A 144,179-nucleotide genomic window follows, 5' to 3' on the forward strand; every position below is an offset into this window, starting at 1 on the left:
GTATAATCTTCTGTTGTGCATGCAGTTTAAGATGTAAGCACTTTTTATTTATGTATCTCTTTTCTGTCATCTCCTTTTTATCTCATTGTCTTTGTCTGCTCTCAACTTTGACAACTCATTCCACTGCTGCACTCATCTTAAATCATTTGTTCTTGTTAAGTTAAATGGCTGAAATGTAGAACACAAACATCGAGGAAGCAGACGGTCTTACTCTTCCTCTCTCACCATCACTGTTGGTGGTCAGCGGACGTCACAGACGGTGAGTTACACTGACCTCTTGAGGAAGAAGTGGGGAATAATCTGACGTTGAATCAAGGACCACAGCAACAAGAGCTGTGTAGGTATCATACTATATCATAATACCACCTGTCCAACTCTATCTATCTATCTATCTATCTATCTATCTATCTATCTATCTATCTATCTATCTATCTATCTATCTATCTATCTATCTATCTATCTATCTATCTATCTATCTATCTATCTATCTATCTATCTATCTATCTATCTATCTATCTATCTATCTATCTATCTATCTATCTATCTATCTATCTATCTATCTATCTATCTATCTATCTATCTATCTATCTATCTATCTATCTATCTATCTATCTATCTATCTATCTATCTATCTATCTATCTATCTATCTATCTATCTATCTATCTATCTATCTATCTATCTATTCACTTGGTAACCATTTCTTAATTGAGACACTAGGAAGGCTGAGAGAGAGACAGAACAGGGGAGACACATGAGAGAATGTTCTCTATTGAGACAGTAGGAAGGCTGAGAGAGAGACAGAGTAGGAGAGACACAGAAGAGAAGGTTCTCTATTGAGACAGTAGGAAGGCTGAGAGAGAGACAGAGTAGGAGAGACACAGAAGAGAAGGTTCTCTATTGAGACAGTAGGAAGGCTGAGAGAGCGACAGAGCAGAGGAGACACAGGAGAGAAGGTTCTTTATTGAGACAGTAGGAAGGCTGAGAGAGAGACAGAGCAGAGGAGACACAGGAGAGAAGGTTCTTTATTGAGACAGTAGGAAGGCTGATTGATTGAAAACTGTATTACTGTAACAGATTGCAGAATGGGTACAATACAGTACGGCTCATTACAAAAAACTGCTAAGAGGATACAGAGCAGAAAAAGACCTTTGTCTTGTTGACATCAGGGTCCTCCATTTTCAAGGGAGACTGAGAGGGAGACAGAGCAGAGGAGACACAGGAGAGAAGCTTCTTTATTGAGACAGTAGGAAGGCTGAGAGGAAGACAGAGTAGCTGAGACACAGGAGAGAAGACTCCAGCAGTGGGACCTGATCCCAGGCCAGCAGGGGCAGCATGTGGTCTTATCACGACACCATCTCTGGGCACCAACTCACACTGGATGTTGAGTCAACAGAGAGACCTCTGACAACACCTTTATTTTATTACAGTAACATAATTGCATTTCATTTCATTTTATTCCAAAGACACATTGTCTCCACAGAAATATTATGTAAAATAAATAGACATTGGTTTCTATCCAGACTTTCTTTATAAGATATTGATTTGCACACTGGGTTTGAAATGGGGAAATAATTATTTCCTTTATCTGTGTAACTGAGGGGTACAATTCCCTGACTGTATTGAGAGTATGGTATCATTAAACCACTACTTAGTTATGTACTTTAATTACTGGCCATACAGTACACGGTATATCTGGTGAACACCCACACAAGAATACGGCTTAACAAAGAAAGTTATATTTAGAAGTATTTATTATTAGAGCAGCAACAATAGGTTACAATATTGAGAATTATGAATTGCGCTTATATGGCGAAGAACACTTAAGTAGGTCAAGAGCGTAAGTCCATGAGCATATTAAGATGGGTATAACTGACACCACCTGTAGCATAAGAATTACATAAGGCACACTCGTAGTCAGCTGGAGATACTAAGGGGGTTCCCTCCGGTTGTAAGCCAGCAGGGGAGAGGAATGGTCGGGAGCAAAGTCTGGATCAACGAGGAATAAAGAGACTCCAGATACAGGAGACAGTGCAATAATCCTTTGGTCCGTAGACAAAGCAACAGCTATACTCCGGTATGCAAGACAGCATGGATGAAAGCTAGCCAGCCTCTGTGGGTCCTAGAGGCGGGCTCGACGGTGCTCCTCACAGGGTAGATCCCACACAGCAGTGGGGTAGACGGTTCTCTGCTCCAGCAGCCACAGTACCAAAGCAATATAATCCAGCCGGAAAAGGCTCTGCATTCGCCGGTGTAGGTTCTCCGGTGTACATATCCAACGGTTCTCGTCTAGGACTCCTCGGATGGCGGCACGAGTTTAGGCCGCCTAGCCTGGATAAGTGCACTAGCTCGGTACGACGAACCGGTGGTAATGCTGGTCACTGTAGAACGGTAGCCGCACGATACACTATAAATAATAGACTATTACTTTACAATAGAATAAGTCGAACTCGACGATACAGCGTTAAACTCTGACACTTTAGCTATCTATTCGCACGCGGTTCTCAAGGCTCTATTTAGGGGCAAAAGGGGGCCCACTTCACGGCACGTTGTATCGTGGTGAAGCCTTCAACGTTTTGGGTCAACTCACTTTTAGGCTAAGTTACTAAGTGCTGCTGTATCCACCTGCGCCGTATTTATACGTAAGGTGAATAATCTAGTGCCAACCTCAGTTCTGTCTCGTATTACTGCGCAAACCTGGACATGTTGAGACATGTCTTAGCGGTAGCTTTGAACTTGCCATTGGGGGTATGGCCGTTGGCGCCTAGGGGTCGCTGTCCAATAGGAGAACGAATATTATGGTCTGGCCTGTACCTAGGTAAAGGGATATTCCGTGTATATGTACAAAGAATATACAAGGGCTATCAGACGATATACAAATATTATACAATATATCTCAAGCAATAAATATATATATTCGGTTTAATCTGACCCTTTGTAACAATCTGTATTCACATTGTTTGGGCTTTAAGAAAAAAAAATAGCTTTCAAGTTATACCAACATATGCTCAATCAGAAGCCACATTATTCATTGAACCACACTTTGAAAAACGATTTGGTCCCATCTGGGTTTCATCCCCCAGTGCTCTGCAGCAGCTTTCTATTTTTTCCCCTCTTCTTCTATACCCAAGGGTAGGGGGTGGGGGTAGGGGGTATGAAATAGAAAACCCACGGATTTATGGGACATTTTACTATGGCTGGAACGCTAATATGTTACATACTCACACATAATATATTTTTTTATTACTTCTGTCATATGAAAAAATATTGACGCCAGATGAATTACGCCTTGGAGAAGACGATGAGTTTACTTTTTGTTTCTCTCTCTCTCTCTCTCTCTCTCTCTCTCTCTCTCTCTCTCTCTCTCTCTCTCTCTCTCTCTCTCTCTCTCTCTCTCTCTCTCTCTCTCTCTCTCTCTCTCTCTCTCTCTCTCTCTCTCTCTCACATCCTGCATTTGTTTTTCCCTTCATGGTTAAAGGGTACGTTCAGAATTTCGGACCCCTAAGCCCTATTTCCTATACTTGATGTCGTCGATCGTCGTGGAGTCTTTTCTCAGCAAAACCAGGCTGTTCTTTCACGCATCTCTCTGGGTAGTTGGCCCACAAGTCCAATGCAAGGTCAATGTGGCCACGCTCCAGTCTGTGGAAGCCCTGAAATAAGCGCTGAAACCTACTCCACAGTGCATCCAAAGTAGGTTTCAGCATTTCTTTCAGGGTTTGTACAGGCTGGAGCGTGGCCCCATTGACAGATCAACAACATGGTGGAAATAGGGCTAGGGGTTAGGCATTCTGAACTCAACCTTTAATTGTTTTCCAGTGACCGAACTGTAGGAGTCGCTGTTTACAACGACCCGGACCCACCCGCCAGCTTTTCCCACCCTCTAATACTGCCAATTGTATTAGTGTGAACGGCCAGCCAAGCTGGTGACAACGCCGGAGCTGTGAGCTGGATTCGAACAGGCGAATCCAGCGTCTCCGACGTTTGGTGACGAACACAATCTCCGCTACGCCACCTGACCGCCTTTTTTTTATCTGTTTTCTAATGCTATACTGCTCATCTTTAGTGGTATTTGGAAGGATCTTTATGACACTCAAAAACACGTGTCTTTATATTGCTTCCTCAGAGACAAATATTGGATTTGTAATATCTTCCTTCTAGCATTTTATCCAAGTAACATGGAAGTTACCTCCATGCAAAACGTTTTCATGTTGTTGAAGTTTTTGGGTCATAGAGTTAGGGTTTTCTCAGATTTCTATTGTATATAAAAAAATCTATTTTTTTTTAAAAGTTTTCAATGACCAGTAGCTATTGTTACAGCATCGCTAGAATGATCTCAGTTGAGATCATGCAGCTGAAAAGAGACCCACAAAGGGAGCCACCCTGCACAGTACCACTTCTCACTCATCCTAACTTGTTGCAGGGACATCATGTAGGTTTTCAGACATATTTAGGTAGATAGTCAGTAGCTTCATGTGTTGATTTCTTCAGAATAATCTGGGGACCCAACCCGTCTTTGTTGTGCATATTGTATGCATGCTTTTTTACCCATTTTATGTATGCATATTTACATATTGTATGCATGTCTTAAGGCAGTGCTTCTCAAACTTTTTCTGTCAGGCCCCCCTTTGGCGGACCAAAATATTTTGGCCCCCCCCCCCCTCCCCTCGCCCCAACAAAATAGTCATGAAATGGGCCATGTTTAAATTTATTGAAATAACACCAATATCGTGACCTTTCAAATTGGCCCTATATTTTGTTTTCAGAGCTGTCATGGATGAAAAGCCAGCTTCACACAGATACTGTATGTGGTGCTGAATGGTATCAACACCTTAACTGCTGCATCATGAGATACTTGGTGGGCCATGAGATGAGATACTTGGTGCTCAGCACCACACTCTGAAACTAGCTCTCTAGGTGGTATCAGATGAGATTTCAAAGAGTTCTTCCAAGAGTTTGGATGGAGATGTGTCAGGAAGCTTTGTCTCAATGTTGTCTGTAAAGTTTTTTTTTATCCAGAGTAACTTGGTGATCCTTTTCTGTGTTTTATTAAATAATGATTTTCAGATTTTGAGAAATGGTATTTTCATGGAGAACAGTGCAGCTGCAACAGATAGCAATTTACTGATAATTTTCTGTAATAATAATAATAAAAAAAAAAGATTTTTTTTCTTTTTTTATTATAAATCTCAAGCCCCCCCTGTCATGCCTCTGCGCCCCCCACTTTGAGAAACACTGTCTTAAGGCATGCTTGAGGAAGACCGGTAAGGTCGAAACGTTGCATCTACTGCCTGTTTTGTTTATTAAAATCACCCTGGAACTACAAGTGAGTTGCGAGCCCCGCTTTGTTCTTATGTATTACTGTTTTTACAGTTTGGCTCAGCACCAACAAACGGAGGATGTGCGTTATAGATTTTTCTGAATGCATGTCTTAAGGCCCCATAAACATCTTGATCAGTGTACGCCAGCTACAATTTCAAGTCTAGTCAAGTCAACTGTCAAGTGTTCATTTATTAATCCCCTTGGGGAACTTAGGCAGGCAGGAAAAAGATAATAATAATAATAATAATAATAATAATAATAATAATAATAATAATAATAATAATAATAATAATAATAATAATAATAATAATAATAATAATAATAATAATAATAATAATAATAATAATAATAATAATAATAATAATAATAATAATAATAATAATAGAATAGAAAATATAAAAATAGTAATGGAATGGCAATACACTGTAGATAATGTATCAATAATAGTATACATGGTATACAATAGTAGTAGCACACTGCCCCAATGTTTAGTAGTTAAGAGTCATACAGTTCTAACAGTTCTCAAGTTCTCCAGCCGTTAGTTCTCCATTCGTTTCATTTCATGAAATCCCAGTGGAGTATTTGACTCCATTATGAGTACATTGAACTCTGTGTGTATTCGGATCAACAGTTTCAAATGGTCCCTTAAAGAGTAAAATATACACGGCTTACTTTTGTAGAAAAAAAAAGTTGCAAGATATTATTATTCATCCCCCTGATACTGTATCTTTTCCTTGTGACCACACGGATGGAAACGGGTTTTGCTGATGTGATCATGAAAGCTGTCAGACGGCGATTTACTTGTCAAACCAAAGCAAAATATTACCCAGTGATATGAGATCCTTCTGCCTCTGCGTTGGGGCGGTCGGGCTGGATATCTGAGGAGAGGACTGGGAGGGGGGGCGCTTGTAATCTTTTCACTGCAACTTGTCTCTTCTGTGTGACACCAGAAAAGGCGGGGTTAATTACATTAATCCAAAACAAATAAACGTCTGGCAACCCTTGAAAGACTGCGGAAGATGGTTGGAGATTGAACCGACTTTGGAGTCAAAACCTCAGGCTTTGATGGTTCGACTCGGAGACCGAGAACACAGATTGGACGTTCCAACTGGAGCTTGAACTGCTCTCTCTCTCTCTCTCTCTCTCTCTCTCTCTCTCTCTCTCTCTCTCTCTCTCTCTCTCTCTCTCTCTCTCTCTCTCTCTCTCTCTCTATTCCCTCTCTCTTCTCCCTCTCTCTGTCCCGCTCTCTTGCAGAATGCATACTATTTTTCCCTTTTCAAGTCATCTGGAACAGGATTCGGTCTCTATTCTATTTCAGTAACCTTTGAAAAAAATAAGCTCTGTTTGCTGGTAGCTATTCAACCAAAAAAAGAGAATAGATTTTTAATGCAGCCTCTAATTTGAGATTGAAACAATCCACAATGGATCAGACGCCGATCTCAACATTGTGGGAATCTTTCTTTTGTTCCACCAAGGAAAATAATTCATCTGCATCAGTGGTTTTCAAACAACATCTTTTTTTCTCTCTATTAACCAAATACAGACTTTGCAGATGCTGTAGGGGGTGACAGGCTGTCTTATTGGTAGAGAGAGACTGACCAGTAACTGAAAGGTGTTTGGCTCGATTCCCTGGCACCGACCAGAGGCTGTATTCCAAGAAGACTTATGACCACTATCTCTGCCAAGTTGCTCTTGAGCAAGGCACTGAACCTCTAAACTGATCTAGGGGGCTCTGCACTGGGGGCTACACTGCTTTGACCTTTCTGATATGATGCACATGTAGGGAGACTGTGTATTTTTACAAGGGTCGTCCATTGGCATCTGTTTCTGTATAAGGCCATTATTGGAGCTCTCCCACCCTACATCACCTCATTGCTGGGTTGGAGCTCTGGACTTTATCATACTCGCTCTGGTGATTGGTTAGAGTGACCTAGAGTTTGCACTGAATTAGGAAAATCTGCTTTTAGCTTCTGTGCACAGGGAATGCACTTTAAAACTAAATGTATTAGTATCTATTGGTCAGTCAGTTTAAATATTGAATAGCAAACCACTTCACCACAGTTTGCAGTTGTTTTTAATCATTTTAAATGTTTAATTGATTTACTTTCTGTTTCCATATTTTTCGTATTCTTTATGTTGTATTTCTGGACGTCATTGTAAATGAGAGCTTGCTCTCAAGGATCTTTCGAGATTGAATAAATATTTAATTTCAATTGCTTGGGTAAATTGACAATAAAGTAATCCCTATGTCTTCAGAGTAGCCTCCTACCTACCAACATTCAGTGTTTGATTCAGCTTACCTTACATTCCAGAAACGTTGGAATACCATGCCATCACAGCAGCATAACCAGAACCTTTAGATTATTGTGTTTTTACGCCCTTTACACTGACCAGAACCCTGTATTGGGTTTAAGTTAAGTCAAGTTGTACCTTTATTCTGCCTTTGCATTTGACCCATCCTAACTATTTAGGAGCAGTGGGCAGGGGGAGGACATGCAAACCAGAGCCATATAATAAGAGTTGCGACACTCTGTGATCTCGCCGCCACGCGATCACGTGGTTCATGTAGCTCGCTTAGTTCCAAAACAAATCTGCACTCAGCGCTGTCGACCTGATTTTAGCGAGACAGAGCAGCAGCGACTACTACTGTTACAGCAATTTTCGGTAAATATGAACACATAATGTGCATTGATCACTGTTGTGTTCTATCATTTATAGGTCTGCTACTTTACATTTATTTATATTATATTACTTTATATCACTAGGCGATGGCGGCAATATCGAACGTATGCTAGCTGACTTTGTTTACTATATTGACAACACTTTATATTCAATATATATAATAGCATTTCTTGGGGGTGGCAGAGACAGCATTAATCAGTTTTTCTGTTGTCTGTTCCCATAACCTAGGATAAGTTACGAAAAATATGAATGCATAGTGTTATGGTTTGTCACCAACCCCAACAGCACGGCACAGACAGGTAGTTCAGAGTTAGCCAAAAACCAGGGCGTATTTATTTCCAACAACAGGGAATAGCAAAAACAACAGAAAGTACAAGTGGGGAATGTTCTTGGCAGAGTTGTCTGCGGCTCTGCAGCTTGTCTCAGAACAGAGACGGCACTGTGGCGTTGCGCCTCTGACTCTGCGGCTCTGCAGCTACTTGAGGATCCGCTCGGGGAGGAACAGAGAGAGAGAGAGTTGTCAACAAACAAGCGAACGGAATACAAGGCAGTCCAGTCCTCCTTAGCTGAGTCCAGTATAAACACAAGTGACAATCTTCAGTGTCTACCAACACACAAGTTTAGCTGAGTCCAGTACAAACAAAAACGGCACATCTTCAGTGTTACCCAAACACACAAAAAACGGAAAGGTCCCGAGTCAGGAAGATGCGAGGAAAACAGAGTATCCAAAAAATACGTTCCAAAACTCACCAAGGCGTAATTGCGCAAAGCGGGCAACGAGGCACAGATCCAACGGATGGCAGAGCAAAGCAACAACGGCGACTTCCATAGATGTCCTGGAGAGAAACAGACGAGGAACAACACGGGAGGGAACAAGCAGCAGCCAGTGGTAATCCAAAACGACCGACCCAGAACGTTAGGAACACCAGAGTATATAAGGGCTCCACCGAGCTGATTAGAACTCACTTCAGGTGCGCGAAGGTAATTGGTACCTTGAAGCGTGCGGAATCGGACCAATCCTCACAGTACCCCCCCCTCCACGGGAGCCACCCGGCGACCTGCCCGGCCTTGGCTTCCCCGGATGGGACCGATGGAAGTCGGCGATCAGGGCGGGGTCCATGATGAGCTGGCGGGAGACCCAGCTCCGTTCCTCCGGACCGTATCCCTCCCAGTCCACCAGGTACTGGAACCCCCGTCCCCGCCGTCGGACGTCCATGAGCTGACGGACCTTCCACTGGGGGTGTCCGTCCACCATCCCGGGAGGAGGCGGATCTGGAGCAGGAGGCATCAGGGGACTGAGAGAGACAGGTTTAACCCGGGACAGAGAGTCGGCCTTCTCAGGGACGGTCAGACTGGACGCCGCCTGAAGACACTGGGCACGACAGGAGGAGCTCCACCCCCTGATGGTGCCGGAGGACCAGGCGATGTGGGGCTCATGCAGCGCGAGCCAGGGCCGACCCAGGACTACTGGGACAAGAGGGGATCTGGTAATAAAGAACTGGAGTCTCTCAATGTGGTTACCAGCAATGGTGAGGAGGACAGGACAGGTGCGTTGAGTGATGTCAGCCAGGCGGTGATGATCCAGCGCGAAAACCTCCAAGGGCCTCTCGAGGTCCTCAAGTGGAATGTTGGCCTGGGTGGCAAACTCAACGTCCAGGAAACTCTCATCAGCACCCGAGTCAATGAGTGCACCCACCGTCGCCCGCTGGTCCACCCAGGCTAGGGTGACGCTCGTCAGACGGTTAGGTGGTGCACGGGTGTGGGAACAGGAAAAACGGCTCACCAGGATCTCCCGGGGCCCCGGCGAGCCTGGTCCTTCTGGCCGGGTAGGGCAATTGGAGATACGGTGTCCATCCCGGCCGCAGTAGAGACAAAGGCCGGACCTGAGCCTGGACTCCCGTTCGGCCGGGCTAAGGCGGGTGCGTCCCAGCTGCATGGGTTCCTCCTTGGTCACAGCTCGGGAGGGAAAAAAACCACCAGTCGTGGAGGGGGCAGGACGGTCAGCAGAACAGTCACGAGTACGGGGGGTCTGGGGAACGTCTGGGGGTCCCAGTCGTGCTCTCTCACGCCTTCTCTCCCGGAGGCGGCCGTCGATGCAAATGGCGAGGCTGATTAGGCCCTCGAGAGAATCTGGCTCCTCTCGGGTCGCGAGCTGGTCCCTTACAGCGTCGTTGAGCCCCTTCAGGAAGGTGAGATGAAGCGCCCGATGATTCCAACCGCTCTCGGTTTCGGCCAGTCTGAACTCCAGTGCGTAGTCGATGCCGCTGCCACTGCCCTGCCGGAAGGTGCCCAACCGAGCTCCCGGGTCCTGGCCACGAGCTGGGTGGTGGAAAACCCTTCGGAGCTCTGCCACGAAGTCTGGGTAGGAGAAACTAAAATCGGCCCTCATAGACCAGGAAGCAGTAACCCACTGTGCTGCTCGGCCTGTGAGCAGGTTAGTCATGTAAGCGAATCGGGCTCCCTCTGACGTAAATCGGCTGGGTTGATGAATGAAAACCAACTCACATTGCATGATGAATGTGGCACAATCCTCGAAGTTACCGTCGAACAAACGTGGTTCGGAGAGACGGGGCTCCTGAGGTGCGAGGTCGGGAGGTGCGGGGTCTGTCGCGGCGGCGGGTGGTGATCTGGCTGGGACTCCTGGCACAGGTGGCGTTAAAAGCAGGGTGTTAAATGCTGCACTGAGAGCCTGTAGCTGGTGCAGAATATCAGCCTGCTGATTACCCTGGGTAGTCTGCTGGGTGGCCAGAGTGTCAAGGGAATCCAGAATAAGCTGGACCTGGGCCCGGAGGTCCTGCACAGCAGCCGCAGCCGCACCTAACTGTTGGGTGTGGTCGTTGGTCAACTGGATCTGGACCGCCAACGCTGCCCTAACTCTGTCTGTGTCGGCTGGGGTCGATCTGGTCGGGTCGTAATGTTATGGTTTGTCACCAACCCCAACAGCACGGCACAGACAGGTAGTTCAGAGTTAGCCAAAAACCAGGCGTATTTATTTCCAACAACAGGGAATAGCAAAAACAACAGAAAGTACAAGTGGGGAATGTTCTTGGCAGAGTTGTCTGCGGCTCTGCAGCTCGTCTCAGAACAGAGACGGCACTGTGGCGTTGCGCCTCTGACTCTGCGGCTCTGCAGCTACTTGAGGATCCGCTCGGGGAGGAACAGAGAGAGAGAGAGTTGTCAACAAACAAGCGAACGGAATACAAGGCAGTCCAGTCCTCCTTAGCTGAGTCCAGTATAAACACAAGTGACAATCTTCAGTGTCTACCAACACACAAGTTTAGCTGAGTCCAGTACAAACAAAAGCGGCACATCTTCAGTGTTACCCAAACACACAAAAAACGGAAAGGTCCCGAGTCAGGAAGATGCGAGGAAAACAGAGTATCCAAAAAATACGTTCCAAAACTCACCAAGGCGCAATTGCGCAAAGCGGGCAACGAGGCACAGATCCAACGGATGGCAGAGCAAAGCAACAGCGGCGACTTCCATAGACGTCCTGGAGAGAAACAGACGAGGAACAACACGGGAGGGAACAAGCAGCAGCCAGTGGTAATCCAAAACGACCCGACCCAGAACGTTAGGAACACCAGAGTATATAAGGGCTCCACCGAGCTGATTAGAACTCACTTCAGGTGCGCGAAGGTAATTGGTACCTTGAAGCATGCGGAATCGGACCAATCCTCACACATAGGCTAACGTTACATACTGTAACATTCACGGTATGTATGTATTAATATTTTTCTTGTGCTTCTATGGTCATAAATACACATCCTAATGTTATCTTATGTTAAGACATTCACACATGCACAAAGTGAATATGGAAATGCAGTGAATATCATACCTCAAGCTGTTATTACTTTGCATTTATTAGCATTTACATTTCATACTGTAACCATCGATGTATTATAAGAGCTCTAATACATCCATGACTAACTTAAACGCTACATTTCATACTGTTACTAGTGTTCACACTGTATATATCTTAGCATATTCATACCACTCTTTTCATACTGTTCATTCTGTCAATGTTCATACTGTATATATCTTAGCACATTCATACCTACCTTTACTGTTTATTGTATTTATATATTATACATAATATGTAAGTTAAATTACACTGCACTTTACTGCTTCTTTTGCACTCTGATTTGATGCTAAACTGCATTTGGTTGTCTCAGTACTTGTAGTCTGTGCAAATGACAATAAAATTGAATCTAATCTAAATCTATATATCAATCATGCCAGAAACTACTCAATTAAGCCAAGAAAGAAGTTTGGCCAACAGTACAAAATATACAAGGCAACCAATTGCATTCCACACTTTTTTTATTATTATTATAGGCCAAATATTATTATATAATATGTCCAGGTAGAGGGTCCAGTCTTCCACTCCTGTTGTTGATAGTGCTATATTCGGGCCTTGCTGTCACGACTGCTGCTCACAAACCTCAGACTGGATGCACGCATGTCATTATAGTGGTAGTTTATCCTAGAAAACAAAACAGGGAGATAGAGAGTTATGGAGTTGCGCATGCACTCTACAACAACACACATCTTGTATCTCTTATCCATCTCTAACATTTCCATTCCACAGCATGCAAGCATCCTGCTTCAAGAGGTGTATGATTGTGTATGCGACAATAAAACTTGATTTGAACAGTGGCGGACTCAGGCTGTTTGAAGGGCAGGGGCGAAAAGAAAAAAAGGGCACCTGCACAACATGGGACCCCATCAGTGAGAAAAAAGATATGATGTGTCATGTATGGTGAGATAGTCTTCATCCTTGATTAAGATTAACATTAGAATAACATAGACAATCCAGATTAATAGTATAACGCACCTCTATGATAAAAACACACAGGAAACAATTACCATGTCATCATTTCAGATATTGAGGGACAAATTAAGTTCCATAAATGGTAAGTCGATATATAACATATTTAATATGAATTAAATTATTTGTGAAAATAATTTCAGACAATAACGTTCCACCTTATTTAATACTACAGGCTCTCCATCAAAAAACATAAACATAACGGCAGCATAAATGAGAATGTTGTCTCCCAAATAACTGTTAAAGGGGAACTATCTTATAAATGGCCTTTTTCAGTGTTTAGCATTGTTTCCTAGCTATGTGGACTTATATTAATATGATCTATGTCTCTAATTCTCATATTGGCGCATTCTTCCAATTCTCCTCTCACAATATTCACCCTCACTGAACTGAGTCATCTGAAAATGTGCTGATTTGTGATGTCAGAGAGACTCAGCTGCATGTTGAGACTCACACACTCAGCACAGTTACCATTGTGGTTGGAGCCCAGGCTCAAAACGGCTTAAGATCTTGAGGTAGAAAAATGCTGTTTTTGAGTACTTGATTAGAAATACAAAACAATGAATTAAAAAAAATAAAAAGAATTACAGAGGTGTTCCATAAACTCACAGGAATTGTGTAAAGGTGCCCAAATAGTGAAAGAAATAGTAAAATAGTTCCCCTTTAAGCGAAAACAAATAAATAAATACCCCGGGGGACACTCCTCTTCTGCAGCTGGGGAGAGAGCCGCCATGCGGGGGTACGGGAGGAGGCTTTGTTTTTCGGCCTGCTGTCGGTCTTCCCTGGCCAGAGCTCCTACCTCAGGACGAGCACAGGGCTGGGTGGGGGGCTAGGGCACAGGGCTGGGTGGGGGGCTAGGGTCTGCCCTGGCCAGAGCTCCTGCCTCAGGATGAGCACAGGGCTGGGTGGGGGGCTAGGGCACAGGGCTGGGTGGGGGGCTAGGGTCTGCCCTGGCCAGAGCTCCAGCCTCAGGATGAGCACAGGGCTGGGTGGGGGGCTAGGGCACATGTCCCAGTCCTGGTCTCAGAATGGAGGAGCTGATGGAGCGCAGCCCTGCACCTGACCCCACAAAAACCGAGACCTGTGCTCTCTACCATCTTACGGGCTACATTGTGAATAAAGTAATGAGATATTCCAACATTTGTGATGATGCCAAAATGCAACCCTTTAATCGCCGTTGACGCTGGAACACGTCATTCCCCGCCATGCTCATTCTGCCGTTGACGCTGGACAGCGTCTTTGATATCAATATTTCAAAAATCTGTGATCGAAATCATATTTCTCCCCCGGAGACATGAGATGTACTGGTGAGCCCCTATCAACTCTCTAACGGTTCAAGAGCGCCATCTGGTGGCCAATCGGCCTGATCGCCCAGGGAAGAAACAGGAAGTGGAAGCTGGTGCTCATTTCAATTTGGTCCGATCACTCGCTATAGGTCCCGGGACTCGATCTCGACACAATGGATAGCGATCCGTTGCCAATAACTCGATAAACAACATGATTTGGACGTATATACTATTATACAACCTGGAAATGGATCGGGTATTTCTACATCCCATAATAGAAAAAATTCTGTTCCACGCTCATCTCCCAACGGCGAGAGGAAGCTACGGTGAGTTTCAGCATTATTTTTTATTGTCTTCTATACTAACTGCTCTAATGATCATATCACCCACACTAGATGAATGATATAACGTTGCCCACGGAATTATAAACGACCTCCCGCCCATCCGGTCAACATCAGATCATACGTAGTAACTTCTAGAAGTACGTCCATTTGAATTTTTTTATCTCGCGCCGATTGCTATCAAACTGTATACAATCATCAATATAATGCATTTAGGGCTATAAATCACGTTCTGGAGAAAGCTGCAGAAAACGATAAAAACATACTTATACTTTAGACCGTATTTTACTATGAATATGTGAATGAAAAAGTATAACGTTGCTACACCCTGAACAATAGATATAGGACTTTGAATGGGCCATGGTAATGTCAATTTAGCAATACAATTTAAAAAGTTATAGCCCTGCAAAGAAGGGGAACTTCTCCATGTTAAATAGGGCTGGCGAGGGATGGTAAATTATGAATTTAACCCCGGTGATCAAGAGCACAGTATTTTACTGAAGCTGAAAGAATTCAAGCCAGGTGCACTTTGTCGGCCGTCACAAGAGGCCTTTGTTCTAGTCCGACAAATCGAGGAGCTGTTCTGAACCAAGACCAGTGGTCTCCCTCATGGAGCTCCCAAATGCCATGGATTTGCTGGAGAGAGAGGCTAGGCTGTTAGACAGCTTGCTTCCCTAATGCCATGATGTAAAGAATTTTTTGAAAAAAAAATGAAATATAATAATTCATATTCTCCTTTGGTTCATTACAATTTACTCAATATAGTAACAGACGCAATATTTCTGACACAGGGAATACATTCCCTGAGGTCCATAGATGTCCCTAGATACCAAGAACATGCAAATGGACCTTGCAGAAGTGGAGCAATCTTCCATTTACTTGGGTATGTACTTTTAGGCACATTTTCTGAAAATGTGGCTAGGGCTTAAGAGGTTAAGGGGAAGTTGAAATATTAAAGGTGATTTGTAAGGTGTTTCTGCTTTCTTAGACAGTAGAGAACGACAGGAAAGATGGGACAGACGGAGGGATGATCTGCTACAAAAGACTTTCGACTTTGCAGAACACGGTAAACGCCTTAAACCCACCGAACCGCTAACACGCCCCCCCCCATTACTATAATCCTGGGAACTCCGACTTGATTCCCTTTGTTAGTTGACATGCATTCTCACAGAGCATAAACAATCACAACGACTTGTTGAGGGGTGGTTCACAGCCAACAGAACAAACCCTGTAATGAACAAGGACACGCGGGCCAAACCCAAAACCTAACGCTGTACCCTGTGATTGGGGAAGAATTTCTCTCTACTCTACCGCGGGGTCCATGAGAACGGAGTATGATCTTCACACGGTATATCATCTTGTACTTGCAGAACAATGTTTATCTATAAATAACGGGAGAGTAACGCACACCGAGGGTTGTAGTGAGGTGCCGATCACCGGAAGACGTAGATTCAAATTCAAATGTATTGTCATTATACAGCACAAGTACAGTACAAAGAAAAGAAGTTTGGCATCCAACCAGAGTGCAAATGTAACAGAAAGGGGGGGAAAGCTATATATACAGGTGATTAAACTGGGTATTAAATACATATATGTATAAATATATTAGTACTACTGAGAGTACAGAGTTGTACTACCAATATGTACAGTGATACAGGTATAAAGACAGTATGGTAGTAGTCATACTGGCCAGCAGCGTAACTAGTAAGAGTAGGTAAGGGATATGTACAGATATAGTATCTACAGATATGTAAAAGAATTATGTGCAGCTATGTACAGACAGATGTGGATATATATACGGTAAGAATAAATATATATTATATATTTCACGTCTACTTTCAAGTAAAGTAAACTTTTGAAAGTAAGAAAAGAGTGTCACACACTTCTAACTCCGTTTGCATTTCTCTTTTATTTAGATGACGTGTCGGCCATCAGGCCTTCTTTAAGATCAACAATAATAGTAGGACACATGCACATAACTGGTAGGTTATGTAGGCCACACCCTAGTAGCACATCCGATGGTGATTAGACAATCATGTTCCACCATTAGGGTGAGAAAGAAACAATCAAGAGGCCTTCAGCGAATCAAAACGCTTAACAAACACAGTGACATGAACCACAGCCAATCAAATCACTTCAAACAAAGGGGCAAGAATCATTATGTCTCATATATGACGTTACAATAAAAAAAAAAATTGGTTATAGTGTATTAAAATTTAGGAATACATTACAATACAATACAATTTTAATAAAAATAGAAAAAAGAAAAAAAGATCTACAGAGAAAGTGAAACCTCAGCTGTAGATGAACATCATAAACAATTGTATCTAAATATCCAATGAATAGAGGTAAATAAAACAGAAAAGTTTTCCTGGAAAGTAAAACATCCAAGTGACCTCCTCTTGGGGGGAGTGATACCGTCTCAATACAAATATATCTAGGATATTAGAACAAAATGCACGTCTACTGGATAATTCATGTTTTTGCATCTAACAGTGCTCCTATGTTCAGCAATATGAGTGTTCAGTGCTCTACTTGCCCTTCCAACATGTTACTTACTTGAAAAGATAAATGACCGAATTAGTGTGACAAGAAATAACCCCTTTTATAGGGATCTCTTGAGGATGTTTAAAACTGTTACAACTGCAAGTATAATTATACTGACTACCACAGCGGTTGCCCCCAGGGATAGGTGCTAAAGTGCTTGGGCTGGTGCTGATTGAGAAGGTATATATGAGTACCAGCTGATCTCCCGGGACCTCTTTTATAGACCACGAGAGGTCGTTCTTTGAACACGCCACTGAGTTGACAATCAGATTCAAGTGCAGTATATGCCAATGTCTTGTTATCATTCTCTTTATCTGTTCCGAACCCTTGGTATACTCTGTTGTAAACATCATACAGTCGTTTGCATCATATAGGTTTATCTTTTTAAGAGATCAGACCTAGATCTGTCCTTTATTTGAGCAGCAGCCTAATTTAGGACAGATTCTTTTGTATCCTCTTTGTTGAAGGTTGTTTTTCATTTCACTCATATTCCTGTCAAAATCAGCATTCTGGCAAATTCGTTTTAATCTGCAAAACTGACTAAAAGGGAGATGATAACCGTAAGGGATGATCATGAGTCTGCCCATAGTAAAATATTTCTAGCAGTAGGTTTTCTGAACAGATCTGTATGTGTAAGTAATTATTCTCTCTAACGATCGTTAATCCAGAAAACAGACGTGTTTTGGTCATAGTAAATTACAGACATTCTGATCACAAGTTGAGATATGTAAAACATTACTCTGAGTCTTTAAACAAACAAAACACATCATCCAACTACCCCTTCCATAAGAATATTCTCCTTGAAGCCACGATTAAAGTAAATAAACCTATCTTAAAACAAGCCCATATACAGTACAAGTTAGAAAATGAGGGTGACAAGGAGCTACCCATAGGTGCATGTCTCTGACAAGGAGCTACCCATAGGTGCACGTCTCTGAATATAAAGGTATCTTGGAACATCCAGTCGTTTTAGCCTTTAACTCCAAGAGACAGTTCTTTGAGGGACTTCCGATATTCCAGGGTCTCAATACCTCCATCGTGTGGTATGGAATTCACATCAAAGGACACTAAATTACGTTCCTCCTCATGTAAGCGCAGGTAGATGGATTATATAATGTACACTACATGTCATGTGTCCTTTGTAAAGGAAGGAAGGTTCTCAGCTAATGATCTGATAAAGTAATCTACAAAGGTAGACAAACTAGAGGTCATTCGGACAACGATGGGCCTGGAGGATGTTCAAAACCTTTATGTATTTTTGGTGGATGACAGGGTGTTCAACTTTTCGAAAAGTCATATTATTTTCGAACGTTTTCACCATTCGTTCATAGATGATGTGCTTTACCTGAAATGGAAAAAAATCGAACCCTAACTAACCTTACCGTCATGCACTCCTAATATACAAACCTACACTGTAGCACTCAACACTGAACATTGTTACTCAGCTGATAGAGTTGTGCCCGTCAGCGAAATGACTAAATGTAAATGTAAATGTCAAGGGCTTCATGAACAATATTCTCGGGGTCCTCTAGAAGTTCATAATAATAAATAAAAGAAATCTCATCAGAAAGTTGTCTCAGACTTTCATTAACAATCACAGTAGCAGCACCGCCTTTGTCTGCGCGTTTAACAACAACACAGCTCCATCCGGCTCCAAGTCCCTCTAAGGGCAGCTGTCTCTTCTCCGGTCAGATATGTAAGATTTGTAAGATATATGATTCTGTTTATTTGTTAATGTTTTAAACAGACGTTATTCTCCCAGGCCTTGTTGTAGTGTGAACTGTACATGTTTATGTCAGTGATTTATAGTGATAGCACCACGGAGGCGCTACACAATCGAGCCCTGGTTTCCCCGCCGAGGAAGATTACAGGCCTGCCATTGTGATGGCGGCGGAAGCGCCACCACATAAATTTCAAGTTTTGTTTCTCAATTTTCATAAGCGCAAAAAAACTAAAAAACTAGAAAATAAAAAAACAATCCCAAACATTTTCTTATATAGTACTAATTTCAATGCCGTGGTGATGTATCACTTTGGTGTTTTTCGAATTTGTTTTCTTTAAACTGTAATTTGGGTTTTCTATGTGTGACTGACTCACTTTGCGATTGACAAGATGTATTTGTTTGGTGGTAAAACAGTTAGGGTTTGAGGTCTCGTAATCAGAAATAATGCAAGTGCTGGGAAAAGCACTATTACTCTCACACTGAAGGTAGAATCTGTAATGTCATCCAACAGCGACCTCTAGACAAAAGAGCCCTGCTTGGTATTGCACTTTGTAAACAATTTTTGTTTTGGTCTGATGTTTGGGTTGGAGCTTAGTAACTTATATTATACTGTGACTTTCTCTAGACCTCTCTCTCCAGAGCCTGCCGTGTGGCCAGCAGTAGCAACCCCTCCCCTGTATCCACTCAACACGTCAGACCAAAACAAAATATGTAAACAAAGTGCAATACCAAGCGGGGCTCTAGAGGTCACTGTTAAATTTTTTTTGATCCACTTTTTCCCCTTATTTTTTTTATTTTTCTCCCATCCCAATTTCGTATAGCCAATTCTCCCCTTCAATTCTCCCCTCCCCTGTCTTGAACGTTGCTAGACTATGCCTTCCACTGGTCGGCTGTAGTGAGGATAGAAGCCTTGCATCACGTGTCCCCTCCGGTACACGAGGAGGCAGCCTGTCGCATCTTTTCACCAGACAGCGTGGACTCTCAGTGGCGAGGAGTAACACCGGTTCCTGACAGGCAGCGAGCGAGCGAACTGGAGACGAAATCGCGCGCGACACTGTCCTGATATGATGCGGCGCTTGTCCGAGTGTGTCTGTGTGTATTTACCTGGAAGCACAGGGGCAAAGCAGCCTGCGATTCTCGACCAATAAAAAGTGTTTAGGGGCGGGACTCGGCCGCGTAATCGCTCAACTAGAGACACAGCAAGCAAATATTTGAGGGGGGAGCGACATCGCCACTCAGTTCGCTGTCGCTCGCGGTAGGTCAGGATAGTCTGATTGAAACGAATACATTTTAATCATTTTCGCAATCACGCTCGCTCGCGTCGCTCCCTGTCAGGAACCAGTGTAATGCGTGGGAGGCTCACGCTGCCCCCGATGCTTCCTGTCTCTGCTGTACAGGCGTCACCCAACCGACCCGTAGGAGTCGCTGTCCACAACATCCCCACCCATCGACTTTCCACCCGCTACCTCTGCCAATTGAGATAGTATGACGACTGGCCCAAGCCGCAGGCAACGCTGACTCGGGGAGTCGAGACCGGAGTCTCTTGCATTGGTGACGAGCGCAATCTCCGCTACGCCACCCAGCCGCCCTCTAGAGGTCACTGTTTGATGGCATTACAGAGTCGAACTTTAACCGTTTCACTACCACACTACATACCGTTAACCCTTTCACTACCACACTACAGACCGTTAACCATTTCACTACCACACTACAGAAGGTTAACCCTTTCACTACCACACTACAGAAGGTTAACTGTCTGTAGTGTGTTAGTGAAAGGTTAACCTTCTGTAGTGTGGTAGTGAAATGGTTAAAGGGGATATATTATGTATCTGTTCTGCAATTTTTAAACGACTTCCTTGAATCTGTGGAACAGAATCTGTGGAACATGTTTTTATAAAATTATTTTGGACAGAAACTAGTCTAAATCTAATTAAAACTTCCCAGTGCATCTTTCTTCCTCTGTGTTGAACATGCTGTTTTTGGTTGGCTTTAGCAACACATCACATTTTAATTTAAATGATTTAAATCATTAAATTTAAATCATTTAAATGAATGATTCCCTTCCCTGCCTGGCTGGCTACCCCACTCCCAAATGTAAAAGAAAAAACTTTACAAACTGGGCAGTTCATTAGGTAGGCAGTGTTCCTGGCTCCACACACAGCTAATGAAATCTAATTGATTGCTTGTGTCCTTGGTATGACATCACAAAGGGAAATCATTCCGAACTGCTTTTGTTCGAGGCTTCAAACCCGGGCCAAAGAGCACAGACCAAAACCCATTTTCCACAATATGTCCCCCGTAAGCGAGGGGAGATGACAACAATGAAAAGACTTAGAGGGATAGTTTGAATTCTTTGACATTGAAATACGTGCCAGTTGTGCAATTGATGCGAAAGCATTAGCTTGGTCTTGTGGTGGGAGTTCTGGCCGAAAGAAACCCAGGAAGCTTCAGGCAGGCAGTGCACAGGGTCTTGAAACAAAAGAGTTTTAATCCACACCACCGCATGCAGACAAATGTTTTAACCACAACCGAAAACAGCGGTCCTCGCACATTTCCTATGCTTGACTCTTCTCCGAGACCGATTGTCTTGGAACAAGCCGCTGTGCGTACGCCGTTACCATTTCCTCAGTAGGACATATAAAGACACATCTGATTATACTGTGAGCTTCCTATTTAGGAAAAGTTATAATGTTTTTTTTTGCCCCATTGGATTGTATTGGAGCCTGGTGAGAGTTTCTCAATACTAAAGTGATCAGTGAAATGATTGCCTCTACTAATCAACATCATGCCAGACAGATTAAATAGGGTCTGGATTTAAAGAAAATGTGAACCGGTCCTTTCAGTCATTCGCTGGATCAATTCCATTTCAATTCATCACTCAGCAGGTGGATCAAAATAGAAGAGATTCCTCCACATTGCTCTAGAAACATGTCGGTCCTCACCTCATGTCATCATACTGTATATTTATGTGATAGAGGTGTGTCTGTTTGTGTGCATATGGGTGTGTATGTATACATGTATATGTGTCTAGCTAACTGTACATTCGTCAGAGACGCAGACCTGGCATTTAGAACTTCCTGTTAGTAATGTCACCTCAAACAAACAACTGCTGTTGCTCAGAGGGGAGGAGGGTTTTACTGTTGTCTGATGTCTTCATATTTCTTCATCTTTTCCACTGAGGGTTTATTTTTTTTCTCTCTGATCTACACGATTTCCGAATAAAGAGAGGTCTTTCTTAAAACGGTTAGGGACAGATTACACAACAGATGCACATATCAGACAGCCCTGACGGAAAAATAACTTTAACCACACGGTAATAATCACAAACTGTGACTGCCTCTTGGTAGTCATGTGCTGTGATTGAAGCCCTCTGGAAATCTGGTTCTAAAGAGATGCAACTTTAACACATGAAGAAGATCAACGTTAAAGGATAACTCCACTTTTTTTAAAAATTAGCTTATTTAACATCTTCCCTGGAGTTAGACAAGAAGATGCATACCTTTTTTGTCTCTGTGCGTGCATTTTAGCTTTGGGAATAGACGCTCCGTTAGCATAGCTTAGCTTCATCACTGGAAGTGGGGGAGGACAGTAGCCTTACAGTGCCTTACAGTGTATTGCAAGGTCTGACATTGACCAAACTTGATATGCATGACCTTGGTGGGCTCTAGGTCAACTCCTGAAAAGGGGGTCAATGTCAGACTTTGCAATCAAAAGTTAGGGGGCTAATAACCCTTGCCATAATTTCAGTGCGCCCCTAACTTTTGATTGCAAGGTCTGACATTGACCCCCTTTTCAGGAGTTGACCTAGAGCCCACCAAGGTCATGCATATCAAGTTTGGTCAATGTCAGACCTTGCAATACACTGTAAGGCACTGTAAGGCTACTGTCCTCCCCCACTTCCAGTGATGAAGCTAAGCTATGCTAACGGAGCGTCTATTCCCAAAGCTAAAATGCACGCACAGATACAAAAAAGGTATGCATCTTCTTGTCTAACTCCAGGGAAGATGTTAAATAAGCTAATTTAAAAAAAAAGTGGAGTTATCCTTTAAAGCTGCAGTAATTATTTTCTGACTGCATTTTTCACATCATGTCAAAACTTCCTATGATCACCTGCCATCAGAAGGTCTCATTGAGTCCCAGTGTCCTACTCAAACAGCCCCGTCTGTTCCATCTATTATCTATTCCATCATTTATTTTCTTCTGTTGACAAAACCCGGACCGCGCTTTAGCTCTGCCTAACGAAAACTCTGTTTTCAAACGTTCTATGAACGCATCCCTGCAGTTGATAAACATGTAGAGAAGCGTTTCCCGGCCACATCAGACTCAGAAAAGGACCGTAATCCTGGTCAGAACGATGGGACAGACTTAAATATTTGCATTTGTTAGCCATGCTAGCGATTTAAGCGATAATCAGTCTATACCCAAGCTAGATATGTAAGAGTCACACTGTGACTCACAGCCATGCTCCAGCCATTTTAGTTTGAAACGACTTTTAATCAGGGGAGTGCCGTGGTTTTTCCATGGGATGAAACAAATGCTATTTAAAAACTCTTATGATTCAAGGTGGTGAGGTGGGCCTTGTATCAATAGCTATGTCAACCAACTGAATGAAAACATGTCTCCATTCCTGTTTTTCTTTTTCTTAAATCTTTTGTGGTGTACCCATTTGTCTGGATCACTGATTGGGCCTTTAAATATAATTTCAATGAAATAAGTTAAATCTAATACTTTTGTTTTACATAGATCTCCAAGACTTTCAAGCAGAAAACACTGACAACACATGAGAGTGCCTCGCCACGGTGCTTGAAAACCACTCATCAAACAGATCAAATACAAATCACATTAAAATATGGACAAAATTGGGACAAATCTCCTTTTGAATAAACTTTTTTAAGATATTCCTTTATTGATCCCCTTGGGGAGATTTGGGCGCCATAGCAGCACGGGGAGGGGGGAAGGGAGGCACAGGTATGGGGGCATGGTAATAGTAGAAGACATAAATATAGGTAATACAATTATAGTAAAGATAAAAATTGTAAACAATTTAACTCTGAATATAACAATATGAGAAAAGTAAACAGTGTAATCAAAGGTGCAGATGAGGGTCTGTATGCCCTATGAGTTATATTATACGTTACAATAAATATGGGCAATAAAGAATTAGAATCTGAATATATACTATGAGAAGAGTAAAAGTAAACAGTATACACAGGTGCAGTATACACAAGGTACCCACACTGGCATGATATACATCATATGTTGTAGTACATGCCAGTTTGGTGGAAGAGTCAGACACACTTAGTGGTCAAACATTCCTAGTAGTTCTACCGCCTTAACCCTTTGCACCTTAGCTGAACACCACCACCACATGTCGTCAGCTTGTGACTTCACTGCAACTTGTTCCTGTTCGCGGACGACTCAGCCCTGCTGGTCTCTGACAAGAACAAGTTACAGGTTGAAAAAACCCTCAGCTCGGAACTAGGCAGAATCTGCATATGGCTCGCTGATAACAAACTATCATTACACCTGGGCAAAACAGAGTCCATTCTCTTCGGTTCAAATAACAAACTCAGCAAGACCGACGGCTTCTCAGTTACAGTGGGTGACAATATTGTCACAAGGAAAGATAAAATTACATACCTATAGGTTCCATCCTAGAGGCTAATCTTTCCTGTGACAAAATGGCATCCAATGTAATAAAAAAAAGTCAACCAACGAACTCGATTCTTGTACCGGATCTCCTCTCTGGTAAACAAGAATACCTTGAAGACTCTAACAGGAGCACTCATTCAAGGGTACTACGACTATGCTTGCACCTCATGGTACCAAAGCACCTCAAAGGCGCTAAAAACAAAATTACAAACATCTCAAAACAAACTGGTCAGACTACTGCTTGACCTTACTCCTAGAACCCACCTCACCCATGCCCACTTTGACAACCTAGGATGGCTTAGAGTAGACGACAGAGTACAGCAACTTGCAATGGGCCTGGTCTACAAGATACACTACACGACCAAGGTACCCATGTACATGTCAAAATACTTCCCAAAGGTCAGTGAATACCACGATCACAACACCAGAGGGAGCTCCACAAATCATGTTAAACCCAGATTCGGCTCAAACAAGGGACTAAACACGTTTCGCAATTATGCCACATCAATGTGGAACGCCCTACCCAAAGCTGTAAAGGAATGTGAATCACTACCCACTTTCAAAACCACTCTCAAAGAACACCTACGGGAGACTGCAATTCGAAACTGGCCCCTGTAAATGTCCTAACCCAACCCCCTCCAATGTACAGTAGATTACCTAGTATGGTTTTGTCAATATTCCAATGCACAGTTTTGCTTGTACAGTTGTACAGTGTCCCCCCCCCCCCCCCCCCCCCCCCCAACCTCCTCCAATGTACAGTTTTTACGTCAAATGTATATACTCTCTTTTCTGGACTCTTTTTGTACCACAAACAGTACTGTATTTGCAAATCTGGTATGTCATAAATGTATAGATGTAGCAGTACTGACTATCTGTATGTCATGTATGTCATATATGTCCTGATGAATTGAAAATGGGGGACCCTGATGTAAACAAGACGAAAGTCTTTCTCTGGTCTGCATCCCCTTAACAATTGTGTGTATTGAGCTGTACTGGATTGTACCCATTCTGCAATATGTTAATAAAGTTTTCAATCAATCAATCCAAGTCATTGCCGAGCCGCAAAACAGTGTGGAATACATATTTCCAGTACCCAGCGCTGAATCAATAAACGTGATCGATATTTGGAATGACGATTAGGAATTGGAATAATCTTTGTGGAGAACATCTGATCTGAGGTAAGGAATCTATTTTACCAGTCTTAGGATAATCAGAGCTGTTTTCACAGAGATATCAGCGTGTGCCATATGTGTGTGTGTGTGTGTGTGTGTGTGTGTGTGTGTGTGTGTGTGTGTGTGTGTGTGTGTGTGTGCGCAGTGCGCTGATCAGGAAATGAGAGAATCGATTTTTCAGCTCGCTTCTCTAGCGTGCATAAGTACACATATACTATCGATAATCTAGCGTTTATTTGAAAACGATTCATAAATAGGCAGAATTTTTTTTTGTGTATTCCAGAATATTCCAGTAAAGGGCGTTTATCACAGAATCTTTATATTTTCCTGAAACTTTCAAGAAAACGAGGGTTTTTCAAAATGGTATAAAACGGAAATGAACCGATTAAAAAACAATCCGTTTCGACAATGTTGACTGCAAACAAGTCATTGATAAACGACGGCCAGATTAGACACATAGCCATAATTTAAGACATAGTTTATGCGTTCACAACGCTATCATTGAAGTGGGTGGTGGCATTCAACGGGGGTAAGGCACACCGCATGGCTGGTAATCAAAGTGTTAACAATTGTATGTATTGAGCTGTACTGTACTGTACCCATTCTGCAATCTGTTAATAAAGTTTTCAATCAATCAATCAATCAACCAGAAGGGTACATAGACGTTAGCTACTCCACAGAATCACAAAAAACAAGGATCTAAACAACGATCTCGTCTCCATGACAACAAGAAGTTGGCGGTTGTTTTTTTGTGAGCACGTCTCACCAGGTGCAAATCCCACGGAATGCATCAACCGCAGTGCATACTTGCCAGGTAGCAACGTAGCAAGTCGCTAAATTAGATTTTTTTTTGCCTGCTCCCTGCTTGTGTCTTGGGGGCTGAAAGCCAGGCTATTTTATACAGTAACAGACGCTCAGGCACACAGAGATACCATTCCACCCTTTTACCTTTGATGTTTGGGAGACACCTGAGGGGGGGAGAATATGGAGAATTTGTTGATTACTGGATCACATATTCAGTACGCATGTTGATGTTGGGTGCAGCGAGGTATATCGCAGGCCTGCCCTGGTTGGATGCTTCACATGGCTCCATGCAGCGAGGTATATCGCAGGCCTGCCCTCGTTGGATGCTCCGCATGGCTCCATGCAGCGAGGTATATCGCAGGCCTGCCCTGGTTGGATGCTCCGCATGGCTCCATGCAGGGGGGTATATCGCAGGCCTGCCCTGGTTGGATGCTCCGCATGGCTCCATGCAGCGAGGTATATCGCAGGCCTGCCCTGGTTGGATGCTCCGCATGGCTCCATGCAGGGTCTCAGGTAATCCTTGTGTGGTGTTTGCGTTTTTATTACTCACCCAATGTTCGTGGGTCTGGGTCTTTTAATGTAAAAACACTTAACAGATGTTTATTACATTTATTTTATTACATTACATTTATTACAATAATACAGACAGCATATATGGTTAATATTTTCCATTTACCTCTGCTAGATCATGTTTATGTGTTATTTGTTTTTGTGATAATAATGATGTCTGTAAATAAATAAAAAGATAAAAAAAAGAATCCATAATCAAGACATGAATGGAATAAATCATGTTTATAATTTTTACCATATTTACTTGTTTTCACCTACAATTTCCACACAACACCACATTATGTTATTATAAAATAAATGTGTATGTGGGGGGGGGGGGGGGGGGGGGGGGGGGTAGAAAGTGTGCACTGTTCTTCACAGAAAATTAGCCAAGGTCAATGAGTTAAAATATTCATTGTATCATTTCTCTTTTAGTAAACATTGAAAACGGGTCCCACAGACCCGAGCACCACACAAGGGTGACTCAGCACAAAATATGACTCAGCATGGATAATGGATCATTATTGACAACAAATCACATTAGAAAATATGAAATCAAGTTTTATCTTGATAGATGAGTGGCTTGAACCCAAATAAATACTCACAAATACAGATAGGCAAGACTGTGAAACTTGGAAAAGACTGTGAAACTAGCTAACGTGACTAATATTAAAACTGTAGCCTAAATAAGATTAAAGAACAGTAAATGGCTTGTTGATTTCTCCACACCACGTTTAATTTTACAATTGATTATGTTAGTGAGCTCTAGTATTCCAGTCCATTATACAAACAAGTAGAATATCAAGTATGGTAATCAGTACTAGTGTAATGGATTACATTGTAAAAGTAACTTTCCTAATCCTGCTTCCCTGGAGCTGTGGCTGTGTTCTCTGAGCCAAAACTGTGGTTTCTCACAGCCATTATCAATGGCAGATGCAAATCAGAATGTAAGTATTTTCTGATCAAGTTCAGTAAAGATGGTGGTTATATTTGGTTATATTTGGCACGCATTGAATTTAAGTTAGTCCAAACCATATAGACGCAAGCCAGTTGTATTATTATCATGATTCATCAAATGGTAAATGGCTGCTTTTTTATATAGCACTTTTATCGAAAGCGCTTTACAATTTGTTACTCACATTTTTACCCATTCACCCACACATTCACACACCGACGGCGGAGGCAACCATGCAAGGTGCCAACCTGCTCATCGGGAGCAATTAGGGGTTAAGTGTCTTGCTCAAGGACACATCGACACCCTGCCCGGGAGGAGCGGGAATCGAACCGGGAACCTCCGGATTGCCAGACGACTGCTCTACCTCCTGAGCCACTGTCGCCCCCATCATCACTGGTGATAGATATGGTGATATACATGTATTACTGGTGATAGGTACTCCTGATAAAGTGGGTTGGTCTTCTCTGGCAGAGAGGCAAAATAAACATTGGTATCTGTTTACCTTTAACTCATTGACTGCCACGCTGTTTTTCCATCGTTACTCCCTGGCGCTGCGATCATTGCAAAAGCATGTTTTATGATGGGGCTTCGATAAAATAGACGTTACCTTTGTCAGAAGGTACTCCACTCTTGCTCCAAGTGTCTTGAATCAGAACAGGATCAATACATATAATGTTCGGTGGCCCTCATCCGTTGTCTTCTTCGTCTATGAGGTTTCCTCATCGGCCGGTTTGACTATAGTATTTTTATGATTTACCAGAAGTGCTGAGTCCAACATGCACCTTATCGTCCATAATCATCATCCATATAATCCGTTTTGGCTTCTTCATAATATCCAATAGTTCGCTCTACGCGATCGCCATTGTCGAACGTTAGATTGCTGTAGTTTGCTCAGTGCTGCCATGCCACGGCTGCCACTGCTGGGAGTGCCCTAGCCCCTTACGTGACTGCGGTTTGCAAGCCTGGGGCTTTTGTGACCGCAGTCACTTGCTGGTGGGACGCGACCAGTTTAAAAAATAACAACCAAGCGTAATCGCGAGGCTGGGGGTGTGTCAAAAATATATCAGATATGAATTTCAAAGATACCCAGCGTACAATATGGGTTTAACACAGCTTTACAGTGGGGTCTGGAAGCTCGGAGTTGCTAATAAACAGTTGAAATCATTGTTACTCCACGAGTGGTACTCACAGAGCGAGCCGTGTATTTCCGCCATTGGTGTCACTGCGCATGCGCACCAGGCATTTGGCTGCCTGGTCCAGGCATTAAAGGCGGAAATACACGGCTCTCTCTGTGAGTACCACTCATGGAGTAACAATGATTTAAACTGTTTATTAGCAACTCCGAGCTTCCAGACCCCACTGTAAAGCTGTGTTAAATCCATATTGTACGCTGGGTATCTTTGAAATTCATATCTGATATATTTTGGACACACCCCCAGCCCCGCGATCACGCTTGGTTGTTATTTTTTAAACTGGTCGCGTCCCACCAGCAAGTGACTGCGGTCACAAAAGCCCCAGGCTTGCAAACCGCAGTCACGTAAGGGGCTAGGAGTGCCCTAGTGATCCCTAGTGATTTGGTTACTCTCAGCCCATGAAGTTCATAAGGTAGGCGATACTGCCACATGTCGGGATTCAATCGTCATTGCAGGTTCCAGCCACTCTCACAGCGGCCCGTGTGAGTGTTTAGAATAAGAAAATATGGGGAAAAAGGAAAAGGGAACTAAAAACGAGATATCTTGTTTTTGGCGCTCAACGCTAGGATTTCATGGCAGCACGTAACCATGGTAACCACTCCCCAGACATTCCACGCAAGGCAAAGATACACAGCACACTCAAACCTACAACAAATTGACTGGATCTGCTTTTAATTTTCAAAGGTAATACATCTGACCTGTCTTGCGTTGCTGGTAGGGTTAGCTCGCCTAGTGCAGCTTTCAATACACAGTAGCAGGAGTTGGTTGGGCTTGATGTGCCGAGACAGCTTGTACACAACTCTCAGCCTGTCTGGCCTCACGTGGTATGAGGCTGCAATCCATCACCTGGAAGACAATAGGCGTGGCAAGAGGACTAACAAGCAAACTCCAAAACCCTCCCCCAGAGATGGGGGTTGGGCGTGGGGCCAACAACCCCATCTCGTAGAAAAACAAACCATTACAAAAATGCCGACAACAGAACAGACCTCAGCCCTGGAAGAAGAAGGATCCTCAATGAGAGGAAATATGAGGCTGTGTGATGAAAGCTGTCAAGTCACAGAAGTCACAGAGTCGAAACCCCTTCTGTCAACCAGAGACATACGAATTGGAACATGGAACGTCAGGACCTTGTATGAGACTGGAAAAACCATACAAGTAGCAGCAGAAATGAAGAGATACAAACTAGACCTTTTAGGAATTAGTGAGTCATGATGGACGCAATCTGGACAACAAAGACTGCAGACAGGAGAGCTGCTACTCTACTCTGGGCACGAAGAAGACAAAGCCCCTCACACCGAGGGGGTTGGCCTTTTGCTATCAACAACAGCAAAGAAAGCACTGATTGGATGGGAGGCACATGGATCAAGAATTATAACAGCCACCTTCAGAACCAAGAAGAGGAAACTCAAGTTGAACATGATACAATGCTATGCACCAACCAATGACAGCGATGATGGAAAAAAGGATGATTTCTACAACAGACTACAGAGCATCCTGGAACAACAAAAAGGAAAAGACATCAGCATTCTCATGGGAGACTTCAATGCAAAGATTGGCGGAGACAACACAGGCTTCGAAAAAGTGATGGGAAAGCATGGCCTAGGAGAAATGAATGAGAATGGAGAGAGATTCGTGGACACCTGTGCCCTGAACAACCTGGTTGTCGGAGGAAGCGTCTTCCCACATAAGAGGATCCACAAGGCAACCTGGGTATCACTGGGTGGAGTGACCGAGAACCAGATAGACCACTTCTGCATAACCAGAAAGTTCAGGAGATCACTACAGGACCTACGAGTAAGGCGAGGAGCAGACATAGCATCAGACCACCACCTACTAAGCGCTACGCTCAAGTTGAAACTGAAGAAACACTGGATGGAAACAACATCAAAGAAACAGATATTCAATGTCCACCTCTTAAAAGACACACAGATAAGAGAAGTGTTCACACTGAAGCTGAAGAATAGATATCAAGCCTTGCTAGATCTAAGCAGTGATGAAGGAGACCAGCAAGACCAATGGGAAAGGATAAGGGAAACTCTCACAACAACATGTAAGGAAGTGATAGGAATAAAGAAGAGACACCATAAACAGTGGATATCAGCAGAAACACTACGCAACATAGAAGAAAGGAGACAGAAAAAGGCAGAAGTTAACAACAGCAGAACAAGGGCAACCAAGGCAAAAGCCCAAAGAGAGTACACTCAGGCAAACAGAAAGGTCAAAATAAATGCCAAGAAGGACAAGCGAAACTACATCGACAACCTGGCTAAAGAAGCAGAAGAGGCAGCAGCAAAAGGAAACATGAAGGAACTGTATGACACCACCAAGAAACTGTCCGAAAAGTTCAGCAGGCCAGAACGACCAATCAAAAACAAGGAAGGAAAGACCATCACAAGACTGGACCAACAGCAAGAGGGATGGGCAGAGTATTTTGAAGAACTCCTGAATAGACCGACACCACCTAACCCCCCGGACATTCAACCTGCGGAGACTGACATAGTCATCAACTGTGGAAAGCCCAGCAAGCAGGAAATCCAACAGGCCATTGCACAACTAAAGAATAGTAAGGCAGCAGGACCAGACAACATCCCTGCGGAGGCACTGAAGGCAGACATAGACACCTCGGTACAGATGCTACACCCTCTGTTTGAGAAGATCTGGGAGAAAGAGGAAGGGCCAACAGATTGGAAAGAAGGCTACTTGGTCAAAATACCTAAGAAAGGAGACCTCAGCCAATGCCACAATTACAGAGGAATCATGCTTTTATCAGTGCCAGAAAAAAATCTTCAACAGAATCCTCCTCGAACGAATAAAGAAAGCGGTGGATCCGCAGCTAAGAGACCAGCAGGCAGGCTTCTGGCCCAATAGATCATGTGTGGACCAGATTGCAACCCTCCGAATCATAGTCGAGCAATCATTGGAATGGAACTCTCCACTCAACTTCGTAGACTATGAGAAGGCATTTGACAGCCTCCACAGAAACACCCTCTGGAAACTGCTTCGACACTACGGCATACCAGAAAAGCTTGTCAACATCATGAGGAACTGGGGCGGCTAGGTGGTGCAGTGGGCAAGGCGCTCACCACCAATGCAGGAGACGCTGGGTTCGAGCCCAGCTCTCCGCATTGCTATCAGCTTGGCTGGTCATTCATACTAATACAATTGGCAGTATTAGGGGGTGGGAAGCTGATGGGTGGGGATCGGACGGTGTGGACAGCGACTCCTACAGGTCGGTTGGTGCGCCTGCGCAGCAGAATCAGGAAGCAACGGGGGCGGCGTGCCTCCAAACGCAGACCCCCGACGCTGATAGATCGCGCTGTGCAGGTGAAAAGATGCGACGGCTGCTTCCTCGAGTGACCGGAGGGGACACGTGATGTAAGGCTTCGTCCACATTGCAGCCGGCTTCGAGACAGGGGAGGGTAGAATTGGACGATACGAAATTGGGATGGGAGAAAAATAGAAAAATGGGAGAAAAAGTAGAAAAAAAAAACATCATGAGGAACTCCTATGAAGGAATTACCTGCAGAGTCATACACAGCGGACAGCTCACACGAAGCTTCCTAGTGAAGACCGGAGCAGTCCCTGCGCCATGGGCGGGCATTAGGGGGCCGGGCCCGCCCACTGAGTCAGCTGTGCCCACCCTGGTAATTTAGCTTTTTTTTTTTTTTTTCAATCAAAGTCAACTATCCAAATCCTTAGTCGGGGACAGCCCTAGTGGGCACTGATGTCAACAACAACACTACTGAAGCTAGCACGGCACTCTGTGATAATTCATTTTCTACCCTCAAGAACGTCTTTACAGAACATCGCCTTAGTATGCTTCATCGACGCAAGGCCAATTTAATTCAGTTGGCATTTGAGAAGGACTTAACAAAAAAGTTCAGGAATGAGTGGAGGGGCAGTGTTTTAAGAAGATTTCACTCTGTCCCCAAACGCTGCTTGCCTCTCTACTTATGATGGTGAGTAAGCCTGTGGAGGAATTTTGTTTGCTTTTTTATGCACCTTATTTTTGTCAGTTCAGTTCAGTTTGTCAGTGAATTCAGAAGTGTTGAATAAATGGAGACTTTTCAAATATATAGAATAGAATAGAAATGTATTATCCTGAGGGAAATTTGACACTGCAAATCACTCAACATTAAACATTTAGACAGAACAAGTCACAAATAAGAATAACAAAACAAATGGTCTAAGAATAGAATAAAATGAAATAGAATAAAAGATACAGTAAATAAATACAGTAAAAATATACTGAAGTCTACAGTAGGTGTAATAATGCACAGTGCTGTTTAAAAAGTAAGAGTCCAGGAAGATGGTAATTGTCACTCTGTGCTCAGTGATGCAGTGAGGCACAGTGATGCATTGTATAGTCTGATGGCTGTTGGAATGAAGGACTTCCTGTGCCATTCAGTGCTGCATTTAGGTAGTGTGAGCCTATAACATGCTCTTCCTGTCAGCCAAGTCTGTGTATAGTGGGTGGGAGGGGTTTTCCCTGATGGCCTGGAGCTGCCATGACCTCTCCGCCACCCTCGCTAGAGTCCAGCTCCACCCCAACCACGCTACTGGCCTTCTTGACCATATTATCCAGCCTGTTTGTGTCCCCTGCTCTCAGTCCGCTGCCCCAGCAGGTCTGTTATATATATCCGTTCAGTCTGTTTTTGTATAAGTGAAAGTTCTTAAGATAGAGAGAAATTAGATTTTTCAATTGCCTCTCTGCTGTTTAGTTCAGCACCGTGGGCAGCGCCAAGCAAGCCACAGCGCCGTTGTCCCAGCTGAAACGTATAAAAGGGAACCTGTGTTGAAAAACCATTGTGCCCCCCAGAGAACATTTTATGCCCCCCCACTAATTTGTTTCTGCAGCCTGGTCTGGACCGGAGTAAGGCAAGGCAGTATCCTGTCCCCTTTCCTCTTCCTCCTGGCCATCGACTGGATATTGATATTGAGCAGAGTAGTAGCACATACACAAGGCAGGCTCTAGACCGAGTAGAAATCCAGTAATGGTAGAAAGAGTCACACAGTTCTACCAACATCTTGCCATTGCCACTGACCTGTGTGGATATTGTTGTTGTGTTCACCTTATGTCCACTGTTGTGTGGGACTGTGTTCGGTTGGGGACACTTTGGTAACCTTGTCGTATCTTGCTAACCCTGGACTAAATTAACAAAAAGAGCCTAAACATGGTGGCTTGCTCGTAAACATTCTCCTTTTCCACTTAACACTTTCCGTGCCAGCCATGCGGTGCCTAGGAACCCTGTTGCGTGCCACCGCTCTATTCAATGACAGAGCTCTCATATTTGCGAACGCATAAACTATATCTTAAATTATGTGTCTAATATGGCCGTCGCTTATCAATGACTTGTTTGCAGTCAACATTGTCGAAACTGATTGTTTTTTTAATCGGTTCATTTCCATTTGATACCATTTTGAAAAATGCTAGTTTTTTGAAAGTTTCATTCAATCCAATCCAATGGGGTGCAGTACCATCCGGAGAGACGATAGGGGCGGTATTTTCCCTCTTCGAGCTCAGACAGATCCCCACTGGTAACATGAGGCTAGATTGATGAAAAATGAATGGAAATCGCTAATAAAAAAATAACGATTAAATAACAAGATTTCTCGTCGTTGGCACTCAACGCATGGTATGAAATAACGAGATTTCTCGTGGCTGGCACTCAATGTGTTAAAGTAAACCCACAAATCGGAAGCTGCGAATCAGAACACCAACTTCAGCCTCGTCTTTACTGGCCGACACTCTGTCACCTTCAACACACCGCCATCTTTTATCTCTGTTCATTCACAAAGTCAAACAGTGGCTCAGTGGCTCAGGAGCTTAGGAGGTAGAGTGACCGTCTGGCAATCAGAAGGTTCCTGGTTCGATTCTGGCTCCTCCCGGCAGCTCTTCCAAGTGTCTTTGAGCAAAACACTGAACCCCCTAACTGCTCCCGATGAGCAGGTTAGCACCTTGCAGGGTCACCTCCACCATGAATGTGTGGCATAAGTTGTAAAGCGCTTTGGATAAAAGCACTACAGTATAAAAATGCAGTCCATTTACCAAACCGACACGTGACTTTATAATTCTAATACTAACCAATTAAACCAAACCAATGAAACCAATAGAAACTGACAATAATTTTTCGTATGATCTTGTAGCAGAATATAGTTATGGGGGGGGGGGGGTAAAATATATAGTATTGTGAGTAGGTCTCCTTAGAGCTGTTGGGCAGCACAGCTGTTGCAGCAATACCTCTGTTTCCACAGAACAACCTATATGTTCTGAACTGAAAGCAGGTGGCTGTACTAGCGACTGCGAGCGACATGGGGGGGGCGGGGGGGATTATCAGATCATCTCTCCATGCAGATACTGAGAACATGACTGTTGCCACTGGATGCCACTGTGTGTGTGAGATAAAGATCTATGCCTCTACTACTACAGCACACTAAAACATATACACACTGTCTCTCTTTGTCTCTCTGACACGTACACACATGAACATGACATGCACGTGCACACACACACTGTACACATGCACGCACACAAACACACACATTGGCAGGCACAGTGAGAGTGAGTCACTCGTACCTACGTAGTGAGTAGAGTACATGCGAGAGCAGCCCTGACCACAACTAAACCTTGACATTTACTCATACCTCTCTCTGTCTACCAAAGCTCAGACAGGAAGTAACCAACACTCGGTTCTCCACTGCCGTGTCGACAGCTTATCACTGCTCTTGCCCTCGTATCTCCAAACGATGAAGACATTTACAAAATAGAATTGCCTGATTTCCCTCGTTGGCGGCCATGCATTTCTGAAATCACACCATGTGGTTTTTTTTAATGGCTTCCATGGGAGGGTGCATAATAATTTTCTCAACACTTTTGTTGTTTTCGATTAAAAAACAATCAACAAATAACCAATAAGTAGATGAATAGATAAATAGATTCAAAATAAACAAATAGGTAGATAAATAGATATTATTATCATTATTATAATTTATTATAATTTTTTGAAATATGAGTCATGAGGTTTTAACTTTACAAGCATAATACTGTGACAATGAAAATACTCTGGTCTTTTCACTGCCTACTATATGTTTATAAAGTGTAGTATCTAGATCCCATAATTTTTTTATTCTATTTATTTTTGGGCTTTTTCTGTATTTTTTCACCCATCCCAATTTAGTCGTTATGCCAATTCCCTTCCTGGTTGGCCTGGGGAAGGTGTAGAACTACCACATGCCTCCTCCGATACAAGCGGGCCGCTTCTTTTCACCTGACAGCGAGGAGTTTCACTGGGGGAACGTAACGCGTGTGGAGGTTCACGTTATTTCCCCCAGATCCCCTCCCTGCTGAACAGGCGCCCCGACTGACCAGTAGAAGTCGCAGTTTACAATGACCAGGACGCGTGGATATTTTAGGCAACCAACTTGTGTTTAGCGTTTCTCTGATTGGCCAATACGCCCATGTGACCACGGCAGCGCGAGAGAGCTGCAGCGCGGAAATAGGCTGTCTATTGCCATTCTCTAAGACAAACTCTAACCTTAACCAGCTCCTTAACAGCGCCTAAACTTAACCCTTCTAACCTTAAGCAACTCCGAAAAAATGCCTAACCTTAACCAACTCCGAAACAATGCCTAAACTTAACCGGCAAAAGAATGCATGTTAAAAAATATTGCCATTCTCTAAGACAAACTCTAACCTTAACCAGCTCCTTAACAGCGCCTAAACTTAACCCTTCTAACCTTAAGCAACTCCGAAACAATGCCTAACCTTAACCAACTCCGAAACAATGCTTAAAGTTATGCCTAAACTTAACGGCGAAAGAATGTAAATGCACGTTAAAAAAAATAAAATAAAAAAAATTGAAGGGAATCGAACTTGCCAGCAACGGGCCGTAGGATCCACAGCAATGCAGAGCTGCCAATTGAGCTAGTTCTGGATAGTAAAAAAGGGGGGATTACTGCTACATAATGCTGCCGCGACGGAGCCGGGGGCGTGGCTAGATGCAAGTTGGGCGTGGTTAGACACAAGTTGGTTGCCTTTAATATTTAGGCGACCAGGACACATACCCCACCGGCTTCCCACCCGCTAACATTGCCAATTGTGTTAGTAGGGACGACTGACCAAGCCGGAGGTACCGCTGACAGCTGGATTAGATCCCAGAGTCTCTGCGGTGGTAGGCGAGCGCTTAGTCCACTGCGCTACCCAGCCGCACCCAGGAAGGACGTTTTGATTCTTGTACCGGATCTCCTCCTACCGGATCTCCTCTGCTAAACAAGAATACCCTGAAGACTCATGGTACCAAAGCACCTCAAAGGCGCTATAAACAAAATTACAAACATCTCAAAACAAACTGGTCAGACTACTGCTTGACCTTACTCCTAGAACCCACCTCACCCCTGCCCACTTTGACAACCTTGCCTTGGTACACCATGCCAATGTTAATGCTTTATTTATCTAAAACGAGCCGATTTAGAAATGGTCAATGGGGAAATACATTGCATTCCACAGAGGGTGGAACAGGAAAAAACTAAAATGACGTAACCACTACACCTCCCTATACCGGTATAATAATAGGTTCATCCAGACCTCTCTCCTGCACTGGCACAGTGCTCACATAGTGTGGACTCGAGAGAGGTATGAGTAGGCGAGACTAGGTTCATAAACAACTTTAGATAAAAATTATGATGAGTTGTAGCTAGGTTAAAAAGTGATGATTCCCATGAAAGTCCTTCTGGGCTATGGGATCAGACACCACCTTCATAAAGAGGCATTATTTAATATATAATCTTAATGCTTTTGTTTTAATTTAATTAGAAAATTAAGAATATTTGAAGTCTCAAGCCCTCTTCCAATCATGAATCAGATTAAATAGCCTGAAAAGGGGGAAATCCGTCTATGCATGACTATAGCGGCATCACAAACATGCATGATGCATCCCTCTGTTTTTAGGAGTCAAACATTCATCCCTCTGTTTTTAGGAGTCAAACATGCACCCCTCTGTTTTTAGGAGTCAAACATGCACCCCTCTGTTTTTAGGAGTCAAACATGCACCCCTCTGTTTTTAGGAGTCAAACATGCATCCCTCTGTTTTTAGGAGTCACAAACATGCTGTTACGGTCGAACCAAGTGTGGCAGTACCCTGGAACCAGTGGAGGTTATTGCATGACAACTAGTGAGGCACTACTTCACTAGTATTTTACATATATATATATATATTATTATTAATATACATATACATATATATATATTTTTTGCAGAGGAAGGTATAGATTAGATATTCCAATGTACAGTTTTGCTTGTACAGTTGTACAAGCATGTACCATTGACTCAGAATGGTCTGTTTTATTGAAATCGTCACAGCAGTATAGTTTGTTTATACTTCAGAAGTGGAAGCGAATGAGGAGCCTGACACCTGGGAGGAATGGGGGTGTTGCAGCCTTGGGGATGTTTTAAAAATATAATTTAATATATAATATAATATAATAATTTGTGCTTCACCAAGAAATTTGGTCAGCAGCCGCCACTGCCTGGAACAGACAGACACAGGAAACAGATGATAAATAAACCAGATTTAATAGATACTAAATACAACAGGGAAAACAAGGGAATAAACGATGCTATCCTAACAGGGCCTAAGTGGGGGGAGTGTATGGATGCCAGCGGAGGAAATGTTAATGAGATGTGTCGAATAACCTATGTGTGTGGATGCATGTGTCTAACGTGTAAAGCTAATGTGGTGTTAAATGTAAATGTGACGGGCTGTTGTTCGTTTGCGTGTACTAACCAGTCCAGTAACTGAGGGTGGGGGAATATCCAAGTACAATGTCCATCCGTGCGTCCCGAGACGCCAGTGGAAGAGCGAGTGCGCGCAGGGAGCAAAATGGTGTTAACTGAGCGTGGGGGGTATCCTTGAAGGAGAGGAGAAGACAACGCCGGTTAGCAAAAGAAACAGGATTAAACAAAACACTGGGAAAACAAAGTAACAAAACCGGGTTAGAATATGACACAAGGGAAAGTAAAGCTATGACTTGCAAAATAGATATCTCGGAAAACTAACCACAAGTGATCAGTACGAACAAGCACTGAACGACGGGCTGTCGGGCTCTTTATGGAGCAGGTGCTTCTCCCTCAGCGTGCGTCCATGTGTGCGCCCAGCTGCTCCCAATCGCACCTGATTAAGCTCGACGAGTTGGGACGAGGTGGGAGCAGTGTTGCGTTCGTCATATCAACTCTGGTTGCACGCACGCTAATGATGCCACGTGCACGCGCAAAAATGTTCCCTCGCTTAAGCACAGACTAAAGACGATGCCTAATTGCCTCTACGAATGGAATGTAACACATTTCATTCACAAGTTCTGTGTGAATGTATCTGAGAACGTATTTAACACACCTGACGACCGGCGCTATTGATATGCAAAGTAGCCCAGGTGGGTACTTATAGCGAGTTGGCGAGTGCAGCGCATTCCTGTGTGCACGCGCGTGCCGTGCACATCCGTGCGTGTGCGCGCACGCGCTTCTGCTCACAAAACTTTGGCTGCACTGCGTGCAACCCCGTCCCATGAAGAACGCATCACTGGGTGGGAGTCACAAACATGCATCCTTCTGTATTTAGGAGTCACAAACAGGCATCCTTCTGTTTTGACAACCACTGATCTATAGGGTCAGGGTGTATGGTGCTGAGGGGAAATCTCTATATATGTCAATGGTAATTAGGCTATAAAATAGTCTATGCTCAGAGAAGAAGCATGGGTACTTATATACACTTGGGGACAATACTGATTCCTGCTGATTATTTTGTCAAATGTTCTATTCCTAACCTGCATACATATTTCATACGGCTCCACTGAGAATTAGTTCAGTGGGCTAAACCGTACATGAACACACTGCATTTTGGAACAGTGATTGACAGATCCGTCGTTGCCCCTCATCCGTAACATTTGACCACAGAAGTCCTGAGTTGAAACTTCTGACCGTTGCATGCTTTTGAAAGCCCTTCCAGTTGTACAGAGTGCCTTATAGCTGCTCTCCGACTCCGAGCAGAAGGCACAGCATAAAAATACCTCTGGTCTCGGGCTGTTTGAATAAGGGAACGTTAGCAATATGATTTATACCCCCATATTAAACAGTTCCTGGGTTACCAACTTCCAGCCCGGCCTGGAAAAAGCGGCAGCATGCAGTGAAGTCATTGACTCATAAGAAGGGTTTAGGATGGATGGATGGATGGATGGATGGATGGATGGATGGATGGGTGGATGGATGGATGGATGGATGGATGGATGGATGGATGGATGGATGGATGGATGGATGGATGGATGGATGGATGGATGGATGGATGGATGGATGGATGGAGAGAGAGAGGAGCGAAGATTTTGGACCCCATTTGAACCACAGAATAAAAAAATAAAAAAAGGAAAGAGAAAAGAAAGATGACATAGTGTTTTATTTATCCATATGTTGTAAATCATGGCATCTGTTTACAATTTATTTTATTTACTTTGTAGATGCCGGGCCTGACTTGATTAACATTTTCTGTTGTGTTTGTCGTCTTTGGGAGGGGGGGGGGGGCAGTGTGATTGGCATTTGGTGACGGCAGTTTGATGTGAGCGTATAGGGTTGGCTTTGAAGATGAGGGATGAAAGGGAAGGAATCCAGATATTACTTGTTGGATAATCTAAAAGAAAAAAGATGAATTTGGTGGCTGCGTCTGAGGGGCGACCGGCAGGCGACAAAGAAGTTACTAGTTGTTGAAATGTTATTCAAGATGATACAAGAATATGAAAAAGATGATATAATAATAAAATAAATGGGAGCTTCCAAGGAATTAAATGTAATACGTTTTAATAACAACAAGCTGTGAATATTTGGTGAGAGAGTAGAGAATGGTGTATCTGTTCCGCTCAGCCCTTTGACAGCCTTTTATGAGTGTACATTTATGAATTATGATGTTTACAATATTGTAACTTTGATTCATGTTATTATTTACAGTTTCCCATGTCATGGGTGTTTTCGATTTATCTTCAAAACTGGTCACATTCATCAAAACATTTATTTTTTCTTGCTAATAGCCGCACATGAAAATCTGCCAATAATTACAGCGTAAAGATTATATGGGCAAAGGAATTCTATGGGGAAAATGAGCTATACTGTATAAGTACGACAGAATACACATTATTATGTCTTTAAGCATTATAAATATATGGATAATTCCACCAACTGTTATAGAATATCACAGTTAGTTAGTTCTTTAAGGTAATTTTCCACCAAGAATAAAATCACAAGTGAAAATACACATTTAATATAATGCTGTCATATTTAAGCCTGCCCTATACTCAAATATGTTGTATTTAAATTATTGTTCTATAGCTAGAGAGGGTTGATGGTCATGTTATGGCTGATTATTTCCCGTTAAGTTTACTGCTTCATATTCATCTTTTTAAAATATATATTTCTTCTTCTAGTTAAATGTTTTATTTTAAGTCATGTGTGACTTCTGGTTCTTTTGCGAGGAAGCAGAATGTCTTTGTGGTTGAGTCGTGTAGTGGAGGAGGAAATATAAAAACTAAAAAGTAAATACTCAAATAAAAGTACAAATACCTCAGTACAGCACAGTTCAGAATAAAATAGAAAGGCTTCATTCAAAATGTTTTATCTACCATTTGAAAGATTTACACATACTCTTTCAAAAGGATTGCATGAAAGTAAAACTCACTGTTGAAATTTATTAACTTATTTATTTATATTTATATATTTGTTTTCAATTTTGTTTAAATAATCTGTATTTAAACAAGATATTGAGTGATGAATTCGCAGTTACTTATTCTTTTTTTATATTAATACTGGTATATGTAGCATTTTAGAATGAAACTCTAGAACTGTTGTAATTTAAGGAGAGAGAGGGTTCTAGGATCTAAGGACAGTTCACATACAGTATACAGTAATTCACATATTATGTAAATACAACTTTCAAAGTTCAAGTTGATGCATATCCTGTGGCACATGTTTATAAATAGATAGTTAGATAAATATTTAAACATAGTATATATACTGTGACTGTTTTATGGCATACATAGTACAAATATAAAGTGAAAATAGATAATTATACCAAAATATATAAGAATTTATCAAGCCAACGTATGTTTTATTTTAAATGATTCTGAATACTTTTTTTGTTCTGTATTTTTGGTATTTGGTGCATGAAGGGATCTCACTGAATGAATTAATTGTTTGGTTCAAACAAATCCTAACTGCATAAAAAAAACAATTACTGAAGTATACAATTCATCACAAGACAAATGAAATTAACAAAGCTAAAATGTTCCATAGATGAAGATTAAGGTAGACATTATACAGACAAAAAAAAGCTCAATTAAGGTAATTAAAACAAACAGACCTAAATGTTTACGATGCCCTCTAATAAAATGATATGAAGACATACAGTAACTCACTGGACTTTCTGAGAAGCTCACATGGGTTTACAGATCACTGCCAACACTGCCATCTAGTGGCTAATACGGATCAAAGCTACCTCCATACTCTACACTAGCAGAGTCTACACTACTACGTTCAAGTTCCTTCACACTCGTGTTTTATTATTGTTTCAATGACCAGTCGCCACGTAACATCTTCCTTAGAATGTTCATTCCTCAAAGGTCTAATCACACCAGTGCAATTGTACACCTCAAAGGGTTTAAAGTACAGCGCGTGAGACATAATAAACACAACATGATAAACATATTCATAATGTGTCATTTTATGTTAATCTCATGGGGGGGGGGGGGGGGGATAACAAAATGGACTTGTGTGTCCCAGTGGGCTTTCACAAATCTCCTGCTCTCCCCAAAAGACATTAAAGGTATTTCGGAACACAGTATTGCGGGTTATAGTATACACTTCTTGACACTTCTTCTTGAGTGAAAAAAAAGTGCCTAGTTTTAGAGCTAGTCTGCTGTTAGCTGCACTCTAGTAACCATAGCAAAGGAAGCTTCAGGGGTTTGGTAGAGTTCCCTCAGTTCAACCACATCCCTGTGTTTCTGTGAAAACCTGCACAGTCAGGTACCCATAAACAGAACATTTTACACACGCCCGCTCGCTGTCTGCATTCCCAACCATATACACTCATCTACAGTGCAGACACATGGAGGAAGCCAGCGATTCAAACCCCTTACCTACTGTAAGTAAGAGTAGAAATATAATTTAAAGCAGCAACCTGAATGTTATTTATTTTCTCTGTTCCTTGCATCACTTCACATTGATGAAGGTCTCCTGCAACTTGAAACAGCCAGTTGAAACATGCATTTTTTTTTAACATGTTGGACGAGAGATAGTGATTGTCAAATGAGCCATAGTATTGTCTCCATAACTATAATATAGAATATAGATATAGCTCTGCCAGCATCGTGACGCAACGTGAAAATGCCTATCTTTTAAAGCGTGGCCCATTGACCACAGGGATGGGGATACACGCACTGAATGAGTTAAAGGTGAACTTCACCAAAAAACAATGCCAATTTAATTTGCACATAGCCTCACACATATCCCAAGGCTCTAGACTGTTTTGCACACATTAATTTATTTTGACAGTTATTGAGCGTAAATTTGTTGTTTTTAGGAGTGATGTCATTGGGGATATTGAATCCTTGTGTTGTTTTAAATACAGCCCCATGAAATTATGTAGATGAAAAAATAGAGATAATTAAGGATTGCAATTGGGATTGTTACTTGAAAAAAATTTACTTGAAACTTGATTATTATCATTTTCATCTACATCATTTAATTGAGCTGTAATTAACACAACACAAGGATTATTATTATTATTATTATTATTATTATTATTATTATTATTATTATTATTATTATTATTATTATTATTATTATTATTATTATTATTATTATTATTATTATTATTATTATTATTATTAATGAAATTCTTTATTTGGAATTACCCCTTGAGATGAACCATCTCGTTTTCAAGGGGGTCCTCAAATTCAGTGTCCCCTGATGAGATCACAGGAGGAGATATTCAAACTCATTAACTCTCAATACCTATCAAACTAAATTAATGTGTACAAAACAGTTTAGAGCCTTGGGATATATATATGACGTTTTGTGCACAATAAATCAGCATTGTTTTTTGGTGAGGTGTCCCTTTAAAGGAAAACTCCAACATTTTGGGAAATTAGCTTATTTAACATCTTCCCTGGAGTTAGACAAGAAGATACATACCTTTTTTGTCTCTGTGCGTGCATTTAGCAACAGGAACAATTTTAGGAATTTTTTTTTGCCTAAGCACTCGTCTCTGCGCGCAGTCAGTGATTTCTACGTGAAGCCGTGTTTGTGGACATTCTCATTAATTCAAAGGATCCGAACCGATTGAACGTTTATTTTGTACATTATCTAACGTTAACACGAACCTAAACTAACTTTAGGTTAGTTGTAACGTTAGTTTAGGTTCGTGTTAACGTTAGATAATGTACAAAATAAACGTTTTCCGCTGCTATAAACGTTGCACTTTTATTTTGAAAACCCCAGAAAGGAAGTCATTATATTTGCTTTAGTGACCATCCGGTTCTGTGTTAGCTCCGGTTAGCTACGTGCAGTAGTTAGTATTATATTATCAATACCAGCCATTGGATTACTGTTTTCTAAATTGGGGAGGCTTTTAATCGTCAAGGTAAGAGGATTTTAAGTCATGGTATCCATAAACTTCAATCGGTTCGGATCCTTTGAATTAAGAGAATGTCCACAAACACGGCTTCACGTAGAAATCACTGACTGCGCGCAGAGACAAGTGCTTAGGCAAAAAATTGTTCCGAGTATATTTGCTTAGAAAACGTAATTGTCTAATTCAATTATTTTTTATTTCTCCACGTGGTAAATACACAGGTCACAACATGTTTACATGAACGTTTTGGAGTTGTATTTGGAGTGTATTTGGTGACTGTATACACTGTAAGGGAACGTCAGGCTATTGTCCTCCCCCACTTCCAGTGATGAAGCTAAGCTACGCTAACGGAGCGACTCACTGTTCCCAAAGTTAAATGCACGCACAGAGACAAAAAAGGTATGTATCTTCTTGTCTAACTCCAGGGAAGATGTTAAATAAGCTAATAATAATAATTACTTAGATTCATATAGCGCCTTTCAGGAAACCCAAGGTAAATGTTTTTATTTCTAAGAAAATGTATTGCTTACAGCTGATGTAAAAGTACATTTGACATGCAGTATAGTCTTCACAGTTCAAAGCTAGTACAGTATGTGTCCCACATCCAATGCATTAACCACTTTTGGTTAAATTGACGGAGCCAGTGGGTTTGGTTATGCTTGCTTTGATTGCTCCTTTTGAAGCTGAAAAGTAGATTTTTGGTTGATTAGGCCACATGATTTGTACATCCATATAACTGCAGGATTCTTCTGTGATGAATACAATGTGATAAAACAACAACAACAACAACTATGATGATAAAAAAGGATATTTCATATAAATACAGTGGTATAAAGTACAAGTTTCCCCAGATACTCAGAACGTACTTGTACCGCTGTACCAAAATACTTAAAAATGCATAATCACTCTCCATCCCTAGAAACAGAACAGAAAACAAACAGAACCAGTGTATATACAGTCTATGTGTGTATGCCTAGTGTACTTCAGATTCAGATTGTAAAAAAAGAAAAAAAAAAAAAAAGAAAGAAAATAAATAAATACAGTATGAGTATTAGACAGTAGCCGCATCTAACAATCTGATTTATAAAACAAGAACTTTAATTTAATTAATGGTGGTAAATTATATTAATATAATTTATCATACATATATAACAGTTTTTCATTGATGATTGTGATCAGTAGAGGATTTTCTTTTAATTCCCCCCCCTGCTCTACCCCGGCATATAGGATATCAACATACTAGGGCTATATATAGGAAGAGTGGTAGCCTAATGTCTACAGGAAATGTTGGCCTAGCTTAAATGGTTGGTTCATTCAGGATAGTGTTACAAGGCAAACAGCCAGAGGGACAAATTGAGAGGGGGGGGGGGCAATGGGATGACATGCCCTCTTATGAGTACCCATCCCTAAAAGAGGGGTTAATGTAGGCCTATAGTAAGAATGAAATAGGCAAACAATTCTGCCTACCCTCTTTTGAACAAATCCCTGGATATAGTGTGGACGTGTATGCTTTCATTTGAGTAAAGCAGCAGCATCGTCACGACTCGAGGGATTTGTGTGCGAGTCACAGCTTATCAAAAAACCGCCAGAGGTGAGTGTTCCAATGTCACCACTCATCCTCTCCTCTCTCTCCTCCCCTCATTGAGACGACGGGAGACGCGGCCCGGGGTCGGTTTGACTAGGTCGCGGTGAGGCGCAGAGCGCAGAGAGCTGATCCGCGGTCAGCCGTTAACTCCGGGGGGGGTTTATTAGCGACGCTGCTGCGGAGGTGAGCGTGACACTGCACTGCGCCTGCGTGACGGAGATAACACGAGGGGCGTGGCCATAGCGGGCCATCTATGGGCGTGGCTCGCTGCTGCTTTACGTGACTTCTAGCGTGGTGTGACGTCACGCCGCGGAACCTCCTCTTTCACCCCTCCCTTTGTCCAGTTGACAGGATCCTTTTCGGGCAGGACTGGAAACCACTGACAGAGGTATGTAGAAATATCATTCTGTTCTTACTAAGTGCGCCGGGGCTCTCATGCAGACGGACTCTGACCTCCAGAGCCGTGGGTTGGGTTGGCAGCAGCTGATCCAGGTGCTGCCTGGTGGTGGTCGATGATGTGCGGGGGATCAAATAGAGTCAGTGAAGAGATGCTTCAAGGCCGCTTAGCTAACGTTAGCTCAGGGTAGCTTGGTAAGCTAACGTTAATGCCTTTGCCCCTGTGTGTGTATGTATGTGTGTGTGTGTGTGCGCAGTCATTAAGTGCAGTGTGTGATCAGCAATTATGCGGGTAGCTTGAAATAAAGAAGCTTAGTAGGCTGGCGTCCCACCTTCCTCTCTTGGGCATCAAATGACCTGGCTTCTGTTGCAAAGACACCTGCTGCTTGCTGCTGCCCGGGCTGCCCCCCACCCACCACCTTGCTAGCCGACACAATGAATGTTAATCTGCTAGCAGCAGCAGCAGGCTAGAGGCTAACGGTACTAGTTGCTGCTGCAGTGGGGGATGCTCCAAGCTGCCTCCTCTTTGCTCCACATCCTCTCTGGGTCGCAGCAGGCAGGCCAGGTAGGTTGCAGTACAGACGGTCACCTTAGAGAGATGACCCCACCAGCTATAGGCCTATACAGTGACAGTGTGTAGCTAAGGTTATTCAGTACAGGTGCTGCAAAGTCAGACCAAGAGACTTTTCATTCATGTTTTTTCTCTTGCTATCCTCCCTCTCTCTCTGAAAAAAACCTACAAGATACATTTTTAATTTGCCCAATAAAGTTTAATCTACAATGACTTGTGTAAAATGCTTTTTGGATTGTGAATAGACATAAACCTACATTCTTCCAGGTCCTAGTGACATTCCTATGACTGAAGCCACTCCTTCCTAGCCAGGCTTTAGCTGGTCCTTCCTGAATGTGTCTGTGTGTGTGTGTGTGTGTGTACGGTAGGTATGTATGTGTTTCCTATGTGTGATTGCGTAAGGCTGACAGGATGGACCATAGGGTGAATGGCTTAGTGTGTGTGTGTGTGTGTGTGTGTGTGTGTGTGTGTATGTGTGTACATTACCAATGGCTGATGTAACAGTGCTTCCTGTCCCAGTAGTTCGTAATGGCCACATGGCATGCTGCTGGTCCCAGGACGAGGAGCCTCTGAGCTCATTCATCATGTTCAGTGTGAGGGAAGCATGTACAACAATTCCTGTGGGGGAACAATGCATTCTTTAACTTGGCTCAATTTAACTCTGGCCTCATATACACTGTGCGTTAATGGGCTAGGTTTGCTGTGTTGTATGTGTTTTAGGTTTAGAGTAAGAAGGTGGAGTTGTTTAACCCTCTGAGGCCCACATAGACCTATTTTAGAAGATCCATTTGAGATGCAGCTCTTGGCACTAGTTTTCTAGTCATAAGTCTGTAATAAACATATTTTGGTTAGGCTTAGTTATGTCTCATGAGTCGTTGCAGCAATTCTTGGCTTGACACCATTTGTTACACCATTTGTTGCAAAACCATTAAAGATTTTTGACCACTCGAGAATTGCTCGACACGGTCAAAGATCCCTCCAAAATACCACATTAAGACACTTAAGATCTGTGGTCCAAGATGCTTAAAAGACAGCGATTGTGTCCCAGAGGCATGTTTGTCCAAGGAGGTGTTTGGAGGGAAGCGTAAAGACAGTTGGTAGACGAGGGATTTGTGGACTCAGCTTCTACAGCCATGCTGGCACACTCCCAGCACTTACACTCCTACGCAGAGAGTTGGATGATGTTCCACTTGCATTACACTGTCCAAACATCTCTCTAACCAGTGCTACATTTACTTGTATTCCCTTAACATATTGAATAATATTTACATGATATATTTTTATAAATAAATACCAAAAATGTATTGAAAAAAGTTATAATAATTGTAATTTCCCAGCGTCAATGCAGCCTTGTTTATTCACTGTGCCCATGGAAACTACAATGAACGCAGCCATAAAGGTGTGGTTTCCTTACACAGAAAAGATAGTCTCTTTACTTTTCTGATAACGACAGCACTGCAACTCATAAATGTTCAGACAAGCTTAATCTTTGGTTATTTGTGATACTCTGTATACACCTAATTCAAGGTTATTGCCACATTTTCTTTCAAAACAAATTTGGTTGTGGATGTCCGGATTTAGTAAGAATTGAGTCTCTCTTGGACAGAGGTGTTTAGCAGGCTGTGATGTACAGGCGGCTCTGCTTAGGATTGTGCTCAGTACTACAACTGGACCGATCTCTTTTTTTGCCGCAGTTCAGAATTCTGGTCCACTATTCTGAACTAACCCTTTTTAACAAATCTACCTTCCCATTAACTTAAAACCAAAATTTGGACATACAACAGTATTATCCAGTCCTAAATGACATCTCCAAGGACTCCCCAAGGACCCAGGCGGGGCCCGATTATCCAGAAGGTGGCTCTATACAGTGAAAGATCAAATGTCATAGCCTAGCCATAACTCTCACGTTGTCATCGTGTTTTATTTTCTTCTTCAGATAACCAGAGTGCAGGGACCTGTCCTTGGCCTTGCATTTGAGAAACGCTTGGATATGTCCATCTACAGAGGTTACTCACCTACAGAGGAGGTTAGGTGTAGTTTAATGTAGCCCAATTTGAGAGGTCTCTCGGGCCTGATTCCCTTTTGAGAAATCCTTATCGGTAGGCAGTAGGCAGTAGGCAGTAAGTACATTTGTAGTGCCCCTTGACTAGTATGAAAGTAAGTGTACTGTATGTGTGTAGTACATTGCAGATGTTACTGCACTTCCTCTCCTGTGTGCTGTGTGCTGCGTAACAACAGATAATTCATACTTTCTCCACCCTTCCCATCCATCAATGACCTCCAGGTTGACCTCCAGGTCTTCCCGCCTCCTTCCTCCACCAGTGCCCGTCTCCCCTCTATCTCATTCCACTAGAGACCTGTCAGTCTGTTTCTCTCTGTCTGCCAGTCTCTGTCTCCGTTGCCTTGCTGTGTCATCATGAGGCCTAGCTATGCTGAGAAACTCACACCGTGTCCCTTCCTTCCTCTTATCTCGTCTGTTTGCAGAAAATGGCTGTACCCCCTACCTACGTTGACCTTGGAAAGCCTGCCAAGGACGTCTTCACCAAGGGATATGGTGAGCTCTCTCTCTCTCTCTCTCTCTCTCTCTCTCTCTCTCTCGTTCTTCCTCTCTTTGGGTTGGTCTAGGTTAGGGATGGGCATTTCAACCAAAAATATCATTCGATATTGACTTGAAACTATTTGACTGTTCTTTTGAACATTGCAAATTCTTGCAGCCAGCCGTATTCTTTAGACATGAATGAACCCATCCCTGGGTGCTTGGCTTTTTGTAGCTGAGAGTGTATAGAGGGAATACATTCTTAACACACCTTTTGATGGAGCTATTTTTGGCTATCTTTATGGAATGACCTTCACCCATCCATTTGTGCTCAACGGTTATCATAATTTTGGAGATGCATTTAAGTTGCAGAATTCATAGCCTAATTGTTGCACCTACTGCTCGGTTATGGGTTGTGTTCCTTTGTGCAGTTTCCGCATCCCCAGTTTAATTAAACTGAAAGCTTTGTGAGATCGACACAAAATGGCTGCAACGGGGCGCTCTGTCATTGGATCAAAGCCAGGGATTCAAGTCAGTGTTTATTTGTGGATGTTTCATCACAAATAGGTTTCCCGTTCTAGTACTGATACAGTAACGCATATCGACATGTGCGTGTCCTCTACTGCAGCATATCAACAATGCTTTTTTGTGATGACACAGTATGCACTCTGCTACTAAGGAATATTACTACCAACTATGCTAATATGTCTATAGTATATATACTACTATGCACTCAAGACTGTAGCACTCAACAATGTTACTTACCCTTAGCTGCCAGAGTTGTACCCCTCCTTCCTGCTGACTTGTTTGTACAGAACCTGTAAGTGGCTTTGGATAAAAGCGTCTGCTAAATGAATGACTAAATGTGGATTCAAACCTGGAGTCTCCCACATGGGGAGCCCAACGTCTATCAGCGGGGGGGGGGGGGGCTCTTCTTGGCCAGGGCATGATATTGGGCTTACTAGGTTTCAGGTGGGGCTTCCCCACTACAATCACATCCCACTGCAGGGGAAACACGGCTCTCCTGTGACGCGCCTGAGGCCAAAACATTCACCGGTCAGCCAAGAATCCCCCCCCACTCCCCCTCAAGACTGGGCTACTCTGCCACACGTGTGCACAATCAAATCATATACTTTGCCAGCACTGAGCCTACTGCCACCACCACAAAGAACTTGTGAAAATCAATAATAATAATACCCCCCCCCCTTTTTTTTTCTACCGCAGCTTATTCACTGATATATGTTTAGGCCCAGTAACGATCCTCAGTTTGAGTGTGTCCGTGTCCGCAGGGTTGTTCTGTTCTACACAGCTGTACTCTGGGCCTAACACGTCCCTGTGGAACACCAGGTCATGAGACTTGGCTGAGGCCGTGGCTTCCGGCAGCCTGTTTGTTTAGGCCTTAGGGCAACATAATGTACACCACCACGGCTGATTCTGAAATTAGTTACTATGTTCAAACTATATAGTTTTTGCCACTGATCGTGGCTACAAAAACACAGAGACTGTGTTTTCCACCTAGGACCCAGAGGTATTGGTCTGGCGCCAGACCCAAGCTACAAGAAACGGCTCTCTGGTCACGAGGAAACACGACTGTTATGATTGGAGGATCAAGTAAAAAACGAGGGTGGAGTTTGAGGTCGGTCAGTTGACACAAAAGCTGAGTCATCCTGGTGGAAGCTGTTACTGTTATTGAGTGTTAGTCATCCCTGCAGGCCTCGAGGTCAAAGAGGAGCTGTTCCTTTGCCTGTGGCAATCAAACGGCTCCACCCTAAGGGCGGCTGGATGGATGGATGGGTGGGTGGTTCTATGTATGAGTCAAGGACAAAATAATCTGACGAGGACACAGTGTTTCCAATGCAGCAGCAGCAGCAGCAGTAGTAGTAGTCGTAGTGGTTGCTTTATTGATCACACAACAGGATATTATATCACTGACCACAGTATAGCACCACAAGTAAGACAATCGGTGTTTCCCACTTATTTGTGGCGGCCCACCGAGTGCACCACGATATCAAACGGGCCCGCCACAAATACCTCTCCCAAACATCCTTTTGATAATGATTTTATGATAATGATGACCTTACAGATTGTACACATTCCTTTCCACTGCTGGTCTGTGCATATTGTCTGTCCCAGTTTGCCACTGCGGCAAGCGGCTGGTGGTTGTTGAGCGGGTGGGGGGGGGTGGTTGGGGGGGGGTTGTGTCGGCGCATCCCGCTAATGTATACGGTAGGGGAACAACTCTGTAGGAACTGTGACTGCATCCTGAGTGGGCTGAATCGATGAAGTGTGAATGGATGGATGAATCAATGGAGAAGTAGGACGTGGCGTGGTGGGCTTGAGGCTGGAAGGGTGTGACGAGCTGCTGAGCTATGAGCTTTTTGACGAGGCTAATGCGCTTCACACAATCCATGGCGAATCGATGCATATCGTCAGTTTGGACGGAGTATAAATGGTCGCGTTGGAATGGAAGGGAAATGATTTGAATGTTCATGTAGAGGTTGAGTAGGTCTCTAATAGAGTCTTTCAAATGCACATTGATAAACTTTAGTGCTGATATATTATTAAAGGGTTATTTCGATTGTTTTTGCCCGGCATCCTGTAGTGGTGTTGGGGAGGAATGCTGTTCTGTGTCTCGAGAGCTCAGAAGAGCAGACCTCGGAACTGCAGATATTATTTCCTCGATTTCTCCTTGTGGAAAATAGCAGAGGAAACGACATCTGCGGCCTGCTCTCTGCCGGGTGACGTCATCTGACGATGTGGCCGATCTCTCGAGACACGGAACAAGTTGGTACGATGTACAGTATGCCCTGATTATCACAGGTTCTCCTCGGAACACTGGTTCAGGTTAAAAATCAGCAAATCGCCGCTATTTAAGGTCATATCTCTGCATAGGTCTGGCCAACGGAAAGCCACCCGCCAACTGTTTTCAGTTTTCAACATTATCGCCCCTAAGGCAGATGAATACAGAAATCGAGACTCTGGGAAACATGAAATATCCGCACACAGTGTTGTCATTTCCAATCGGTAGTCATATGTGCATCTGAGAGCCTACCGAATTAGATGTGTGCTGTTTTGTTTTGTTGCCCTTTCTTGGTGTTCGTACTGTAAAACATAAATTAAAGGCAGAGTCCCATATAGATGCCTGTCTCTTTTACTGGCTGGATGCGGCTACACATTTTTAAGATGAGATAAGATATTTCTTTATTGATCCCCTTGACAAATAAAGGCTGGTCCTAAACAGAAGCTACATTAATTGTTTATCTCGATTTTCTTTTCTTTTTTACTTTTCATTCAAATGTCAGTCACATAATATTTGCTGATTGCCATGGAGAAAACGGTACAACCTGGAACTGTAGAGGGTGAAAGGGCCAGGCTGCGAGGTGGAGGGAGACAGCTTATCACAAGCTAAAGGAAGCTACAATGCAGGGTCATGATGTCTGGTGACATGTCTGAGCGGCTCACACTGGCCAAGGTAGCGCTGTCTGCTTGTCAGTATCAGACCGTACGTCAGCAGAATAGTAGCAGAGTAACTGCAATGTATTTGTCTTGACTGTCTGCCCAGGGAGCTGCTGTGTGCGGGCTGGGTGCTGTCCGGTGCTGAAAACAAACTAATTTCTTCTCTCTAACATTACATTCACTATTCACTAGCGGGTCTCTTGGAGTGAGATCAAATGAGTATTTGATAGCCTATTTTTTATTCCTATTCAAGTAATATTCATACTGGTTTAAATAAATTATTTGATAGTATTTACCATCTTTAAAAAAATATATATATTTGAGAGGGATTTCTGTATTTATTTTTCACCCATCCCAATTGAGTCGTTATGCCAATTCCCTTCCTGGTCGTTGCGTGCATTTCCCCACTGTCGGCCTGGGGAGGGTGTAGAACTACCACATCTTCCGATACATGGAGTCGCCAGCCGCTTCTTTTCACCTGACAGCCTCGTGCGGAGGTTCACGCTATTTTCCCCAGATCCCCTCCCTGCTGAAAGTATTTCCCATCTTTTGCTGAGTTTTGTGTGAAATAAATTAAAGGCCTCTCCCATATAGTATAGGCCGATTGAGTACAGAGATTGAAGCAAATAAAAGCCTGGGCTATTTATATTTCCATTCAAACAGTGTGATTTATTATTTCTTTTTTATGTTGTCTGTTTCAGGCTTTGGTCTCATCAAGCTGGACTTGAAAACAAAGTCAGAGAATGGACTGGTAAGTTGTTGCAAGTCATTATCAGATTATCAGCCACTCCACACTCCAGCCGTCCACTCTTAGCCTAAGAGCCTCTTGACTTTCCACTGATAAGCGAGTGAGTGGTTATTTGATCCCCTTGATCCTGCCAGCCGGCTACGGTCTAGTAGGGCTACCACCAGCCTGCTGTGTAATTAAAGGAAAATATACAGCTGTTACCAGTTTCACTGGTACATACCGATGCAGTGTGGATGTTTTTTTATGCCGCTATACGTTGCACTTTTTGTGTAGTAAATATCCAATTGTATTTCTGATGTCTTCTTCTTTTTTTTGTCCACCAATGAGGACCACGTTGTAAACGAGTGTCCCAAGTACACTTTTACGTGTTATCCTCTGGGATGTACTAATACTTTTTACCCAACAGGGCTCGAAATAATTTTTTTTACTTGGTAGCACTGGGGCTCCCAACTTCAAAAAGTTGGGAGCACCAGCAAAAATTTAGGAGCACCAACAATATATATGTAATACATTATTTTTATTGAAAAAAAAGAAAAACGACAATATAACAGACACAGTACAATGCAGTAAAACCTTAAACCGCATGGTAGGCCTTAAATAGGCTAAAACGCAGCATTGAATAGACGTAGTAAGAACCCCTTTATGTTGCTCTCCTCTTGAGTCTTAAAGGGATATTTCACTTTAGTAGAACGTATCAAGTTTCAGCATCTACAAGTAAGCTAGCGACCACTGCTGTCCCTGTCGCGTCTCTACAATTCGTAGCCGCATTTCTGCAGACCCCTCTCTGATTGGTTGAGCGCCATTTCTGCAGACCCCTCTCTGATTGGTTGAGCGAAGCCCCTCTCTGATTGGAAATGTACTACCAGATTCGCGTATAACGTTACATTGTAACGTTGTTATTTCGCGGCCTGCCCATTTGATGTTCCCAAATCATATTCAGAAAGTATCACAGAGACTTCTATTGACCAAGGAATTAGTTATTATTAGTAAGACACAACATTTCCGTAGCAATTGACCACCAGACTCTTTCTCTTAAGGCATTAACTGGGTTAATTAATATAAATGTTATATTGTAACTGTCTAGTTAGACATTGGTTCCGAAACATGTATGTTCCAGGCTGCACTTAAAACTTTGAATCTGAGAGAGCTCTGGTCAGCGAAGCCGGCGAGCGATTATTATTGGTTTTTAATGACAAACCAATTACATAATCCTATCCAACATATGTGTAAAGGCACACACAACATATTCCAGTTAACGGTATATTTTTTTAATAATTCGTTATGGCGTAATCAATACTTCCATGCGTATAAATTGCGTTCGCGACCTCCATGTTTTGGGGCTATTCATCAGAAAACTCGGATCCGGGATTCGGCTCCCATCCGTCGGGCAACAACTGTGGGTTTTCAGCCTCTCTCTCTAGAGCTTAAAGGCCAACCTTCATGTTGTATTTTTTTTCAATAAACAATGTGGACTAGGCCAACGGTGACTTTCATGAAGAAGGGAAAAAAAAGTATTGAAATTGACCCAGTTTTAGCGTTTTTATCAAACATTTTGTCTGCCCAACACAATCACCACGCACGTGGATATTTTAATCAATGGTTCATAACGTGCGTGTGTAATCGAAATTATGTCGTCACAACAGGTGCAGGGCACCAGGGGGCTCACCAGGGGGCGCTGAGAGTCACACACAGCTAGTGGCAGGCACTGAGAGCCTTGCTACTACTAGCCGAATGAAAATGTATCTGTTTCACCTAACAACACTATTGCTCCGTGATCATAGCCATCCATCTCTAAAGCTAACCACTATTTGTAAAAGCCACAACCACGTTACCATATTTGTAATAATGTAAATCATTGTGTCGTTGTACATATTGTGTACACCGTTATAAGCTAACATAGCTTAGCTTGGTAGCTATTGTGCTAACAACATATCCCGACGTCCGGCTCGCTGGCCGGCATGAACGCCCGACACAAAATGGTTCTCTCCTCTCTGTACACCCCCGTCCCCACGGGTACCCTGCCGGGGAGCCCATGGACGCGACAACGGCGGCAGCCGTAGGGTGCTCGAGCCCGCCGTAACGCTAGTGGTACACGATAGCTATGAGCTAACTAACGCTACGGCCGCCGCTGTTGTCGCGTCCACAAGCTCCCCGGCAGGACACACGCGAGAACGGGGGCACACAAAGAGGAGAGAACCACTATAGCTCCGCAGGGACGGCAGAGCTATAGGCTAACGTCAGTGTAGTGGTCCCGACTGTAGCCGGGAGGACGGCGTAGCTAATAGGCTAACATTAGTGTACTGGTCCCGACTGTAGCCGGGAGGACGGCGTAGCTAATAGGCTAACATTAGTGTACTGGTCCCGACTGTAGCCGGGAGGACGGCGGAGCTAATAGGCTAACATTAGTGTACTGGTCCCGACTGTAGAAGGGACGGCGGAGCTATAGGCTAACTGTGATGCACCGAGTGGGCCACCATTGATCAACATGCAGCGACGTGTAGCTTGCATGATGCGTGTGCAGTGCTTTGCCACACAGGTCTGAGAAGAGGACCTGCACATGATTTTACTCGTTCCCCAAACTCCTCTACATGTCCCGATCTCAAATGGTTCACGACAGTAGACATAATGCTAACGTTAGCCAGCGCCATATATCGAGTAGTACTATGACCCGGACGGGCAAGGCATACGTTTCCTGAAGTGACGTCACGGCCGTGCTAGTGTCTGATAAGCTTTTAGATTCGGCTCATTAATATGCACCTGTAGTGACGTCAGCGTTTGATAAGCTTTTTTGATTCGCGCGTGCATGTTATTCGTGCGTGGACCTTTTTAACTCTTTCGGAGTGGCATTTCCGGTGTCAAATGGAAAAAAAGAAATAATGAAATTATATACCAATGATGTAAACTACCCATAATTGATCAGTAGGGTTTAACCTGGATGTTGGGCTTTAAGGGAGTTTCGACTCCTGGCTAGAGGAGCTTGTCGCGGCTCATGCGCATGCGCGCGCTCGGCCAATCAGAGAGGGGTCTGCAGAAATGGCCTCAACCAATCAGAGAGGGGTCTGCAGAAATGCGGCTACGAATTGTAGAGACGCGTCCCTGTCGTCTGCCGTCAACACTACCAGTCCTCCCAGGTGTCGGGCTCCTCACTTCCATTCATTTTGGGGACCTGGGCTGGTCTAAATATCACACTTCTGAAATATAAACAAACTACTGCTGTGCAGATTTCAATAAAACAGACAATTCTGAGTCAAAGGTTGATGAGTGTGTTTACAGATTTACCTTTTGAAAAATAAAAGCGGATCCAGTCAATTTGCTGTAGGTTTGAGCATGTATCTCTGCCTTGCATAACATTTTGGGGAGTGGTTGCCATGCTTACCTGCTGCCTTGCTGGAAGAAAGATTCTAAACATTCTGTGAAGAGTTCTGAAGAGACAGGGGGGAGGGAGGGAGGGAGGAGGAGGAGGTCGCACGAATGCTCCCAATTATATTTTGAGGTCGCACATATAGAATTTTGGACCATATCAGTCGCAATTTCTAGCCCTGCTCAATACAATCAATCAATCCATCATGCAAACTACCAATTAATCCTCAAAAGATCAAACATGTCAGTAACTCAACAAGTTTGCTCTGTTACCTTTTGTATGACTACTGTGACCATGCATGAAATAAAAGTTGTACTGTAAAGCTAGTATTTGAGGCTGCTCTATAGAAGAGCGCCACCATGTGGCCTAAGAGGTAACTGCACCTTGTTTAAACGAGGAGAATGAGACAACTAAAGACAAAAATAAATTCAAGAAAGGTAACTTTGGACACTGTTTTATATTTGTGTTGTTCACATCTCTAGTAATGAATCTGACCAAAAGAACTCGTGGACAATCATTTCATTGGGTTTTATGCATCACTTTTGGGAGGGTTTTCTCTTGTTCAGCCCAAATAAATCGCCAATGAAGCAACTTTCAGTTTAAACCAGCATTTATTTTCTGCCAATGGTTTGCCCCTAATCCTTGCTACCTCAGCCAGTTTTCAGCAGAAGCCCGTTTTAACCCGTCTGACCTCCACCTGCAGGAGTTCACCAGCACAGGCTCGGCCAACACGGAGACCAGCAAGGTGGCCGGCGCCCTGGAGACCAAGTACATCTGGGCGGAGCATGGCCTGACCTTCACAGAGAAGTGGAACACAGACAACACTTTGGGCACCGAGATCACCTTACAGGACCAGGTGGGTTGATGATGGATTGTTAGATGTATATATACAGATGGATATATACATAGATGGATGGATGTATAGATACATAGATGGATGACTAGATGCATAGATTTATGGATAGATGGATACCATATGACAGTATATGATCAGACACTGATATGAGATTTACTGTCTTAGAGTACTGACTTAGATATTTGGGAGCTTACATTTCCACTAACGGATATCTGCTGATATATACAGTACCGGTACTTCTGTTTTTAAGACTGCTTGAAATAATGTGTTTTCCACAAATATCCATCTTTATAAAACGTGGACAAATCTATAAAGTTTGAACTAAAGGAGAATCTTTATTTTAACAAAACCAAATAAGTCAAATAATAAAAGGATTTTTGTATGTCATGATGTGCTCTTCAAATGAAGAAAACACTGACATCACTTTTGCTGCTGATGATGATGTAATGTGACAGGCTAACATCTGAAAATATCATCTGTCTAGCTAGCCCTTACACTGGACATAATGTACTTATCAATCCCAAAGAAAAACATGCAGCAACAAAAGAAACTATATGAATGACAAAGAACAATAAAGATATGTATTAAGATAATTGACTCATTTACATGTTGACAGAGCAACATGGATGTTAATGTTGTAGCTAGTGAGGTATGCCATTTCAAAGATAATATTAATGTATATATATATTTTAAATTAAATTAACCTTTTATTTTACTTGGAAGAGTCATTGAGATTAAAAGTAAATCCTGGCCAAAGAGTCCTGGCCAAGGTAGCAACCGTACAAACACAATAGAAATACAGTCCACAATAATACAACGCAGGGATAATCTGTAATTCTTCTTAGTGTCTTACATCATGCACAGTGATGCAGGCGGACTGACTGGAAGAGAAGGCTTGTTCTCCGTCTTGACAACGTCGGCTATTGTTTAGTTTTAATTGGGTGCTATACGTCTCTCACCACAGTGTTTCTCTTCTCCCCACAGCTGGCGAAAGGCCTGAAGCTGACGTTTGATTCCTCCTTCTCGCCAAACACTGGGTAATGAAAGCCGGCGTTGCCTCATCACACAGTATGGCGTTTTGTTTGGATATTGTGAAAGCAGCGGGTCACAGGGTGGAAGGAAACCCCAACCTGAGCGTGACATAAGAGCAAAATGGCCGCCATGTGAATAGATCTCGTAGCAGTGAGTCATTAGTGAGAGGAAGCAGTGGCCAGCTGAGTTCCATTTAAAGTAAGGAGATCTTTATATACAGGAAACGATAAGGAGAAGTCTTTGCACAAGACACTCCTGCTTGTATGTGCATTAAGAATGTATTTGATTGAATACAAAGGGGACCCAAATACATCTTTCATTAAACATGTCATTCTTTGATTGAATGACAGCAGTTCAATGGTGCTTTCCTAGTACTAGGCCACTAAGCTCTTTACAATTTTTCATTATGGGTTGGCCCCCAGTGGGAATCGAACCCCTAACCCTGGCAGTGTTGCTGCCATGCACTGACTCTACCCATTGAGTTACAGAGTATCTCTCCCTGCATCCCTTAGCCTTATTCACATCAGCACCATCTTTAATTGAGACGAGGCTACGGTGGGTAGACCAGAAGAACCACGTTGAGTCCCATGTTCCCTACAAGTGTCATTTAAAAAATGAATGTCTCAACCAGCAACCATGAAACGATGAAGTGGAACTTCGTTTTGAAGTGGAATGCAGCTGACGTGTGTCTTTTCCGTTATTTACTTGGATTGTTATGAATGTATTTCAATGAGCAGACGACTCCATTCAATTCAAAACCCCAAAAGCACTCGGTTAAAAACATTCAGAGTCTGATCGTCACGAGTATGTCATTATATTTGTGTATTGTGCCTGTGTTTCGGTTCTTGAAGCAGTGTTTTTATAGCGCAATTGTATATTTGGGAGCTTAAATTTCCGCTGGGTATCTGCTGATATATACAGTACTTTTGTTTTAAGACTGCTTAGGGAGAAACTAGATATTTATTTTCCACAAATATCCATCATTATACAACTAAAAGATAATTCATATTTGAGCTAAACCAAATAACTATACTGTATTTTTAACATGTTATGATATGCTCTTATCAGAAGAAGAAAACGGACACCATTTTAACAAGGCCACAGAGTTATGCATTTATTCTGCTGTTGGTGTGAGGAATTCTCTCTGCTTTATTGCCGGCACTTTTGCTGATGATGATATAACGGTGACAAGCCAACATAGCTGAAAATATCATCTGTCTGGCCCTTATACTGGACATACTTATCAATCCCAGAGAAAAATACATGCGTCATCAGCAGGAACAAAAGAAACCATATGAATGACAAAGAACAATAAAGACGAGTATTAAAATTGAAGTGGGGCGTAGCGGAGATTGCGTTCGTCACCAACGCCGGAGATGCTGGATTCTCCCGGCGTTGTCACCAGCTTGGCTGGCCGTTCACACTAATACAATTGGCAGTATTAGAGGGTGGGAAAGCTGGAGGGTGGGTCCTGGGCGTTGTGGACAACAGGCCCCTACAGTTCGGTCGGGGCGCCTGCTCAGCGAGGGTAGGATCTGGAGAGAGGTAGTGCGGCCTCCCACACGTTACACTCTCCCAGTGAGAATCTGCGCGGCCAGGCTGGCTGCCGGCAGGCTGCACATGCGTCGGAGGAAAGCATGCGACAGTCTCCGGCCTCTCGCACCAACAGTAGGGGAAAGTGCGCAACAACCAGGAAGGGTGGGATGGGAGAAAAAATCGGAAAAAAGGAGGGGGGAAAAAGATAATAAAAAAATAAATAAAAAAAATTGAAGTGAAGATCCACAAAGTTTTAACATTGAAGTGAATGGGCACTTCTACATTTTCCCCACCCCATCAACCATAGTATGGTGGCCGTGTGAATCAGGCGAATGGAACGCATCCATTTTTCCCCCAGTATGGGTGGCCCCAGTGGGAATGGAACCCCTAACCCTGGCGGTGTCTGTGCCATGCCCTGAGCACTGACTACACACAGGACCACGTCTCTCTCTCCGTTTAATCCTGACCTTGGCTCCCCTCCAGGCTGTGGGTCCATGGATGGCATTCTAGTGTGAATCTACTACAGCATTCCTATTTATTGGAGCATGATGCTGATCCAGCAATTCCAATAGGTTCATACATTGTTGAAGCAAACTTAAAGGAAACGGAAACGTGTCATTTGCTCCATAGTTTTAATTTACGAAGAATGAAAATAAAGCTGTAATATTAAAGAAGTCGGTCTGAAAGTCATTGAAGTTGATTACTCCTGAAATCGCACACAGCTGTGTGCAGGACATTGCCTACACTGTGGGCAACGTGTGGTTCGTAAATAATATACAGTTGAGATAGGGCTGGGCGATTTAAACGTGTTCAATTACAATCATGAAAACAAGATTATCGAGATGAAGCGATTATTGTGCCTCATGCCGTGTTGCTCTCATTTTGTCTTGTGTTGTGAACGCAGCGCACCCTTCCTTCCCAGCGGTGTAGAGTTTACAGTAGTTTCAGCTCGTGTTGAGAGGGAGGAGGGAGCCACGGCGCGTTTCTCCAGTTATTTTGAAACGTCTTTTGTAACTCTTAGAAGATGACAGAAAGGCAGCCTTTGGTCGAGAAGAAAGGTAAAACAAATTCAGTCGTCGTCATATGATGTTCTCAAATCAATGAGTAATCGTGTTTGATAATCGTGATTTCCACATCAATCAAAGTAATCGTGATTATGATTTTCTCCATAATCGGGGCAGCTCTAAATTGAGATTATATTTCAACCTTAATCCTGTCGTTCTGTTGCGAGGGGATATGTGTGATAATCGGACACCGTATTTTTATGTCAAAGATTATCACGTGTCCTCACAACAGAACAATAGGATTAAGGTTGAAAATCAGTGAAATAACTCTTAAAAACAGTCGAGGTGTGTGTGTGTGGGGGGGGAGGGGGGGGTGGCATAGATACCAGGTCTTCCTCTCTGTAACTCCTGTGTTAAATTCTCTTCCTCTTCCCTCACCTGTATGTTGTATATTACTGTTGCACTTTACTGTTACATTTGCACTCTGTTTGGATGCCAAACCTTATTTCGTGGTACTGTACTTGTGCTGTATAATGACGATACATTTTAATCTATTCATATCTAAATTCTCTTCTTCCCATCATAATCACCCCCCCCCCCCTCTCAGCAAGAAGAGTGGGAAGATAAAGACTGGCTACCTGCGCGAGCACATCAACATCGGCTGCGATGTGGACTACGACATCAACGGAACGGCCATCCACGGCACGGCGGTGGTGGGCTACGAAGGCTGGCTGGCCGGCTACCAGATGACCTTCGAGGCCGGCAGGAACAGGGTCACCCAGAGCAACTTCGCCGTGGGATACAAGACCGAAGAGTTCCAGCTCCACACGAATGTGTAAGGACCACGAAATGCAGTAGATGGATTGAGATGGAGTTTTTATATATATAGATTTGCTGATCATGTTTGCTCCTTTACCTGCAATGCAATGATGCTACAGGCTCATAGTTCCATATATTCACACCTGGGAGCTGCTCAGTACAACCAGTGTTCTGCTGTTGGCCACTGAGCTTCTCCACTGGTACAGTCTTGATCAAGGACCCTTGTGGGGTGTTGAGAGAAGGGGCATTATTAATTATTAAATATCATGGCACAATACCGTTATTTATTTATTACCATATAACAATATTTTACATTATTTTACATTATTTGTTTTTCACAGTTTAACCTACAGTGTGATACACCTTTTTAAATATATTTTAATACAATTGCCAGGGTGCTATTCTATTCAAGCTTTTCTTAGGTTAAATTAATTAAGATATGTACAGTATACATTTGGACAATATTGTATACATCGTTGGTGACGGTATTGTAAAGATGCAAACCTTAAAGTACGGCATACCTCCCAGCCCTACTGGACCCAAATCACAGGCTTCAGCAAATCCTCAGCTGAGACATGTCTACTAGCTACAGTAGTAGCTACAGTAATGATGTGACCAGACTGAAACCTTCAAGCACGTCTTCCTTATCCTTTCTCAGACTGAACGTCTACTCAATGTCTGCCAGGCAGTTATTTCCGTACCTGGGTGATGGGATTTACCATAATGCGAGAGAGAGAGAGAGAGAGAGAGAGAGAGAGAGAGAGGTTGGCAGACAGAGAGATGGGGGCGGGGCAGACAGTGGGAGGCAGAGAGAAGGGAGGAACTTGTATAGTTCTTATAAGTAACTATACAAATTAATAGTACATTTTTATTAAAAAGGGGACATGTCTTGCTATTCCTTTCACTATTTGGGCAACTTTACACAATTCCTGTGAGTCTATGGAATACATCTGTAAAGTTTTTCTTTTTAAATTCATTGTTTTGTATTTCTAATCAAGTACTCTAAAGCAGGGGTTCCCAAACTTTTCAGGCCAGGGCCCAGAAAATAAGGCGTCAGAGAGCCGCGGCCCAATGCACATCGTCAGGCTTTTATTTTTTTTTGCCAGGCGACCGATTTTTTAAGCCAAATATCACTTCAATCCTATTAAGTTAGTTCAAGTTAGTTATTCATTTATATGTGCTATTTATGAGAGGGCTAACTTGTTGCAAAATAATAATGATAATAATAATAGCCTCATTAAAATACTATTGTTGCTTCGGTTGTTTTCAGCGTTTTATGTGCATAATCTGTTATTTAGTTTGAAATGTTCGTTGAAATAAGTAGATTTTTCGTTTTTGTTTATTTATTAAGTTAATATAAAACCATATAGTCACATTTTAGAATACAATATAATAGAATTTTAGAATACAACTAGAAACACTGTCCTGGCCTGCTTCTAAGTTCAGTAACCTGACAAAAAAAATTAATAAAAAAAAATAATATTTTTTTTATTTTTTTTAAATCATCTCGCGGCCCACCCGTGGCTGTTCACGGCCCACCTTTGGGTCGCGACCCCGACTTTGGGAACCACTGCTCTAAAGCAGCATTTTTCCACTTCAAGATTTCAAGCTGTTTTGGGCTGGGCTCCGCCCATAAGCGCTTTGAGTGACAGTCACCCACAGTCAGACAGAGGCAGACAGGCAGACAGAGAGAGATTGAGGGGGATACTAATTCATTTTGCCGCGGGGGGCATAATCCCACGGGACCATGCATTGGTAACTTGTTTCAAATGACAATATATACCCCTGTGAATATTATTATTATTATTTTTTTATTATGTTTTTGGTCGATTTTTTTATTTGTTTGTACTACCGGGCAGTCCGGTAGGGAGAGAGGAAGAGCAGGGGGAAGACATTCGGCAAAGGACGCCGGGTCCGGGAATCGAACCCGGGTTGGCCGCTTCGCGACGCAGCGCGTTACATGCGTCGCCACTTGGGTGCCCCCCTGTGAATATTATTGCACGGATCGGAATACAGGCGCACGCGTGGGAGTCAAAGATATTTTGACAGTGATATGCGAGTGGAGACGCTCCAGTGGTCGGGAGGTTGTGTGTAAATGCGTGTGTGTTTTCCCCGAGAGAGAAGCTCCTGCTTCGTGTCCCCCTCTCTTATCTCTCTCCCTCTCTCTTGCTCGTTCTTCGCTGTCTCTGTCGGCACCCGCTTGAGGAAGTGTCGGTATTTCCACTTGCTCTGTTGTTGAGTGAATGGTTGCGCTACAACCATAGAGGGGGTGTTACTGCAGATCAGCTCCTTGCTACGTAGGATAGTGAGTCAAATCAGAATAGCTTAGTTTACTGGGGGAAAATATTGTCTCAACTGAATTGGAGCTATCCGCCAAAATGAGAATTAGAGACACAGACCCCATTGATACAAACCCCCATTGCTAGGAAACAATGCTAAACACTGGAAAAGGCCATTCATAAGGGCGTTTTCACACCTGTAGTTCGTTTGCTTTGTTCCGATTCAGGGAGACACAGGGACTATAATGATACAATGTTGCACTTGTCCCTTAGTTCGTTTGTCTTCACACGGCTGTGTTAACAGCGGACCAAAACAAACGCACGCGCGAGCAAACTGTCACTCATTGGTCAGATTTTCGGGTGTGCCCCCCCCCCCCCCTAACCCTGAATCTCCACGTTACATTGAAATCGGGGAGGAGAGAGCGGGGGGAGCATATGAATGAATGTGGATGAGAGCCGTGATGTAAATCGGCCGATTTACTTCTGATCGATTAGGAATGGGTCGCGCCGTGTTCAGGAAACTCGGGCGCATAAAAGTCTATTCGATCATGTCTCCAGCACCCCCACAGCCGTAGCTGCAACCACTTACATCACGGCTCTCATCCACATTAATTCATATGCTCCCCCCGCTCTCTCCTCCCCGATTTCAATGTAATGCGGAAGTGCAGTGGTCTATAGCTAACTTTACCGATCTAGCTGCCTAAAGACTACAAACTGATCCCGCCCACAATTCAATGCGAAAGCGTCATCATGCAACGCGTATACAGTACGGCAAGTGAGTTGTGTCGGTTTGTTAAGTCGATTGCATTCTCACAGCGTACGAGTCGCTTCGGGTTCGGTTGGAAGTGTGCCGAGACCACCCTCTCTAGGCGGTCTCGGCCCGCTTGTTTTGTTCCGCAACAGAATGCGATTGCTGTGTTCACATATGCCCAAATTAACTGAAATAGGGGGTAAACGCTCCAGGTTCCGGAACAACAGCTCCAAACGAGCTAGGTGTGAAAACGCCCTAAGACACGGGACCTTTAACTATTTAGTAGTTAATAGTTGCATTTTAAAGTGGTGGTTCTCAACCTATGGGTCAAGATCCCCCAGAGGGCTGCGATGTGATGTTAGGGTTGTGACAAGGTCTGCAAAATACATATTTATAACTTTTTCCCCCCTCATGTGATATAATGAATAGTTTAAGCCAATCGCCCTTGTCTAATTTATTAATCAATTTAAATGGCCTGAAAAGTTAAAATAGAAATGATTATTTGGTGTCAAAGTTAACCATATATACATCCCTCCGTTTTTTGTAGGGGCCCCAAACTAGAAATGTAGTGAGCCACTGTTATAAAGAACCCTCTAAAGCAGTGGTCACCAACCTTTTTAAGCCCAAGATAACTTTTTTTTTGGTGAAGGCAAGATCTACCTATTGAAGCGTTGAGAGAAAAAGACAGCCAAGATTGTACTTTAAACTAAATTACTTTTATTTGCCTGTATTCTAATTACATGCAATGCTTTGGTCCAACATTAAAACGTCAAAGTATAACTGTAATATGTACTTTCTCAGTCAGTGCTAAGTGCAGTCATCTTATGCAGCATCACTTTTCACATCAAAACAAAAGTAGAACTGTAATGTGGACTCTCAGGGAAAGATCTAAAAAAAGAAGAAAAAAAGATCGACCAGTCGATCGCGATCGACGGGTTGGTGACCACTGCTCTAAAGGTTCCTCAAAGCCCTGTTGACTCTTTCCAGTGCTGAGTGCGGTCAGCCAGACGTGGTGTTGTCTTCCGCTGTGCTCTCTCTCCCAGACGTTTCATTAGTCGTTTGCCCTCCCTGACTTTCCCGCGGCCCTCTTGGCAACACGTAGCACCGTGCGCACGTCACGAGTGGCCACTTGCAGAGCGGAGGAGGGGCAGGGTACGAGGGGGAGTTGGAATGCACCCTTATGCAGACAACAGGAGCTTCTAAATCTCTAGGGGAGTAAATGTGAAGTAATTACACAGTAATAGTAGAAGTAATGAGACAGAAAATATCAAAGATACTTCATTTGTCTAGGATCATTCAAATAATCTTGATATTGTTTGTTTACTTAGGCTTGTATATAGTTTGTGGTTCTCGCACAGGAAACGACAAAAAATCTCAATGCATTCTGGCTAAAATGCGCCTCTTTGAGTGTATATTGCTGTCGACTCGCTCCCTTGGTCTGTCTCACAAGGTTCACTTGGGTTTTTCATATAAATGGAACGGTAATTTTTTTAATTAAATTAAATGTATCCTTATGTATACAGGAAGGTCCCATTGAGATACAAGATCTCTTCTTCCAGGGAGTCCTGGTCAAGACGGCAGCATAAGCAGTTTCACATCAAAAAACGATTTCACACATGACAATGGAACACATATATAATGCATAAAAGCTACACAAGGGTAAGAGAAGAGGCATAGACCACCTCAAGTCAAGGTTATGAAAAACGGCAACGTGTTTTACATGCTGTCCTTAAGATGGCAGCGAGGATTCCCTCGAGGGGAAGTGCAGAGGGGAAGTCGGCAAGGACACGTTAAACGACTAATGAAACGTAGCCTAGGTCTGATGTGGCTGGCCATTCAATGTCAGGTTCTATAGACTTTAGACGGGAGACAGGGTGGAGGGCAGGTTTCTAAGCCTAGGGGGAGTTCTACACAACATGCAGAAACTAGTACACAAGAAATACTGTAACATCGTAAGCCTAGGGGGGGGGGGGGGGGGGTGGCGTTTTATACGACGTGCAGTAACTAGTACACAAGATACTTTGTAAAAGCTTAAGGATACGTCTACAGCTGAACGTGCTCCTCGTAAAGGGGGCGGGAGGGGTTTTCCAGTATAACGTCTAGCTTTTCCCACATCCTCCCTTCTGCCACCACCTATAGTTTGACCAGTTCGACTCCCACTACAGAGCCAGTGTTATTATTGCAGCTATTATGCCCCTATGCATATGAGGGTCCCGCGGGCGAAACTGGTGACAAGGGGTTACCGGGCTTTTGCAGTGATGGCGCCGACACTGTGGAATAAGCCCCCTTTTAACATCAAGTCTGCCAACACCTTACAGACGTTTAAGGCCTTTCTTAAAACCCACCTTTTCGCTCTAGATGAGCACTGAGTTACTTTGGTGTTGTGTGTCTGAGGTGTACTTATGTTCTCCAACTCTCCGTCTGCCTGGTACCCTGTCTCCAATGTCCTGTCTATTAATTTATTCTTTTCCCCCCGGGCTGTGCCGGTACCGATGTAAAAGTGTTGGCTGGTGGGTGCATTATAAATGAAAATATCATATCCTCATATCTTGCAGTTATTATGTCCCTATGCAACAACCTCATAACGGAGGTACAGAAATAAAGTGTCAACATTGTAATATCATTTCAAAACTTTGTTTTCTCAGAAACGATGGGACCGAGTTTGGTGGCTCCATCTACCAGAAGGTGAACGAGCAGTTGGAGACGGCAGTCAACCTGGCCTGGACCGCCGGCAACAGCAACACCCGCTTTGGCATCGCCGCCAAGTACCAGATTGATGACGACGCCTCCTTCTCTGTAAGTGAAAATTGTGATAATGGAGGTTAAAATGTGCTGTGAATCCCCCTTAAAAATATATTAGTGCTGTCAGGTGATTCAAAAAATGTATCTAATTAATTACAGGATTTGTAATTAATTAATCTAATTAATCGCATAACCATTTTAGGCCTGATATTTTATATTCTATAATCATATTTCAAATTGCATGTGTCCGGATGGCAGAATTCAGTACTGTATCTACAAAACCTTCTGTTTAATCATCTTCCCTTTATTTATTTGCTTAGATTTTTCAGGTCTGGTCAATTTTAGCATGGTGTTATTCACAGTCAAAAAAAATAAAAATAAAAGAATTTAATTGATATTCTCATTTGGTTCAATACAATTTACTCAAGCCTAGTAACAGACACAGTATTTCTGACACTGGGAATACATTCCCTGAGATCCATAGATGTCCCTAGAATCAGATGCCAAGAACATGCAAATGGACCATTAAAAAAAATAAAAGATAAAAAAGTCTGTAAATGTTTATTCTATGTTCTTATGGAATGAATGAGATTAAAGAAATATATATATATATATATATATATTATAAAAAAGAAAACGATTTTTTTATAAATTTTAAATTAATTCATCTAATTAACCCGATAAACTGACAGCCCTAAAATATATATATAAATAAATAAATCAAGCCCATTTATAACCTATTGCAGAATATCTAAAATACATGGTCATCAATGTGAATATCAGGTTGTTGTTACAAAAGTGTCAGCCACTAGATGTCACTAGAGCACCACCAAAACAATGTGTAGATCAAACTAGGCATTGCAGATCAAATATGACTCAAGATCCAGCAATATCATAACAAATAGCCACTAAAAATGTTGTCAGAGTCATATTTTAGGTTTAACTTTAGGTAGAGCCATTTCCTTTTGAAAACTGGAGCAGAGACTTTCTAGTCGGTCATAAATTATGATTGAGAGGGATTAAGTTTTTTTCAGGACAAATCTACTCATTTTGCCTTTAACTTGTTCTTTCTTTTTTAAACTTAAATTTGTATTGACATTTATAGACATACAACACTTAGACAATACTTGCATTGTAGGGCTGTCTTAAATACTTCGAAGCTTTGTTCGATGGACATGGGCTTCGAATATGAAAATAAAATTCGAATATATAAAAAAAAATAAGAATAATTTTTATATAATTTTTTTTATTTTGCTAAATCAACTGCCTCTCTCTCTATTCTTTTTTTTTTTTTTTTTTTTTTTAAGCGTTTATCGCTTTATTTCTACTGGGCAGTCCAGTAGAGAGAGATAGAGGAGGAATGGGAGACAGAGTGGGGGGGAAGACATTCGGCAAATAACGACGGGTTCACTCTGCACTGACAGATTTGTGTTCATTGTGCTGCTTTTATAAAGCCTCAAATGGCTGCTTCATGAAAGCAAAGATTTAAAAAGGTTTAAACTTTACAGCACTGACAAAGTTGAACAAAGTGCTGTACAAGTCCCACAAAATAAAAATAAATAAAAATAAAAAATTTATTTTATTTTTAATAAAAAATTCATTCGAATTCCAAAAAGAAATTCGAAGGTCAGCCCTATTACATTGGCTGCGGTTACATGGTGACTTTCAATTCCGAATTATAACTTCGGAATCAAATCATTCGGATGTAAAAAAAAATCATGCGAGTTTACATGTCAAATCTTAATTCCGACAAGGTGTTTACATGAAAGTCACTGTCTAATCGGGAGTTTTCGAGTCATCGTAAGGTTTGGGGCTGGGAAGGCTTCTGATTGGGTAAACGTAAACAGGATGTTAACGTCATTACGTTTACCGGAAGTAAACAAACAGCTGCGACCGGTATTCTCAGCTACTGTGCTAGCGTACCAAACAACATTAACCAGACTCTCGGTGTGTCTATTCTGCTAACGTTAAAGGCCTCTACATGCTACAGCAACTTCAAAGCAACTGCACCACAACATCGACAAAGCAAAGGTGTTGCAGACACTCTGCCTTTATGCTTCTGCAACATCGACGCACAGCCTATGTAACATTGTACCCCGTATGTAGCTAGGTTCCTAGATAGATGACACTTCCCTTCTCAACCAACCCATTGATAACAAGCAGACAAATAAGCATCATTTTTACTTCCGGGCGGGGGGTTTCAAAATAAAAGAGCGACGTCTAAAAACACCATAAATACGTTTATTTTTTACAATATCTAACGTTACACGAACCTAAGCTAATCTAAAGTTAGTTTAGGTTCGTGTTAACGTTAGATAATGTACAAAATAAACGTATTTCCGGTGCTTTTAGACGTCGCTCTTTTATTTTGAAATCCCCCGACCGGAAGTATTATAGTGTCTGTTGCTAGCAGCTTAACTTTTGCCGGCCGGTTCTGTGCTTTTTCTAGCTAACGTAACATCATCATTAGTTTCCAAAGGCGAGGAGAGAAAGACCGCGGCTCACATGCAGCTCAAACTACCTGTTGGAATAAATTAATTGATTGATGTTTAACTTGTCCCTGTGTGTGTCCAGTCATTTCGACTAGCAAATGTTGTATTTAACGTTACCTCAGGATACCATTGTATTTAGTTGGTTAGCTATGTAGCTAATGTGGATAGCATTTTGTATAGCATCAATACTAGCTGGCTGGCTACAGCTTTATTTACTAAATTATGGAGGCTTTTTAATCGTCAAGGTAAGAGAGGATTTGTCATGATCAACTGAAGGCGCATGCTATGGAACAATATGTGCCCCTGTTCGCGATCATCTATGTGTACTGTAGCCTATGCGCGATCATGCGCAGAAAGACCGGGGGGAACTAATTCCGAAAAATGCGTGAAAAGCTGGGTACATGGACAGAAAAAGCTTTAATTCGGAATGATAAACGGAATAAACAGGCCACTTACATCGGAATGGATTTTATTTCGGAATGGCCATTTTCATTCGGAATTAAGTATTTTCAGATGTTTACATGATAACTTTAAATAGGATTTAACGTTAATTCCGAATGAAAAGGGGAATAAACTGTCCATGTAAACGCAGCCATTGACATCAATAACATAACAATATACTAACATGGGCCCCTTGAATACGGCTGCGTTCAGCCGCCCAGACCCCCATAAGAGGGACCCCCCCTCCCGCCATCCACCCCTAGAAATAGGACTCCCCCACATCCCAGGTCCGTCCCACGCGTCCCATGTCACCAAGCACCCCACCCCACACACAACGACCCCACAACATACAAGACCCCACTCTCCCAGGCCAAATCATGGAAACGATGCCCCCCCCCCCCCCCCCGACATTCCCCCCCACTGAGTTAAGCCAGTAGAACTCTCCCATATCCCAGGTCCGACACGCGCGGGGCCAAGCCCCCTGCGACACGGGTCCCTTGAATTAAATTGGGGCTAGGCCCAGTAGAGGAGAGGGAAGGAGACTCCTCCCCACCGGGCCCAGCCCGCTACCTCCCATGTCACATAGAACCCCACCCCACGCACATCGACCCCACAACACACAAGACCCCACAGTTGGGCAAAGCTCAGCCGCTCTGACCCCCATAAGAGAAACCTCTCACTCCCGCCATCCTCCCAGAGAAACAGAACACCCCCATATCCTGGTCCACCATGCGCGGGTTAGAGCACCCAGAGCCCCCACCCGCCCCCGTCCCGACCGCCAGGCCCACGAGAGCCCCAAGCCCAGGCCCCGCAGAAGGCCAAAGCACCATGCCTCAATGGCCCCCTGACCCCAAGCCCGGTGTGCCCCCGGCCCGGCGACCAGACCGCCCAGGCCACCACGGCCGAGGGCCCCAGGGAACCCCACCCCACCCCACCGACTCCACAACACGCAAGGCCCCCTCTCCCCGGTCGAACCGCCGGATCGATGGCCCCTCCCCCCGGCATTCCCCCCCACTGAACTCAGCCTGCCCACTTCTGTACCTCCCATGTCACTGATATCACTATGTACATTTATAGCAACCGCTATTCTAACATGACTTAAAAGATAAAACTGAAAACACAATAAGCTATATAGGACTCCCGGGGCGGCTACGTGGCGTAGTGGGCAAGGCACTCGCCACGAGATCTGGAGACGCTGGGCTCGCCTGTTCGAGCCCAGCGCTCCACATTTGCTTTCAGTTTAGCTGGTCGTTCATACTAATACACATTGGCCGTATTAGGGGGTGGGAAACTGATGGGTGGGGATCGGGCGTTGTGGACAGCGACTCCTACAGGTCGGTTGGTGCGCCTGCGCAGTAGAATCAGGAAGTGTCGGGGGCAGCGTGAGCCTCCCACGCGTTACTCCTCGCCACTGAGATCGAGCTGAGCAGGTGAAAAGATGCGACTGCTGTTACCTCAAGTACCGGAGGGGACTTGTGCTATGTATGACTTAGTCCACATTGCAGCCGGCTTGTGGGAGGCAAGAAACAGCGTTCGTGACAGGGGAGGGTTGAATTGGATGATACAAAAATTGGGATGGGAGAAAATATAGAAAATGGGAGAAAAAGTGGATCAAAAACAAAAAAAAGGCTATATAGGACTCCCCCACTCAGCGACACTGGTCCCTTGAATTACATTGGGCCAGGCCCAGTAGAGGAGAGGGAAGGAGACCCCCCCCCCCCACCGAGCCAAGCCCGCTACCTCCCATGTCACAAAGCACCCCACCCCACGCACAACGACCCCACAATATACATGACCCCACTGCAGCTGCTATTCTAACATTACTCAAAATAAATAAATAACATTTGGTGCTTCCAAGGTATTATTATGTCTATTATTTTCCCCCCGGTCCCTATTGGTGGGTGAGGAGTAATGGCTCTCCTGTTGAGAGGGCTCCGCCTAGTGGCGAAGCAAGAAACCTCTTGTGACGGTTCCTCCCTTGCTCACTATATAAGTCCAACATTTGTTCCGTGAATGGCCTCAGAGCTCCCGGTCAATGCTCTGAATTTGTTGTGTTTATTTGTATTGTGTGTCACTTGTAATCCTATAGTTCCTTCATATCAGTCCAACATGTATTATTCCCCAATATGTTTCCTAATCAGCGTGTCCCTTTTTTTTTTTTTTTTTTTATCAAATCGTTGTCTATAACGTGTATTGTAATCATGTCGTTAATTATTCTAAATTCTGGTGTTATTTTTTTATACTTCTTGGGGTAACTGTTCAATTATTTTTCCTCCGTTGGCATCTATTCTCATCACCAGGTCCCCCGTGTGTATGTTTGTATTGGGTACTCTTTCGGGATGCACGATAATTATCGGGTCGATATCAGCAATTATGACGTCATCCCGATAAACCCGATAACATTATTGATAGCTCCGATAATATAATACATTTTTTGGTTAAAAGAAATCCGGTGTGGGTGGATTGGGATGAAGGGCGTTTGTTTTTTTGTAGGCTCCTCCCGTTTTGCCAGTACTGTGGTACGACTGATACCGTGTGGTTTAGGAAGAGGGAGTTTTTCACAAATCCACCGCTCCCTTTCTCATGCCTGGCTGTGACGTAGTCGCGTAACTTTCAGAAGCAGCACAGATAGTAAACAAAGATGGCGTCGTTGGTAGTGTGGGACTTTTTCAAAGTTTCAGAGGAAAACAGTTTGCTTGCTATTTGTAACAAATGCAGAAGTTCCACGAGGAGGGAAAGGGGCAACAAGCTATAACACATCCAACCTAATAAGTCACCTGAAACATCACCACCGCTACGATGGTGTATTAAAATCCGACGATGGCGTGCAAGCAGCTAAAGGCTAAGCTACTGCGAATCCAAAGCCAGCTGCAAAGGAACCGGCGGGGCTTGTACCTATTGACGAGGCGTTTGCTAAATGAAAGACGTTTGACAGAGATGATTTGTTTGGTTTATTTAATTCTTTTTGAGGCGTGCTGTCCTATAAATGCCAAGTAATAGTTGTTTCATGGACCAAGACCACAACAGTCTCCTCTCCTATAGCGTCAAATGTTTTATCTGCTGAGTCCTGACAAAGCACAATACCTGTTGGTTTTTAGTTCACTCATTGTTCAGGGAAACACATTGTTAATGACATTGACGGATTGTGAATTTTGTGATCGACTCAAATTATATGGAAAAATAAATATAGTCACTTTATTTGAAGAGTCAAAACTGTTCTCTTGGCTTTGTTTTGTTCATAGTAGTAACGCTCATGTCATGATAAATCTGGTTAGGTCAAAACTACAGGAATATACATTTAAAAAAAAATATTATAATACAATAAATATATATATATCGGTATCGGTATCGACCTTGAGGAGCAGAAAGTTATCGATGTCGGGGTCAAAAAACAATATCGTGCACCCCTAGTACTCTTCCACGTTGATTTAGTCTTGTATCCTTCCTCGGATCACCATGGCCCTTCATGCCCCTTTCTCGTGTCCCTTTGTCGTTCTTCATAGTTGATAGTTCTTTGAATCAGTTCAGGTCCCCTCTTTTCCTCTTTCCGCCCTCGTCCTCGTCTCTCGGTTCTGGTCCACCTGCGCGCCCTCTCCTTCTGCGTCAGCGTAGGCCTCTCTCCTTCCCCTCCCGGCACCTTCCATCCTCTCCGCGCCATGTCCCTCGCCGCCTCCTGCACGTTGTTGGGACCTGATTCCTTTCTTTTTCAGAATTGTCTTTATTGCTACATAGCTCCGACATTTCATCCCACCTCTGTTGAATTTTTCAATGTTACATTGTATGCTCCGCATTGCTTCTAATCCAATCTGTGTGGTGGCCTGGTTAGCCTCTATGTTAGCTTGTAAGCTATCTCGTATGTTAGCCTGTAGCTTCTCTACCCATCCGGGTATCTCTGCATTGACATTCAGCGTCCCGCTAGCTTGCTCTACCTGATGCGTCATTGCCTCGTGTTGAATATTTTTCATCGGTGTACTTGTTTCATCTGGGGTCGTTCTTCTTTCATTTGTCCTTGTGTTCATTGTTTCTTATGTTTTGTCCTTGAATCCTCACTTTTTATTTCATTTGAATTGTTTTACTTCCTTTTTTTTATATTCATTGACCGGGAGCTCTTTCATGTGGCTGCTCACCTGAACGTCACAAACCGGAAGTTGTCCTTTAACTTGTTCTTAACACTAATGTGTAACTACAGTAGTATTAATATTATACTTATTTATTGAAACATGACGTTGACCAAGTGGTTCATTGATAATATACAGTATAACTGTATACTGTTACTGTATAGTCTTGACATTTTGACATAAATGACGTAACAACTTGGTAGTGTTTTTTAGTTCTGAGTGTTATGTCCTTTGTCTCCCCCTGCAGGCCAAGGTGAACAACTCTAGCCTCGTGGGCCTGGGCTACACTCAGACTCTGAAGCCAGGTCAGTGCTTTGCACTTGTGTTTTTTTTTATAAACTATGGCTTTGAGACCCGAACATTTAAATATAGACTGATTTATTGAGTACCGGTCCAGGCTTGATACTTTTACTGACAGATAGAATTAAATGAAAAAATTGTGTGTCCTGTGTATTTGACCGTCAGCGAAGCTGTTGTTTTTGCAAATGCACAGTTGCATTAGCTAGGTTCTAATTGAAAAACAAACCATAATGCCTTCCATCTGTTCTCTGTGAATCTGTGGCTGCACCCTTAACACATTGAGTGCCAGCGACATCATATCTCGTTTTATTAGCCCCCCCATTGAGTGCCGACGACGACAATTATCGTTTAATTTTTTTATTAGCGATCTGAATTCATATTTCATCAACCGAGTCTCCCGTTGGTACAGCAGCCCCTGTAGGAGCTCAGAATGGAAAAAAGCGCCCCCTATCGTCTATCCCTGTGTAACTGCAGGCAGTAGATTAGACTGACCTGGGATCTGTAGATCTGTAGAGGTGGAGCCAACTGGCTCCATTGTGCTGGCGATGGATCTGATGATGAGGGATCTGATCGCGAGACGGAAATCACCCTGGAATATATATTTACAGCAGCCAATAATCAATCAATAAGCGTGATTGATATTTGGAATGGCGATCAGGAATTGGAATAATCTTTTTGGCGAACATCTGATCTAAGGTAAGGAGTCTATGTTACCAGTCTTGGGGTAATCGGAGCTGTATTCGCTGAGATAACAGCGTGTCCCCTATGTGTGATGTGGCTGTTTGGCTGTGATCGCTGATGAGGAAATAAGAGAATCGATTTTTCAGCTTGCGTCTATAGCGTGCATACGTACACATATACTATCGATAATCTAGCGTTTATTTGAAAACGATTCATAAATAGGCCGAAAAATTACAACGTTTTTGTGTATTCTAGAATATTCCAGTAAATGTCTTATCACGGAATCTTTATATTTTCCTTGAAAACGAGGGCTTTTCAAAATGCTATAAAACGAAAATGAACCGATAAAAAAACAATCCATTTCGACTGTTGACTGCAAACGAGTCATTGATAAGCGACGGGCAGATTAGACACATAGCCATAATTTAAAACATAGATTAGGCGTTTTTAACGCTAACATTGAAGTGGGTGGCGGCATTCAAGGAGGTTCCGGGGAACCGAGCTCCGGCACGGAAAGTGTTAACGTGGATAATATGGTCACCCCCATCATGACTTATTATAAATCCTATAAAACAAAGCGGGGCTCGCAACTCACTTGATGCTCCAAGGTGTTTTAATTGACAAAATAATAGCAGTGGATACAACGTTTCGACCGACCCTTCCGGTCTTTTTCAAGTATAAGCTTAGGTTTTATGTATTACTGTTTTTACAGTTTTGCTCAGCACCAAGAAACGGAGGATGTGCGTTATTTATTTTTTCTTATTATAAATCCTACACAGAATGAACTTGAAACATGCATACTGGTGTAGGTAACTATGATCTCCTTGTCCCTGTTACTAAAGTTACTTCATCCTGTGATGTTGGATGAAATTAACCCTGCCCCCTTTTATTGATCCTCCAATCCCTGAGTGATAGGACAAACGATCAAGAAAAGATAGTGGGGCTTGAGATGGGTCAATTACCACCTAACATTAGACTATTTCAAGGTATCTATTCCAAAACCTTGCTTTCCTTTTCGAGAACAAAAAAACTAACAAAAAGTGACATAGAAATTCAGGTAACATTTTAAATGTTTGGTCTTGTCTTTATGTGTTCATAGGCATCAAGCTGACCCTCTCTGCTCTCCTCGATGGCAAGAACATCAACGCCGGCGGCCACAAGCTCGGCCTTGGCCTCGAGTTCCAGGCGTAGGAGGATGAGGAGCACCTCTTCCTCCTCACCCCCCCCCCCCCTCTCCGGAAAGAAAACCTTCCAAATATTTTATTGACCTAGCTAACCCTCACAACCCTCTGATTCCATTAGATGTGCAACCGTTTAAACAAGGCAGCATATGAGAAGGTCAAGTCAATGTAAGGTCAAAGTCGGTTGACGGGACCACTTTAAAAAAAATAAAAGGACCACTTCAAGGGAACATATTTTGAGAATACACGGGACGAAACTATAACTGAAGTTAAAACGGATAGAGTACGGAATGTGTAGCTTAATAAGACAAAAGTTATCGCTTACTTAGTTCATGTCGATCTTAATCTTTTTTTTTTTCTTTCTCTTTTTCTTTGGATCCCATTAACAGTCGTGCAAAAATGCTTTTTATTTATTTCTCCCTTGACTTTTCCAATGCAGATCTCAAGGGGAACATTTCAGAACAACATGGGGTCAGAAATACATGGGACTTAAATAAAGTAAGCGTACAGTTTACTGGCTACGCCACCATGTGGTGCTGTTGCTTGGCACCGCCGAACACTACAACTTGATCCCAGGGTTCCGGGGCCACAGCCAACATGAGTCGAATCGTTCTTCTACACTGGAGAGTTCTCTTTCTATTCTAGCCCTGTTCTATTCTAAGGAAGTGTCCCAAGATATTATTATATGACGGGATGGGGTTAGTTGTCCTTCATGTACGGCTGTTGGTAGCTCCCGAGAGGCACTAAAACCCTGGTCGTGTCTACATTTGGTGTTTTGTCTCCCGCGTCTTCTGTCTGTGCATTTGGTGTGAATGTCTTTTGTTATACATATAGCAAAAAAATATATTATTTTACCGACGGTCTTGTATACTTTAACCCACCTGTGAAGATTTTAAGGGCGGAAGAAACCTGTCGATTGTTCCTGATCAAGAAAAAGGGAAGTGAATCTGTCTTGCATCATTCAAGCCCTCTCTGATAGAGATGTTTTATGAAGGGAAAACAATAAAAAAAAAAAAATAAAGGAGAAATGCATTTGACAGGAAACGGTAGTCTTCCAATGTTGGTTGTTGGAGCTGAACTTGGTGTACCTGACAGTATTGTTATTCCCTGAATTAAATAAAGAACAACATCTTCAACTGGTCTCTGGTTGTATTCTTGGTCTCTGGTTGTATTACGACCTGTAATTTCTGTTAGTTATTTAGAAATAATGGATTGAAGACATTTCAACTGGTTACATTTACTGAATAAGCTTTGGATACTAATGTTTGTAGCTGTGGTGGAACTAAAAGTAGAAAGGTTCCCCATAATCTCACTGAATTAATAAAAATGTGAGCTTTTATACTAATAAAAGTACATTTACTCACAATATGTTTTAAATAGTTTGAGCAATAACGCATAACGCAACCTTGGCAGGGCATGGTGGGATATGTAATAAAAAAAGTCAACCAACGAACTAGATTCTTGTACCGGATCTCCTCTCTGGTAAACAAGAATACCCTGAAGACTCTGGCAGGAGCACTCATTCAAGGGTACTATGACTATGCGTGCACCTCATGGTACCAAAGCACCTCAAAGGCGCTTAAAACAAAATTACAAACATCACAAAACAAACTGGTCAGACTACTACTTGACCTGAACCCCAGAACCCACCTCACCCCTGCCCACTTTGACAACCTAGGATGGCTTAGAGTAGACGACAGAGTACAGCAACTTGCAATGGGCCTGGTCTACAAGATACACTATACGACCGGGGTGCCCATGTACATGTCAAAATACTTCCCAAAGGTCAGTGAATACCACAACCACTACACCAGAGGAAGCTCAACAAACCATGTTAAACCCAGATTCGGCTCAAACAAGGGACTAAACACGTTTTGCAATTATGCCACAACAATGTGGAATGCCCTACCCAAAGCTGTAAAGGAATGTGAATCCCTGCCCACATTCAAAACCGCTCTTAAAGAGGCTGCAATTCGAAACTGGCCACCGTAAATGCCCAAAACCCCCACCACCTCCTAATAGACAGTCTCCTCCCCACCGCATGTATATATTCCCTCCCCGCCGTATGTATATTTCTCTCCCACCCACCCACCCCCTCCTAATGTACAGTCCCCTCCTCATCGTATGTATATACTCTGTCAGGATCTAGGGGTAACTACTGTATATTTGAATACCGTTTATGTCACAAATGTATCAGTACTAAATACCTATATGTCCCTATGCCATAAATGTCATGTATGTTGTGTATGTCATAAATGTCTATATGAATTGAAAATGGGGGACCCTGATGGAAACAAGACAAACGTCTTTCTCAGGTCTGCATCCCCTTAACAATTGTATGTATTGAGCCGTACTGTATTGTACCCATTCTGCAATCTGTTAAATAAAGTTTTCATTCATTCATTCATTCATGTTGTTTCTACAATCCTAAGCTTCTCATTTGGTCATCCTCAGACGAGCTTGACAACGGAGTGTCTTCTCGGTCGTCCATACATACAGCAAGCTCCACAGAATTCTCAAGTTTCAAGTAGTTTATTAGTTGTCACAATACAAATAAAATACATGTACTTTATGGTGAAATGCTTGGTTCTGAGCCCCTGAGAGTGTAAAAGAGGAATATACAATCTAAAGTACAGTCTATTTACAATCTAAGTACAGTGAGTAAATTTTTTTAAACTGAAGTACAAATGCAGACAGTGAGGTACAGAACTTTAAGGTAAGGTGCAAATGAGGTATAAATGTAGTGCAAATCTCTTTAATAAATAGATAAAAGTAATAAGGTGAGTGATTGTTTAAAAGTGAGTGTGTGCATAGATGATGGGTTGTCCTGTCCACTCCTGCATCTCTCCTAAGCACGTCAACGTATGTCGGCGTGGGACGTCTTGTGACCGACGCCCGTGTGATGGATCTCACGGCACCATCTTGCTGGCTGGAAGTTCTCTATGTCTGTGGCAATGGCCGGCAAGTTTCATCCTCCTGGCCGCCACTTTCTCTGCTTCTAAGATTCTCTGCTCTGCTCATAGCTTTGGTGGCATTGTACTAATATATGGAATGTTACTGGATTGTTAGAATTGTAATAGACTTGGCAGACCTGTCATTTCACATCCAAAGTAATGAGACAGGGCTGAAAATCAATGTGTCACTGTTCAAATACCAGTGGTGGAATAAGTACACAGTTCCTTTACTTAAGTAAAAATACCCAGATAAAATAGTACTCGGTACATCGTACTCCGTAAAAGTTAAAGTCCTCCATTCAAATTGGTGTATTTTTTTTGGTCAAATCAGTTGTGCAATAGTCACTTTTGGTGAGTTGTTTCTATACAATTCATTTATATGACATTTAGGTATGACACAGGACTACACAAGCATTTTTTGTATAGAAATGTGTCAACAGACTAAAGCAGGGAACCACAATATTTTGCATACAAATTATGCAGAATGTAATATCATAACTGTCTATTATTTTTCTTGCAATTGAGCCAATTTACCTTAGGTACGGTTTTGAGGTGTGTGTTCAACAGAATGTAGTATCAAAAACATGTTCACAAAAAGTATGGGTTAAGCCATTGTAAGACCATACCTGTGTCCCTGTATCACTTGTCTCTGCTGCCCTTTGATTAAAAAACGTCTATGTCCATTTTCCTTTTTTTGTGGCATATTTCAGTTAATCACAGTAAAAGTCACCTAGTAAAAGTGAGATAATTGACAATATCAAAACATGCTAGGGCTGTACCGAATAGTTCGAAGCTTCGTTCATAATGTTGGCATTCGAATTCTAAATCAACATACAAATTTGTAATTAAAAAAAATATATATATATATTTTTTAATTTTTTAATTTAAATTTGCCAAGGTATGGCGAGTGCCATACCTTGCCATACAAAAACGACGCCCCTGGACTCAGCAGCCGCCATCACCCCAGTCATCACACACATAATAAACCTCTCCATAAAACAGGGACACGTCCCCAAGGACTTCAAAATTGCGAGAGTGACCCCTCTGCACAAAAAGGGCAGCAAATTAGACCCAGGCAATTGATTGATTGATTGAAAACTTTATTAACAGATTGCAGAATGGGTACAACACAGTACAGCTCAATACACACAATTGTTAAGGGGATGCAGACCAGAGAAAGACTTTCGTCTTGTTTACATCAGGGTCCCCCATTTTCAATTCATCAACTACCGCCCTGTTTCTATTCTCAATCTCGAAAGTCATGGAAAAAATAGTCTACGAACAGGTCGAAAAGTACCTATCGGAAACAAATCTAATCTACGAATTCCAATCTGGCTTCAGAACATCCCACTCCACTGACACATGCCTTCTCTATTTGAACGACCACATCAAACAAGAGGTGGACGCGGGCAAATACTGCGGCATGGTCATGCTGGACCTACAAAAGGCCTTTCGACACTGTCAATCACTCCATTCTGATTTACAAGCTAAAAGCAATTGGTTTTGATAGTCTATCAGTGAGCTGGATGCAATCCTACCTTGAGGGGAGAGAACAGATTGTGGAGGTAAACGGTACCCTACAGTGGCGGCCGGTGGGTATTCGCCACTAGGGGCGCTATACCAAATATTTTGTACAGTACAGTACAGTACCACGCAACACTCATGGCAAGACGTGAGCGATTCGACTCACGCTCACGGCAATGAATCGGCTCTTATGAACGAGTCGCTCAGCTGTTACTACAACAACACACAACCAGTCAAATAAAGTATAGTCTAGACTCTAATTCACAACTTGAAACACAATATATAAATAGAAAAGTTAGAAACAAAACTTGCCCGTCTACAAACACAGGCAGATCTCTCCCTCTCTCCTTCTCTCTCTCACACACAGCGCGACGTGGAATCGATTCGTTACACAATCAGACCTATTATATACCAAGAATAACTTCAGTATGAGTACAGGGCTGTACACATATTTTGCATATTGTTAAACGAGCCAAGGCTAGCTATTAAACTATCGATATGAATCGAAAATCTGGGACCCTGATGTAAACAAGACAAACGTCTTTCTCTGGTCTGCATCCCCTTAACAATTGTGTGTATTGAGCCGTACTGTATTGTACCCATTCTGCAATCTGTTAATAAAGTTCTCATTCATTCATTCATTCAAACATAGACGATCTCTCTGTCTCTCGGATCAATGTGGCCAGCTAAGCTAACGGAGCTAACAGCTAGCAGTACAACGTTATGCGGCATCAGTAGACAACGTATCATGTATTAAACTAGAGTTAAGATCGCTAATCTACCTTGTTGTTGGCTTGTTGATAAAGTATATCCACTCCATGGCATTGTCCATCCAGCCTGTGTTGATGTCCATCCATTGTCCATACATGTCCCTCCACACTGCCTCCATAATATAGCTTGTTGTTAGTTAGCCAAGAGCTGTGTCTTTGTCCATTTCCGCCTCGAACAGCCTGCAAACTACCTGGCGTTCTATCGCCATGCTCTAAGACAAACTCTAACCTTAACCAACTTTGAAAGAGTGCCTAAGCTCAGTGTAGTTGCTGTTGTTGTTGACGAGTCGACTGAGTTGCATTCTCTCTCTAACCAACCCGAGAAATGCGGCAATGGAAAAAAACTGGCATCGCGTCGGCCAATCAGAGAGCGTCTCCGCAAAATGCGGCTATGGAAATTCTTCACGGAAGTTCACACGCTGCTGGCTAGACCGCTTCAAATCGCGCTCGGATTCCAACATAATAGTCATATTTCAGCGCACAACGCCGTATGCACTGATTGGCTGTGACGGAGACAGCGATCAAACTGTGACGCGCACGCAGAGCGCTATCGCTTCTTGCCCGGGCGAGAAATACGAAAAAATTAAAAAAAACATCACTTCCTGCCCATGAAAACTATGTTTTTTTAATTTAGATAATAACGTTATATTGTGCATTGGAAATACAAACATACTTAAAATGAGTAAATATTATTAATTTTAAACATGTTTATATTATTTATAGGGCTATAAAACACAAAAACGAAAAAGTTTTATTGTCTTGTTCTCTGATTTAACAGCAGCTGGCCAGCAGGTGGGTCGGCGCCCTAGCGCCCCTAGTGGTAGAGCCGCCACTGGTACCCTATCCCCCCCTCACAGTGAGCTGTGGTGTTCCACAAGGAAGCATACTAGGACCGCTACTGTTCCTAATTTATGCAAATGACATGTCGTCAGCTTGTGACTGCAACCTGTTCTTGCAACCTGTTCTTGCCCTGCTGGTCTCTGACAAGAACAAGTTACAGGTTGAAAAAACCCTTAGCTCAGAACTCGGCAGAATCTGCACCTGGCTCGCTGATAACAAACTATCATTACATCTGGGTAAAACAGAGTCCATTCTCTTCGGATCAAATAACAAACTCAGAAAGACCGACGGCTTCTCAGTTACAGTGGGTGACAATATTGTCACAAGGAAAGACGAAATTACCTAGGTTCCATCCTAGAGGCAAATCTTTCCTGTGACAAAATGGCATCCAATGTAATCAAAAAAGTCAACCAACGAACTAGATTCTTGTACCGGATCTCCTCTCTGGTAAACAAGAATACCCTGAAGACTCTGGCAGGAGCACTCATTCAAGGGTACTACGACTAGTATGCTTGCACCTCATGGTACCAAAGTACCTCAAAGGCGCTAAAAACAAGATTACAAACATCACAAAACAAACTGGTCAGACTACTACTTGACCTTACTCTTAGAACCCACCTCACCCCTGCCCACTTTGACTACCTAGGATGGCTTAGAGTAGAAGACAGAGTACAGCAACTTGGAATGGGCCTGGTCTACAAGATACACTACACGACTAAGATACAAGTTCAAGTTCAAGTTTCTTTATTAGTTGACATGCAAAAATACAGAATACCTTCACATGGAATGCTTTTTTCTGTTATGCTCCTATGAGGATCGTAGGACGCTTGGATCATACACATACAGCTCATTACAGTAATATTCCACAATTATTACATTTTAGATAGTAATAATGGTACAGAGCCTTGAGACATATGCGTATTCACCACCGCAAACAGACTGGCAGCCGTCATAGGCAGCGCCATGTACGGAAGGAGGGGGGAGTGGGTTGGGGTTGTTACAGGGCTCCCCCCCTCCAGCGCGCGTACTAGTCGGCTGCCGTCACCATCGTGGGAGTGGCGCCGGGCGTACACGCGGGAGGGGGGATTGGGTAGGGATTGGGGGTGGGGGAAGCCGCTTGCCACTCTTATCTCCCAGAAGGCCTTCGACTCCAGCAGCTCATGGTTCGACCTTGGTCCAGGAATTTGTTTTGTCTGACTGACTGGCACATTTATCCCAGCCACGTCACTTTAAATTTGATTTGAATAGAGTGAAATATAACTCTATTGATTTGAGTGGAGTGAGTTTTAACAACTCCGTCCAAATGACTGAATGCATTATTAGTCCAAGTGTCCAAGTGTACATGTCAAAATACTTCCCAAAGGTCAGTGAATACCACAACCACAACACCAGAGGGAGCTCCACAAATCATGTTAAACCCAGATTCGGCTCAAACAAGGGACTAAACACGTTTTCGCAATTATGCCACATCAATGTGGAACGCCCTACCCAAAGCTGTAAAGGAATGTGAATCACTACCCACTTTCAAAACCACTCTCAAAGAACACCTACGGGAGACTGCAATTCGAAACTGGCCCCTGTAAATGTCCTAACCCAACCCCCTCCAATGTACAGTAAATTACCTAACCCAAGAATACACAAGACCCTCCTCTTGGAACCAAGTATGGTTTAGTCGATATTCCAATGTACAGTTTTGCTTGTACAGTTGTACAGTTCCCCCCCCCCCGCCTACCCAACCCCCCCCACCCCACCCACCCAACCACCTCCAATGTACAGTCCCCCCACCCAACCCCCCCCCCCCACTCCACCTACCCAACCTCCTCCAATGTACAGTTTCTACGTCAAATGTATATACTCTCTTTTTTAGACTCTTTTTGTATCACAAACAGCACTGTATTTGCAAATCTGGTATGTCATAAATGTATAGATGTATAGTGCTGTAGGCGGCTGGGTGGCGCAGCGGACATTGTGCTCGTCACCAACGCAAGAGACACCGGGTTCAACTCCGGCTGTCGGCGTTGCCAGCCGTCATACTAATTAGCGGGTGGAAGTCGATGGGTGGTAATCTGGACGTTGTGGACAGCGACTCCTACAGGTCGGTTGGGGACACCTGCACAGCAGAGACAGGAAATGGCGGGGGTAGTGTGAGCCTCCCACACGTTACACCTCGCCAATGAGAGTCTGCGCTGGCAGGTGAAAAGATGTGACAGGCTGCCTCCTCGTGTACCGGAGGGGACACGTCATGCAAGGCTTCTATCCTCCCTACAACTAGCCAGTGGGGGGCATATGCGAGCAACGTTCAAGACAGGGGAGGGGAGAATTGGCACAATGGAATTGGGATGGGAGAAAATAGAAAAAGAGGTGAAAAAGTGGATAAAAAAAATATGTAGCAGTACTGTCTATCTGTATGTCGTGTATGTCATATGTTATGATGAATTGAAAATGGGGGACCCTGATGTAAACAAGACGAAAGTCTTTCTCTGGTCTGCAGCCCCTTAACAATTGTGTGTATTGAGCTGTACTGTACTGTACATTCTGCAATCTGTTAATAAAGTTTTCAATCAATCAACGCTTCTCCCTCCTAGCCCCCTAGTGGTGGAACCGGCTTCCTACCACAGACGGAACTGCAGAGTCTATCCTCCCTAAACTAGAGGACTAGTCGAAACTCATTCTTCAAGGATTGATTGATTGATTGAAAACTTTATTAACAGATTGAAGAATGGGTACAATACAGTACAGCTCAATACAAACTGCTAAGAGGATGAAGACCAGAAAAAGAGTCCTCCATTTTCAATTCATCAAGACATTTATGACATACAAGAAATATACTGTGTAAGAAGAAGAGAACATAATAAAAAAATAGAAATCCGAAGGGGATGAAACTACATTAGAGGGGGTTGGTGGGGAGTGGGGGGGATTTTGACATTTACATGGGCCAGTTTCTAATTACAGCCACCCGTAGGTGCTCTTTGAGAGAGGTTTTGAAGGAGGGTAGTGATTCACATTCCTTTACGGCTGTGGGTAGGGCGTTCCACATTATTGTGGCATAATTGCTAAACGTGTTTAGTCCCTTGTTTGAGCCGAATCTGGGTTGCACATGATTTGTGGAACTCCCTCTGGTGTTGTGGTTGTGGACTTCACTGACCTTTAGGAAGTATTTTGACTGGTACATGGGTATCTTTGTGGTGTAGTCAGCGATGCAGTCGTGCACACACGCGGTTACACGCCGTTGTAGTAGATCACTGAGGCAGAAGTGCGCGCGGATGTGCACGCGCGCACACAAAAATGCGTTCACAATTGTCACTGGACTCGTCACGCCGGCCGGCACTTATCACCTAGACTTTGCATAATAATAGGATACCGATAGCATAACAAAGAGAAGAGCTGGTGGGGGGTTGCTTGATCTGTGGTCCCGACTGGAAGGATGAGACATTAAGTTGTGCTTCAGTCTCTGAAGGAAACTGTCCTTCTGTAAGTTACATTGTTAATTTAGTTTGTATTTACTTTTCTAGTTTAAGTTAATTCAATTAAAGAAATTGTAACTACAATTAAATTTAAAACATTTATGCATAATAATCATCTGTTCTGTGCGCGTGGCGTTTGGGCAGTTCCCATATTACGACTGCACCACTGGGTGTAGTGTATCTTGTAGACCAGGCCCATTGCAAGTTGCTGTACTCTGTCGTCTACTCTAAGCCATCCTAGGTTGTCAAAGTGGGCAGGAGTGAGGTGGGTTCTAGGAGTAAGGTCAAGCAGTAGTCTGACCAGTTTGTTTTGAGATGTTTGTAATTTTGTTTTTATCGCCTTTGAGGTACTTTGGTACCATGAGGTGCAAGCATAGTCGTAGTACCCTTGAATGAGTGCTCCTGCCAGAGTCTTCAGGGTATTCTTGTTTACCAGAGAGGAGATCCGGTACAAGAATCGAGTTCGTTGGTTGACTTTTTTTTATTACATTGGATGCCATTTTGTCACAGGAAAGATTTGCCTCTAGGATGGAGCCCAGGTATAATTTCATCTTTCCTTGTGACAATATTGTCACCCACTGTAACTGAGAAGCCGTCGGTCTTGCTGAGTTTGTTATTTGAACCGAAGAGAATGGACTCTGTTTTGCCCATGTGTAATAGTTTGTTATCAGCGAGCCATATGCAGATTTTGCCGAGTTCCGAGCTGAGGGTTTTTTCAACCTGTAACTTGTTCCTGTCAGAGACCAGCAGGGCTGAGTCGTCCGCAAACAGGAACAAGTTGCAGTCACAAGCTGACGACATGTCATTTGCATAAATTAGGAACAGTAGCGGTCCTAGTATGCTTCCTTGTGGAACACCACAGCTCACTGTGAGGGGGGGGGGATAGGGTACCGTTTACCTCCACCATCTGTTCTCTCCCCTCCAGGTAGGATTGCATCCAGCTCACTGATAGACTATCAAAACCAATTGCTTTTAGCTTGTCAATCAGAATGGTGTGATTGACAGTGTCGAAGGCCTTTTGTAGGTCCAGCATGACCATGCCGCAGTATTTGCCCGCGTCCACCTCTTGTTTGATGTGGTCGTTTAAATAGAGAAGGCATGTGTCAGTGGAGTGGGATTTTCTGAAGCCAGATTGGAATTCGTAGATTTGATTTTTTTCCGCGAGGTACTTTTAGACCTGTTCGTATACTATTTTTCCCATGACTTTCGAGATGGAGGTAAGGATAGAAACAGGGCGGTAGTTGCCTGGGTCTAATTTGCTGCCAGGGGTGTTAGTCTCGCAATTTTGAAGTCCTTGGGGACGTGTCCCTGTTTTATGGACAGGTTTATTATGTGTGTGATGACTGGGGTGATGGCGGCTGCTGAGTCTCTGAGGAATTTGGAGGGGATGTTGTCATGGCCAGTGGCCTTGTTCGGTTGGAGGGTGCTCAGTTTTTTGAGTACCTCATCTGTTGTTACCATTTCCAGTTTGAAGTCGTCATTGTGGACCCCTAGGTTCTTGTAGTATGCTACTATGTGCTCTACCCCATAATGCCCTGAGTGGGAGGGTAGTTTGTTTACCAGTGTTGTGGCTATGTTTGTGAAGAAAATGTTTAAGTAATTGGCTACATCCAGTTTGTCTGTGATGAGCGTGTTGTCCGTTTATGTTTGAGAATCTGGTTTTAAGTTTTTTTTACTGCAGCCTAGTTGATTATTGAGTAATTTCCAAAGTTCACGTGGTTTGTTTTTGTTTTCCTCAGTTATGTCATTGATGAATTTTTTTTTTGCAGTTTTGATCATGGAGTTTACGTAATTTCTTAGTCTGTTTCTTTCCAGTTTGAGTTCAGTCACGTTGGCTTGGAGTACCGTGCTTTTGGTAAGCTTTGACTGACTTTTACGAAACTCAGAGCATTTTTTGTCTCTGGTTTTCATAGCGGTCAGTATTTCGGTGTGCATCCACGGCTCAGCGCAATTCTTTACCCTGGTGGTTCTTAGGGGGCCATGTTGTTTAGTATTGTTGAACATTTTGTTTTGAAACCAAGCCATGTTTCTTCAACCAGTGTACCATTGAGCTCATCTGACCAGTCCAGGCTCTCCAGTTCAAGGTTAAAGGCCTCGCTAGAGTAGGTTTTGAGGTCTCCAGATGTGACTGTTTTGTGACAGCCAGCCTTTTGTTTTAGCTTTTTGCGGGTACAGAATATCATCTGTGGACACGAGTGACTCAAATATTATCATCTTTTTTTCTCACATAGAGATATTTCCTGACTAACTTCCCTCTTTGTGGTGGTGGTTTGTTTCGTTATGATTTCTGAGATGTTTGTAAATCTGGTTTTCAGTTTCTTACTGCAGCCTATAGTTGGTTGTTGAGTAATTTACAAAGCTCACGGAACAGTTCACATACCTCCCTCATCTACTTAATTAATTTGATATAGATACAATTATTTTTAGCTACCTATTCTCTACTGACTGCAGCACTGTTCCTAATTGGGTGATCAAGCAAACGAGATAATTCTAGTGCTTCTGCATTTGTCACTCACTAGCGATGGAATGGAGCCACTTAATGATAATTTCAAATGAGTCAAGGTCGAGGAGGCTATGGTGTTGACAAATTACAAGGAATCTTGTTATTATCCTATTATTACATGGATGAAAGTATCCTATGTTGTGCACAGATTAGATTAAACCTATAAATAAAAACCTGGTGACAGTTATTTGTAGGCCTGTATGAACTATATAAAACCCTATCATCCATTGACAACTCTCTCTCTCTCTCTCTCTCTCTCTCTCTCTCTCTCTCTCTCTCTCTCTCACACACACACACACACACACACACACACACACACACACACGCACACACACACACACACACACACACACACACACACACACACACACAATTGAACGCGTCTCGGGACTCGTCCCTGTCAAACCCGTTTCATGAAACCGGTTTTACCCACGGTGACGTCACGGTACCATAAACACACACACACACACGCACACACTACAGATGTTATTGCGTTGACCACGCCCCTAAACAGTCACACACCAAGATGGCGACGTGCAGGACGATGGGACGAAGCAGGATAAACGCCTGTGCTCTTTCGATTTTTATCTTGGTCCAGTTTTTCACCAACCCTTGTTTAACGGCTCCCCTGGACGACAATAGTGGTATGTTATCTATCTGCTCAAATACCAACACTGATACTTGTTTAATTTGACTCAATTCTACCGCGAGCCGATTGTATTAGCTCTTAGCTGGCTAGTAAGCTAGGCTAGTAGCACGAGCTACCGCTTAACGTCGTCAAGGTGCAGGTGAGGCGCGAGCCGACAACAACAACACACATTTTATCAAACAATGGCGGTTGTGTGAATGTGATCAGAAATATACGATAGTTGTCTAGCGTTAGGTCATGATAACGTGAGTCATAACGTTTACATTTTGCTCCAGGCTCGGCTGGCTGTGATTTATACTAGTTGTCCGACTACAGTCATATATGTTATTGCTGTATAATTAGGCGCTATGTCTCCAGGGGTCCTCAACATATTTCTGGAGAAAGGGTGACTTGGTCCAGGTGTCCTTGTCGTATATCTGAGTTACTAACAACCACCCTGTCAGTGCAGGGGTCCCAGTCAGGGAGAGGGGGCTTTGATGTTAACAACGTCGGTTCCAGTCAATTATATTAGAACATCGTCATTTTACATGGCTAGCTGATTGGTTCTTTAGTGGGCAAATGGACTTTGTCTAACCATTAGTCATTGGCTATTAATAATATTTGTCTGGTTCATGCATGATGCCCTTTCTACCTGTGGTAGGACGCAGCTGTCATGACATTGCAATCACCTGTTGTTTGCCTACCATGTTTTATGCATATTATGTTTGATCTGTGAAGCACTTTGGTACAGTCACAACTGTTGTAAAATGTGCTATATAAATACAATTGATTATGATTACCAATATGTCTGTGAAGAATATATTGGAATATTATTTATAGGCCTTAATCTGCTGTTATAAACTGATGGATAGTTAGGCTAGGCTGGTGTTTTCCATTCAAGATTTTCTTTAGGCACAGGACATCGGATGTCTGATCTCTCGGGTTACACTGACTGAAAGATAGGCCTATCTCCACAACACACTGTCCTTATTGTCTCAAATAGCCTGCCTACTCTAACCAAGGTAGAACATTACATTTACATTAACTTGTATGTTCACTTGATTAATCTATTTTAGAATAGAAAGTAGCCTCCCTCCAAATTATGGTTAGTTATCAGATAAAGTGCCTGTTGAATAGACTCATCTACCAACTCCAGCCTAAACCTATAATCATAAATTATTTAATATAAGCTAATATTTCCCCACCATGGATAAAGTTGACTTTTTAGGATTACTCCCCCTCCCCAATTCACTGCTTCCTCTGGGATTTCTGATGGCAGGGATGGGCACAAGTAGCCTAACTTCAGTGTTGTATTTAGGGTTAGTGTCACATCATTCATACACTGTTACTTACATCATAGAGGCATTACATTCCTTTTTGTTCTCGGCTCCTCTGTCTTGGGTCAGCATCAACAATAAAGTAGGGGGAAAAAGAAAGCAATTAAAATAGAATAAAAAATAGCAGCTTAAGCAACAATAAAGTTGCTATACGCCAGTGTTATATTTAGGATTTGCTTTGCTCTAGGGATCTGACCTACAATGAAATCGTTTTACTAACTTTTAATTTACTTGAAGTGTGCACTGTACTGCTGTATTATTTAGGAAAATAGAAAATATCGGATCTGGACTATAGCCACTGGCAGATACTCAATATTAAATTACTAGGATTGGGAGCAGAAAAACGTGATTTGGGACATTCCTAGTTTGCTCCCATACTTAGGCCTATTTATAGTAGGATGTACTGATGCCACTTTTTCACTGGTGACGTCGATGCCAAACTAAACATGGGTTGATAACAAGTGATCCTATCAAGGTTATTAAAGTTTACTGAACAACAAAAGGCTACATTTAAATCATTCGCTTGGGGTCACTGGACACGAGTGACTCAAATATTATCATCTTTTTTCTCACATAGAGATATTTTCTGACTAACTTCCCTCTTTGTGGTGGTGGTTTTTTTCATTATGATTTCTGAGATGCTACACATCATGGTTCTAAAACGATATCACAAAAAAAATGCGCACATCTATTTTAGTCCCCGATGGAGTGAAATGCTTGCACTGTCCTGGCTTTAGGCAGAATCACGAACGGACAATGTAAATACATTGGTGTGTGTTCAACTGACACTGTTGACGCACCGGGGTGGACGGTATGGTCTAAAATTTATATCACGGTATAATCTGAAGCATAGACGGTAACGGTATATATCACGGTATCATCGTTTTTGATAAAAAAATTTTATTTTATTTTATATATATATATATATATTTTTTTTTTTATAAAATATATATATTATATAATTAGACTTGTACTTGTATTATCTGCGAGACATCGCCACCACGCAACAAGCTCCACTGTCTGTGTGTACTCTAGTAGCCTCCAGCTACGGCCAGGATTCTCCAGAGCTGCATCTGGACCTATACTCGAGTAGCCTCGAGCAGAGCTACGGCCAGGATTCTCCGGCGCTGCACCTGGACCCTATTGGCATAACGTTACTTAACTGTGCTCAGCAAGCCCTCAGCTCGAATACGCATCGAATCAGTGTTATGAGACATTGATATCAGGAGCTATCTGTAGCTACTGCTAGCCGGATATATAACGTTAATACAACGCCTCAGTGAATTATTTAGTTCAATGGGACATTTCGTTTTGAACGGTGAACCAACTTGCGTTAACGTGAGCTAACGGCTAACGGAGCTATCATACACGTCTACTCTCTACTAGACTTGATGGAGCGTTTGTTGATGTCAGGAGCTATCGGTAGCTGGCCGACTAGATACCGTTCGGTTAGACAATGCCTCATCATGTATTAAACTAAAAGTGAATAGTTGACTGGGTCATTTTGTAACGGTAGCTAAGCTAACGTTAGCTCAGGGAGACGTCCCGTCCCACTAGACTACTAGTAGACCCGTGTTTACATGCGTGCGGGAGGGGCTGGCACTGCGCGAAGCCTCCTAAATAACTTTTTCCAGTTCGCACATATCTATTATCTATGACTAATTCTATCTATTTTTAGGGGCAAATGCGAGTGAAATAGTCGCGCTGTGGTTACATGACGTGACGTCATTGCTATTTTAGAGCTGCACTACCGGTTACACGGTATAGGCAAAATCCATACCGTAGAGCAAATTCATACCGTTTATACCGTATACCGTTTATACCGTCCACCCCTAGCACCCACTACGTAAAGCGTGCGCTCTCGCACACACAGACACTCACACTCTTTTAATTGTCTGTATGACATGTGAATGTTGTGAGTGTATAAGTCTGTAACTGTATTTTAAGTGTTATGAACCCCAGTAAGAATAGCCCCAGCACTGCTGTGGCTAATGGGGATCCAAATAAACTTAAACTCTGCTCTGGTCACACATCTACTCTAAAATACGGCATCAGGTTATTATTCTAAAAGTATCAATACTCTCCTGAATTTCCCCAATGGGGTCAATAAAGGAATATCTTATCTTACTAATAAAATGGAGTATTGGACCGCCGGCAGCGGTAACAGTAACCGAGTAACGGCTGAAGGATGCTATTTATGTAATACTAACACATGTAACATTCAACCGTTACGTCATGCCACTAATTGGTCTCAAGCCAGAGATTACATCTTGACATGCTGTTCTTAGTATGTCCCTATTCTATTTGGTCCTGATATTTGGTTACAGGGTGTGGATGGTTGCCAGGCTGGCTGTGTTGACGTGTCACATCGTGGGTTGTTTGACCTCCTCAAAAGCAACAGATGGATTGATCAAACGGCTCACTGTAAAAGGAGAAGAAATGTCCTGTAGAGCTATTGAGATGTGTGTTTCAGGAAGATGCTATAGCCCTAACCCTTGGCTACTCTTTGAGTCATATTAAACCCAAGCCAAGTTCCCTAAGAAGGGCTGTTAAAGGGGAATGCTACCCATTTTAAGAATTCACGTATGTTTTTCCTGTTCCCAAAGACAGCTCAGTTAGTATTTCGGAACAGACACCACTCTCTCCTAATGCTAGAAATTGGGAGAGAGGACCCCCCCATTCTGTGATGTCAAATCTGTGGCTGCTTCACAGACAACGAACAGGACTCTGACTTCACGAGGCCATGAAAATGTTTGTGTGAGCTCTTAGTCTCTTACACCCTAATTCGATTTAAATTCTGGTTCAGGCTGTGAAGCTTGAATATAGAGCTCACGCAAGCGTTGTATGACCTGATAAAGTCAGAGCCCCTTCGTCATTTATGGAGCAGCCCCAGTCACATCACCCACGGGAGGCTTCTCTCTCTGACTTCTAGCTTTAGGACAGGAGTGGTGCGTGCTCGCAAATACCGACTGAACAGTCCCGGGGCACAGAAAGAACACGCGTGAATTCTTAACATGGGTGACATTCCCGTTTATGTAGCCCGTGCCCGTTTGACATGCTGAGTGTCATGCCAGATTTGTGCAGGAAAGCCTGTGACTGTCGTTGCCACAAAGCTCCCCCTGTTTACTCAATATTAATGCTGGCCGTGGCCCAGTCGAATGAATAGTCCCTTTCTGCTCCCGGGGCGACGTCCTGCTCCTCCCTTCTCGGGGCGAACCCGCAGGCCAACCAACGCCCTCCTGTCCCCCGGGAGGGAAGTCGTGTTGACTCAAATTGATTTCAATCGTGTCATTGATTTGGGAGGACTGGCCAGAAGCATGAGATGGGAGTCTAAATCCTTATTTATCCATGAGAATTGCGTATGAACATATTATTTTACAGCAATGACTCTGGCAGTAGGCCCAGCTGCAGGGGGAGGAAATAGTTACACACACACACACACACACACACACACACACACACACACACACACACACACACACACACACACACACACACACACACACACGACACACACACTCACACTCACTCTCTCTCACCTGGCAGCTACACAGTACAGTCACAGTCTTGCACAGTCAGTCATTGAACAGTTTCTCTGCAGCAGTCAGAGGTTAAAGGGATAGTTCTGGTTTTTGGAACCCTAGTCCTGTTTCTTTCTTACTTACCAATTATGTCGTTGGATCAGTAAGAATCCTTTCTCCAACCGACGCTGTTCCTCAAACCAGTGCAAAGTGCACTGCAAAGACATAGAATGGGTATAAAAAAGACAGAATAAGAGCAGTGCAAAAAGTGTAGAAAGAATAAAAGCATTGCAATAAAATAGCTATAATTTATATAAATTAGAGTAAAATGGTGCAGTACAATAAAATAACTCATCTACAGTACAACAATCAGTATGGATGCAAAGGGTTCCATAAATCAGAAGGATCCCTTTAACATTAGGCAAAATCTTGACTGCACCTTCACACAACCTCCACACAATGGCAACCCCTCCCACGTGGACACAAAAGGTAACTGCTCTGTGTTTTTACATAAACACTGAGACAAACGAGCAGATTAGGAGAAGACGGTGAGAGAAACACATTACTCTGTGCTGTCTATCATTTGTGTTGTACTTGTACTGTATGCTGGAATGAGATGGCAGCCTTTCTGTAGGCCTATAACACATACACTACTTCCTGTATGCATAGCAGGTTTTACGCTATAGCTCATTGCCCGACCATAGGGGCACACGGGCAATTCCACTGGGTGCAGTTGATTGGTGTGTTTTTTCCCCCCATGTTCAGGTCAAATCTGTGATTGAGATTGCTAAATAGACCTGCGTGCAGACTAATACCATCTTTTGTACATAAAATGCATCTGAAACATTTGTGATATGTATAGTTTTGTAAGACAAAAATACCTAGGGGCTTTATTTTGCCCAGTAATGCGCATTCTTGGCAAGTAAAACAAACATGTTGCTATTCAAAAGCCTGCTGAACCAAATAAAGGAATTGTTTATTGTAAACTGAACCAATATTTTCTTGTACATTTTCTCACTCATTTTCTAATTTCCACCAAACGCAGGCACTACGGTAGGAGACTCGCCTCCAGACGTTTCCTTGACGACTCTAAACAATCCAGATGTTTCCCTGCCGACTCTAAACAATCCAGATGTTTCCCTGCCGACTCTAAACAATTCAGACGTTTCCCTGACGACTCTAAACAAGGAGGACCTACCCGTGTCTCTCGATGATGAAGTGACAGGAAAAACGACAGAAAACAAAGCAGGAGACACGGAAGCCCCTGTTACACCCCTGAAGACAGACGATGCGATGAGCGCCAAGGTGGACGTGCCGTCGCAGAAGGGGCCTACGACGCCTATAGAGACTCCTGTAGGTGAGACTCCTTCAGCCAACCAGAAGAGTCCCGCAACAACCCTCACCAAGGACACCACGGTCATCGGCGAGGCGCTCGAAGAGTACGCCACCTCCCGGGAGACTGCTAAGATCGGTGATGACCAAGCCACCTATGGTGTCTCCGTCAGCGTCCAACAGGGAACATCTGCCGAAAAGGTGGACACAACGACGAATGGCGAGACAGAAGAACCGGAGGAGGAGGTTCCTTCAGAGCAACCCAAGAAGCCGGCAGTGGCTGATGCTGCTCCAGCCGTTGTTACTACAGTAGCACCCCCCAGCGTCGCCACCACCGTCCAAGCCCCCGAGGCGTCCAGACCCACCCAGAAACAAGCCACGGTGCCCATCTCGAACCCCAAACCCGCCACCTCGCAGAACCCGCCCGCCGAGGAGAGCCTCAGTCCCGAGCTGGCGCGGACCACCGACGAGGAACCCGAACATCGCACCGACGGGGACGACTACAACGCTGACGACGAGGACGGGTACGAGAGCTACGACAACGGACAAAGAGACAATGACGGGGACAACGACAGCGACAACCAGTTTGTCATCAACTCCGTCGACCACAACGACCAGAGCAAAGATCTGGCAGCCATCAGCCAGCAGGATACAGGAAGGATGGACACTCCGAGGTTCAAGGCGCCCAACATCTACACCACGCAGGACGAGGATTCGCACTTTTTCTTTCACCTGGTCATCCTGGCCTTCCTGGTGGCCATCGTCTACATCACCTACCACAACAAGAGGAAGGTGAGAGGGAACACTAACTAGATACACACTTACATAGTCTCTGTCGCCTCCCTGCACTCATAATACTTGGTGCTTGATTATAATATTGGCATGTCTGAAAAACCTTTTACTTGTTAATTCAACCTGTTCAGTGTTCACTCTAACCTTTTTTTAAATTTCAAAACTCTAATATGAATGACCTGCATAAACGTATGGCTTTATATGGTTCGTCTGTCACTTGGCAGTGTGACACAAAAGGAAAGTAATGAATAACAAAGGTAAGCCTTTCACTGCTGATTCTGACCATTGTCAAACGAACGTGTGAACTTAACTTGACTGCCTTAAACACTGGGGTTGTACCAAGGATGATGCTGATCTGGTGCAGCCCAGCCTTGCAAGTAGAACTGTCACAATAGGCCGTCAATCACAATCACCCGTGGGGTTGTGCAGGGCTCAATTTCAGGCCTCGCCCTCCTCTTAAGTTACATGGTCCTGTTTTGACCGTATCATTTGTGAACAGAACATCTCCTTTCACTGTTATGCACAGTCGATGTTATGTAGACAATTTCCAGTTATTTCCTGTTAAACGCCAGTTCCGTTTTATCTAAAAAAAAAAAGGCCCCCCAAGAGATACAACTGTGGGTGTCTCAAAATGTCTTACGACTCAAAGAAAATTGCTTTTTAACTTGGTCTCAACTATTGAGGTAGTCCAGTGATTATTATGCCTTTTGAGGATCAGGTTAAGAACTGAGAGAGAGAGACACCTACAATTAAGTCATTTTCCTCTGTTACGATTAGATACATTTTATATAAATATAGTTAGTATTATTATTATTATTTCTATTATTTCTTCCTGTCGGGTTGTCAGCCAGCACCGCTGTGGGGTCTGAATGAGCTGACGTTTTTGTCCCCTCTCTTCTCCCCCTTCACCTTCTCCCTTTTGTCCCTCCTCCGCCTCCCAGATCTTCCTATTGGCTCAGAGCCGTCGCTGGAGGGAGAGTCTGTGTTCCCGTAACACTGTGGAGTACCACCGGCTGGACCAGAACGTGAACGAGGCCATGCCCTCCCTGAAGATGACCCGGGATTACATCTTTTGATCCGCGCTGCTGAGAGATTATAATAGAGACTGAACAAGCCAGTTAGCCTTCCTGCTGGGCGGGCCGGATCGTTTTGAAACGCTTTGCTTTGTCTTAAAGCTCGAGTGACAAAGGTCCTCCTGCATTTGAGGCCAGTTCTTGAAGCATTGACCATATTCACACAGTGGCTCCATTAGGCTTTTATGTCATGCTCAGGATGGGATTCCTTTCCACCCTGTTAAAAGCTAAGAGCTAAATGGCCGCTGTGTGAATATGTTCCATGGAGTTGTGCTGTTGGGATGACACTTCAGCTCAGATGTTTGTTTGGTTTTGTGTTGTCCGTGTAGAATGAGGATTTAAATTTTATTCTATTGGTATTTGTCACACTGTTTCATTATTATTTGGTACAAATTGCCATCCAATCTTCTTGAATTAACAATTTATGATTTAATATCTTGATTTATATTTAGTAGAATTTATATTTTGTGTTTATTTGGGAAGACTTTTCAGCCTTATTATGGTTCATCTATATTTCTGGTTTTCTTTGCACACTTAATTGATCTAATTGTGCTTTAACGCTCACCTAAAGAGTAGGAATAGTTACATGTAAATATGACATTTGCCTATATATCGGTAACCGTTCCTTACCCCAAAAGTATTTGACTTCTCTCTCTTGCAGTTAATCAAGACATTCATTGTCAGCCTCAGCTCACAAAGCATTTGCTTTATAAAGCACTTGCAATTATGTGATATTCTTTTGTTCAATAAGCTGTAAAGAATGCATCCAATGCAGCAATATTAAAATAGTTGATATACATAGTTGCTCAAAAGGTATTCACCTCCTTTTCTTTGTGCACATTATGTTGTGTAACAAAGTTATTTCATGATATATCCCCCCCCTGATATTTTTACAATGTACTGTATTGTACATTACAAGAAAATTTATATACAGTATACAACAGGAGAACATTTTGAAATTATTCTTATATTTTATTATTATTATTTTATTCAGGGCCAAACCTCAGTATGTTACTCAGACTTCATCTTTGGTTGTAGAAAGGAGACTTAACAATATTGTCAATCTTTCAGACAAGAATAATAATAATAAAAAGAAGGAAAAAAAGAACGGGAACATTCTCCCATAATAAATACAACCGAACAATTTAATCTGATTGATATGAAATGTTGAACGAAATATTTGCCCCCCCCCCCCCCCCCCCCCCACACGCACATTCTTTCTTAATAAAATGTTATACTCCTCATTTCACTGTAGCATAGTGAAAATGTGCATAAAGTTAAGAAGTGTTAATACCTTTTGAGTGATTGTTTAATCTTTGATGTTGGGAGGACTTTAGCTGAAGCCAATTTGAGTAAAGACAGATATATTGACAAGGTTAGGCCTTGCAACATCATTCTAGGAGAAGTTTGCCAGAAGCTCTATTTTCTCCAACACTCTTTATTTTATTGGTAATTGTATAATATGGTACTTGTACCACTGCCCAGATTTTGCTATGCACAAATCCCAGGGCTGGCCCTCTTTGTCTTTGTTTATGACTTCGGTGAAGTCTCCATCACTAAATTCCATAAGATTCCCCTCAATCTCATTAAGACTTACATTTTCTTTTTGCTAAATGATCACTCTGTGATGGTCATGGCTAGCTGGGGATATAGCTGGAAGTCACTGGAAGTAGTGCAGAAAACCCAGTGTGTATCGTTGCCATCGTGAAAAAAGTTACAAGATATTCACAAACCTAACCTTACAGAAGATAAGATTATAAATACTTCAATCTGTAGCTGTATCCAGTCTAGCCAAGACCTTCAGTTTACTTCTTTTAATCAGTCAAAGAGACTCTGGGCACTCTGTCTTTTCATTGGATAATTTGCACTCTGTGTGGCCTAATGTGCATGTTAGTACAGGAATACATATGGTTTGGTAAAAATATAAAAATATATATATATAAAAAAAGAAATAACCATCCGATATTGATTCTTTAAAATCCCAAGGTTGATCTTTGAATCTATGCCTTTTATTCAGTGGCTGTGAGGATTTTCACTAAACGCTATTCCTAGCACGCCTCCCGTCCTGCAGATGTCTCTAGTTTGCCTAGTGCAGAGTTTCTGCTGAACATACGGAAACTCGGTTCACCAAATTGCATCTTTTGACCACAATGGCAGGTGCTGGCTCCCTGAAACCAGCGCCATCAAGTGTAATTTAATCGATATTGAATCAAATCAAATCAGGACCTTGTGAATCAGAAGCAAATCGGGTAACCGCCCTGATGCATGCCTCGTTGTCGTTCTGCCTCGGAGCCATCTTTCCCATCTCGGGAAGAAAGTGTCAACTTCACCGCGTAGCAGTTCTGTTTTTCTGCCTGTTATCACAACAAGCCTTCAATCAAATTGCCATAAATACATATGATAGGAATCTCAGTCCATCATCGCTCGTCTCATGCAGTCGTCTCATACAGTCTCATGCAGTCATCTCATGCAGTCTCTGCAGTCGCCCCGGCGGTTCCTTTCAGCCGTTTTGTCCAGGCACAGGGAAAGCACTGTGTCTGATAAGAGGTTAAACGTTTCAGTAACACTTTACCTAAGGCATACAGCAATAATGGATCATCATAGTGTGTTGTTGTGTGTGGGCTATTGAGAGGCTCTTATAACATGTGTGCTTTTTATGATGGCAACTGTAAAACGGACATTGTTGTTATTTAGATATTGATATTAGGGGTCTAACAATCTCGATACAGAATTGAAAATTCTAAAACATGGACATTTAAAATCGTATCGACAATTCTTATCATTCTCTTCCCTAGGTTTCACATTTATTTTCTCAGTATTGCTACTGCTATTAGCACAATGTTTAATTTCATTGTAAATCTCATTTTCTTCTTAGCCTAACCAATCTGTATTTATTAACTAGAGCTCTGTAGTATGAATACTTTTTAACTCGTAAAGAATCGAAACTCGAATTGAATTGTGACCTCGAAATCTGTGTATTGTTAACATCCCTAATTGATATGGGCCAATAGCCACACTTGTACTGTATTGTGATGAATTAATGAATATCCTCAATACTCTATTGATGTACTGTATGTCTTGCGTACAGATGGCCTGTCGGGAGTTGCACCGTGCCATGCAGTAAGCAGGGGCGTGGCCTGGGAGTGATGGCCGTAAGGGGGGCGTGGCCTGGGAGTGATGGTGATGCTTGTTAATTAATGGGACACTGCTTTTGCAATCAACTGTAGAAATTATACAATCTTTTTCTTTTGTCAATAAAGCACAATTGTGTATGAAGCCCTCTTATTTGTCTGCGTCATTGCTGTCTGCTGTGTTCATCGCTGATGTTGAAAGATATGAGAATTCTTTATACTTTTGAATGCACAGGGCTTAACAAATTAACATTTAGCATAATGAGAGGTGTTCTGAAGGATCAGATTAAACCGAATATATATATTTATTTATATATATATATTTAATTGTATTTGTATATCCCCTGATATCCCTTGTATATTCCTTGTACAATATGCATTGAATATCCCATAATAGTCTCCATTCTACCATTGGACGAGACCTTGGTGCCAGGTCGCCATACCCCTCAGACCAAGTTCAATCGTACCGCTCAACATGTATGGACAAGTCCTAGTTCCGCGTAGGAATATGTCTACCGCACCACTAATGGTACTATTTGTTCATAGTGCGTATATATACGGCGCTATTAAAGTAGAACTTTCTTTTAGTCCAGTTCCTTACCCTCCAACAGAGTGACAGACGCAAAAGCCTCCCCGCGAACCACGTGTGGGCAGTAAGGCCAATTCGGCCCAGTATCGGCATTGAGACATCGTGTATATTAATATTTGAATAGTCATATTTGGCACTATATCGTCGAGTTGGACGTATTCTATTAAGCTAATAATAGTCTATTCATATATAGTGCCTCGTGCGGTAAGAGTTCTATAGTAATCAGCACCCCCATCGTTTCGGGCATCAGCTGGACGCTTATCCAGGGTGGTTGACCCCACGTGAAGCTGCACCCGAGGAGCTCCAGGCCAAAGAGCGAGTGGACCTGTATATTGGATTATTCTACCGACAACGGCTAGCCTTCCCCGGCTTGGATTATGCCTTGAGTACTTTGATTATTCTATGGATAAAGGCCAACACTGCGGTGTGTTGGAAATACCCCCCCCGGAGAGGACGACAGGTGAGACGGCGCTCTGCACAGTGAGGTCGCCTCACGTCTCTCCGTCGTGGACCGGAGGACGCCGGCCACAGAGGGTCCAACTGCATTCATCTGTGGATCGAGGATCGTTGGGCACCGTGTCGCACAACTGTGGACTCTCCCAAGATACCCTCGGCCAGACGGGATCCAGCCAGTGACTCTCTAACCCCCCCCCCCCTCCAGCTGTCCTACAAGCAGTCGGAACCTTCCCCTAGTGTATCCAGCTATATAATCATTCAAGTATCATCGCTATTGTTCCCTAAATATTCCAGGTTGTATATTTGCTTCCTGGGCAATCAGAGATTGGACATTCGATATTGATCTACCTACGAATACTAATTTGCCATAAAAGTGCATACTATTTCAAATCATAAATGCAATTAAGTGATCGTTGTACATACCCTTTGCTATGTATTAAAACTCAAACTTTCGATTTGGTACATTTGTGTTGGATCCGTTTATCAGGTGGGAGTGTTCAACATATTCATACCTAGTACTGGGTGGCCAGAGTCTAAAGTACAAGAGGTAGTGGTAGTAAGTATCATATCTAACCATACAGTCAGGGAATTGTACCCCTCAGTTACAATTGGTCCTTCGAGCCGGATGGTAATCAGTGTAATATTAATATAGTGTTATTAATATTAAAATGGCCTATGATGAACACTCCACGAAACGATCCTCCTAACCAACAACGCCCGCGGCGCAAACGACAGCTCCCTCAGTACCTAGAGGCTTACGCTGTCAGTCAACAACCTAGTCTTCTACCAACAGTAAACGCGGTAAAACTAGAAAGTAAAATTATGTCTAACCCTAACGACCAGGCTACCCCGACCATAGAGGCCCCTATGGGTTCTAATGTAACTGACCAAGCTCACGGTGGGGACCAGGGGGAACCAGACATGACTTTACACCCCGCCAATACCGAAGAAGTAGTCCCCGACGAGTCCCGGGAGGAAGACAACACTACCGAGAGAGAACTCGGCACGGAAGAAGATGAGGAGAGCACCGTGGAGATAGAGCTCCAAGACTCCGCACGGAGTACCCCAAGGGACGGCTCCCCTATACAACCGTCTTCTCCCAGCGAGGCAGAGAGGACACTACAGCAGGCATTCCTCGTCAGCCTGAAAGCCTCTACTGAACGCGATAGACTCCAGGGTGAACGCGATCGATTGCAGATACAGCAACGGAGCGAAGAAGAGCACATACGCCTGGAAATAAGACGCATTCAGATGGAAGAGAATATGGCAAGAGACCGGGCCGACGCCCAGCGCGCCGCCACCGGTGCCCAGAGAGAATCGGATCTCACCAAGCGCGAAGCCGAGCGCGACAGAGCACAAGCGCAACTAATAGAACAGCTGATCAGAAGGACAACACCCCCTCCCTCCACCAGAGGCTCCAGGAACTCGTCTAGACATCACTCCAGGGCGGCATCCCCTAGCCGAGTAAGCGACCCTGAACTTGACCAACAGACGAGGTCTATACCCCCCGCAGACCCCCTTCCCCAACCGGTCCAAGCGAGACCCAGCCACCGGGAAGGAGCAGCATACACTGCGGAGAGGCTAAATCAGAGACTACAAGCCCTGGATGACCTAACGGAAGACGAAGAGGAAGAGGAGGAGAACCACGCCCGACGACAGCACAGTACTCTACCGGAGCAGGAGGTCCAGTACAGCCCAGGATATACCCCCGCGGAGCTGCGCTACAGACCCCCGACGCTATTCACGGGTGAGCACGACGCACGACCCGCACCGAGGAACAGCACCTGGACCAGCGGGCCATGGTACACAGCCGGTACCAGCCCACGCCAAGGAGCAGGAGGAGACTCGCCTAGGAGGCCTCTCCCCCAACGCTCGCCGATGTATCAACAATCCGCGTCATACATTGGCACACCTATGGTACCAGACTTCACCCAGGAGAACCGGGCCCAGTATACGGAGCTCCGCATGTGTCTGGAGACAATGTTGGTGGATGTCATTGATGAACGCCATAAATACGCGATACTACTGAAGCATTTAAAGGTACCCCGCGCGCACAACATAGCGCTCGCCTACGCCACTTCCACGACCCCATACACCGCAGCGCTGGTAGCGTTGGACCAGAGATATGGACGTATATGGGATTACGTGATCCAGGAGATCAGGCACATCGACCGCCTACCCCCAGCAACAGACAATCGAGCACTGGACGACCTGTCCATCAGAGTGCAGTCCCTGGTAGGGATGCTGGGAGCGCAGAGGGAAAAGGGTAGGCATGAACTATACGCCAACTCAAATGTAGAGAGGATCTTGGAGAAGCTACCGCCCGCCCGACAGGAGCGCTTTAGGCGGCAGAGAGACCACCGAGACCCTAATGGCCCCGAACCGAACCTCCTCGATCTAGCCGACTTCCTGGCGAGAGAAGTCAGCAGCTTACGGCTAGATACATTCGGACGGAGCACCCCTGGCTCCAGAGAAGGAACCAGGAGACTAAATGATGGAAGAAGATCGGTGACTGTCATGCACCAATCGGAGTCAGTGCCAAGCAGTAGGAGCCACAGTACCCCCTCAAGAAAGGAGAAGTGGAAGATAGTGTGCCCCTACTGTGAGAAAGAACACTGGCTGTCACAATGTGACTCATTCCCCAAGATGAATGCGGAGGAAGCGAGTCAATGGATAAAGTCCAACAGACGCTGTTTTCGCTGTGCGCGATCACACATGGCAGCCGAATGCCGCTTAAAGAAAAAGTGCAGTCGGTGCGATGGAGCCCATCTGGACATACTCCACGACAGTAACAGACGGCGGCCTCCACCCGCACCATCAAGCAGCAAAGCAAGCGTCATGTACATCGACCCCGCCAGCAGCAGCGGAGCCAGAGTGCTCTTAAAGGTAGTCCGTGTGACATTGAGCTACCAGAATAAAGTCATGGACACTTACGCCGTCCTTGATGACGGGTCAGAGAAGACCCTTCTGCTCGCGTCTGCTGCGGCCCAGCTAGGGCTGCGGGGGAGCGAAAACCAAATGACAATTCGGACAATAAGAAGAGATTTGAAAACGATAAAGGGCGAGAATGTCTCATTCTCTATCGCAGCAAGCGGCCAGCCCGAGCGACGGTACAGGATTACAGACGCTTTCACCAGCCAAGAAATAGGACTGTCGCGGTACACATACCCCGTAGCCAAGCTGATGGAGAAATATGTACATCTACGCAAGCTACCGATCCCACTCATAGACGGTGCTACCCCGACACTGTTGATAGGCTCCGACCATGCAGACCTCATTGTCCCGATAGACCGGGTTCATACCGGACCCAGAGGCTGTCCTGCAGCAGTCGAGACCCGCCTAGGATGGACTCTCCAAGGCCCACTCGCCAAATCTCTCAACCGAACCACAGCCACTAGCTGTCTCCACTCCCGAGTCACAGAGGGAGACACCGCACTCCTGCAGCATGTAGAGAGGCTATGGACCTTAGAACAAATGCCCTTTAAGAACGAAAAGAAAGACATTCGCTCTAAAGACGACATCTACGCCATTAACCTCCTCGAGACGGGAACAAAGAGAGTCCCAGTCAGCGGCGTGTTGAGATACGCCACGCCACTCCTGCGGCGGGAAGGGATGCCTACCTTTCACGCAAAGAAAGACGCCACAGAGCGGTACCTACTAAACACAGAGCGGCGCTTAGCCAAGGACCCCGCCCAAGAAAGTGTATACCGCGCTGAGATTGAGAAGCTCATCACAGCGGGACACGTCACAAAGATTGACATTAAAGAGGCCGACCAGACGACTGAATCGTGGTACGTGCCCCACCACAAGGTTCATCACAACGGCAAAGACCGCATCGTGTTTAACTGCAGCTACCAGATCGGATCCCAAAATCTGAATAAAGAGCTATTGCCCGGTCCTACACTCGGCCCCTCCCTACTAGGCGTACTACTCCGCTTCCGCCAGGACAAGGTGGCTATCAGCGGGGATATCAAAGGGATGTTCCTGCAGGTGAGATTAGTAGAGGAGGACAAGCCCCTGTTGCGGTTCCTATGGAGAGAGAGGCCAGGAGATGAGCACCCAGCCATCTACCAATGGGAAGTCCTCCCTTTCGGAACTACATGCAGCCCATGCTGTGCTACATTTGCACTACAGAGACATGTCGCAGAGGACCCAGCAGCGGACGAAGAGGTCCGACACAGTGTGAAGAACAGCTTCTACGTAGATAACTGTCTACAAAGCGTTTCGACCCAGGAAGAAGCCGAGGCTCTCCTACTTAAACTCCGCGCCTCTCTGATCAAAGGCGGCTTTGATCTCAGGCAGTGGGCCAGCAGCGATCCGCACGTACTGCGCAGCCTCTCCTCCGAGGACAAGGCAGCGAGCAGCGAGACCTGGATGGCCACAATCCCAGGAGAAGCCCAAGAGATGACACTAGGACTAGTGTGGCGCTTCAAAACAGATTCGCTCCACTATAGACACAAACCCCTGACCACGGAGCAGGGAAGGTCGACGGCAATACCGACCACCAGACGGAGTGTGTACAGAACACTCGCCCGACAATATGACCTGTTAGGATGTATACTACCGTACACCACCAGGGCAAAGATGATTGTACGAGCATTGTGGGACAAGGACCAGGGCTGGGACGACCCCATTCCCGCACACCTTGCATCCACCTGGAGAGAGTGGGAGATGGAACTCCACTCACTCCCAGGCGTTAATATACGCCGAAGCTACTTCCCACCCACGGTGAGGCCAGAGACATGTAAAATGGATATACACGTCTTCAGTGACGCCTCCGAGGTCGCCTACGGATCAGTAGCCTACTTGCGGGCCCAAGAAGAGGGGGGAGAGATCTACACAGCATTCATCCTCGCCCGCTCGAGAATAGCCCCACGCAAGCAACAGTCTATCCCACGTCTAGAGCTCTGCGCAGCCCTCGCAGGAGCGCATCTAGCCACGCTCATCCAACGTGAGCTCACCATTCCGGTGCATAGAACAATCCTGTGGTCAGATTCCACGACAGTACTCGCCTGGATCAAATCGGATTCATGCAAATACAAAGTCTTCGTGGGAGTCAGAGTCACTGAGATTCAAGAGTTAACCGGAGAGTTAACCGGAGAAGCAAACTGGCGCTATGTTGATACAAAACACAACCCAGCTGACGTCATCACCCGGGGAATGTCCCTAGATGACTTAACCCGTCGTAACATCTACAGTGACGGACCAGCATTCCTCAAGCTCCCGGAAGGAGATTGGCCCACGCCCACCCCGAGGGAAGCAAGTGACGAGGAGGCTGAGAATAAGAAACCTATGTTCTGTGGATTGAGCACTGTTGTCTCCGCAGACCCCAACATAGACGATTGCATTACCATAGAGAGTGCGCAGCAACGGACATTCCTGCGGCACCACCCAGAGATTTAGTCCCCCGCTGATATGTCAGCAGCTGACTACGAGGAAGCAGAACTGCTTCTACTGCAACGAGCCCAGAGAGACTCGTTCCCCGATGAACTAGACTGTCTACAGGGAGGAAAGCCCGTCCCATCAGACAGCAGATTGATTCATCTGGCCCCCGAGAGTGACACACATACCCTCATCAGAGTGGGTGGTCGCCTGCGGAGAGCCCCCAATTTACCGGATGACATTAAGTACCCGATCGTATTGAACAGCCGACACAAGGTCACAGAGCTGATTATAAAGAAATACGACGAGGATGTACACCACGCAGGAGCAGAGAGAGTCTTCGCGGAGATCAGACGTCGTTACTGGATACTTCAAGGAAGAGAGGCGGTGCGACGCTTCCAGCGAACCTGTCTAGACTGCCGAAAGTGGCGCGCGCAGCCCAGCATACCACGGATGGCTGACCTACCTCCATGTCGCCTCCGACTCGGCGACAAGCCATTCCACTCAACAGGCATGGACTGTTTTGGCCCGCTGCACATAAAGAAAGGAAGAGGCACCGAGAAGCGGTGGGGTATTGTATTCAAATGCATGACCACCAGAGCGATACATATCGAGCTCCTTCCGACCATGAGCACAGACTCATTCCTTATGGCCTTCCGAAGATTCACATCACGGAAAGGAAAACCGTCTACATTATTGTCCGATCACGGGACAAACTTCAAAGGCGGAGAAAGAGAGCTGAGGGAGAGCTTCCAAGCTATGGGCCCAGAACTTAAGACCCACCTCGCTCCAGCCCAGATTGACTTCCAATTCAACCCCCCAAACGCACCCCACTTCGGTGGAACTTGGGAACGAGAAGTACGTTCTATAAAGACAGCCCTGTACGCAGTACTTGGGGCCCAGACTGTGGCGGAAGAAGTCCTAATGACAGTCCTCACGGAGATTGAGGGAGTATTGAACTCAAAGCCCCTCGGTTACGTCTCCAGTGATGTAGCAGATGTCGACCCAGTCACCCCCAACACCCTCCTGATGGGGCGGCTAGATCCCGCGTTACCCCAGACAATGTACCGGCCTGAAGAAGCGAACGGCCGACGAATGTGGAGGTACAGCCAAGTATTAGCCGACAAGTTTTGGAGCAGTTTCCTACTGCACTACCTACCGTCTCTACAGACCCGCCAGAAGTGGGTAAAAGAGAGAGACAATTTGACGGAAGGAACAGTCGTCATGATTATTGACCAGTCACTACCCAGAGCTATGTGGCCGGCTGGCCGCGTAAGCAAAGTGATCACCGGTGCCGATGGCAAGGTCCGAGCAGCTGAAGTACTCGTCCAAGGGCGCACTTACACCCGTCCTGTGGCGAGGCTCATAGAACTGCCCCGACTCCCAGACACAATCGATGATGACCATGACCCTATGACTTTGTGAGTTGACTGACCCTTACAGCGAACCCTTGAGTGGTAGACAGTGCGGTTAATCTGTCTCTGCTTAACTAATTAGGTTGGGACCAATTAGGGGACGGCTGTTCTGAAGGATCAGATTAAACCGAATATATATATTTATTTATATATATATATTTAATTGTATTTGTATATCCCCTGATATCCCCTGATATCCCTTGTATATTCCTTGTACAATATGCATTGAATATCCCTTCTAGTCTACTGAACATCCCATAATAGTCTCCATTCTACCATTGGACGAGACCTTGGTGCCAGGTCGCCATACCCCTCAGACCAAGTTCAATCGTACCGCTCAACATGTATGGACAAGTCCTAGTTCCGCGTAGGAATATGTCTACCGCACCACTAATGGTACTATTTGTTCATAGTGCGTATATATACGGCGCTATTAAAGTAGAACTTTCTTTTAGTCCAGTTCCTTACCCTCCAACAGAGTGACAGACGCAAAAGCCTCCCCGCGAACCACGTGTGGGCAGTAAGGCCAATTCGGCCCAGTATCGGCATTGAGACATCGTGTATATTAATATTTGAATAGTCATATTTGGCACTATATCGTCGAGTTGGACGTATTCTATTAAGCTAATAATAGTCTATTCATATATAGTGCCTCGTGCGGTAAGAGTTCTATAGTAATCAGCACCCCCATCGTTTCGGGCATCAGCTGGACGCTTATCCAGGGTGGTTGACCCCACGTGAAGCTGCACCCGAGGAGCTCCAGGCCAAAGAGCGAGTGGACCTGTATATTGGATTATTCTACCGACGACGGCTAGCCTTCCCCGGCTTGGATTATGCTTTGAGTACTTTGATTATTCTATGGATAAAGGCCAACACTGCGGTGTGTTGGAAATACCCCCCCCGGAGAGGACGACAGGTGAGACGGCGCTCTGCACAGTGAGGTCGCCTCACGTCTCTCCGTCGTGGACCGGAGGACGCCGGCCACAGAGGGTCCAACTGCATTCATCTGTGGATCGAGGATCGTTGGGCACCGTGTCGCACAACTGTGGACTCTCCCAAGATACCCTCGGCCAGACGGGATCCAGCCAGTGACTCTCTAACCCCCCCCCCCCCCTCCAGCTGTCCTACAAGCAGTCGGAACCTTCCCCTAGTGTATCCAGCTATATAATCATTCAAGTATCATCGCTATTGTTCCCTAAATATTCCAGGTTGTATATTTGCTTCCTGCGCAATCAGAGATTGGACATTCGATATTGATCTACCTACGAATACTCATTTGCCATAAAAGTGCATACTATTTCAAATCATAAATGTAATTAAGTGATCGTTGTACATACCCTTTGCTATGTATTAAAACTCAAACTTTCGATTTGGTACATTTGTGTTGGATCCGTTTATCAGGTGGGAGTGTTCAACATATTCATACCTAGTACTGGGTGGCCAGAGTCTAAAGTACAAGAGGTAGTGGTAGTAAGTATCATATCTAACCATACAGTCAGGGAATTGTACCCCTCAGTTACAAGAGGCATTCATTCAGTAATTCTACTTCTTTCATTCAGTAATTCTACTCATCGTGGATCATGTCTTTAACTGATGTCTAGTCCTCTGATTATTATGTTATTAAAAAAAAAACCTAAACAGCTCAAGTCAAGAGTTTTAATTGTCACGGCATACAGGTATACAATGAAATGCGGGTGGTCTTGCCCGCAACGATGTGCAATACAGTGGTACAACATATAATAGAATCAAAAAATGAAAAAACAACATTGTGCAGTAAACAGGTAACATGGAGTGTCATCTCGGTATCTGTACATAGTTATTTACAGAGCATATGGGACATGCTAGTTAGCTTTGGTAGTGCAATACACTGTTCCTGTTATTCTAATTTAAAGTGTCCTTTCCTTTGGCCATAAGTGTGCGTGTGTGCGACATGAGTGTGTGCCCGCTCATGTTAAAGTGTTAAGTGGCTGCTCGTGTGTAAGCGTGCACAGCGTGCGTGTCGTGTGTGTGTTCTTGTGTGCTTGTGTGTGGATAGTTCAATGTTCTGAGCACTCAATGTTCATTGTTCATGGCTCTGATGGCCTGGGGGAAGAAGCTGAGCCTAAGCCGCTCTGTCCTAGTAGCTGGGGCTCGGCATTGTTACCAGCTTGGTCGTTCATACTAATACAATTGGCAGTATTAGGGGTGGAAAGCTGGTGGGTGGGGATCGGACGTTGTGGACAGCGACTCCTACAGGTCGGTTGGTGCGCCTGCGCAGTAGAATCAGGAAGCAACGGGGGCGGCGTGTCCCTCCCACGCAGACCCCCGCCGCTGAGAGATTGCGCTGTGCAGGTGAAAAGATGCGACGGCTGCCTCCTCGAGTACAGGAGGGGACACGTGATGCAAGGCTTCGTCCACATTGCAGCCGGCCTGTGGGAGGCATGGCCTAACAGCGTTCGAGACAGGGGAGGGTAGAATTGGACGATACGAAATTGGGATGGGAGAAAAATAGAAAATGGGAGAAAAAGTAGATTAAAAAAATAAATAAAAGAGAATCTGCCTATTCTTGGCCCTCGCTCCACAAAGACGGAACGAACTTCCCACCAGTCAGGACAGCTGATACTCGACCAATCTTTCGGTGTTGGCTAAAAACACGTCTTCAATCAATATGAAATGAAGGAGAGAAAACACAAGCCTAACCTTCGTACTGTCTTCTACTATCATGCACTCTTCCACTAAATTATCTTCCTTGATTGATTGATTGATTGATTGATTGAAAACTTTATTAACAGATTGCAGAATTGGTACAATACAGTACGGCTCAATACACACAATTGTTAAGGGGTTGCAGACCAGAGAATTAAAGACCTTCGTCTTGTTTACATCAGGGTCCCCCATTTTCAATTCATAATGACATTTCTGACATACATGACATACAGGTATACGTTACATTTGTGACATACAAGATATGCAAATATACAGTACTGTTAAACAGATCCTAACAGAAAATATATACACAGTAAATTTCGCAGAGTAAATTTTACTCAAACTGAGTACATTTAACTCAAGTTGCTGTACTCTGTTGTCTACTCTAAGCCATCCTAGGTTGTCAAAATGGGCAGGGGTGAGGTTGGTTTTAGGAGTAAGGTCAAGCAGTAGTCTGACCAGTTTGTTTTGTGATGTTTGTAATCTTGTTTTTAGCGCCTTTGAGGTGCTTTGGTACCATGAGGTGCAAGCATAGTCGTAGTACCCTTGAATGAGTGCTCCTGCCAGAGTCTTCAGGGTATTCTTGTTTACCAGAGAGGAGATCCGGTACAATAATCTAGTTTGTTGGTTGACTTTTTTGATTACATTGTATGCCATTTTGTCACAGGAAATATTTGCCTCTAGGATGGAACCTAGGTATGTGATTTCATCTTTCCTTGTGACAATATTGTCACCTGTCATCGAAATTCTTTTGGACGGTTTTTGGGCGCAAATGGGCGGATTTTGTCACTATTTATTTTTTTTACTTTATTTCGGTTTTAGGGTTATGTTATTTAATTATTTTGGGGAGACAGCCCCCCAAACTCCTGAAATGCATAGAAATCTATGAAATCTAAATAAAATAATCTATGACATTTATATTAAAAAGAGCTAGCCCCCAAACCCCTAAAATACATAGAAATCTATGCATTTTGGAACAGTTACTATATATAGTTGTAACTGAGGGGTACAATTCCCTGACTGTATTACTAGATATGATACTTACTACCACTACCTTTGTACTTAATATTCGGCCACCCAGTACACGGCATAAATATATTATGATGAACACTGTCACGTAGATGAAACGGATCCAACACAAATGTACGAATTAGAAATAGGTCTTTATTTCTACACAGCGATGGTGTGTAGAGCAAGCACTTAATCAAATCAATCACATTTATGAATGGGAATTAGTATGCACTTTTATGGCAAGAGTATTCGTCGGTATATCAATAGAGAATGTCCAATCTCTGAAGGCGCAGGTGGTACATATACGACCTGGAATAGTTTAAGGAATAACAGCAATGATACTTCAATGATTATATACTGGACACACTAGGGGGGGTTAATCCGGTCGCTTGTAAGCCGACAGGAGTAGGAGGGGGGGGGGGGGTAGAATCCGGCTGCCTCATCCGGCCAAGGGTATCCCAGGTGAACCCACTGTAGTGCCGTTCAATGCGCCGGCGATCCTTGGACCACAGATGAAAGCAGGTGGACTCTTTGTGGGCCGGCGTCATCCGGTCCACGGAGGAGAGACGTGAAGCGACCTCGTCTTGCAGAGCGTCTCCTCACCTTGCGTCCTCTCCAGGGGGGGGGGGGTTCCAACACACGGCAGTGTCGGGGGTCTTTATCCATGGAATAATCAAAGTATACAAAGCATAATCCGTGCCTGGGAAGGCGGGCTGTCGTCGGTAGAATAATCCGGTATACAGGTCCACTCGCTCGTCGGCTCTGGGGCTCCTCGGGTGCAGCTTCACGTGGGGTCAACCACCCTGGATAAGCAGCCAGTTCTCTGCCCGAAACGATGGGGTACTGACTACGGTAGTATTCTCACCGCACGAAGCACTATATATTAACAGACTATTATTAGCTTAATAGACTACGTCCAACTCGACGATATAGTGCCAAATATGACTATTCAAATATTAATATACACGATGTCTCAATACCGATGGTAGGCGAACTTGGCCTTACTCCCACACGTGGCGTCGCGGGGAGGCTTTACGTCTGTGACTCTATTGGAGGGTAAGAAACTGGACTGAAAAGAAAGTCCTACTTTAGTAGCGCAGTATATATACGCACTATGAACAAATAGTCCCATTAGTGGTGCGGTAGTCAGATTCCTACGCGGAACTAGGACTTGTTCGTACATGTGGAGCGGTACGTTTGAACTGGGTCTGAGGGGTATGGCAGCCTGGCACCAAGGTCTCGACCAATAGTAGAATGGAGACTATTATGGGATGTTCAGTAGGCTAGAATGGATATTCAATGCATATTGTACAAGGAATATACAAGGGATATCAGGGAATATTAGAGAATATACAAATACAATTAAATATATATATATAAATAAATATATATATTCGGTTTAATCTGGCCCTTCACAACAGCCACCCCCTGATTGGTCCCAGACCTAATCAGTTAAACAGAGACAGATTAATCGCGTTGTCTATTTACACATAAGGGTTTGCTGTAGGGGTCAGTCAACTTCACAAAGTCATAGGGTTATAGGGTCATGGTCATCATCGATTGTGTCTGGGAGTCGGGGCAGTTCTATGAGCCTCGCCACGGGACGGGTGTAAGTGCGACCCTGGACGAGCACTTCAGCTGCTCGGACCTTGCCGTCGGCACCGGTGATCACTTTGCTTACGCGGCCGGCCGGCCACATAGCTCTGGGCAGTGATTGATCAATAATCATGACGACTGTTCCTTCTGTCAAATTGTCTCTCTCCTTTACCCACTTCTGGCGGGTCTGTAGAGACGGTAGGTAGTGCAGTAGGAAACTGCTCCAAAACTTGTCGGCTAATACTTGGCTGTACCTCCACATTCGTCGGCCGTTCGCTTCTTCAGGCCGGTACATTGTCTGGGGTAATGCAGGATCTAGCCGCCCCATCAGGAGTGTGTTGGGGGTAACTGGGTCGATATCCGCCACATCACTGGAGACATATCCGAGGGGCTTCGAGTTAAGTACTCCCTCAATCTCCGTGAGGACTGTCATTAGGACTTCTTCCGCCACAGTCTGGGCCCCAAGTACTGCGTACAGGGCTGTCTTTATGGAGCGCACTTCTCGTTCCCAAGTGCCACCGAAGTGGGGTGCGTTTGGGGGGTTGAATTGGAAATCAACCTGTGCTGGAGCGAGGTGGGTCTTAAGTTCTGGGCCCATAGCTTGGAAGCTCTCTCTCAGCTCTCTTTCGCCGCCTTTGAAGTTTGTCCCATGATCGGACAATAGGGTAGACGGTCTTCCTTTCCGTGATGTGAATCTACGGAAGGCCATAAGGAATGAGTCTGTGCTCATGGTCGGGAGAAGCTCGATGTGTATCGCTCTGGTGGTCATGCATTTGAATACAATACCCCACCGCTTCTCGGTTCCTCTTCCTTTCTTTATGTGCAGCGGGCCAAAGCAGTCCATACCCGTTGAGTGGAATGGCTTGTCACCGATTCGGAGGCGACATGGAGGAAGGTCAGCCATCCTTGGTATGCTGGGCTGCGCGCGCCACTTGCGGCAGTCTAGACATGTTCGCTGGAAGCGTCGTACCGCCTCTCTTCCTTGTAGGATCCAGTAACGACGTCTGATTTCCGCGAAGACTCTTTCTGCTCCTGCGTGATGTACATCCTCATCGTATTTCTTTATAATCAGCTCTGTGACCTTGTGTCGGCTGTTCAATACGATCGGGTATTTAATGTCATCCGGTAGATTGGGGGCTCTGCGTAGGCGACCACCCACTCTGATGAGGGTATGAGCGTCGCTCTCGGGGGCCAGATGAATTAAGCTGCTGTCGGATGGGACGGGCTTTCCTCCCTGTAGACAGGCCAATTCATCGGGGAACGAGTCTCTCTGGGCTCGCTGCAGTAGAAGCAATTCTGCTTCCTCGTAGTTAGCTGCTGACATATCAGCGGGGGACTTGCACTCCGGGTGGTACCGCAGGAATGTTCTTTGTTGTGCACTCTCTATGGACGTGCAATCGTCTATGTTAGGGTCGGTGGAGGCTACGGTGCTCAATCCACAGAACACAGACTTCTTATTTTCCACCTCCTCTGGACTTGCTTCCCTCGGGATAGGCATGGGCCACTGTCCTTCCGGGAGTCTTAGGAATGCGGGGCCGTCACTGTAGACATTGCGACGGGTGAGGTCATCCAGGGGCATCCCCCGGGTGATGACGTCAGCTGGGTTCTGTTTTGTATCAACGTAGCGCCACTCTGTTTCTCCGGTTAACTCTTCGGTTAAGTCTTGAATCTCGGTGACTCTGACTCCCACGAAGACTTTGTACTTGCATGAGTCCGATTTGATCCAGGCGAGTACCGTCGTGGAATCTGACCACAGGATTGTTCTAGACACCGGTATGGTGAGCTCACGTTGGATGAGCGTGGCTAGGTGCGCTCCGGCTAGGGCTGCGCAGAGCTCTAGACGTGGGATAGATTGTTGCTTGCGTGGGGCTATTCTCGAGCGGGCGAGGACAAATGCTGTGTAGATCTCTCCCCCCTTCTCTTGGGCCCGCAAGTAGGCTACTGATCCGTATGCGACCTCTGAGGCGTCACTGAAGACGTGTAAGTCCATTTTACATGTCTCTGGCCTCACCGTGGGTGGGAAGTAGCTTCGGCGCATATTAACGCCTGGGAGTGAGTGGAGCTCCATCTCCCACTCTCTCCAGGTGGATGCAAGGTGTGCGGGAATGGGGTCGTCCCAGCCCTGGTCCTTGTCCCACAATGCTCGTACAATCATTTTTGCCCTGGTGGTGTACGGTAGAATACATCCTAGCGGGTCATATTGTCGGGCGAGTGTTGTGTACACACTCCGTCTGGTGGTCGGCGCCGCCGCCGGCCTTCCCTGCTCTGTAGTCAGGGGCTTGTGTCTGTAGTGAAGCGAATCTGTTTTGAATCGCCACACCAATCCCAGGGTCATCTCCTGGGCTTCTCCCGGGATTGTAGCCATCCAGGTCTCGCTGCTGGCTGCCTTGTCCTCGGAGGAGAGGCTGCGCAGTACTTGCGGATCGCTGCTGGCCCACTGCCTGAGATCAAAGCCGCCTTTGATCAATGAGGCGCGGAGTTTAATCAGGAGAGCCTCGGCTTCTTCCTGGGTTGAAAGGCTTTGTAGACAGTTGTCTACGTAGAAGCTGTTCTTTACGCTGTGTCGGACCTCTTCGTCCGCTGCTGGGTCCTCTGCTACATGTTTCTGTAGTGCAAATGTAGCACAGCAGGGGCTGCACGTCGTTCCGAAGGGGAGGACTTCCCATTGGTAGGTGGCTGGGTGCTCATCTCCTGGCTTCTCTCTCCATAGGAACCGTAACAGGGGCTTGTCCGCCTCTACTAGTCTCACCTGCAGGAACATTCCTTTAATGTCCCCGCTGATGGCCACCTTTTCCTGGCGGAAGCGGAGTAGAACGCCGAGTAGGGAGGGGCCGAGTGTGGGACCGGGCAGTAACTCTTTATTCAGATTTTGGGATCCGATCTGGTAGCTGCAGTTAAATACTATGCGGTCTTTACCGTTGTGATGGACCTTGTGGTGAGGCACGTACCACGATTCAGTGGTCTGGTCAGCCTCTTTAATGTCCATCTTTGTGACGTGTCCCGCTGTGATGAGCTTCTCAATCTCAGCGCGGTATACACTCTCTTGGGCGGGGTTCTTGGCTAAGCGCCGCTCCGTGTTCAGCAGGTACCGTTCTGTGGCGTCTGTCTTGGCGTGGAAAGTAGGCATTCCTTCTCGCCGCAGGAGTGGCGTGGCGTATCTCAACACGCCGTTGACCGGGACTCTCTTGGTCCCTGTCTCGAGGAGGTGAATGGCGTAAATGTCATCTTTAGAGCGAATGTCTTTCTTTCCGTTCTTAAAGGGCATTTGTTCCAAGGTCCATAGCCGCTCTACGTGTTGCAGGAGTGCGGTTTCTCCCTCTGTGACTCGGGAGTGGAGACATCTAGTGGCTGTACTTCGGTTGAGAGATTTGGCGAGCGGGCCTTGGAGAGTCCATCCCAAACGGGTCTCGACTGCTGCAGGACAGCCTCGGGGTCCGGTATGAACCCGGTCTATCGGGACAATGAGGTCTGCATGGTCGGAGCCTATCAACAGGGTCGGCATAGCATTGTCTATGAGCGGGATCGGTAGCTTGCGCAGATGTACATATTTCTCCATCAGCTTGGCGACGGGGTATGTGTACCGCGACAGTCCTATTTCTTGGCTGGTGAAAGCGTCTGTAATCTGGTACCGTCGCTCAGGCTGGCCGCTTGCTGCGATAGAGAATGAGACATTCTCGCCCTTTATCGTCTTCAAATCTCGTCTTATTGTCGGAATTGTCATTTGGGTTTCGCTTCCCCGCAGCCCTAGCTGGGCCGCAGCGGAGGCGAGCAGCAGGGTCTTCTCTGACCCGTCATCGAGGACGGCGTAAGTGTCCAGGACTTTATTCTGGTAGCTTAGTGTCACACGCACTACTTTTAGGAGTACTCGGGCTCCACTGCTGCTGGCGGGATCGATGTACATGACGCTCGCTTTGCTGCTGGATGGTGCGGGTGAAGGGCGCCGTCTGTTACTGTCGTGAAGTATGTCCAGATGGGCTCCATCGCACTTGGTGCACCTTTTCTTTAAGCGGCATTCGGCTGCCATGTGTGAGCGCGCACAGCGAAAACAGCGCTTGTTGGACTTTATCCATTGACTTGCTTCCTCCGCGTTCAGCTTGGGGAAGGAGTCACATTGCGCTAGCCAGTGTTCTTTCTCACAGTAGGGGCACACTATCTTCCACTTCTCCGTTCTGGAGGGGGTACTGTGGCTCCTGCTGCTCGGTACTGACTCCGATTGGTGCATCACAGTCACCGATCTTCTTCCATCATTTAGTCGTCTGGTTCCTTCTCTGGAGCCAGGGGTGCTCCGTCCGAATGTATCTAGCCGTAGGCTGCTGACTTCTCTCGCCAGGAAGTCTGCTAGATCGAGGAGGTTCGGTTCGGGGCCATTCGGGTCTCGGTGGTCCCTCTGTCGCCTAAAACGCTCCTGTCGAGCGGGCGGCAGCTTCTCCAAGATCCTTTCCACATTTGAGTTGGCGTAAAGTTCATGCCTCCCCTTCTCTCTCTGCGCTCCCAACATCCCTACCAGGGACTGCACTCTGATGGACAGGTCGTCCAGTGCTCGATTGTCTATTGCTGGGGGTAAGCGGTCGATGTGTCGGATCTCCTGGATCACGTAATCCCATATGCGCCCATACCTCTGGTCCAATGCTACCAGCGCTGCTGTGTATGGGGTGGTGGAAGTCGCGTAGGCGAGCGCTATATTATGTGCGCGGGGTACCTTTAAGTGCTTCAGTAGGATGGCGTATTTGTGGCGTTCATCCAATACATCCACCAACATGGTCTCCAGACACATGCGGAGTTCTGTATACTGGGCCCGGTTCTCTTGGGTGAAGTCGGGTACCATAGGCGTGCCAATGTATGACGCTGACTGTGGATACATCGGCGAGCGTTGGGGGAGAGGCCTCCTAGGCGAGTCTCCTCCCGCTCCTTGGTATGGGCTGGTACCGGCAGTGTACCATGGCCCGCTTGTCCAGGTGCTGTTCCTCGGTGCGGGTCGTGCGTCGTGCTCACCCGGGTATAGAGTCGGGGGTCTGTAGCGCAGCTCCGCGGGAGTATAGCCTGGGCTGTACCGGACCTCCTGGTCCGGTAGAGTACTGTGCTGTCGTCGGGCGTGGTTCTCCTCCTCTTCCTCTTCGTCTTCAGTTAGGTCATCCAGTGCTTGTAGTCTCTGGTTTAGCCTCTCCACAGGATATGCTGCTCCTTCCCGGTTGCTAGGTCTCGCTTGGACCGGTGGGGGGAGGTGGTCTGTGGGGGGTATAGACCTCGTCTGTTGGTCAAGTTCAGGGTTGTTTACTCGGCTAGGGGATGCCGCCCTGGAGGTGTGTCTAGACGAGTTCCTGAAGCCTCTGGCGGAGGGAGAGGGTGTTGTCCGTCTGATCAGCTGTTCTATTAGTTGCGCTTGCTGTCTGTCGCGCTCTGCGTCCCGTAGAGCACCAGCAGCTGCTCGCTGGCTGTCTGCTCGGTCTCGGGCCACATTCTCTTCTCTCTGAATGCGTCTTAGTTCTAGACGTATATGCTCTTCTTCGCTCCGCTGCTGGATCTGCAGTCGGTCGCGTTCAGCAGCGGCGTTCAGGCTGATGAGGAAGGCCTGCTGTAGGGTCCTCTCTGCCTCGCTGGGGGAAGGCGGTTGTATAGGGGAGCCTTCCCTCGGGGTACTCCTTGCGGAGCTTTGGAGCTCTATCTCCACGGTGCTCTCCCCGTCTTCTTCCGTGCCGAGTTCTCTCTCGGTAGCGTTGTATTCCTCCCGGGACTCATCGGGGACTACTTCTTCAGTACTGGCGGGGTGTGAAGTCATGTCTGGTTCCCACTGGTCCCCACCGTGAACTTGGTCAGTTACATTAGAGCCCGTAGGGGCCTCTATGGTCGGGGTAGTCTGGGCGTTGGGGTTAGACATACTTTTACTTTCTAGTTTTACCGCGTTTACTGTTAGTAGAAGACTAGGTTGTTGACTGACAGCGTAAGCCTCTAGGTACTGAGGGAGCCGTCGTTCGCGCTGCGGGCGTTGGTTAGGAGGATCGTTTCGTGGAGTGTTCATCATAGGCCATTTCAATATTAATAACACTATATTAATATTACACTGATTACCATCCGGCTCGAAGGACCAATTGTAACTGAGGGGTACAATTCCCTGACTGTATTACTAGATATGATACTTACTACCACTACCTTTGTACTTAATATTCGGCCACCCAGTACACGGCATAAATATATTATGATGAACACTGTCACGTAGATGAAACGGATCCAACACAAATGTACGAATTAGAAATAGGTCTTTATTTCTACACAGCGATGGTGTGTAGAGCAAGCACTTAATCAAATCAATCACATTTATGAATGGGAATTAGTATGCACTTTTATGGCAAGAGTATTCGTCGGTATATCAATAGAGAATGTCCAATCTCTGAAGGCGCAGGTGGTACATATACGACCTGGAATAGTTTAAGGAATAACAGCAATGATACTTCAATGATTATATACTGGACACACTAGGGGGGGTTAATCCGGTCGCTTGTAAGCCGACAGGAGTAGGAGGGGGGGGGGGGTAGAATCCGGCTGCCTCATCCGGCCAAGGGTATCCCAGGTGAACCCACTGTAGTGCCGTTCAATGCGCCGGCGATCCTTGGACCACAGATGAAAGCAGGTGGACTCTTTGTGGGCCGGCGTCATCCGGTCCACGGAGGAGAGACGTGAAGCGACCTCGTCTTGCAGAGCGTCTCCTCACCTTGCGTCCTCTCCAGGGGGGGGGGGGTTCCAACACACGGCAGTGTCGGGGGTCTTTATCCATGGAATAATCAAAGTATACAAAGCATAATCCGTGCCTGGGAAGGCGGGCTGTCGTCGGTAGAATAATCCGGTATACAGGTCCACTCGCTCGTCGGCTCTGGGGCTCCTCGGGTGCAGCTTCACGTGGGGTCAACCACCCTGGATAAGCAGCCAGTTCTCTGCCCGAAACGATGGGGTACTGACTACGGTAGTATTCTCACCGCACGAAGCACTATATATTAACAGACTATTATTAGCTTAATAGACTACGTCCAACTCGACGATATAGTGCCAAATATGACTATTCAAATATTAATATACACGATGTCTCAATACCGATGGTAGGCGAACTTGGCCTTACTCCCACACGTGGCGTCGCGGGGAGGCTTTACGTCTGTGACTCTATTGGAGGGTAAGAAACTGGACTGAAAAGAAAGTCCTACTTTAGTAGCGCAGTATATATACGCACTATGAACAAATAGTCCCATTAGTGGTGCGGTAGTCAGATTCCTACGCGGAACTAGGACTTGTTCGTACATGTGGAGCGGTACGTTTGAACTGGGTCTGAGGGGTATGGCAGCCTGGCACCAAGGTCTCGACCAATAGTAGAATGGAGACTATTATGGGATGTTCAGTAGGCTAGAATGGATATTCAATGCATATTGTACAAGGAATATACAAGGGATATCAGGGAATATTAGAGAATATACAAATACAATTAAATATATATATAAATAAATATATATATTCGGTTTAATCTGGCCCTTCACAACAATAGTCAAGAAAGCATTTAGCCATACTTAAAGTTTAAAGTGCTTTATTTGCATTTAACATTGTTTAAATAAATTGGCTGAACTATAGCCTCAACTTGAGCATAATACTGTATGCATATAAAGTGCTGTAAAAACAAAGCCTGGGAACACTTTTACTGAAAGAGGACAATAATACAATGAAACACTTGTCTGACCCAAATTAAAAGATTAATAAAAAATTAAGTGCAAAGAAGAGTAGGCTCCGGGCTGCCAGGGCAGGTAAATAGAAATACTGACATCTAGTTAAAAACACAACCAGATAAATAAGATGTAATATCCCATACCGAATCAATCTCAGGAGATGTTTTAGTCATGAAGAACTGTGACACCTGTGCTTGGGTCCTTTGCGTTCTTATATTTCGGGAATGTTGTTCTCCTGATGCATGCTGTCTGAGATCAGTCAGTCCACCATGCGCCACAGAAAACACACGCCTACATACTTTGCAGTTTGCCAGTTCCCACTCAGGTCTGTACTTTTGGAGGCGTTTTGTCTTTTTAGGACGCTGTGGAGTCACAGTGTCTGCTGTAGAAATTTTTCAAAGAGTCTTCGAAAAGAAGTCACGCAGCGCACAGACAGAGGATTGGCACAACGGCACAGAACTCTTCTTAGCAACGTGAAAGCGCTAATTCTCATTGGTCGTGAGTTGCTGAGCGCACGCCCATCATACCAGAGTTGCCAAGTCTGTTTATTTTCCGCAATTTTGGACACACTTTTGCTTGTTTTTGTAGGTCGGCTGGCTCATTTCTCTCACTAAACTGGCAACCTTAAAATACGGGACAAAGGGCGTATCAGTTCAATACGGAACGCGTCTTTTAGTTTCCAATTACGGGACGATTCCGTATTTTAAGGGACGGGTGGCAACCCTAACTGTAACTGAGTTTGTTATTTGATCCGAAGAGAATGGACTCTGTTTTACCCAGGTGTAATGATAGTTTGTTATCAGCGAGCCAGGTGCAGATTCTGCCGAATTCTGAGCTGAGGGTTTTTTCAACCTGTAACTTGTACTTGTCAGAGACCAGCAGGGCTGAGTCGTCCGCGAACAAGTTGCAGTCACAAGCTGACGACATGTCATTTGCATAAATTAGGAACAGTAGCGGTCCAAGGAAGCACCAGTGACGTCAGCGAGTTCGCAGATACTGTAACTGAGGGGTACAATTCCCTGACTGTATTGATAAGTATGGTATCATTAAACCACTACCGATTATGTACTTTAACTACTGGCCACACAGTACATGATATAGATATGATGAACACTTTCCCACCTGATGAAACGAAGTCCACACAAATGTATAAATCGAATATTTTATATAGCAAAGGGTATATACAACGTTCACTTAATGACATTTATGATTTGAATGCACTTGTAAGGCAAATTAGTATTCGTAGGCAAATCAACATTGAATGTCCAATCTCTGGTTACGCAGGGAGCAAGTATACAACCTGGTTCTTTAGGGAACTATAGTGATGGTACTTAAATGATTATAGCTGGATACACTAAAGGGGGGTCCCGCTGGTTGTAAGTCAGTAGAGGGGGGGGGTTAGGAGAGCCGCCGGCGATATCCCATCTGGCCAACGATTTCTTGGGAGAATTCAGAGTGCTGAACACGGTGCCCACAGAACCTCGGTCCACAGATGAATACAGCTGGGCCCTCTTGTAGACGGTAGCTGCCGGTCCACAACGAAGAGACGTGAGGCGACCTCACTCGGGGTAGAGCGCCGTCTCACCTGGACTCCTCTCGGGGGGGTAGTTCCAACACTCAGCAGTGTTGGCTGTTATCCATGGCATAATCAAAGCACCCAAAGCAAGTAGATAATCCAAGCCGTGTAGGGCTCGCCGTCGTCCGGGTAAGGTAATCCAATGTGCAGGTCCACTCGTCCTGGCCCAGAACTCCTCGGATGAAAGCACCACACGTGGTCTGCCCAGCCTGGTTAAGACTCTAGATAACGCCAGGAACGATGGGGGTACTGCTCACTTTATGACTCTAACCGAACGATGCACCATACATAATAGACTATTATTAACTTAATAGAAATACGTCCCACTCGACGGTATAGTGCCAAACTATGACCATTCAACTATTAATCCACACGATGTCTCAATGCCTATTCTGAGGCCAAGTAGGCCATACTGCACCACACGTGGGTCGTGGGTGAGGCTTCACGTCTGTTACTAGGTTGGAGGGTAAAGGACTAATGGACTAAAAGAAAGTTCTACTTTACTTGCGCCATATATATATGCGCCGTGAACAAATAGTACCATTCGTATTTCGCCAGACGTATTCCTACGCGGAACCGGGCTTGTAACGACATGTTCGTCGGCACGATTGAACTTGAACCAAGGGGCTTGGCTGCTGGCGCCAGGTTCTTGTCCAATGGTAGAATGAAACTATTATGGGCTGTTAGTAGACTAAAGGGATATTCAGTGTATATGTACAAGGAATATACAAGGGATATCAAACGATATACGAATACTATTAAATATATATCCATAAATAAATATATATATTCGGTTTAATCTGATCCTTCACAACAGCCGCCCCCTAATTAGTCCCACCTAATTAGCTAAGCAGAGACAGATTAACCGCACTGTCTACCACTCAAGGTCCGCTGTAAGGGTCAGTCAACTCACAAAGTCGTGGGGTCATGGTCGTCATCGATAGTGTCTGGGAGTCTGGGCAGTTCTATTAGCCTCGCCACGGGTCGTGTGTAAGTTCGCCCTTGGACGAGCACCTCGGTTGCTCGGACCTTGCCATCGGCACCGGTGATCACTTTGCTTACGCGGCCAGCTGGCCACATAGCTCTGGGTAGTGACTGGTCGATAATCATGACGACTGTTCCTTCTGTCAAATTGTCTCTCTCTTTTACCCACTTCTGGCGGGTCTGTAGAGACGGTAGGTAGTGGAGTAGAAAGCTGTTCCAAAACTTGTCAGCTAGTACTTGACTGTACCTCCACATTCTTCGGCCGTTCACTTCTTCAGGCCTGTACATTGTCTGGGGTAGCGCGGGGTCCAGCCGCCCCATCAAGAGTGTGTTGGGGGTGACTGGGTCGACATCTGCTATATCACTGGAGACGTAGCCGAGGGGCTTGGAGTTCAATACTCCCTCGATCTCCGTGAGGACTGTCATTAGGACTTCTTCCGCCACAGTCTGGGCCCCAAGCACGGCGTACAGGGCTGTCTTTATAGAACGTACTTCTCGTTCCCAGGTTCCACCGAAGTGGGGTGCGTTCGGGGGATTAAACTGGAAGTCAATCTGGGATGGAGCGAGGTGGGTCTTAAGTTCTGGGCCCATAGCTTGGAAGCTCTCTCTCAGCTCTCTTTCTCCGCCTTTGAAGTTTGTCCCGTGATCAGACAACAATGTAGACGGTTTTCCTTTCCGTGATGTGAATCTTCGGAAGGCCATAAGGAATGAGTCTGTGCTCATGGTCGGAAGGAGTTCGATATGTATCGCTCTGGTGGTCATGCATTTGAATACAATACCCCACCGCTTCTCGGTTCCTCTTCCTTTCTTTATATACAACGGGCCAAAACAGTCCATGCCTGTGGAGTGGAATGGCTTGTCGCCGAGTCGGAGGCGACAGGGAGGTAGGTCAGCCATCCGGGGTATGCTGGGATGCCACTTTCGGCAGTCTAGACAGGTTCGCTGGAAGCGTCGCACCGCTTCTCTTCCTTGAAGTATCCAATAGCGACGTCTGATCTCCGCGAAGACTCTTTCTGCTCCTGTGTGGTGTACATCCTCGTCGTATTTCTTTATGATCAGCTCTGTGACCTTGTGTCGGCTGTTCAAGACTATCGGGTACTTAACGTCATCCGGTAGATCGGGGGCTCTCCGCAGACGACCACCCACTCTGATGAGATTATGGGCGTCACTCTCTGGTGCCAGGTGGAGCAGTCTGCTGTCTGATGGGACGGGCTTTCCTCCCTGTAGACAGTCTAGCTCATCGGGGAACGAGTCTCTCTGGGCTCGTTGTAGTAGAAGAAGTTCTGCTTCTTCGTAGTCAGCTGCTGAAATGTCAGTGGTGGACTGAATCTCTGAGTGGTGCCACAGGAATGTCTTTAGCTGCGCACTCTGTAGGGTAATGCAATCATCTATGTTGGGGTCTGTGGAGGCGACTGTGCTTAGTCCACAGAACATAGGTTTCTTGTTCTCAGCCTCCTCTTTACTCGCTTCCCGTGGGGTGGGCGTAGGCCACTCTTCTTCCGGGAGCCCGAGGAACTCTGGTCCGTCACTGTAGATGTTGCGACGGGTGAGGTCATCTAGGGACATTCCCCCGGTGATGACGTCAGCTGGGTTGTGTTTGGTGTCCACATACCGCCAGCTCGCTGCTTCTGTTAACTCTTGAATCTCGGTGACTCTGACTCCCACGAAGACCTTGTATCTGCATGAATCAGACTTGATCCATGTGAGTACTGTCGTGGAATCTGACCACAAGATTGTTCTGTGCACCGGAATGGTGAGTTCATGTTGGATTAACGTGGCTAGATGCGCTCCTGCTAGGGCTGCGCAGAGCTCTAGACGCGGGATAGATTGTTGCTTTCGTGGGGCTATTCTTGAGCGAGCCAGGATGAAAGCAGTGTGTATCTCTCCTCCCTTCTCTTGGGCACGCAAGTAGGCCACCGATCCATAGGCTACTTCGGAGGCGTCACTGAAGACGTGTAGATCCATCTTGCATGTCTCTGGCCTCACTGTGGGTGGGAAGTAGCTGCGGCGTATATTGACGCCTGGGAGTGAGCGGAGCTCCGTCTCCCACTCTCTCCAGGTGGAGGCAAGGTGTGCGGGTATTGGGTCGTCCCAGCCCTGGTCCTTGTCCCATAGTGCTCGTACAATCATCTTTGCCCTGGTGGTGTAAGGTAGAATACATCCCAACGGGTCATATTGTCTGGCGAGTGTTCTGTACACACTCCGTCTGGTGGTCGGTATCACCGTCGACCTTCCCTGCTCCGTGGTCAGGGGTTTGTGTCTATAGTGGAGCGAGTCTGTTTTGAAGCGCCAGACTAGTCCTAGTGTCATTTCTTGGGCTTCTCCTGGGATTGTCGCCATCCAGGTCTCGCTGCTGGCAGCCTTGTCCGCGGGGGAGAGGCTGCGCAATACGTGCGGGTCGCTGCTGGCCCACTGCCTGAGATCAAAGCCGCCTTTGATCAGGGAGGCGCGTAGCTTGAGTAGGAGAACCTCGGCTTCTTCTTGAGTCGAAACGCTTTGTAAACAGTTGTCCACGTAGAAACTGTTCTTCACACTGTGTCGGACCTCTTCATCTGCTGCTGGGTCCTCTGCGACGTGTTTCTGTAGTGCAAATGTAGCACAGCACGGGCTGCATGTGGTTCCGAAGGGGAGGACTTCCCACTGGTAGGTGGCTGGGTGCTCATCTCCGATCCTCTCTCTCCATAGGAACCGCAGCAGGGGCTTGTCCTCCTCCACTAGTCTCACCTGCAGGAACATCCCTTTGATATCCCCGCTGATAGCCACCTTGTCTTGGCGGAAGCGTAGTAGCACGCCTAGTAGAGAGGGGCCGAGTGTGGGGCCGGGCAAGAGCTCTTTATTCAGATTTTGGGATCCGATCTGGTAGCTGCAGTTAAACACAATGCGATCCTTGCCGTTGTGGTGGACCTTGTGGTGCGGCACGTACCATGATTCGGTCGTCTGATCGGCCTCTTTAATGTCAATCTTTGTCACGTGTCCCGCTGTGATTAGCTTCTCAATCTCAGCGCGGTACACACTCTCTTGAGCGGGGTCTTTGGCTAGGCGCCGCTCTGTGTTCAATAGATACCGCTCCGTGGCGTCTTTCTTTGCGTGAAAGGTGGGCATTCCCTCTCGCCTCAGGAGTGGAGTTGCGTATCTCATCACTCCGCCGACTGTGACTCTCTTTGTCCCTTGCTCGAGGAGGTTTATGGCGTAAATGTCTTCTTTAGAACGAATGTCTTTCTTTTCGTTCTTAAAGGGCATTGTCTCTAGTGTCCATAGCCTCTCGACATGCTGCAGGAGAGTGGTGTCTTCTTCTGTCGCTCTGGAGTGGAGGCAGCTAGTGGCTGCTGTTCGGTTGAGAGATTTAGCGAGGGGGCCTTGTAGTGTCCACCCTAGGCGGGTCTCGACTGCTGCAGGACAGCCTCGGGGTCCTGTATGGACCCGGTCAATCGGGACGATGAGGTCTGCATGGTCGGAGCCTATCAGCAGGGTCGGGGTGGCGCCGTCTATGAGCGGGATAGGTAGTTGACGCAGGTGCACATATTTATCCATCAGCTTGGCGATGGGGTAGGTGTACTGCGATAGTCCTATTTCTTGGCTGGTGAAAGCATTTGTAATCCTATACCGTCGCTCTGGCTGCCCGCTTGCTGCGATAGTGAAGGAGACATTCTCGCCCTTTATCGTCTTTAAATCTCTTCTTATTGTCCGAATCGTCATTTGGTTCTCGCTCCCCCGCAGTCCCAGCTGGGCCGCAGCGGACGCGAGCAGAAGGGTCTTCTCTGACCCGTCATCAAGGACGGCGTAAGTGTCCATGACTTTATCTTGGTAGCTCAATGTTACACGGACTACCTTTAAGAGCACTTGGGCGCCGCTGCTGCTGGCGGGGTCAATGTACATGACACTTGCCTTGGTGCTGCTCGATGGTGCAGGTGCAGGCTTTCTTCTGTTACTGTCGTGTAGTACATCTAGATGGGCTCCGTCACACCGACTGCACCTCTTCTTTAGGCGGCATTCGGCTGCCATGTGACTGCACGCACATCGGTAACAGCGCCTGTTGGACTTTATCCATTGACTCACTTCTTCTGCATTCATCTTTGTGAACAGGTCACATTGTGACAGCCAGTGTTCCTTCTCGCAGTACGGGCACACCATCTTCCATTTCTCTTTTCTCGAGGGGGTACTGTGGTTCTTACTGCTCGGTACTGATTCTGATTGGTGCATGACAGTCACCGATCTTCTTCCATCGTTTATTCTCCTGGGTCCCTCTCTGGAGCTTGGTGTGCTCCGCACGAACGTATCCAGTCGTAAGCTGCTGACTTCTCTCGCCAGGAAGTCGGCTAGATCGAGGAGGGATGGTTCGGGACCGTTAGGATCACGGTGGTCTCTCTGCCGCCTGAAGCGCTCTTGTCTGGCGGGTGGCAGCTTCTCTAAAATCCTCTCGACGTTAGAGTTGGCGTATAGCTCGTGCATACCCTTTTCCCGTTGCGCTCCCAGCATCCCTACCAGGGACTGCACTTTTATAGACAGGTCGTCTAATGAGCGATTGTCTGTTGCTGGGGGTAGGCGATCAATATGCCTTATCTCTTGGATTACGTAATCCCATATACGTCCATATCTCTGGTCCAGCGCTGCTAGAGCCGCGGTGTATGGGGTCGTAGAGGTGGCATGGGCTAGCGCTATATTGTGCGCTCGCGGTACTTTCAGGTGCTTCAGTAATATTGCATACTTGTGGCGTTCATCAGCGACATCCACCATCATTGTCTCTAAGCACATCCGGAGCTCCGTGTACTGTGCTCGATTCTCATAGGTGAAGTCTGGAAACGTTGGTGTGGCAATGTATGACGCCGTGGATGGCTGATACATCGGCGAGCGTTGGGGGAGAGACCTCCTAGGCGAGTCTCCTCTTGCGCCTCTCTGTGGGCTGGTACCGGCAGGGTACCATGGCCCGCTGGTCCAGGTGCTATTCCTCGGGGCTGGTCGTGCGTCATGCTCACCCGTGAATAGAGTCGGGGGTCTGTAGCGCAGCACCGCGGGGGTATAGCCTGGGCTGTACTGGACCTCCTGGTCCGGTGGAGTACTGTGCTGTCGTCGGGCTTGGTTCTCCTCCTCTCCCTCTTCTTCTTCTATCAGGTCCTCTAGATCCTGTAGTCGTTTATTTAGCTTCTCCGCAGTGTATGCCGCTCCTTCCTTGTAGCTGGGTCTCGCTTGGACCGGTCTGGGAAGGGGGTCTGCGGGGGGTATAGGCTTGGTCTGTTGGTCAAGTTGAGGGTCGCTTGCTCGGTTAGGAGACGCTGCCCTTGACTGTTGTCTCGACGAGTTCCTTGAACCCCTGGCGGAGGGAGAGGGTGTTGCCTTGAGGATCAGCTGCTCCATTAGCTGCGCTTGTAGTCTGTCGCGCTCGGCTTCGCGCTTGGTGAGATCTGCTTCTCTTTGGGCACCGGCCCGGTCTCTTGCCATATTCTCTTCCGTCTGAAGGCGTCTCATCTCCAGGCGTATGCGCTCTTCCTCGCTCCGTTGCTGTGTCTGGAGTCGATCGCGTTCACCCTGAAGTCGATCGCGTTCACCCTGAAGTCGATCGCGTTCGGTAGAGGCTGTCAGGCTGGCGAGGAACGCCTGTGATAGCATCCTCTCCGCTTCGCTGGGGGAAGACGGTTGTAGAGGTGAGCCGCTCCTGGCTGTACTCGTTGGGGAGTCCTGGAGCTCTATTTCCTCGGCGCTCTCATCCTCTTCTTCCGTGCAGAGTTCTCTCTCTGTAGGGTTGTCTTCCTCCCGGGGCTGGTCGGGGACTACTTCTTCGGTATTGGCGGGGGGTAAAGGCATGTCAGCTCCCTCCTGGTCCCCACCGTGAGCTTGGTCAGTTACATTAGAACCCACTAGGGCCTCTGTGGTCGGGGTAACCTGGTCGTTAAGGTCAGACATAATTTTACTTTCTACTTTTACCGCGTTTACCGTTTGTCGAAGGCTAGGTAGTTGACTGACAGCGTAATCCTCTAAGTACTGAGGTGTCTGTCGTCTGCGCCGCGGGCGTTCTACGTTAGGAGGACCGTTTCGTGGAGTGTTCATCATAGGCCATTTCAATATTAATAACACTATATTAATATTACACTAGTTACCCTCCGGCTCGAAGGACCAATTGTAACTGAGGGGTACAATTCCCTGACTGTATTGATAAGTATGGTATCATTAAACCACTACCGATTATGTACTTTAACTACTGGCCACACAGTACATGATATAGATATGATGAACACTTTCCCACCTGATGAAACGAAGTCCACACAAATGTATAAATCGAATATTTTATATAGCAAAGGGTATATACAACGTTCACTTAATGACATTTATGATTTGAATGCACTTGTAAGGCAAATGAGTATTCGTAGGCAAATCAACATTGAATGTCCAATCTCTGGTTACGCAGGGAGCAAGTATACAACCTGGTTCTTTAGGGAACTATAGCGATGGTACTTAAATGATTATAGCTGGATACACTAAAGGGGGGTCCCGCTGGTTGTAAGTCAGTAGAGGGGGGGGGTTAGGAGAGCCGCCGGCGATATCCCATCTGGCCAACGATTTCTTGGGAGAATTCAGAGTGCTGAACACGGTGCCCACAGAACCTCGGTCCACAGATGAATACAGCTGGGCCCTCTTGTAGACGGTAGCTGCCGGTCCACAACGAAGAGACGTGAGGCGACCTCACTCGGGGTAGAGCGCCGTCTCACCTGGACTCCTCTCGGGGGGGTAGTTCCAACACTCAGCAGTGTTGGCTGTTATCCATGGCATAATCAAAGCACCCAAAGCAAGTAGATAATCCAAGCCGTGTAGGGCTCGCCGTCGTCCGGGTAAGGTAATCCAATGTGCAGGTCCACTCGTCCTGGCCCAGAACTCCTCGGATGAAAGCACCACACGTGGTCTGCCCAGCTTGGTTAAGACTCTAGATAACGCCAGGAACGATGGGGGTACTGCTCACTTCAGACTCTAACCGAACGATGCACCATACATAATAGACTATTATTAACTTAATAGAAATACGTCCCACTCGACGGTATAGTGCCAAACTATGACCATTCAACTATTAATCCACACGATGTCTCAATGCCTATTCTGAGGCCAAGTAGGCCATACTGCACCACACGTGGGTCGTGGGTGAGGCTTCACGTCTGTTACTAGGTTGGAGGGTAAAGGACTAATGGACTAAAAGAAAGTTCTACTTTACTTGCGCCATATATATATATGCGCCGTGAACAAATAGTACCATTCGTATTTCGCCAGACGTATTCCTACGCGGAACCGGGCTTGTAACGACATGTTCGTCGGCACGATTGAACTTGAACCAAGGGGCTTGGCTGCTGGCGCCAGGTTCTTGTCCAATGGTAGAATGAAACTATTATGGGCTGTTAGTAGACTAAAGGGATATTCAGTGTATATGTACAAGGAATATACAAGGGATATCAAACGATATACGAATACTATTAAATATATATCCATAAATAAATATATATATTCGGTTTAATCTGATCCTTCACAACAGATACTGTTGTTAGCTTCATAGCTACCTTGGCTGATAGTATCGTCCCCACAAAGAAGGCGAGGGTCTTCCCAAACCAGAAACCGTGGGTGGACAGTACTATCAGAGCAGCTCTGAAATCTTTATGCAGGTGAACACCAGAAAGGCTGCTGGCCCAGATGGAATAACAGGACGAATACTTAAGTCCTGTGCTAACCAGCTAGCCCCTGTGTTCACCACCATATTTAATCGATCCCTGGCGGAGTCAGTGGTCCCTGCCTGTTTCAAGATGTCTACCATTATCCCGGTACCAAAGAAATCCTCCCCAACAGGTCTCAATGACTACAGACCGGTGGCACTCACCTCTGTGGCCATGAAATGTTTTGAGAGGCTGGTCAAGGATCACATTTGTGCCTCCCTCCCCAGTGATATGGACCCTATGCAATTTGCATACAGGCCAAACAGGTCCTCTGATGATGCGGTCTCCCAAGTACTGCACAGCACACTCTCTCACCTGGACCGCCAGAAGGGGGGCTATGTGAGACTGTTGTTCATTGACTACAGCTCAGCGTTCAACACCATAGTCCCCACCAGACTGGTGGACAAGCTGATCGAGCTGGGTCTGAGCTCCGCTCTGAGCGCCTGGATACTGGACTTTCTGAGTGAAAGGCCCCAGGCGGTCAGGGTGGGGGGTCAGACCTCCAACACCATCACCCTGAGCATCGGGTCCCCCCAGGGCTGTGTTCTGAGCCCCCTGCTGTACTCACTTTACACACATGAATGTGTGGCCAAGTTCAGCTCCAACTCCATAGTGAAGTTTGCGGACGACACAGTGGTGGTGGGGCTGATCTCGGACAACGACGAGAGGGCCTACCGGGAGGAGGTTGAGGTACTGGAACGCTGGTGCCAGGACAACAGCCTGCCCCTGAACATTGGTAAAACCAAGGAACTGATCGTGGATTATAGGAGAGGACAGCATGAGACACACACACCACTGAGGATAAATGGGGCTACCGTGGACAGGGTGAGCAGCATTAAGTACCTGGGGGTCCACATCTCAGAGGATCTGACATGGACAACACACATAGACTCAGTCATACCTCTACCACCTGAGACAGTTAAGGAAGTTCAGAGTATCTGGGAAGATACTCCAGTCCTTCTACTCCGGAGCTGTAGAGAGCATCTTGACTGGAAACATCACTGCCTGGTATGGAAACAGCACGGCACAGGACAAGAAGGCCGTACAGAGAGTGGTGCGCTCATCCGAGCGTACCACGGGTATTGCACTACCACCCCTGCAGGTTCTATACAACAAGAGGTGCAAATCCAGAGCCTGCAGAATAATGAAAGACCCTCACCACCCCAACAACAGCCTGTTCATGCTGCTGAGGTCAGGCAGACGCCTGCGAACACCAGCTACTAGGACAGAGAGACTTCGGCTCAGCTTCTTCCCCCAGGCCATGAGCACACACACGACACACACACTGTACACGCTCACACACTAGCAGCCACTTTAACATGAGCAAACACACACTCATGCTGCACACGCCCACACTTATGGTCACTTTACAAAAGGAAAGGTCACTTTAAGAATAGTATAGTATAACTTGAGATTGTATAATATAGCATGACATTTTTTTTTATCCACTTTTTCTCCCATTTTCTATATTTTCTCCCATCCCAATTTCGTATCATCCAATTCAACCCTCCCCTGTCACGAACGCTGTTTCTTGCCTCCCACAAGCCGGCTGCAATGTGGACTAAGTCATACATAGCACAAGTCCCCTCCGGTACTTGAGGTAACAGCAGTCGCATCTTTTCACCTGCGCAGCTCGATCTCTCAGTGGCGAGGAGTAACGCGTGGGAGGCTCACGCTGCCCCCAACACTTCCTGATTCTACTGCGCAGGCGCACCAACCGACCTGTAGGAGTCGCTGTCCACAACGCCCGATCCCCATCCATCAGTTTCCCACCCCCTAATACGGCCAATGTGTATTAGTATGAACGACCAGCTAAACTGAAAGCAATGTGGAGCGCTGGGCAAGCCCAGCGTCTCCGTCATTCGTGGCGAGCGCCTTGCCCACTACGCCACGTAGCCACCCACACAATGTGCCCTTTCTATATCTATTCTAAATCTATGGCCTTGCGATTCCACGGCTGCGCAGTGCCGACAAGAGCAGGCGTTACATCTCCTCTACAGAAACACTGACACTTCCATTCATTTAATGCAGGGATGTACACAGAATTTCACTTTCAACCAGGTATCTGATTAATTTAATGTAGCAATTAGTAGTTCACCCAGTCCTTGGGTACATACAGGTTTTGACCAGCAGATGGCAGCAACGAGGCAGCTCAGCAGAGAGCAGCTGTCAACAAACATCCTAACAGAAAATATATACATACGAGGGGGAGGAGACTACATTGGGAGGGGGCGGGGAGGGGGGCGGGGCGAAATCTCCAGTTTTTTCAAATCCCAATGTTGACAGCTATGATTGAAATACACATGCTCAGAATAACCCCTCTGATCCAACACTAAAATTCACACATAACAGTCCTATTTACACATAAACACACGGATGAACCAATACCGAACAACAAGTCAACGACCAAACACATTGAGTCTAAGATTATTATAGGCAAATGTAACATTATCACACCAGTCAGCACCCTGGTCAGTACTAAAAGACAGGGTGAGAGCCGCACGCACCCACACACAAGACAAGCGCAGCTGCGCATGTAACTACCAACGCACAATAATCATACCATAGACATTTTATAAATGAGCAATAATGATAATAATACAGTTACTGTAATTAGGAAAAGAAGGTCTTACCTTAACACAGAAGCGACCACAAAGGCCTGGGATCAGCTGCCTGCGAGATGCGTCCTCACTTGCTGTTTTAAAGTGGCGCGCTAAAGCAGGGTAGTTATTCAAGACTGCTTTTACAGTATTAAAATTACTCGCCACCCACCTGATGGTGAAGATCTGCCCAATTCTCAAAATTGGCACAACAACTAAATTGGGACGGGGAGAAAAACAGAGAAAAATCGGAGAATGAGATATATAAAAAAAATAATAATAATAGCATCACCATCTATTGAACCAACGGTGAATTAGTGCGCAAATCATGAATCATACATCAAAATAGCCTAATTTTACGCATTATACACGATGATGACGATACAGAAAATTACAGAAAAATTTGAAATGCATGGCAAAAATAGCATTTATTGTCAGTATTTTAGAGACCCCTCAGAAATTCATAAATCATGTTTTCAGGGGAGCTGATGTCTCATCTAGGGAAGCCATGGCTCCCCTAGCTCCCCCATGGTTCGCACCCTGGTATGCTTCCTTGTGGAATACCACAGCTCACTGGGAGGGGGGGGGGGGGGGGGGGGATAGAGTACCGTTTACCTCTACCATCTGTTCTCTCCCCTCCAGGTAGGATTGCATCCAGCTCACTGATAAACTATCCAGCTTGTCTGTGATGAGACATGTTTTCTGTCTTTATGTTTATGTTTGTAAATCTGGTTTTTCGTTTTTTTGCTGCAGCCTAGTTGGTTGTTGAGTAACTTCCAAAGTTCACAGGGTTTGTTTTTGTTTTCCTCAGTTTTGTCATTGATGACATTTTTTTTGGTGGATTTGATCATGGTGTTTACATCGTTTTGTTTCCTTGCCTATATTACAACCTACTATACTCTACTACTATGCACTCAACACTGCAGCACCCACGTTTCAACACTGTTTGATGAACATTGTTACTCAGCTGAAAGAGGTGTGCCCTTCTTGAGGGGGTAGTCGCTTTGGATAAAAGCGTCAGCTAAATGACAATGTAAATTAGTAGGCTATGCAGTCACACAGACTATATAGGAATAAAAATAATCCAATACAAATTTACATTTGTTTTAAAACCAGAAGTAGCTAATAAACTACCCAGGCACGTGCACACATAGAGCCCAAGGGGTGCTTGAGCACCTGCCTTTTTGAGCCTCATAAAAAAGTGCCATTTTTGAAAAAATATTTTTTATTTATTTACCGTTACGCATATAGACTGCCCTTCCAACTGAAAAATGTCAGGCTAGAATCAAAATATTAGGTAAAGAGAGAGAGCCCGATATTCCATTGCAGTTTGCACGGCCTCCTCAGCGTGCCTCTCCGCGGACCTATATATTTTATGCATAGCGTGGGTGGTGATGATGATGATGATAGAAACCGCTGTGGCCCATACAGTTGAATGCTGGTATTACACTCATTGAGGGACACGAAGAAGTCAAATCCGATGGGATTTGGGAATCTCAAATACAAATCGGGATTGGAATAAAAAATGCATTTATATTAAACAATACAGAATATACAGCACTTCTTGGGGTCTGTAGGGTAAGCACTTATTCCCTCCCCCTGAACATTTATGGAGATGTATGGGCCTTTTAACCGTTTCCCGGCCAACCACGGATAAATCCGTGTTTCGAATCCAACGGTTGAGGACCAACCACGGACATGTCCGTGGCAAGGTTGTTTTGGCTTTTATTCCATTGTAATAACCTACTCGATGTCACCGAGCAGCACTGCAGAAGTACCCTACTCTTTGAATTCGAAAAAGTGCATTACCGGCCAGATCCTCTTAGGGGCGCTATCTCGATAATGCAGTGTTCCCTGTGGCAGAAGTTGTCTTGTTTTTTCTGGACCTCAAATGTAGTTTTCTGCTAACCTGAAGCGATGCCTATAGCCTGTAGCTTGGAATACGTTTTGGGACGTGGATTTCAGTGTGCAGTAAAGGAATATATCATCAGCCAATGGACATATCGATCTACCAGATGGCGATCGATAACTGGGAAATCCTCTGGGGGATCCAACCGGCCCACGGTAAGATCTTTTTCACGTAAATTACATGCTGATCAGACCTAGCCATCCACCCGATCAGCGTATGTGGCTACTGAGGCTAATGCGGTTATTGGTAATCAATAATCAGAAACGACGTCCCCCGCCCCCCCACCTTTCATGCATTCATGGTGGACCATCATACCGATCATATGCAGTTTGAGTTTTAACTGTAGCTTCTGTATAACCTAAATGCCATTGGATTTAACGTTAGTAGCTTAGCGGCCTGTATCTCGCCTTCCAGGAAATATCCCAGCCAAAATCCCTTATAACACTTATATTCAAGACGCTATAAAATGAGAACGTATTGATGAAAAAATCCAAATGGCCGGGAATGTGTTAAGTCAGTGATAAAAGTGTCTTTCAAGGATAAGTGAGCTCCTGCACTGATTATTATAGTTCAATATTTAATATTTTATCACCAAAACCGCCCAAAAAGCATAAAAAGGGGGCCCCCCCCGCCCGCAAAGGGCCCTTAAAAATCTGGCTCGCTCACTACGCACGCTCGCCTGCCCCTCTAAAGTCCTGTGCACGTCCCTGAAACTACCTAGTAAAGGAAACAATACTTGACACCCTTAACAATAGTGTGACTCATAAACCTTCATATTTTGGTGCGGCACCGTGGTGTAGTGGTCAGCAATGTTACCTCGGAGCAAGACGTTTCTGGGTTTGATTCCGATGGGGGGCCTCTCTCTGTGGGGTTTGCATGTTCTCCCTGCATTTGCGTGGGCTTCCTCTGCATGCCTTGTAATGCTACCAAGGTACTGGCATTACAACTCAATTTGTTCACTAGGCGCCTGTCTGTGGCTGAACCACTGATCCTAAGTGGTTAGTATGCATCAAATGCAGAGAAATAATCCTCCCATGGGGATTTATAGTTTAACATAATATATCTTTTTTGTACCCTGATCCTACAATTATAGTGTATAGCCCCTTTACCAAGTTGGAGCTAACTAACTTGTTAATTTGTGTGTAATTGAGGTGGACTGTTAGGGGGGCTCTTGGAAAATGAGAGGATGTAGAGAATTATCTCGCCACTAGATGGCAGGAAACACACACAAATGATTCAGACAAGCTTGAAAATACCCTGGTCTCAACACAGGTTGTGTTGTTTCTTCTGACATTACATTATTCTGGAGAAAACTCATACAATATAAGAGACGTCCAAGTGGTACCAAGATGTGGATGAATGCAAATTACTGAATGTGAAGCAGGACAAATACCATGCATGCTCAGTAAAACCTTCCCTGAGTAAATAAAGGTAAACCAAGGACTGTTTCACATTTCGCCTTTGGTCATAGGCAGATTGGATAGTGGTTTCCCACTTATGTTCCTCTCTGTGTAGTACACAAGGTAATATTACAATTCAACTGTGGAACTGAAAGATAATTAGGACCAAGTGTCACCAAATGGCAGAGCCAGCCCAAGCCTTTACGGGGCCCAAAGCAACATTTTATTTGGGGGGCCCCCTAGAAATGTTTTTTTGTGTGTGTTTTGCTGTGCAGTGTGGCACTTTACTCTCTCTCTCTCTCTCTCTCTCTCTCTCTCTCTCTCTCTCTCTCTCTCTCTCTCTCTCTCTCTCTCTCTCTCTCTCTACCTTACTCATAGACAATAAAGCACAATGCATAGGAAGCAGCATTCACACACCTACAGCTCTCAAGCTACTGTGTTTTGTATTCTTTTGTCTGCCTTGTTTGTCTTGTATCCTGTTGTCTTTGTAAAGCTGTGTAATGTATTGATTTTTGTCTAATAAAAAAATGTCTGGCTCTGGTGGCCATGGTAAGCAGGCGCTTAGTTCGCGTATGCCCCGGGCTGGCCCTGCCAAATGGTAAATGATGATGACAATGGCGACCTATAGGATATTAAAAAAACATAGGAAACATTAATTAATTCATAATAGCATTACAAATAAAAACAATCCTTTGGCAAATTTCTCAGCAGCACTATCAATCTGGCGGTCACACTCAAATGTAAAAGTTAGACTCCGATAGACTGAGACCATGTACACTGATATTTCTAAAAACAAATTTTTCACCCCTCCATTCTTCAAAAAAAAGTCTTGTCCACACCAACAGTGTTTTAGAAAATCTCTCCACAACAACATCAACAACAATGCTAAAATGCTATATGAACTGACTGATGGCAGGCTGCAGGGATCTCTCCATGATCTCCACAGGTTTTCCAAAATATCCATATACGTGTGGATGGGGCATTGATCACAATGTTAAAGTTTTCTAAAAGCTCTGTTTTAGCTCCGTTTCACCCGTCCACACCTATATACAGTTCAAAATACAGTTCAAACTCCACTCTGGAAGGCGTTTTGGAGAAAGCTCACTTTTCAGTGATCCGTATACGGACAAGGTCTGAGGGGATGGGTTCCAACGCAGATAATTGTTGAGCTGGCTTTTTGCTCTAAGACTATAGGCTAAAAGCCAATCCTTAATGACAAAACATGTCGGCCCTTGATTTTACACACCTAGTGGTTTTTGCGCACTGCTCAGAAACACGGGGTGTGACAGCCGGCTGTCAAGGGCAAAGCAAGCAGATCCCTTTCTTCAAGACTCTCGCCAAGTACACTGTAAAAAATCACAAGTTAGCTCAATTTCAAGTAACCTTGTTGCATCAGCAAACATTTGTTGTTTATGTTGTTGCTGTTGAATCAACAAACATTGGATTGACGTAAACTTGATATCTAATATTCACTTTCTCCTATTTAGTTGATTCAATAAAAAAAAAAGCCAATGCACAAAGGTTAGTCTAGTCAAGTCAAGTTTTATTGATCACATACACATGTGACACAGATGACATAAGATATTCCTTTACTGATCCCCTTGAGAAAATCCAAGCACCATAGCAGCACGGGGGAGGGGAGGTACAAGCTCATCCCTATCCAATAAACGATCAATCAATTGAATTATGATAAATAATACTACTACTAATAATAGCAACAATGGCAACAAATTCATGAAACAAATATAAAAGACAATATACATATATAGTATAGACATGCACATACACATATACATACATTATACAATATATGTATATTCCTCTTTTACTTATTTTTTTACTGTATAAAGCACACTCTCAGGGGCTCATACAGAACCAAGCATTTCACTGTAAAGTTATTGTGACAAATAATAAACAAACTTGAAACTTGATATAGACACCTAATATACACTTATTCACACAACCACAGAGACCCGTAAAGTGTGTGTAAGTGCAGTATAACTGAGGGGGAAGAACTGGAGGTGGGGGGGTGTGAATGGATGTTGACAGGGGGGTCTACTCAGCCCAGCATCCGGATGGCCTGGGAGGTAGCAACTGTTCCTGAGGCGGTTAGTCTGACACAGCCGGCTGACTCCTGGACTGCTTCCTAACGAAGACCTAACATGGCTCGGGTGCAGGCTGGGATCAGCAATGATCTTATTAGCCTTGGATATACAGCTAATACATGTCCTCCAAGTTAGGCAGCGTGCCCATCTGTAAGCCGCTGGGCCAACCACACCACCCTCTGAAGCCACCGCCTATCCTGTTCAGTGGTGGCGTATACGGACATGGTTGCCGTACCAGGTGGTGATGCAGACGGTCATGGCGCTTTCAATGGTACACCTGTAAAAGCTCCTCAGGACAGGTGAGGACATGCCAAACGTCTTCAGCCTTCTCAGGCTGTAAAGGCGCTGGATTTCTTCACCAACGTGTCCACATGCCGAGACCACTTCACGTCCTCTGAGATGTGGACTCCAAGGAACCTGAAGCTACTGACCTGCTCCACAATCACCCCATTGATGGTCATGGCTACGTGCTCAGCCCTCTTCCTAAAGTCCAGGATCAGCTCCTTGGTTTTTCCCAGCACCAGGTGGTTCCTCTGGCACCACGTTGGGAGTGCCATCACCTTATCCATGTGGTACGTGTTGTTGTTGTCAGTTGTCAGACCAATAACTGTTGTGTGTCATCGGATAACTTGATGATGGCATTGGAAGTTGTGCCTGGCTGTGCAGTCGCTGGTGTCGATGGAATATAGGAGGAGGCTGGAACACACCCCTGGGGGGCACCTGTGTTGAAGGTCAGGTAGAAAGAGATGTTGTTGCTCACCTTTACTGTGACTTGTAAGTCGCTTTGGATAAAAGCGAAAAGACTAAATGTAAATGTAAATGTACTGTCTGAAGTCTTCCGTTTAGTCTAGGACCCAGCTGTAAGTAATAATCAGTAAGTAATCTAACTGATATATAATATATACGTATATAATATAAGTTGAGACAACTTCTGATTATAATTATACATCTATATAATATACTGTATATATAATATACCTAAGGGATAATCAATGAGTAGATGTGCATTAGATGGTTTTAAAGCACCTACAAGTTGATTATTCCGCTCATACCATTGGTCATTTGTCAACAATATAAAATAAAAGCATTCACAAATCTTTGGGGAAAGTTTTGCACTTGCCATTGGTGTGTTTTCCTTCCCAGTCGTTAGTCTTATCTGCCTTTACTGAAATTTAGGGTGCTACTGGTTTCCAGTTACGGTTATTGCAATAACAGACTGCTCCCCCTATGGAGGCCATTCAAAAAGACTCTCATATAGCATCACATGAATATGCACCCATTGATATACCCCTCACACACACACACACACACACACACACACACACACACACACACACACACACACACACACACACACACACACACACACACACACACACACACACACACACACACACACACACACACACACACACACACACACACACACAGAGAGACAGAAAGAGAGCCAGAGAGAGAGAGCAACAGAGAGAGCAACAGAGATAGAGACGGAGCGAGAGAGACAGAGAGAGTCAGAGAGAGAGATAGAGACAGAGAGCAGAGAGAGAGAGAGCCAGGGAGAGATAGAGAGAGAGACAGAGATAGAGAGAGAGACAGAGATAGAGAGAGAGAGAGAGAGGCAGAGAGAAGATATGCAGGAGGATATTCAGCAAAGGCCATGAGCTGGACCTGAAACCACAGCATCACCAGTGGGCTACTGATCACTTGAGCCTATTGAGTCTCCCTATAGACAGCCCTGCTCAGTTCAATTTCGAACCTTGTCTTGCATGGATGCCTCGAATCAATGCATTAAACAAAATGGGCGACAAGAGTCCAATCCAGCCAGACTGTTCTCTGTCTCTCTCCCTATAGTGATATAGCATTTAATCCTTTCTCAACAACAGACATCGCTTGGGGGTAGTCTGCAAAAAAACATCACAGACTCAAAGCCCCCCCCCCCCCCCCCCCCCCGACTGACACTGCCGTCTTCAACTGGCTGTAGCAGAGACATCTTTATAGACTATCATGTGAAACTAGACATCATGAGGAATCCGTAGGTACCAGTCATGTCATGGGGGACTACATATTGCTCCATAACTCAAATGAAATTAACATGGTAATCAAAGGGGTGTCTTTTTTTTTTATCAACTTTTTCTCCCCATTTTTCTGTTTTTCTCCCATCCCCAATTTCGTATTGTCCAATTCTCCCCTCCCCTGTCTCGAACGTTGTTAGGCCATGCCTCCCACAAGCCGGCTGCAATGTGGACGAAGCCTTGCATCACGTGTCCCCTCCGGTACTCGAGGAGGCAGCCGTCGCATCTTTTCACCTGCACAGCGCGATCTCTCAGCGGCGAGGGTCTGCGTGGGAGGGTCACGCCGCCCCCGTTGCTTCCTGATTCTGCTGCGCAGGCGCACCAACCGACCTGTAGGAGTCGCTGTCCACAACGTCCGATCCCCACCCACCAGCTTCCCACGCCTAACACTGCCAATTGTGTTAGTATGAACGACCAGCCAAGCTGGTAGCAATGCAGAGACCTGGGCTCGAACCCAGCATCTCCTGCATTAGTGGCGAGCGCCTTGTCCACTGTGCCTGTAGATCATTGGCAAAATGATTATCCAGTTTGACTATTGTCTATTGCCTGCCGCGATAAGCAATAAATAGATTAATCGGCGCGATAATTAAAATTAATGCAATGAATTTGACGGGCGCGATTAATTGCTATTTGTGCGTTTGTTTTAATGAGGCAGAACCAGTACCCCTCGTCAGTCACTCTCCGCGTGGGGGGCCGCTGGCCTTACTACAGAGTACAGCACGGGAGCTCCGTGGGGCAGTAGCAACGCCACATAGCTTAACTACATTTCTCAATAGTGTTGCTCCTTTTAACCAAGTAGTGTTCTTTGTAGTGTAACGTTAGCTATTTTTAGACCCAAGTAGTTACTCGCTACTGCCCGGAGAAACTGGACTGCTAAATAAAGATTAAAGATCTAGCGTTGATGCTCATTCAATGCTAATAACATTAGCTAAATAGCTAACAAACGAAATACAACGTATAGCATAGCTACAACACAGAATAACGTTAATACAATTACATGCATCATTGTTTACAATGAACAGGTGGGGCTAGTCAAAGGACTGGACACGGGGACAAGTTAAACATGAATTAATTTATTATAACAGGTAGTTTCGAGTCGTGCCTACGCACCACGCGTCTATATTTTCCGTAGCCGCATTTCTGCAGGACGCTCTCTGATTGGCCGACGCCAGTTTCTACACTGGTTAGGCTTAGGCACTCTTTCGAAGTAGGTTAAGGTTAGAGTTTGTCTTAGAGCGTGACGGCAAGTTCTTTCGACGCTTAAGCTTAGGCACTCTTTCGAAGTTGGTTAAGGTTAGAGTTTGTCTTAGAACATGGCGATAGAACGCCAGGTAGTTTGCAGGCTGTTCGACGCGGAAATGGGCAAACATGTCAGTGACCAATCAGAGAGCGTCAGTCAGTGGCCAATCAGAGAGCGTCCTGCAGAAATGCGGCTACGGAAAGTATAGACGCACGCACAACAGGGCTATTCTATACGGCTTTGACACTTCCTCCTCATCGTTGATTGCCTGTAGTAGCTGCATCTAACGTTAGTAACTAACCTAAAGTT

General features: G+C 44.8%; 2 protein-coding genes across 3 annotated transcripts; both read left to right on the forward strand.

The window, feature by feature from the left end:
* The first annotated feature begins 46,629 nt into the window (after window positions 1-46,629).
* vdac1 (voltage-dependent anion channel 1) lies at window positions 46,630-78,732 on the forward strand. 2 transcript variants are annotated; one of them, XM_084320657.1, is made up of 10 exons: window positions 46,640-46,684; window positions 49,200-49,289; window positions 49,748-49,817; window positions 53,957-54,006; window positions 58,068-58,220; window positions 59,205-59,257; window positions 62,400-62,627; window positions 68,287-68,437; window positions 75,682-75,739; window positions 77,515-78,732. In XM_084320657.1, exons 2-10 carry the CDS (start codon window positions 49,254-49,256, stop codon window positions 77,604-77,606), a joined length of 891 nt encoding a protein of 296 aa, XP_084176783.1. In that variant the 5' UTR covers window positions 46,640-46,684; window positions 49,200-49,253; the 3' UTR covers window positions 77,607-78,732. The 2 variants fall into 2 exon arrangements, with proteins under 2 accessions (XP_084176784.1, XP_084176783.1); XM_084320658.1 differs by lacking the exon at window positions 49,200-49,289 and having other exon boundaries at window positions 46,630-46,684.
* Window positions 78,733-90,160: 11,428 nt separating this feature from the next.
* Window positions 90,161-101,615, forward strand: cUnh5orf15 (chromosome Un C5orf15 homolog). Its single transcript, XM_084319782.1, has 3 exons — window positions 90,161-90,295; window positions 96,183-97,261; window positions 98,203-101,615. Exons 1-3 carry the CDS (start codon window positions 90,178-90,180, stop codon window positions 98,335-98,337), a joined length of 1,332 nt encoding a protein of 443 aa, XP_084175908.1. The 5' UTR covers window positions 90,161-90,177; the 3' UTR covers window positions 98,338-101,615.
* The last annotated feature ends 42,564 nt before the right edge of the window (window positions 101,616-144,179 follow it).

Source organism: Notolepis coatsorum (assembly GCF_963971535.1).
Source record: "Notolepis coatsorum genome assembly, chromosome: 8".
NCBI lineage: Eukaryota > Metazoa > Chordata > Actinopteri > Aulopiformes > Paralepididae > Notolepis > Notolepis coatsorum.

Coding starts and splice junctions, on each gene's coding strand:
- vdac1 (XM_084320657.1), top strand. CDS start 49,254: ATGTCCATCTACAGAGGTTACTCACCTACAGAGGAG. Junction 54,007..58,067: donor CAAAGTCAGAGAATGGACTG/GTAAGTTGTTGC, acceptor CTCCACCTGCAG/GAGTTCACCAGCACAGGCTC. Junction 68,438..75,681: donor ATGACGACGCCTCCTTCTCT/GTAAGTGAAAAT, acceptor CTCCCCCTGCAG/GCCAAGGTGAACAACTCTAG.
- cUnh5orf15 (XM_084319782.1), top strand. CDS start 90,178: ATGGCGACGTGCAGGACGATGGGACGAAGCAGGATAAACGCCTGTGCT. Junction 90,296..96,182: donor TCCCCTGGACGACAATAGTG/GTATGTTATCTA, acceptor CACCAAACGCAG/GCACTACGGTAGGAGACTCG. Junction 97,262..98,202: donor CCTACCACAACAAGAGGAAG/GTGAGAGGGAAC, acceptor TCCGCCTCCCAG/ATCTTCCTATTGGCTCAGAG.